Here is a 109,716-nt window from a genome sequence, read left to right as displayed (position 1 = left end):
CAAGACCTGAAGCCAGACCACCTGGTTCCAATGCCCACCTCCTGACTGTGAGACCTTGGGCAAGTTGCGTAACCTTCCTAAGTCTCAGATTCTCTGTCTGTGAATGATGAATGGGGATGATAATCAGAGCATCTCCTTTGTGGGTCTGTATAAGGGTGTAAGAATCCATGTCTGTAAAGCACTTAGCTCAGTGCTTGCTCGTGGCAAACACTCGAGACTTGGTGGTTCTAATCTCCCTTCCCATCCCCATACCTAGAGGTCCCAAGTTGGAAGCTCCAGGTTCAGGCTAATGTTCTCAGTGTGTGACTGAAGCTAGGTCTCTTGACCTTGATCTCAGTTTTCTCACCTGTAAAATGGTGCCAGGTGATCCTCAAATAAGTCAAATCCTGCCCTTGGCAGTTATTTATCAAATAGTAACTGATTATACAAGGTAACAGTGGGACTTCCCTGGTGGCGCAGTGGTTAAGACTCTGTGCTCCCAATGGAGGGGGCCTGGGTTCAATCCCTGGTCAGGGAACTAGATCCCACATGCATGCCACGACTAAGAGTTCACATGCCACAAACAAGGAGCCGGCCTGCCCCAAGTAAGACTTGGCACAACCAAATAAATAAATAAATATTTTTAAAAAAACAAAAATAAAAACAAGGTAGTGGTGGGCCACTGGTAAAGTCCGAACACAGGGCAGGATGGTAAACATACACACACACACACACACACACACACACACACACACACAGAGCAGTTTTGTTCCCTGAATGCAAGTGGTAGGAAGAAAAAACTAAAAGAAAGATATTTGTATCCACAGTGTGTACCATCCTTGCTATGCTGGACACAGATCTCCTCAGATTCCCTCCATTGCCACCTCCTTCCCAAAAGCCCTGGTCTGGAACTTGCTATAAAGGACAAGACGGTGCCCCTTATACTTGTCCGCACGAAGAAAGAGACGCGGCATTTATTTGGGCTCCTTGGACTTGGTGGCCAGGTGTGTTGCACTTGAGAATATCCCTTCAAGCTAGTCGTGAGGGGACCCAGAAGGCTGGCAGTTTGCAGTGGGTCCCAGAGCAAGAAAGGCCCCCGCGGCAGGTCCAGGCTGTAAACAAGCTGCCCTGCCTCTTGGGCCTCGTGATGCAGCACATTCAGGGGTGCTAGAAATCCCTGTTGTGGATAAGGATGCTGTGTGGAGTCTGGAAAGCTCTGATGGGGAGCTACAGCACATACCCTGGGGTTCTGGAAAAGGTCATGTCCTCTCTGACAAAGAATTACATCTGAAAAACAGCTCCTGGTTCGATATTGGGCCCTAATAGAGACTGAGTGCCTGACCAACAGGCACCAAGTGACCGTTCAACCTGAGCTGCCCATCAAAAACTGAATGTTATCTGATCCACGAGTCCTAAAGTTGGACAGGCAAAACAAGTAATCCATTTTGTGATGGGCAGGATACATCTGGACCAGGCTTGAGCTGGTCCAGAAAGCACAAGTAAATTGCACGAGCAGGTGGCCCAGACTGCCAATCTCCTGCCTTTATTGCTACTGCTTTCTCTTTAACCACATTCATGACCTCATGGGGGTTCCCTATAACCAACTGATAGATACACCAGGTTGACATGTTGGCACCGGCAGCAGTGTGGTCTCACTCAGGGTGTCCCTGAAGGACAGCGCTAAAGGGAAATCCTCCCGGGGTCAGAGCTGCAGCATGCAGCAGTCATCCACCTTGCACACAGGCAAAGATGGTCCAGAGTAAGGATATGCATGGACTGTGAGGGAGCGGCAGGTGGCTTGGCCAGTTGGCCAGAGCATGTCTGGACCATCTCTTAGTGCTTCCGTGCCGGGTGATGCCTGTTAATGAGTAGCTACAACAACCCATGAGGGCAGGGCAACTAGGGGTCTACACCCTTGAGGAATGAAGGTCTGGATCACCCCACCAGAAAGCAACCCAGACCAGATGCAACGCTAACTGAAGCGAGGGCACCTAGAATGAGTGGCAGAGGACGGAGGTGATGACTATCGATCAGAGCCTCTGGATCAGGTACAACTGTGAGGATTGTAGCCTTTTTCACTAATCCTCTCACCTCCGTCTTTGAGAAAGACACCCTTGACCTCCACCTTGAAGGGGGCTATGTGACGGACTATAGCTCCCTTCTTGGGGAGTAAGTTTGTTTCTGCTTGTACAGAATAAATGTAAGCCCTATCTGGTAGTATAAGATCTTGTAGCATGAGAAAGCACAAGGGGTGGACTGTGTTGGACAAAAAAATGGTACCCTTCCTTAGATTCTTTTCACAACTCCTTGGGTGCCCGCCTCCCATACCACTTCTACTTTACACAGAGCCCTTTTTTTGTGACCTGAGCTGACTAGAGTCCAAGTTGAAGTCCTAGAAATGCATGGTCTTCACATCTCACCTGTTGAACCTATCTCTCTGAGTTACCCCTCCATTTCTTTTTTTTTTAAATAATTTTATTTCCTTTTTTTTTATTTATTGGCTGCGTTGGGTCTTCGTTGCTGTGTCTGGGTTTTCTGTAGCTGTAGAGAGCGGGGGCTACTCTTCATTGCGGTGCACAGTCTTCTTATTGCAGTGGCTTCTCTTGTTGCGGAGCATGGGCTCTAGGCACAGGGGCTTGAGTATTTGCGGCGCGTTGGCTCAGTAGTTGTGGCTAGTGGGCTCTAGAGCACAGGCTCGGTAGTTGTGGCCCAGGGGCTTGGTTGCTCTGCAGCATGTGGGATCTTCCCGTACCAGGGATTGAACCCATGTCCCCTGCATTGGCAGGCAGATTCTTAACCACTGCACCATCAGGGAAGCCCTCCATTTCTGCTTAATATCAAACACCACACCATGGACCATGGGATCTGGCTTCCTGATCTCTAAGGCGGTTCCTGCCGGATCATCTTGACCAATGGGAGATGGGAAGCATGAGGGAGCTGGGAAGATAATTTCCTTCTCTTTTGTCTCCTCTATGGGTTACTCCAAGGTGTGGTTTCACCTTGCACCCTGTCTGGAGAAAGTCCTCAAATGAAAATGCCTGTCAAGCAACTGGATGTTTCTCTTTTCAGCTCATTTTGAAGTGGTAACCAATGCAGCAATATTATTTTTTTTAAAGAACTTTTATTGAGATACAGTTAACATACGATAAACTGCATATATTTAGAGTGTACTATTTGGTATCCCAATCTCCCAGTTCATTCCCCCCCCAAACCTCCCCGCTTTCCCCACTTGGTGTCCATATGTTTGTTCTCTACATCTGTGTCTCTGTTTCTGCCTTGCAAACCAGTTGATTTGTGCCATTTTTCTATATTCCGCATATATGTGTTAATATACGATATTTGTTTTTCTCTTTCTGACTCACTTCACTCTGTATGACAGTCTCTAGCTCCATCCATGTCTCTACAAGTGTCCCAGTTTCATTGCTTTTTACAGCTGAGTAATATTCCATTGTATATATGTACCACACCTTCTTTATCCATTCATCTGTTGATGGACATTTAGGTTGCTTCCATGTCCTGGCTATTGTAAATAGTGCTGCAGTGAACACTGGAGTGCATGTGTCTTTTTGAATTATGGTGTTCTCTGCATATATGCCCAGCAGTGGGATTGCTGGGTCATATGGTAACTCTATATTTAGTTTTGCCAATGCAGTAATATTATTTTGCATCTTTTTTATTTTTTGCTTCACTTTTTTTTCCCCTCGTCCTCACCACCCCAAGCTTATACCTCCCAAATAGTGTCATCCTTTGATTCTTGTATTGGGCTCTGCTAAGACATGTGCTGACCTTGTCCCAAGATTGAACCCTTGAGCTGCAATGCTTCCCCACCACAGTAGACATGACTGGGATTCACCAATATAGCTATTTCTCCTCCTCTCTTGGACATGTGGAAGAATACACATCCCTGACTCTTTGAAATTAGGTAACGCCTCGTGACCTGCTTTAGCTAATGACGTGTTAGGAGAAGGAACATGTTTCACTCCCAGAGATGGGGAGAGCATTTAGGAAGCAGTGGATAGCTCTTCAAGCTCCTCTTCCCCTGCCACAGTGACTGTGGAAAGGTGTGTAGATATGATAGTACCACAACATTTAGGCAACCTGGGAGGCGAAGCCATCACCTGGGCAACAGCTGCCCTGAAGAGATGCTCAGCCCTGCAGTGTCATTTGCATAGGTAAGAAACAAGCTTTCGTTGTGTTAAGCTGCTGAGACTTTGGTGTTTTTTGTTGGCTCAGCATAACCTAGCCTATACTAACTGACGTTCCACTTCCAAACCATACGAAGGGCGGGTGCTCAAAAGAACCACTCACCATCATGGGCGGAGGGCTCGAAGAAGAGCATGTGAGCATCTTGTTCCCTAGTTGACATCTGCTGAGCCCACTCTGCTCTCAGTGCAGAGCATGGTGAGGGAGATCATTCGTCATGTCTCATACTCGATCCCATCCCTGCGGGCTGCAATCAAGGCTAAGGCAACAGTTTTTAAGGAAGGGAAAAGGGATCAGGCAGCTCGGGGGGAGGAGGGCCTTGGGGTGTGAGTGCAGATGGGCCAGCTGTGACTGCTGGGGGAAATCTTTCCCTGTCAGAGCTGCTGGGGAAGTAGCTCTCCAGGCTGTCGGGACTCCAAAGTCCTTCCTGGGTACAAGGCAGTGTGTACTCTGGCCCCGGCCCCTCCAGCTGCATAAACCACCGCTGGCAGCCCCCAGCCAGCTTCCACTCCAGTCACACATCCCCTGCTCTACCGTATTTCCTTCTTCCATGCAGTTGCACATGCTCATCCTTCTTCTAGAAATACCTTTCCCCACCTTCCTCAACCCTGCTCATGCTCCGCAACTCAGCTCAGTCCCCTCTCCTGACATCCCAACCCCCTATACATGCAGGCACGCATGTGCACACACAGCTAGATTAGGAGCCTCTGAGGTGGGCTCCCGTAGCATCAGCCCACATCACTAACTCACCACAACTTGCTGTAAGTATCTGTTGGCAAGTTGTTTCTCTCTCTTGACATCTTGAGACAAGATCCTCTTTCTCTCTGAGCTCTCAGAACCAAGAACAGTGCCGGGCACATAGCCATGGACTGTTGGCCTAAATCACAGTGAAATTTATAAAAGAAGATATAGTTTCTAGTCCCAGCTCTGCCATGAGCATCTGAGACACTGAAAGACCTAAGCCAAGGCACTTAACTTCTCTGAGCTTCAGTTTACCCTTCTGGAAAATGGGGATAATGTTCCCTGACTCCTCATTTGTGAAGATCACATGAGAGAGAAATGGGATTGGTCCTCTAGGGTAGCAGGAGATGTAAGCACACTGCAGGTTTAAGACATCTGATGGAAGTTATTAATAACAACTGTGAATAGTCTTGCTGCTAATAACAGCCTGCTTAGTTGAAGGAAATTCCCCCTCCCTTTCTCCAGGATTGCCTGGTTTTGTCCTAACCCAGCTCCATTATCTGCTTGAGGATGAAGCCAGGCTCCCTCCTCCCTACCCCCTTGTCTCACAGGTTTCATATGACCTCAGAAAGTCCTTCAAAAGTCTGACCCACATTCTTCCCGTTGCAGCTCTGTCCCCGCCCCTCCTCGTGTGTCCTAAGAGCACAGTCCCGTGTGTGAATCTTCGACGAGCCGGAAGCGCCATCACCTTACAAGGCTATCCTTCTGAGGCTGACATTCCCCCCTGCCACTGCTCAGACAGAGAAAGAGGGAGACAGAGAAAGAGAGAGGGAGACAAAGAGAAGCCCCAATCTGGAATGAGGGCGTGGAGAAAGAATCACAGGAGGGATGGAGATAAGACAGCAGCAAGACTTCCCAACAGCCAGACACACAATGACACAAATACTCACCACACCACCACCTTCAGCTGCCTGGCTTCCGGGGGTGGGACAACTGTCTTACGGCTTTCCATGACGTGAGTCCTCCGCGAGGGCTAGGGCTGTGGGTGAGGCGACATTTCCTGCCCCCGGGGGCTGGGGTGAGAGGAGAGATGAGCTGCTGAGTGTGCACACCTTTTGAGAACCCATCCACCCACCCTGCTCCAGGGGCGCCTCTCCTAGGCTGCCCTCATGGAGTTCCCCCTGGCCCAGATATGCCCCCAAGGTAAGTGTGAAGTTGGCGGGGTGTGGGTGGGAGGGAACTTCAAGACCCCCACGACCCCCCGCTTTCCTCCCTCTGGGCCTGAGCTCCCACTTCAGGGGCAAGGGGCCCCACCCCAAGCCAGAGCTGGTGAGGCTGGCTGGCAGGCGGCCCACAACCCCTGCTCCTCCTCGGGGGCTCCAGGGCCACGCCTCCCCAAAGGGCACAGGGTCTTCTGAGTGCTTCTGCGAGAGAAGAGAGGAGGCAGCAGGAGGAGGAAGGGGGACGGGAGGCAGAGGACCCTGGGCCAGAGGAGGGACCTGCCCCGAAGAGACCTGCCTCCCTTCCCGGATTGCAGGATTTCCAGACCAGCAGGAGGCCCGCGGGCCTCCCCGCGCTCCTTCCTAGGGCCCAGGTTCCCTGACAAGCCCCTCTGCACCGCCCTGGCTCCTTAGTCCTCCTGCCTGCGAAATCGTCTCTGCCACCCCTCCTGCATTTCTCCTGCCGTCATGTCTGTCCCTGTCTGCCAGGTCCCCGGTGAGAGGCCTGTGGGGCCCCCCTGAGCCTGGCGGAGGGGTGGGGAGCAGAGGGAGAGGCAGACCCTCACTGAGAAGCCGCTCTGTGCTAACAGGCAGTCAAGAAGCCCCGGCCATAACCTTCAGCACCTTCCAGCCCGTGGACTTGAACCGCAGGAGCTGCCAGGGCCTGGGCTTGCTTCCGGGACCCAGACTCCAGGCCCCGAAGGCCGAGGAAGCCCAGCCCAGCCCCAGGGCCCCTGCTGTCCATGCTGTGGTGAGTGGGAACCTGGGGGGTGCAGCTCCCTCTCCTGCTCCCACCCTCCCACAAAGGCCAAAGCAGGAATGGGATGGGGCTGCCGACAAGGCCAGGGGACCAGAGGGAGGGTCTCTATCTCTGTCTGTGGCCTTCATTTGCCCAGAGCATCCTCATGTCAGGCCTTCTCACCCACCCAGTCATTAGGAAATCCTTCCTGTGAACCAGCTCAGTCCCTCCGGCTGTAGGGTGAGCCCTCCCTCATTCTGGCCTCTGGCGCTCCCTTCATCCCTCAGGCCAGGGATTGCCTTTCTGTCCATCTGGAAGGCCTCATTCCCATTTAAACACAGTTTAACGGTTCACTGCCACTGGATCAAAGGCCCACGGGACCCAGACAGAAGCGGAAGGACATTCCCTGGAAACAAAAACAGCTTGAGCTAAAGAAGAGATTTAAGTTACACTTTGGGAGGGACTTTCTGGGCAATTATAGCCTAAAATAGGCAACTGGGGTGGGGGATGGGGAGTTTCCGCCTCATGTCCAAGAGGAGCTAGGTACGAGGATGAGAAAGTAGCAGCTGGTCTGAAGGACCACTAATCATGGCTACTTCCGCCTCCTTGAAAACTCTTCCCCTATCCAGACATCTCTCCAGGCCCCAGGGGCTGCCTGCAGCCCAAAGGACATTGGGAAGGAGGAGGCGCCTAGGGAAGGAGGCCTGTCCCTGCAGGCTGAGACTCGGGCTTGGTTCCAGAAGACCCAAGCTCATGAGTTCCTGCAGCACGGGGCAGCCCCCGCTTGGTTCCACGGCTTCGTCACCCGGAGGTGAGTCACAGGGGAAGAAACAGGCTCAGAGAAGGGCAGGGGCCAGTCCTGGGTCCTGCGGTCAATCAGGAATAGATTGAGACTACAAGCCAGGCTATGACTCCTGGAGGTTCCGAGGCTACTAACTAAGGGAGCTTTCCTGGGAGAGATCACTGGAGCGGCTCCAGCCCAACCACCTCACCCTGTGCCTCAGTTTCCTCCTTCTAGGCTTAACTCTCCTCGTGTCTCTAAGTCTTCTGTGCTCACGCTTTCCACATCTGCCTCAGTCTCTCTCCCTCCATCTTTACCTCTAGCTCCCTCCAGCCCTCTCCTCTTTCTTCCCTCTCTTGCAGTTTCTCCCTTTTCCTCTGCTTCTCCGCTTTACTTCTCCCATATCTCTGTGTTCACCTCCCCTGTTCAGCTTGCGACTTCTGAGGTGCAGAAGTTTGTTACCGTTGCTGTCGCTGCGGCCGCAGTCCTGTCCCCTTAGCCGCCCAGCCCAGGTTGCTTTTCCAGGGTAAGGCCAAGAGGAGGATGCAGGGCTGGGACCCCTGGCCTCTGTCCACACCCCGTCCCTGCGGCGGGAGCGCAGGCAATGCCCACATCCTCTTTTTCCCACCTCCATCCTTCTCCAGCCACTTAAGCCCGCTTGGCTGGGGCGGGGGGTGGGGGGTGGTAGGGGTCCCCCATGAGAGCCAGAGAGACAGAGGGTGAGGCTGGAAGAGTCGGAGCAGCCTTCAGTGACTTCTCCATCACCCCCAGAGAGGCCGAGAGGCTGCTGGAGACCAAGCCTCAGGGATGCTACTTAGTGCGGTTCAGCGAGAGCGCAGTGACCTTTGTGCTGACTTACAGGTGAGGGGGGGAGTCCTGCGCCAGGCGACAAGGAGGCGGGGCTTCTGGCTAATCAGAGGGCGGGACTTGATGCTGACGGACGTGTGAGGGGCAGAACTTCATGCTGATCCCCAACAGAGGCGGAGGGGTCTATGCTCAGCCCCCAGGCTACTAAGGGTGGGAGACCCGGGCGCGGGGCGGGTAGGGGCCACGCCTCGTGCTGGTGCCCTGGCCGGGAAGAGGGAGCAGGTGTGATCCTGACTGGTGCCTCCAGGAGCCGGACTTGCTGCCGCCACTTCCTGCTGGCCCAGCTCGGGGACGGGCGACACGTGGTGCTGGGCGAGGACAGCGCCCACGCGCGGCTGCAGGACCTGCTGCGGCACTACACGGCGTGCCCGCTCAGCCCCTACGGGGAGACGCTCACCGAGCCCCTCGCCCGCCAGGTACGCCGCTTCCACCCCGGGCCCTGACACTGACCCTGACCCCTGGCCCCAAGCCAGCGCCCCTCCCCGCGCAGAGCCCAGACCGCAGGACCGCGACACCAGGAACTTTCCCATTCCCACGGACGACCCAGTCAAACCTCCCTTGCTCCCACGTCTGCATGGGATGCCCTTCCAGAAAGATGCGTGTGCTGGATGAAGGATGCTCGAGAGACCAGCCCAGCCAAACAAAGGCTGGAGGAGCTGGGAGTAGCCAGATAGGCAGACAGGTTGTTTGGGGGCGGGGCGGGGGGGGGGGCGGGAGGAGGGTTGTTTTTGTTTTTTGGGTTATTGTTTGTTTGCCTCGTGGCTTGTGAGATCTTAGTTCCCTGATCAGGGATTGAACTCAGCAGTGAATGTACGGGGTCCTAACCACTGGTTGGCCAAGGAATTCCAGGGTCATTTGTTTTTTAAATTAAGAGATATTTACTGAGACAAGACAGATGGGTGTCAAACCCACAAAGCTTACTTGCCAGCGGCAAATACAAACAATAAGAATCGAGTGTGAGAGCGTGACAAGAGAGGAAATACAGAGTGGGGTGCCATTAGCTCATGTGGGGAGGAACGGTGTCAGAGAGTGCCTCCCTGAGGAAGTTCAGGCAGTTCTGAGGGACCACTCTGTGCCAGACATTGGTCTGGGCACTGGGTAAATAGCAGTAAATGAAACCCACCCAAATAGCCCTACCTTCATGGAGTTTCCATTCTAGTTACAGGAGACAGAACGAATGCATAACACAGATAACAAATACAGAATACAGAAAAAAAGAGTTGACAGGGTCAGGCTATTTTACACAGAGACATCAGGGAACAGAGGTCTGAATAAAGTCAGAAAGTATGAAGATAACCAGAGGAAAAACATCTGTAAGGGGACTTTTGAACAGAGGTCTGAATAAAGGGAGAAAGTATGCAGTTAACCAGAGGAAAAACATTCTAGGTAGATGGCACAGCAGGTGCAAAGGCCCTGAGGTAGAAGGATCCTTGATGCACATGACTAAGAGTAAGAAGAGTAAGGAAGCTAGCATGGGTAGAGAGGTTGGAAATGAGATCACAGTGGGGAAGGAAAGGGGCCCAGTAGACTCTGGTATGATTTGGGACTTTATTCTGAGTGAGATGGGATGGCACTGGACAATTACAAGCTAAAGAGTGACATTGACCTGGCAAGTTTTGGAGCGACATGGGTGACCAGATGGAGACCACTACAATACTTCAGGAGAGAAGATGGCAGCCTGGACTAGGTTGGTAGAGGGTCATGAGGTGAAACACTGGGTCTGTTTGGAAGGTGGAGCTGACAGGGTTTTTGCAGGATTGGGGGAGGAGTGTGAAAAGATGAAGTTGTCATTACTGAGATGAGAAAGTCTATAGGAGGAGCAAGTCTGGGGAGGCAGGGGAGATCACAAGTTCAGTTTTGACATTCTCGGTCTGGGACAACCATTCGATAGCCAAATGGAGATGTCAAGTACCCAGCTGGAATATATGGATCTGAAGTTTAGGACAGAAGTCTAGGTTGGAGATCAACATTTGGGAGCCATCAGCATGTAGATGGATTGATTCTAAAGCCTTTGGGTGACTTCCCTGGTGGTCCAGAGGTTAAGACTCCGCCTTCCAATGCAGGGGGTGTGGATTCGATCCCTGGTCGGGGAGCTAAGATCCCACATGCCTTGGGGCCAAAAAAAAACAAAACATAAAACAGAAGCAATATTGTAACAAAAATTCAATAAAGACTTTAAAAAAAAACGGTCGACATCAAAAAAAAAAAAAACTTTAAAAAAAATTAAAAAAAATAAAGCCTTCAGCAGGGACAAAATCTCGGGAATGAGTGTAGATGGAAAAGAAAGGAATACCAAGTCTCCAGCATTGAGAGTTTGTAGAAATGAGGGGGGACTACAAAGAAAATGGAGAAGGAGCAGCCAGAGAGAGAGGAGAAGAACCAGGAGTGCGACGCTCTAGACGCCAAGCAAAGAAAATACTTCAGGGAAGAGTGGGTGTGAGCAGGTCCAGAATTAACCATTGGATTTCGCCAACAGAAGGTCACTGGTGACCTGGGCAGGAATAGTTTCCTGGAGCTTGCTTGGAGTCAGTTCAAAGAATTTGCCCTGAGGGACTGTGCCTAGGGGTAACTCTTATGCAGAATTTTGTGAGGAATAAGCAGAGACCTGAAGATTCCTATGCAGTGGGAGGGGGTGTAGGGAAATCTGGTGGGGAGGGGAGCCAGCTGGACCTGAGAGAGCTGAGGGCAGAGCTGTCAGAGACCAAGCTCTATGACCGGCCCTCAAAGGGTCTTGTCACTCACTCCAGGATAAAGCCCAAACTCTATTCTCTGAAGTCTGGGCTTTATCCTGGAGCAACGGGCAGCCATGGAAATATGGCTAGGGGAACTCCTGCAGGCTTACTCTGCTCACGGAGTGGAGAATGGGTTGGCAGGGCAAGATGATGCAGGAGGAGGACTTAGGAGGCCTGAACTGGAGTGGTGGCTGTGGGCACAGTGGTGGCTGTGGAGTGTGGGCTGTGGAGAATGTGCGCAGATGTAAAGATATTTCATCAGTGGAAGGAGTAGGGCTTGTGCTCCATTAGATTTGGGGAGGAAGGAAGGGAGGTGTTCAGGTTGACTCCTAAGGTGCTGCTTTTCAGCAGCAGGGTGGAGGTGCTACTCTTTATGCATAAAGGGATTGCTAAGACCTCTTAGGGGGTTGGGGCAAGGAAAAAGAATTCTGATTTGAATCCATGAAGTGCCTATACACTCTCAGACAGAGACATGCACTTGGCAGATTGCAGAAGCATAAGAAAAGCCCTGTGGCCTGAGCCTTCCAAAAGTAGTGGAGAACATTTGTGAACCCAGGGATAAATGCTGAGCTAAAAGCACACTTAACATGAGAGGAACCCTATAAGGCTCATCTCCCCTGAGGCAGTGTCTCTGTTCCTAAAATATCTCGCTTATAGCTACATAAAGTACTCCCCAGGCACCTGCAGAAATAAACACAGGCACAGAAGTCTTGGACATCTATCCCCAGGGCGAAAAATTTTAGGCTAAAGATTTCTAAAGCCTTGTTGCAGTTTTACAACCACAGGCACAAATGGAGACTGGCGGGGCCCTGTGTTCCACATGAGGTCAGGTTTAATGCCCAATACGGCCTGTGACCAGAGCGACTGTCCCGCCTCCTGGTCTCCTTGCCGCCTCTTCCTCACCCAGAAACCCAGCGCCGCCCAAACTTCTGTGCCGCTCCCCGCCTCGCCCCCGACATTCTGCACATGGACCAGATTATTTTGCCCCTCCAAGACCACGCGCCCACTCCCACCGGCCATTCCTCCTGCACCAAGTCACTGAGGCCTCCTTCTTTCCCTGCAGACTCCTGAGCCCGCGGGACTGTCCCTAAGGACTGAAGAATCAGACTGTGGAAGCAAAAGCCAGGACTCACAACCTCAGTACACCCCAATCCTCAAAAAGGAGCAAAGCGCAGGCCCCACGCAGAAGGACGGGGCGGGGGAGCCAAAGCAGGTACTGGGCGGCAGTGGCTGAGGGAGAAGGCGGGGCCTGAGGGGGGGGAGGAGCAGCGGGACGACAGGAGGGCGCGGCCTGCGGGGAGGGGGTGGGGCCAGCGGGGAGGAGGGGGGCCTGCAGGGAGCGCAGGCTCGGCCGGGCTCCCTCCAGCTTCGGCCCCGCCGGTGTTTCTCTGATCGACTCTCCTCCCCGCCCGCCTTCTCTCCTAGCCCTCCCAGCCACCCAGGCCCAAGCCTCCCATCCCCGCCAAACCTCAGCTTCCTCCCGAAGTCTACACAAGCCCCGCTCCGAGACCCCGCCCAACCCCGCCCCCCAAGCCCTCCAACCCCATCTACAACGAACCTGATGAACCCATAGACTTCTATGCCATGGGCCGTGGCAGCCCCAGTGAAGCCCCCAACAACATTTACGCCGAGGTGGAGATGAAGGTGCCTGACTCAGGGGATGAGGACCTGCCGTCCATCCTCAGGCACGACGTCCTACGGAAGTGCCAGTCCAGGCCGGTCCTAGGAAGCCAGGTAACTGGGGGTGCAGGGAAAAGGCAGACCCCAAGGAGCACTTCCTGAAAGCTAGATGGGGGGCGTGGGGGGGGGGGCGGTGGAGAAGGTGTTTAAACCGGATGCCTGGATCAGGGTGAATGAAGGTCAGAGGTCTGAGGTGAGATGGGGAGGACAGCGGGTCCAGGCTGCCATCAACCTTCTTCCAGGCCCAGATTTGCTCCCTCTCCTCTGCCTGGAGTTACTGGGACCTGCCTCCCTTTTGTCAAGTCCCCACCCCTTCCACTTCTCAGAGAAAATAGAGGGGCCCGCAGGCCCCCTCAGCCTTCCCCACACTGAGCCTGTGTCCCTCTCTCCTGGCTGGTCCTCTTCAGACCCAGCTGAGATTGACCCCACCCTGTGCTGGCAACCTTGGCTCCCCCTGCCCTCTCCTCCCCTGTCTGAATTTGGGACTCTCTCACTCTGGCTCCCTCCCCTCAGCCTTCAGGGCCCTGACTTCCTGAAGAAGAGCACCCGGAGTCACTTGTGTCACCTCAGATAAGCTCAAGGAGGGGCTACCTGCACGCCCCCTCCTTCTGTACACTCTCCTTCTCCTTCCATCCCCCCACTTGCCCAGTCTTCTCACTGATCAGTGCAAGTCAGTGTCTTGTTTCGGGGGATGTATGAGACCCAATGGCTGCTCCCACCTGATCCCTCTGCCTCCGCCTCCCTCCTCAGGCCCCTCCCTATCCTCCCTGCTGGCGCCTCAGGCTCCCCCTCAGCCCTTGTGCCTCATCCACACCCCTGTCACCTGCTGCCCTCCTAGAGCTGATGTCACCAGTCCATGTCTCTATGCAAACGTCTCTCCAGGCTTCTGCTCAGCTCCCTAGCATCCCACAGCCTCTTGGACTCAGCACAGCCAACACTGTTCTCACCCTACTCCCCAGGATGCTCCCTCCTGTGTTCCCGCTCCGATCTGATACCTCTCCAGCCACCCAGCTGTTCAAGCCACGATCCTAGGGCTCCCTCGACATTCCCTCCTCTTCACCCTCACTCCCCTATAAGCCACTGATTCCTGCTGGGTCTCTTCCTAAATATAGTTTTCCTTTCCCCAGTTTCAGCCCCCATCATCTCTCATCAGGACTTTTCCAAGAGCTTCTTAATTGGTCTCCTAACCACCAGTCTTGCCACTTCTGATCTACTCTGCCCCAAGAAGGTCAGAATGGTCTTTCTAAATCAGCTACCTGGCCCACGAGGCCCTCTATACCTGGGCGGGGCGGGGAGCCACCGCCTCAGTCTTACCGTCAGCTGCTCCCATCCTCCCAGAACTGGTCACATTTCTCCAACACTCCAAGTGGTTTCAAGCTTCCCAAGGTTTCGCACACGCCAGTCCCTCTGCCTGTAGCTACTTCCTGCACCCTCCTGCTGCCCAGCAACCTTCTAATCATCCTTCAAGATCAGCTTGCCTTTTCCCTCTTCTGCGAAGACTTCCCTGACCTCACCGCAGATGCTGTATACACACCGGCCACACCACTGATCACTGACACCCACCTCCCTACAGCCCCAGCAGGGTGTGCACCCCCGGAGCGCAAGGGCTGGGACTTGTTCCTCTCTGTTTCCAGAGCCCCCAGCACAGTGTCTGGCAAAGAGCAAGTGTTCAGGAAATGTTTGTTGAATGAATGAGAGAGGTTTAGACCTCCTCTCTTCAGGCCAACGTCTGTTAAGATCAGAGGTCTTGACCCTTGAGGCTGCAGGTAAGCCTAGGAGGCAGAAGGTAGAGGGTGTGACCTGGGACCATCCTTCTCTCTACAGAATCCAGGTGGCCAACAACTGCATGCTGAGAACTCTGTGGCTGAACGAGGCCTTCCCATGCCCCACCAGCCCCTACCCCGCTGGGGGAACACCCTCCCCCACAACCTTTCTAGACAGATGCTTCAGGATAGAGGGCAGCCATGGCTTCCCCTGGGGCCTCCTCAATAGCTGGTGAGTCTGAGCTGCGGGAGGATAACTTGGAACAGTGGGTCCAGAGACCTTCACATACACCTAGGCGCCCTTCTCAGGAAATGTGGATGGAACAAACTGCAGGTAATCAAAGCTGGAAAGGACTTCAGCCATCATCTGTTGCAAAGATGGCAAAAGGTGTCACCTTGCATGCCAACTCCAATCCATTGGTTGTGGCTGCCTAGAGTGCTGCATTGGAAAGGATGTTAAGGTCATATCTGAACTCAGCGGAAAAGAACACTGTGATTGATTAGTGATGTCTGCCACAGGTGAGAGAAGGGAGAGGGAGCAGTATCTCCTTTGCCCTTACTGATCAAGTCCAACTCCCTCACCGTGCAGATAAGGAACCAAAACCAGAGAGGAACAGTGGCTTAGTCAAGGTCAAGGCCTAGAACCCAGGCTTCCTGATTCTTCTGTTTAGTGCTCTGTTCCGTACCCCACATCCAATAACTCTTCTCCACGGGAAATCTCAGAGATTTCCTCAGACAGGAAACCTGGCTGCTTTCCAGAGTTCTGCCACATGGGGGCCTGGGTGCTGGTTCCCTTCCTCCAGATCCTAGCTTAGCCCTGTTCCCCTGACTGGCCTGGGCCCCCACAAAGAAGCCTGGAGGTCAGAAGAGCAAATGTGGAGTCAGCTTCCTTTTAGGGACACACCCACTCACTCTCAAGTGTCTCCAAGAATCCAATGGCTCAGTGCTTGCCTCTAAGGAAGTGGGCTAGGAGGGCCCTGCTGCATCCCGCTGCCCTGGTTTCTCCTCCTGGAGTCTGATTTCCTTAGCCCTCTGAGCCTTTGCGTCTGGGCCCTGGTCCAATGCTGCTGTTGTCTGAGGAATGGTTTGGCGAGAACAGATGTTAAAACTTGTTTGTTGATTCTCGTCTGGCTAATAAATCATCGCCAACCACCTCCCCCAACAGGGATTTCAGTACTCCGAGCTCCTTCTGTCTCTGTGTCTCTCTCTCATGTTGTGGAAGGCAAGTGGTTGAATGACCATTGCAATGGGGCAGAAGGGTCGGAGGTTAAGAGACCCCTGGGCAAGGGTCACACACCTGTGGGCTGGGGGCGGGAAGACACCAAGGCAAGGGACGCAGCTCTCTCTCTGAAAAGGATTCCTTCCAGAACTGGGGTGGGCTGGGCAGCTAGCCAGGGGCAGAGGGATGGCTACAACACCTGGGGGATGCCAGGAAAGAAAGAGGGGCAGGGAGGGGAGTGGTTGAAAGGTAGCCCCTGCACCTCCTTCCCCCCCACTCCCCCGCCCCCAGCCAAGCACAGGGCTAGGAGGGGGAGGGGCATCGTTAGCCTCTGTGTGTGAGCCCCTTAGGAGGACGGGGAACCCCTCAGCAGCGACTCCCAGCCTCTTGGGCTTAGGCCTCCCCTCTACCTCTTGAGGCTTCTTCCTCTCTGCCCAGACCCACTTCAGGACCAGCCTCCTGCCCCTGTGGCCAAGCTCCACACTCTAAGCTTCAACCACCTAGGAGAATCTGCCTTGGGTCTTATTTTTGTCTCAGACTGGAGGCTGTCAGGCAGGGCTGCGTCTGCCCCTGGACTGCCCTGAGGGCTCAGAGCAGAGACTGCCCCCCAGGAGCCCCTGAGGGGGCTTCTGGGCACGCCTGTGGTCCCAGCCTCTTCTTACCCTCATTTCTATGAGAGTTCAGTCAAGACCATCCGTGCCCGTCGGGGTCTCTCTTCCTGCCAAGGGGCCCCTCTTCCTGCCAAGGGGCCCTGGGTACGTGCCTGAATCACAGAAGTCCCCCAGACCCCTCCCTAAAGACATATTCCCAACGTCTAGGTGCTGCCACCCCCATGCCACCCCCAGCCTGGTGCAGGGCCAGCTCCAGTGACTAGTGAATTCCCCTCCTTTCCACTCAGTGCTAATCAGCTCAAGGAGAAATATGGTTGCTGAGTCAACAGAGTGGGGTTCCACTTCCTTCTGTCTGTAGATCTAAACTCCCTCCTGAGCAAGAGAAGAGGTGGGAGGGAGATGAGGGGGGAGGGGAGGGGAGCAGATGGCTTTGGGGAGGGGAGGCTGCAAAGTGCAAGAAAGGTCTTAGATTAGACTCAGGGAGTCACCTCGTGGCTGATTCCTTGTGGCAGGGGAGGAGGCAGAAAAAGGAGAGCCTTGCTGTATAGCAAGAGCTAGAAATCAGAGAGTCAGAAGATGGTTTTCCTTAGGCTTCAAAATAGAACAGGATGGGCAGGTTCGGTGAGGGGACAGAAATGCCCAGGGAGCCACTTGGTGTTTCTGAAGGAGCGAAGCTTGCTAGAAAGGGGTGAGCGGGACCTGAGGAATCTCTCCCTCCCTCTTCAGCTCCTCACAGCTAGGGGTGGACTCACCAGGGTGGGTGGCAGGCTCCAGAGGATGGCAGTGTCAGGAACCCTGGCTTCCTGTCGTGGCTCTTTGCTAACAAGCTGCCCAAGCTTTAACAGGGAATACTTTTCTGCATCACTGTTCCCTACATTCCTTTGAAATGGAGATAATGCTTTGCCCACAGGGCTGCTATACAGATCAGAGACCATGCACTCAAGGGGCATGGCACAGCAGGGCGGCTGGCGCTAGAAGGGACTTCAGACCCTTTGTGACTGACGTTTTGGTTCAACCAAATAAGAAACTGAGGTCTAGAGAGGGGAGGTGACAGCAAACTGGAAGTAGTCAGAACCAGATCTTGCCATCCCAATCCAATGCCCCCCCTTATACCGTAGGGTCCTTCCCAGGCCCAAGGATGAGGCCCCAGTCCTCCTGAGGGCTCCAGCTCCAGGCCCAGCCCTGCCGACCAAGGTGGTAGAGCCTCCCTTCTCCCCACCACAGCCATGGGCACCCCCGCACCGTCCTGCCGATTTCACCCTCTGGAGGCCTGAGGCTACGGTGAGACCTCAGGCTGGAGAAGTTGAGTAACCAGCACAGGAAGGAGAGCCTAGCGACTGTGCTGAGCAGGTTGCCCTGCCTCGACAGAGAACCCTCGGCCAGAGGGGGAGGGCATTTCCCAGCTGACTCAGGCTCCCTTGGTTATGACATCTCTCCTGCTTCCTCTAGGGAGGGCTCTCTCTAGCTTAGCCCCTTCTTAAATCAAAGAGAGTCTCCTACCCCGAGCCCCAGATCCCGTTCAGAGCCTGCAGGAAGCCTTGCTGCAAGTGAAGATTCCAGCTTTCTCCTCTGGTTCCAGCCCTTTCAGCACCATGGCCGACCTTGAGGCCTCTTTTTTTTTCTCTCCCTGCTCCTGTCTCCCTTAAGCTGTTCCCTTTATCCTATCAGCTCCCTCAGCTAAGGCAGTAGACAGTCTCAATAAGGTACCCTGTAACTCTGGCTCAGGGGACCAGGGCAGAGGCAGGGGGCTGAGAAGCTATTAAACCCTCAACCTCAGCTATCCCGATTCTACAGCACATCAGTCCCCATGAACCCACTTAAGGAGGACTGGGGGCCAGGCATCACTGAGGCCCCACCCTCAACTATCTCTACTGGCCTTAGAACATCTGTCCCCACCTGAAAAAAAGCTGAGCAGGAGAGGGGGTAAAAAAAAATAGGTTGGGAGCAGACAGCAGAGCATTCCAGCACCCTTGCCACTTTCCCAGGCCCCACAGAACTTCAACCATCCCCTCAACAGACTGCGGCTTCTTGGACAAGCCCAGCACCCCGCTGGGGCGAAGACCCGGCCGGGTCCCTGCCCAGGGTTCAGAGCTGAAGCCCCCTCTTTGTGACAGCTGTGCCATCTCTGTGCAGCTTCTAAGTCTGCTCCTTGTGAACCTCAGCGTCCTCAGCTCCGTTGTCCTGGTCAATGCAGCATTGCACACCTGGGCTTTGCCCTGGCCCCTCCAACACCTTCTAGGCCATTTGGATCCATTTCTGACCAAGGCCTTCACCCCTACCCAGTCCCTTAGCTGTTGCTGCCATGGCAACTTTAGAGAAGTTATCACTCCTTATTCCTCCTTCCCTCTCCCTCATCCCTGTCTTCTTTCCTGTTTATCAGAACATGAGGTAATTACCTCAGGAAGCCCTCCCAAATAAAGTCTGTCCATTTCCTAACTTGTATTTCTCTTGGTGACCAGGAAATTCTAACCACCACATAAAACGTCACCTTTCCTAGGAGTAAAAAGCGGCTATAACAAAATGGCTTAATCCTATTTGCAGAGAAGCAAAGGAGGTAGGAGGCAAGAGGAAGCTGAAAGATACTTGGCTTAACTCTGTCTGTTCCCAGAAGACTCCAGGACTCTCCAGCCCACCATGCCTTTCCTCCCAACCCAGAGCACTTCGAGCTCCATCGTAATGCAGCCCCTAAAATGAGAACGTTGAACTGCTGAATCCCAGGAGTGTGGCAACTCAGGAGGGCAGGGCTGCCATCAACAGCGTACTGGATACAGAAAGAGCACTAGACTCTGTAGGACCTCAAACTCTGGGGCCCTGCTGAGTCTACCTCAGCACCTCACCTCACTATGACCCCCCCCACAGGGGAGACCTCAGCCCTCAGTGCACCTGTGGATGGTGGGAGTGGTGGTCCAGACTAACGCTCCTTGCTGAAGGCTGGCTGGATGCGCTGACTTGGACAACTACAGCCCGGGTGTCCCTGTGGGATGCAGGAGCCCTGTCTGGCTCCAACCCCAAGTAGGTCAGATTTCAGATAAGCGGGTGGTTTTCCTGTAAGTGATGAAACCCTCCTCTGTACTTAATGAGAAACAGACTCAATGTACCCCAGCCCACAAGACCAGAAACACAGTAAGATTCCTCACTTCCTTCTCATCCCCAAGTCCCCACCACGCACTCTGGCCTTAGCCTTCCTCTCTGTCACCAGGACTGTCAAACATCAATTCCTCCCAGTGTTTTCCCCATTCAGAACCTGCAACGACTAGAGTCAGGCCTCTTCGTCCAGTCAGTACTCCTCTGCCTGGTGCCCAAGGCCTTTCTTCTTGCAAGGGTTTAACGCTCCCTTCCTGCAGGAAGCCCCTGCAGTTAAGTCCTACTGGCATCCCAGCACCCTCAGTGACATGTTTCAGCAGTGTTCACAGTAGGATGGGATGTGCACGCTACTTTGTGACCGATACCCGGTATCTCCCATTTCTTCTGGAACCCTGCTCCGTGAAGGAGGAATCACGCCACCTATCTTGTGGCTCCTGGGCACCAGAGTGCCCTACAGCTACCTCAAGTCCACAGACCCTGCCATCTCCCTTTCCAATCCACCCACCCACCCAGGCCCTCCCTCTCAAGCAAAAAGCTAGGAGTCCAGAAGTCTCCAAGGAGATCATAGAGACCCCAAGCTCTATGCAAAGCTCCCAACCAGTCCAGGCCGATGACTGCCAGTATAAATCTGAATCATCTTTGGGGACAGACACTTCACCACTTTTTCATGTCCAGCGCCTCTTTCCTGTCACAGCAACAATCTCCTTGACTTCTCCCAGTCTTCAAAGATACCTGAGATCAGCAATATCTTCCATATTTGGGATTACAGGCCCCCGTCCCACACAAAACTGTACATACAGTTCCTAGAGTCGTCAGTGGCCATGACCCCAGTTAGGATGGTGCGTACTCAGAAAAAATGCAAAGTAACCATGAGGCAGCTCATGATAGTTTGAAGGTTGCTTTACACAAGGTAAATACTGAGACCAAGGACAGGATAACAAATGAGCAGTCCCAAAAAAAGGAAAAAAAGAGACCTCACTTAAAAGCAGGAAAAGGGTCAGGGCGGGCAGCGTCTGTCAGACTGAATGTTTTATTTCAACAGACACCCCTGGTTTAAAAAAAAAAAAAAAAAGATGGAGGGAGGGGTTCAACATTTCATCACACCCGACAGGGAGCAAAACTCCCACTCAAGAACTCAGAGCCCCTTCTGAGGCATCACTTGAGTCTTTGCTAGCTCCAAGACAGAAAGGAGCTAAATTTTCTAATTTTTGTTAAGAAAAATCTATCAAATATGTTCATTCTCGCAGAGGCGAGGCCTGGGTCCTCAGGGAAAGAGATCCTGGGGCTTGGAACAGCTGGGGTCCCAGAGATGAAGCTGGGGGCCGGGCCAGCTGGGCTGCAGGAGATCCAGGGGGCACTCAGGTCCAGAGCCCTAGAACCCATATTTGGCTTGGGTCTGCCGGCGGCTGAGCTTGTTCTCCGACCAGGTGTTCTTCAGTTCCAGCTCCCGCTCCTTAGCCTGTGCAAGGAAGAGAAGGCAGGCGAGAGTCACACAAAGGTTCTGAGAAACAGTTTTTCTCTCGCCTCTGTGCACGTCACAATTTAAAATCTTTCTCCCATCAAAACAATTATGAGGAAAAAGCAAATTCCTTAAACATTTAATTTTCTCGTATTCAAGCAGAAGGGGAAGACCCTGAGAAAGCAAAGGAAAACCATCTCTTTGGGGAGCTAATAGGGTTTAAGCAGAATAAAGACTCAAAAATCCTGGTCCTTCATCAGTTAGAATTAAAACTGAAATGCTCAAGTGGGAAATGGACAAATGAGAACTTGAATTTGGCATCTGAAAGGAAGACAATGGGCTGCCTTGGATACCTAACCAGCCAAGTGGGAGAAGACAGCATCGAAGACTTGGACAGGTCAAACAGGATACCAACCAATGATAACTTAGTCAGGAGCCACAGTTTTGCTATTGTGCTGAATATAGTGTATATGGTACCCTAGAAACTCACACCACTTTAAAGTATAAATTGAAGCTGTGAAAAATTGACTGGAAGGTACTAGAAATTAATGCTTTCCCCTTCTGACCATGACAACTCCTGGCTCTACACTGCATTCTGGGAATGTACAAGCACCACCCTAGAAAATGGCCTCCTCAACGCCACTCCCACAAGTTAGCTGATGCCTGCTCATTTCTCCTGGGGTGGGGTGCTAAGAGTTTGGGTTTAAAAAAAGGCCCTACAGGGAAGCAGCAAGCAAAAACATTAATTAATTAAAGAATAAAAACAAATGTAAAAAAATGTTAGAAGACCCTACCCTCAAATTCTTTCCCTACAAATAACAAGATAGGGTAAGGGTGGGACTTTCCTGGTGGTCCAGTGGGTAAGACTCCACACTCCAGATGCAGGGGGCCTGGGTTTGATCCCTGGTCGGGGAACTAGATCCCACATGCATGCCACAACTAAGAAGTCCACATGTGACAACTAAACATGCCGCAACGAAGATCTCTCGTGCCTCAACTGAGACCCGGAGCAGCCAAAATAAATAAATAAATAAAAAAAAAAAAAAAAAAAAAAAAGACAGGGTAAGGGTACAAAGGAGTCCCTGAAAAGGAAGGTGAAAATATAAGAACAGCAAAGCAAGTCTGCCACAGAAATCACCAACCAGCGAATACACTCCCCAGGGAAATGGCCAGGAAAGAGTCTTATTCCTATCTGCACCCTTGACAGCATTTAGTACATTAGGTCTCAAAAAGATATTTAATGAGTCAATGAATATTTGAAAGCTGCCAGATCTTACCAAATAAATACCAAGACATATTCTAATTCTAAAAGGCATTTTTGGATTATCTGTAATTTTGAACTATTTGCACTGATGTTTGCTGCCACAGAAATGGAGAACATAAAACCAACTGCCTCATGAGGTAGATGTTTTGCTAAAAGCTGAATCAATTTTTTTAATCATTTTTTAAATTATCAGATAAACTTACTATTTAAAAGAATCCTATGATAAACCATTTCACTCCCCTCGTATCTTTATGTTTTGAATATCTGAATTTTCACTTACAGAGTTTATTCCAAGCACCCTTATTTATTTGAGTCTTATCTGAAGAGAGACGGATGAATTCTAAAGGACACATCCCCACCTAGTGGCCATAGGGAGAACTGGGGAGGGCGCCTGCTGGAAGCTGGTCCCTGGCAGAGGCTTCTAGTCTAGATCTCAGCCTTCAAATCCCCAGGTTTACAGGGATCCTGCCTGGCAGGCCAGGGCCCTTAGCCCTCTCACCTGATGAATCAGATACGTGATCTGGTGTTTCCGCCGCTGCTGGCCTGTTGGCTGCTCACCTTTCTTCTGCAAGGGAAGAAAACAATCATTAACCCACAGAAAGAAAAGTGGAAGTTTCTCATGTGCCCTGAGGAGACAAGGTTGGATATTAAGAAAGCAACTACAGGACTTACCTGGTGACACAGTGTTAAGGTATCAACCTGCCAATGCAGGGGACACGGGTTCGATCCGATCCCACACGCTGCAGAACAACTAAGCCCACGCACCACAACTACTGAGCCCACGTGCTGCAACTACTGACGCCCATACACCTAGAGCCCATGCTCCACAACAAGAGAAGCCACCACAATTAGAAGCCCGCACACCACAAAGAAGAGGAGCCCCCATTCACCACAACTAGAGGAAGCCCACACGCAGCAACGAAGGCCCAACGCAGCCAAAAAAAAAAAAGAAAGAAAGAGAAGAAACCAACTACACAGCCCAAATCCTAGGAGGAAAAAGTCAGCTTGGAACTGTTTTTCTGTCTATATACTTACACAACAGTTACTTTTAATAAAGCCATTATACAAAAATCCCAAGCTCAGAACACTTGCCTAAAATAGCCAGCTAATATCCCCATTAGACTGGAAATACTTTGAGGTCAGGACTGTCTACTATGTCTTTGGTAACCCCCACCCCACCCCCAGCACCAAGCATGGGACTCTGTCCACAGTGGATACTTGATACCAGCCTTACTGTCTGCAGTCAGTCTAAAACAGCTTAAGTGCCAGGGTCCAGGAGACCTTCCTCCCTTCTTCCCTCCTGCCCTCCAGACCTTCTCACCACCCCCCTCTCCCCATCTCCCCTTTAGGCCTTCTTCATCTCTGTCCACTTCTCCCCAGTCAGGCCAGATGTCTAGCCTATCTCCTACCTACTGCTTACCAAGCTCTCTCCCATCAATCACCTCTGGCTGAAACCCTACTCCCTCATCCTAGTAAGTGCCAGCAAACAGCTTCCCTGGAATCAGATTTTCACAGTCACCCCCTCTCTCCAATCTTCCAGCCTCCACCCGTAACTGCACTGAACCCCTAACCAAACTTTGATGCAAATGATTTACTGTCAAAGTTTATATTGGTCTGGGCTTTCATTCTGCGGTTTTCCTGTCCTCTGCCAGTGTTGTCTCAGACTAGAAGCTTCCTAATCAGCCCCACCCAACTCCCAAAACTCCTCTCTGGAGTCTCCTCAGCACTTATGTAATCAATTTGCACCATAATCACTTACACTCAAGTGTCCTTAAATCTCTTTTTCTCAACTACACTGTAAACCCCTCAAGGACAGGAACTGTATCTCTCTCTTTTTTAAATCTAGCTCAATACAATGAGATGATGGAAAAAAAACTTAGACCTGGGAAAACAGCAAACTCCAATTCCTTGATGCTATTTCATGTCATTTAATATGAAAGTTAAATATGACAGACATAAAACATACAGCTCCACTCCTGGTCCATGGTGAGCACTAACAACAGCCGCTATTACTATGTGATGATGCTTCCCGACCCACAAGTTAGTACAGCATGCTCTCCTAAGTGGTTTTTCCAGTAAACAGTGATGGATCTATGCTCATCTAACCACAATCCTTCGCTCTGTCCTGTATGACCACCAGCATTCAGTTAAAACAAATGGCTGGGGCTCAGATGGCCATCTGTGGCCACAGAACACAGCAAAGAAAATGGAGGGGAAGAAGGGAATAAAATGCCCGACCTTGGCCTTGCTGGTGCTGGGCTATAATCCAGGGCTTCCCCACACTTTCCCCCCCGTGGCAGGCTCATAAATGTCCACATTTGCTGTACTCAGCTACGAGGTGAAGAGATGTTCGTCATACTGACTGAAGAAAACTAGCACAGAGAAGGCAGGAGTGTGGTGTGGGATATGTGAGGAATAAAGCATCTGAAAAGACCACAGCTGGCGACGATAAACCATGGAAACAAAGGCGAGAGACGGGCGTGCACGTCAGAACCTAGGACCCCAGGACGTCTGAGGCTCTGTGGTGCCCACACCTCAAAGCTGTGCTGTGCTAGGTCCCAACTTAACAGGATGGAGAGGGGGTATAACTGCAGGGAACGGGAAGAGCAACTGTGGATTCTGTCCAGCCAGGAAGGAGCCAGACATATCAGAGATCTTCCCAACTGCAGGTTAGGAAACGGTTTCAACTGTCCAATCTCAGTAACCAGACTCCACCATCCAGATGTAGAGCAAAGTAAGGCAGGAGCTTTATCTAGGAAGCCTGTCCTACACTCCAGTACCAAGGTGAACAGGTGTTTGCTAAAGGTGCTGGGACAGTAACCATTGGGGGTGGGGGCAGATTTTGCTTTGGGGACTCCTGAGCTGGCCACCCAATGGACCTTTCCCACTTACTTTGCTGAATGACTTCATGGTTTTCTCTTCTGTCAATGACTTGGTCATCCACTGCTGCGCCCCACTGAGCTGGTCATCACCTTTGATCTCCACAAAGTTGATTTCCTCCCTCCCTCGGTTCCTTTTGCCCTGCAGCCGCTTAAACTGGAAAAGGGGGGAAAAAATTCAGGAGTGTGGGGTCTGGGTAGGGGATCAGGAGGGGTCACCAAAGATCCAGAGTTTACAGAATGGCTTGGGGGCTCCCCAATTCCTCTGCACCCTTAATTCTATGTCATATGTCCTTTCATTTCACCATGCCACCTCCTAAGTGGCCTTTATGCCAGGTGGAAGGCTACTTCTCAGAAGTTCTCCTGGCATCAGAGAAAGGAGGCCAAAACATACTCCCAAACACACGTGAGTGCAGAGAATCACTGGCAGGAATCTGTACCCAAATTATTTATAAACTGTATTTGCCTAAAAGGACTGCATACTATTTTCAAATTAAGAATACAAACAAACAAAAAACCCCTAGGATTTCTCTTCTGAAAATTGGTTCTTTTAACGTGTCTGTTCCTTCTCATTGGTTCAGTAACACCAAATCAGCAGACCTCACAACAGACCAGACATTAGAGAAGGAGAATGTAGAGATGGGGAGAGAGAAAGCCTCAAAAAAAGGCCTAGCAAATTCTCTAGGAGACTGCTACTCTTTCCTCCTCCTAAAAAAAAAAATAATTATCACCCCACAAGTCACCAGATATGCCTAGGAGTGTGGGTGAAGGGGAATTAAACTCAAGAACACTCAGAAACGTGCAGGGAGACCCAGGTTGTGATCTGAGCATTAGCAAGGCCTCCTGATGTCACTCTATCGATGAGAAGCTGACTTTTGCCACTGGATGAGCTCTTTGCTGCCTCCTAGGCTTAGAACAAAAAGGACCTAACGACTAAGCTCGTCAAGGAGGATATACACAGGGGAGTGGATGAACACAGTATTAACCACAGGCAGAAGTTTGCAAAGGGATGGACACCTTTCTGTGAAAAGATGAGAAGAAAGTTATTTTTATAAGAACTTGCATGCAAAGAGATAGCATCCCCTATTTCTCTAACCCACTCCTAACAGGCTGTGACCTCCCTACAGATGGAATACTTTATCTCCTGAATGTGACCAGATGGCCGCAAGACGTGGGGTTTTCACCTTGCCTTCTGCTCAGCTGGGGAGCAGGTCAGCAGCAGGCAATACAGTGATGTGAAACAAGGGGTTTCTTTCCTGTGGCTGCTCTCCCCTTCCCCATCAGCGTGAGTGAACCCGACATTTTGGCTGGGCACATTACCACCCAATGAAAAGACTACATTTCCCTGCAACTAGACATGGCCATGTGATCAGGTTCTAGTCAAAAAGACAGAAGGGGAAGTGTTCTTAGGAACTTTCAGGAAGTCTCCTAAAAGCGGAGCTGACGTCCTTTCTCCACTCTGCTGCCTGCTCTGCAGTAATGATGGCAGTGGCCTTAGCTACATTCTTACTCTTATCACTTGACTGTAAGAATAAAGGTCACAACCTAGGGATGGGCAAAGTCAGGCTCAGAAGGGGACTGGATCCCTGACAACTTCGTGGAGCTGTCATACCAGCCCTGGCCTGCCTACCTCTAGCCTTCTTTTATGAAGAAAAGAGTTAACTTCCCTTACATAAGCCATTATTGCTTGAAGTTTCTCAATTATATGTTGCCAAACCTAATCCTAAATGAATACAGTTAAAAAAAAAAGAAGAAGAATTTCCTTTAGCTTCAGATTTGAAACGTGATGCCCAGGGGTCAAAGACGGTCGCTTGTGTTTTGTTAACTTACTGCTTCGTCATCGATGAAGGAGGCATCTGGGGCAATTTCCTGCGGGGGGACCAGAGCCGGGTCCTGTGCGGGATAGTAGCCACCACTGTAATAATCCTGCAGTCAAGGAGGGAAAAAACACACCAGCTGAAGGCACAGTGGCGAGGCGACAAAGAAAACCCTCAGCCAAGAGGCAGTGCTGACCCGCCACTACAGACCCCTCATGTGCACCAGGTGAACGCACAGATCCTAAGGACCTACCCTACAACTCAAGAACCAGAGTGTTTTCTGATCTGCACCATCCAGACAGATGGATATTTTTTAGGGAAGAGAGAAAAGAATAAGGACGTTCTCCCCTGCTTCAATTTACACCTGCTCCCTCGGCGGCTTCCCAAGGGTGATTCCCACCCCTGACCTCTATCGTGCCTCAGCCCTGCCCCTCCTGCTCATTAGGTCCCCGGAAGCTCCCGTGTGAGCAGAGGTGAGAGGGCGTGAGGCACGCTGTTCCTGCTCCTCGTCCTATCGAGCGGCCCTGAGCACAGGCGCCCTCCTGTAGCCGGTGGGGAGGCTGCAGATCTCTGATAAAAACACACCACTATGAGGGTGGTATGGAATTTGCAAAGCTGGGAACAAGCCAGGTGTGCATCACCAGATTTTTAGTTCAGGAATGGATGACTGCCCTTTAGAGGAGAGCTGTCCCGATGTTGCTGTGGACCCTAGAGGAAGAGGGGTGAAGGCAGGGGCAAGGCCCCCACTGTGGCCGAGTCAGGCAGCCACAGGGCTGAGAAATGGTTTCCTCCCTGCAGGCGCTTTTTCTAAATTCTTCCACCTTTGCCCAAAACGCCAAGAAATGCTCCTCTAAGAACATTCATTTTATAGTGAGTTATATGAAAATTAAGGTTTAATACTGACCAAAAATAATACACAAAACCCCAGAGTAATTAAAGCATTAATTTTCATTAAAAGTATTGAAAATAACATATGCTTAAATTGCAGGGCCCCTGGTATATTTAAAGTGCTTTAATTTGCACAGACTACCTCAGTGGTGTTTATAACTGCATAAAGAATTCCAACTTATTCACTGGCTGGATGTAAACTAGTGGTTTCTCAGATTTTTTTTTTTTTTTTTCTGCTAAAGAGGTCAAAACACTCATCTTCCTCCTTCCTTCTAACAACCTTGAGGGGAGATACACTGTCCCTGGATCAGTCTGCAAGACACAACCAGGTTTAACGGCAAATAGTTTCCCAAGTCTTTGATCAGAACAGAGTCCCCTCAAAGCCCACCCACCATGGTCCCCTACACAGGCCTAGACTGTAGATAAGATTAACACTGACCATTCAGAGAATCACAGTGGTTGATGGAGACTGAAGTCTTGCAACCATGGCACGGGCAGGAAACCCCCACAGCTGCCCAGCCACAGGACCAGCCAGCTGCCTCTGTTCAACCACCACCACTGCTGTGAGTCCCCGAACTCCTGGGAGCCCTCTCCATCTAAGGAAGCTCTGACCACTGGAAAGGTCTTTCTTAAACCTATTTACAACCTGGCCTCATATATTCTCACTCTCTGAGGCCACACAGAACAAATTAAATGGCTCTTCCGAATAACATTTGAATAAAAAGTTATCATAACCACTCACTGAGCATCTGCTATGCTGCAGACACTGCGCTAAACCAATGTAATTCTACCTACTACTAGCAACCCTGAAGCTGCTAGCATTCTTCCCATTTTAGAGCTGAGGAGTCTGAAACTCAGAGAGGCAGTTAAGTAATTTGCCCAGACCCATACAGTCTGAGATTCAAACTCCAAACCACCCTCAAACCCCATTCTCCATCTCAGCCCACACTATGGTCCCCCAGAGTCTTCTCTCCAGGGACTTGCCTCAGTCCTTTCAACTTCCTGTGACTCAGCCGAGGCCTCTCACCATTCTCCTCACTCCCTTTCACATTCAACTCTCCAGATTCCCTCCTTTCCTCTGCAGTCCCTCTTCCCCGTTCCCTCCTGTGTCCTCAGCACTCCCCACCTCCTAAATCTTCTTGGACTCACAGCTATCCAGGAGTCAATGCCATAATTTCTTTGGCCTCCTCACCCCCATTTGCAGAGGCTACCTGGGATCTCTAAGACTAGAGACTGCTCCTCTTCCACCTTCTCCCTACACCTCTCATCAGCTCCTACAGTGACATTCTTTCAGATTAAAGGGGTCAGGGGTCAATTATGCGTTTCGACCAGTCAGACTCAGGCAATCTGAGGTCAGTATGGTTCAGCATAAAGGTAGTGTGTTTTGAGGCCTGAGGGGTGTAGGAAAACCAAGACGTCGGAAGATTCACTAATTCAGCCAAAGTGATGTCACAGAGGCCACGTGACTGGCTCAAGGCTCTCAAGGCTCTCCTGACTGCCGTGCGCCAACGTTCCCAGCCTGCCCTCCTCGCCTCCTGCCCACCTGATAGTAAGCACCAGCGGCACTGGCATCGCCACGTGTGGGAAACTGACTGTAGCTGTAGTCGTCCCCAGGCTTAGGCATCCAAGGGGCCCCACGCGGGCCTGCTGCCATCTTGAATTCCAAGGGGGCGTTGGCTGCATCGTCCTGGAAGGCCGGCTCTGGTTCCGTGCCTGGAGGCAGCTCTTCAGGGACAGTGGGAATGGGGTAAGGGTATGGCTCAACTCCAGGTGGCTCGGCCGTCTCAGGGAGGGAGAAAAAGTTCTCGGGCGCTACTTCCTCATCACTGTCGTCCTCCTCCTGCGTGATCTGCTTCGTCACCTGCAGGGCAGCACTCTTGGCGGCAGCCTTGATAGCAGAGGGCGACGGAGTGGTGGTTGTGGTGCCCACAACAGGGGCAAGAGAAGAGGGCTTGGTCTTAGAAGCCTGTCTGGAGGGCTTAGTGTCAGAGGAGCCATCCAAGGGTTTCCGGGAGAAGGCATGGGGCAGGAGCAACCTGTTAGTCTCTTTCACAGTCAGGTTTTTAGGTTGGGGAAGCAAGGCGGACAAACCAGTCCCCTCACTGGATCCCTGGTGAGCCCAGGGTTGGGTAAGGAAGGAAGAAAGATGACAAGTGAGATGTTATGATACATACCACTGACATTAAAAACAAGCATTACAGACATGCTCTAGCCTAAAATCTTACCAGCCCTGTTTCTGTCTTACTTCCTCCCACTAAGGTGACCTAAACTGGACTGGATTGGATGAACTGGGAGATTGGGATTGCCATATATACATTACTAATAAGAAAAAAAATATCAAATTGTTCACTTTAAATATATGCAGTTTACTGTATGTCAACTGTATCTCCATAAAAGTTCTTAAAAATAAGATAAAATAAACTGGACTTGACTCCTCCTACCTCAGGCCCTTCTGCAGTCCACTTCTCCCAACCCCCTGCTGTCCACTTCTCCAAGGAAAGCTGTCATCCCTGTTCTCCTCATCCATCTCAACTCAGCTCCTCTGCCCTCTGCCACAAAGCCTTCCCTGACTCTGATTTTTTTGCAAATATGATACATTTGACAAATACATCATCCTTCTTCCCAAAAAGCCCAGGGCTCTCTCCAGCTGATCACTGAAGCTCTATGTCCTGGAGGTTCCTCATAACATGGGAACTCCCTGCTTCCTTTGGATTGCCACTCGAAGTCAAGAGCAAGGCTCTGTCCAAAAAAGACACTCATACCACCGAGAGTTCCCTCCCCCACCCAAGGAAAGCCCTACAGACATGGTATATTCAGCTTGTTTATGCCAGAGTCAAGCATTTTACTTATCAATTTGTAAGCTAATTGGCTCAGGCTACCCAGAGTTCCTAAGCCCATCCAGAGTTGCTATTACTCATAAGAAGCTCTCAAATTCTGCTTTCCCTGTGCTACAGGGCCAGCTTGACCTGACTGTAGGACTGAGGGAGGTGTCCGTTTGATAAAGGAGAATGGAATAAGGTCACTGTGTCACTTCCCTGGCGTAATCATGTACTTCAGCCCTCTCAGCCAAGAAACGCCCAGAATGAGTAAAGTAAGACCTTTGAGTCAAGCAAGCCAGGCAGAACTGTTCATCCAGAAAATGGGCTCTTCTCCTCCCTGCTGTCTGTCTCCCTGTTGTTCACAGATTTGGGTCATTCCAGCCTGTTGGACCCCAGAGGCTCAGCTCATAAAAAACAGACCGAGGTGGCAGGTGGAGCACATCTCTCAGGCTACCTTCAAAGTGTTTGACTTCTCAGATACATCTGGGATCATTGTTACATCCCTTTGCAGCGCTAGGTCCACACTCTGCCTCAACAGCTCGGAGTTTCTCTATGCACTCATCTCTTCCTACCATCTGGAAGACTGCTTTTTACTCCTGGGTGCCGTCTGAGCCAGTGTCCTCCCATGTCTTTAGTTGCCAGTCCACCTCCTCCAGGAAGCCATTCTGATAACAGGGAACGACTGGCTTCGTTCGTTCAGTCTCAGCAAATCAGTATCTTCCATGATTACTCCTCCATCACCCACCACAAATATGGACGCAACATCACTCTCACCAGTTATCTTTCTAACTTCCACATGACTGTGTCCTTCTAAGACCTCCCAGTGGTGGAAGTGCCACTTTAACAGAGTCAGGGGAAGGGGCAACTTCAGCGTCATATACCTGAGTCGTGAGACAACAACCTTATAAAGGCAGGACCGCTTTTGCTTTTGCTCTTCCTGAGGCATATAATCAACATGAGGTCAGAGAGCGTATAAATCACCGAGTATGGAGCTGAACAGGAAGAAACTCCTGGGAGCCAGAATAAAGGCACTGGGGCAAGGGGAAAGGGAAACAGCAGCGAGATCATCTCCCAGCCCCATCTGATAAAGGACTTCTGGTCTTGATGACGCAGCAGCAGCCAAAGGCAGCAGGTAAGAGCTTGGACTCTACAGTCAGAATGCCTCAGTCTGAACCCCAGCTCTGCTGAATCCCCGCTAGTTGTCTGACCTTGGGCAACTTCCTCAAGCTCTCGTTTTCCTCATATGTAACATAGGGATGATGTGACTTAGGCACTATTAAGGGGATTAAATCAGCTAAACACTGGTATAGCACTTAGTGCCTGGTAAGTGCTATTTAAGTGTTTCTTTCCCAGGTTAAAGATGAGACAGGGAGAAGATGGATAATTTTAAAGCTCAGATGTTCCATAACATCATTTTGACCAATCTGTTTATTCTACCCTTCCTCCATAACCCTTCCATCTGCAATGTAATGAACCAAACTGAGTTCCAATTCATCTCCCTACCACACCTGTCCCCTAGGAGAGGCAACACCAGTGCACTAAAGCCAGGGAACAGTGAGGAGAGGGTAGAGAAGCACAAGGTCTGATGTTAGTCCTCAAATACTTGCATTTGCTCTAAACCTGATTTGAAAATCTCCCGTCTTTCAGGAAGCAATATGGGAGAAGAAATGGCTTCTATTATGTCACAAAGCTTACCTGAAGGACAGTTTTCTTCTTTGTGGGTTCATCTTCCTCGGAATCTGACTAAGAGAAAAAGAAACGGAATAAGGCCTCACTGTTTAAGGTCAATGGAGAAGCACTCACATTAAAAGCAGCACAAATAAAGGACTGGACAACAGGGGCCATCATCCTGTCTGGGCCCCTCCTCTGCATGAGAGGCGCACACCCCCCAGGGCCAGCCAAAGAGCAGAGCTTCCTTCCTGCTCCCAAACAGCTTCAGAGAGGGAGGTGTGCATGGACCACCCCCTGGTCACTCACTCCCACACCCCAGACCTGTTGCACAGCCTTCCTGGCATCAATTTCCAGTGCTTTAAATTAAGATGACTTCCTCCCCTTCAGTCTTTGGTGGAAAGAAAAAGCTATACCCATTCTTCTACCTATAAATCTGTCCACCAGAAGATGAATGGGATTTGGCCCACAATCTCACCCAATCTCAGCTTCACTTCTAAAACCACTTATATAGACTACATAACCACAGGGCTGCGGAACTCCGGTGGGATTAAGCGGTGTGTTAACTACTCTTCTATGAGGCATTAAAGGTCAAAGCCATTGGAGAAATCCATTCCAAGTATGATCTATTGTCTGCCAGACAGAGTTGTTTGTGTCCAGGAAGAAGGCGGACAAATGATGACGGAAAATTTGGGGCAAGAAGAGAGCTCATCTGTGTTATCCCACTGACTCATCAGGACCGTTTCTAATACAAGCGCTCATCCTGAAAAATGTCTACACTTTCAGCTCAATCCCAGTTCCTCAGCATCTCCAACTACCAGAAAGATGCAAGGCATAAGAAGAGCAAGCTTTAACATTCTATTAAAAAAAATTAATATCCAAATGGAGAACCTTAAGTTTTCCATTTATTCTCAGGATCCTGGTTTGGGGCATCTGTAAATAAAGGTGATTAAGCAGGAATCTAAGATCCTATTCATCTCCAGGATTCTAAAGAACTCAAATCCTCTGCCTGTCTTTCTCAACTGACCCTCGTATCTCACAAGTTCCTTTTGGGTTTTTTTGTGGGTTTTTTCCCATTTTATTTGTATTTATTTATTTTTTTTGGCCACACTGCGTGGCATGCAAGATCTTAGTTCCCCGACCAGGGATCTAATCTATGCCCTCTGCAGTGGAAGTGCGGGGTCTTAACCACTGAACCACCAGCAAATTCCACAAGTTCCTTTTTGGATTTGTCTGCTATGAGGACCTTTTGATCATCATTACTCAGAACCTATTGTATGCAAGACACTGTGCCAGGTCCTGCAGCAGAGCTTCCAAACTGATGTCCTATGGCTGGGCTACAGGTACTATGACGACATTGATCCACTCAGCCCACAGGGTATCGGGCAGGGCTTGGAGCAGGTAGTCCTGGCCCACTGGTTTCCAGAGGCACAGCCTGTACCACTTCCCCTACTGTGCTTCAAAGATTTTCTTGTGTGTCGTGACATGAAAAAAGTCCCTGCCCTCAAGAAACTTTACAGTCCAGTAAGAAGAATGACAAGTACCCAAGTAACTGTGATAAAGGCACTAGAAAGATAAGGGCATCAAGTGTGGTTCCAACAGCCCCCCAAAGAACTGGCTGACCCTCCCTCTGTGCTTTCTTTCCCGTGAGTCCCCCACCTTACCACTCCCCCTTCCCCACCTGGGTCACTGCCCCCTCTCTCTCCCCTGTCAGTCTGCACTCTGTACCTCCTGACTCAAAATTCCTGATGTCTTCCTAAAGAAGCTCCCCTTGCTCTTTTTCACTCTGTGTCCCTACATTATTCCCTTGTCTGGGGTGGCATCATGCTAACAATTCATCTGTGCTCGCTCTGTAAATGGTACATTTTTCATGTGTGGATTCTCGCCTTTACTCTGACAGCAAAGGCCCTACCTTACACAGTTCAATATGACCTCCCCGGAGCCAGTATACAATGATTTTAGTACTAACTGCTGCCAAGTGTAGTATAAAGAAACCTATAAGAGAAATCTGTCTTGGAACTTAAATGTAGGGGTAAGAGAAAGGACAGTAAAGGACAGGACAGTCATTTGCTGAGTAGTTACTATGTGTAGGCAATTTACTCACAATCTTTTTACTCAATCCTGATGGTAAAATTTCCAGGTAGGCATTATTTTCTCAACTTCACAGGTAAGGAAAGTAAGGCTCAGGTTAAATAATTGCTAGTACACAGCAGAACCAGGACCTGAATCAGTTCAGGCTCCCACGCTTTTGCAGCGACACCATGCTGAGCTGCCTGTGTGTGTCCAGGCCTGAGGTCCACACTGATCAGATCTACTAGATCCCACATGATACAGCTGAGAGCACAAGGTACAAAATCAGAAACACAGGTTTGAATCTCAGCTTTGCCACTCATTTGCAGGGAGGATCCCCAGAGAGTCATTTAACCCCCCAAGCCTCAGTTAGAAATAACACTTATCCACGTCACGATGTTCTACAAACTGCGTGAGCTACTATCCATGAAAATGCATATCAACTAAAATTCTTAACAGAGTTCAAGAATTATTATTCTCTCTGGTCTGCCAAGATGTCAAACATAACCGAAGAAAAAAATCTTAAGCCCCAAACACCCTAGCATTTTTGACCTTTTCTCTCTGTTCCAAACTCCCACTGCCTCAGGGGCTACTGACCATTTCCCTTGTCTTTGGACTAAGAAAACTTTTCTCCTTTCCAGCAGACCACAAAGAACCACCTCACTCTGGAGTATACAAGGTTTTCATGAAGTCCCCAGGCACGTTTAAACTTTAACATCTAAGGCAATACGTCCGATGGAAACAATCTGAAAATAAAACTTTATCAAGTTTAAGACAATTACATTTATAAAACCATACAAGCATATTTTTGTTTTTCAGATCCTGTAACAAACAAAAAGTGGCTACTTTGAAAGTGTAAGCAAACTGTCCTACAGCTAATAGAATTGAAGGCCAGATCAGCTGTGGGAAGAAAATTCAATTTTTCCTTAAATGTCACAGATTGTTTCCATTATACTGTCAACCTAAGTTTAAAATTTAAAAGCACACACACACACACACACACTCACACACACAGTACAGAGACTTTAGGAACACCTTATTAATTCCTGATTTAGAGGACTGCTATGGCTACACGCAATCACCTTCTCCCTCTGAACACCTTGTACTAATCTACTGAACCCCAATACAAACCATCTCATGAGGGGCACAAAATATGACAGACTCCCTAAAACAGAACACTAAGACCCTCAAAAAATGTGCTGAGCCCCTAAACGCTTCTTAAGTCATGCCTATTCATCTTTGAGAGGGGGCTAAAAATAAATCTTTACCTCTTAAAGCTGACAAACAGGGCTCCAAGATATTCAGTAATGCACCCAGGGCCACAGGGAGGGTGGGGAAACAGGACGACAACCACCTCTTGTCCCTTGAACTAATTTTAGCCACCAAAGAGCTTGGAAACGCAGAACTCACTGGTTCACTATGAAAAGAGGTTTAGATGCCACTCAAAGCACTTACGGGCATGTGGGGCCTGAATGAAAACTAACCGGAAACAAAAGGAAAGCTCAGCAAGGAATTATCCAAATACCGCAAACAAAAAAATTTTTGGTTCAGGGTACCAAAAATGGAGGAGACGAGTAATCCATAAGCTGAAAGATGTGCCATGTATTCTCCAGTCACAGGCTGGGGTGGGGGTTGAGGGTGAGGGTGAGACAGCTGACTTGGAGCATTGAAAAGGAAAATTAATTCAGCTTCTATCAGGAACCAGCTAGAGGCAATGGGCTTAGCCTAAGACACAAGGAGAACTTCCTTGATGGTAAAACATATATAACATAAAGTTATTGTTTTAACCATTTATAAAATGTACAATTCAGTGGCATTAAGTACATTCACAATATGGTATAACCATCACCACTATTTCCAGAACTTTTTATCATCCCAAACAGAAACTCTGTACCTATTAAATAATAATTCCCCACTCCCCAGCCCCCAGTAACCTCTACTCTTTCTATCTCTGAATTTGCCTACTCCAGGTGCCTCATACAAAGGGAATCATACAACTGGTGTCCTTCTGTGTCTAGCTTATTTTACTTAGCATGATGTCTGCAAAGTCCATCCATGTTGTAGCATGTAACAGACTGCATTCCTTTTTAAGGCTGAATAATATTCCATTGTATGTATATACCACACTTTGTTTATCCACTCATTTGTTGATGGAAACTTGAGTTGTTGCCACCTTTTGGCCACTGTGAGTAGTGCTGCTACGAACACTGGCAAACAAGTATCTGAGTCCCTGTTTTCAATTCTTTTCACCGTGGAGTCAAACTGCTAGATCATATGGTAACTCTAACTTTTTGAGGACCTGCCAAACTGTTTTCCGCGGGAGTATATTAAATGGAGGCTGCAGAGTCAACTCCTCATGAGTGCTAAAGACCAGTGAACGGCGATCTGAGGGGTCTGTGCAATCAGACCCAGAAAGAAGGGTGATGCTAGAGATACAGGAGCACCCAGGGCTGGGAGAAGCTTGCCAGGCCAGAACAGGCACTCCTGGGTTTTAAAGACACAAACCAGTTGTGTCTCTTAAGAAGAAAGTATTGTATTTCCTCTTGGCCTCATAAGAGCCCGAGCCTCAATGGCCACCACTGTCCTCTCTGTTCCAGCTGCCAAGAGTGACAAGACACACACACCCTGAGACTGCTGGGCAAGAACGGAAACAGACATTTTCCATTAAGCCAGGCCCAGTGGGATCTGCTAATCTATCAGAGCCTCATTCCCCATGGCAGCCTCCCTCTTATCTTTCCAGGCTCTGGGTCTGACAGACTCCCTCTCCAAAAAGCAATCACTAGTTGCCAGGGCCAGGAGCCAAGAAGAAAATCAGGGCCCAAGCACAGACTCCCCCACTCCTAGGCTCCAAACTCTAATCACTTCTACACTCCTCTCTGCTATCATCCCAATTAGCTAGAGTCGTCAACTTTTTTACCCTTTGATCTCAAATAGGTTCTTACATCTGCCCTTCAGTTAAGACATCATTTTCTCTGCCACTTTTGCACTCCTCACTGTATCACTTTCATAATTCTGGTTGCTCAAGGTGCTTCCATCTTTTTCGGTAGGCACTATGGTAGAAAGGAGAAGAACACACCTGGGTGCAAATACGACTTCCCCTACTCCCAAACTGTGATTTTAGCGCTGGTCTCTAAATTCCTATCTCCTCACCTGTAAACTAGGGGTAACACTTAGAGCTTACAGAGTCATTGAAGTGCCCAGCACAGTGTCAGACACCACACAGGTGCCCTACAAGTGTCAGTGCACTCCTCCTTCCCTTTCTACCTAGGGCTAAATCTTGGCTAAATCCACTGCAGTCAACTCTTCATTACTCGGTTAACAGAAATGAGCAAAATTAGTGAAATCTCAATCTCATAACTTCAAATCTTCCACCACCTGGGTACACAATCTGAAAGGATGGTTCAAACTAATCCAGATAACCCTAAAATTTCTTTCTGTTAGAATGTACATTATATGGCAGAAAACTCTTACAGTAAACTTCTTATTTTGTTTTTTTTGGTATCCTAATTTTAGAAGTCTGCATCCCCTAAGCCTGAAAAATCAACAATTAACCACTGTTCAGAAAAAGAACAGTAAGAAGGGAAAAGGACAGGATGACTCCTCACTTTATGGACCACTCCTGATTCCTCACATACATCAAAAGCTGGCTGACTTTGATTCTGCAGGGCACCTGCAGAGAGAATTTGATACTACCCCGTCCCCTGAGTGCAGCTGACGGATGAGCTTCCCCAAATCAAACCAGTCATATTCTCTCTCCTGGAAAACCAGAACTGGGACTAAGACTGTCAGGCAATCTGGACCAATCACTAAAAGGAAGGAACTAAAAACCAAGGAAGTATGGATGGCCATCTTTCACCAGCAACCAAAGTGAAGAAGTGGAAACTGGTCTGCAGACAAAGAATGAATCAAATGTGCAAAGAGAAGCTGTGTGGGTCCCCGAAAGATCTCCAATTCCTGATTCCAGGCCCCTTCCAAGGTACCTCAGTGTATATACAAATTTTTTTTTCTTTTTTTGATAGGTATGAAGTGAATTTATTTAGAGAGAAACACACTCCACAGACAGAGTGGGCCATCTCAGAAAGTGAGAAAGTCCAGTACCTTAGTATATTTATGTAGTGTATTTATGACACATTTCCATTTAAGCTAGCCTGGAGCAGTTTCTCATACTTGCAACCAATTAAATCTAACTAATCCCCAACCTGCTCTGCCTCTCTATTCCCTAAATAAATGGCACCATGACCCTCCCAGCTGCCTGAGCTGAAAGGCAGGGGGTCAGCCTTGAATCCTCTCCTTCACCCATGACATCCAATCAATTTCCTCGTCTTATCACTTCTACCTCAGAAAAAGACCTGGAGCCTCCGGTTCTCTCCATCCCCCACTACTCCCTTATCCAGGCCACCATCATCTGTCACACTCTCTCTGCCAGTCTTGCTCCCTCCAGATCTTTCAGCACCCTGTGATGAGAGAATTCCTGCTCAGACTTCAAGGGCTCTTCACTACCCTAGAATTATGTACAAAGGCCTTGGCATGGTACCCAAGGCCCATCAGCATCTGGCCTCAGCCTCCTTCTCTCTAGCCTCATCTCTCATCACTGCCCCGCCCATCCACGTGTCCCAGCCACGGTGCCTTACTAAAGGTTCCCCCAAACCATATTCATTCTCTCTCACCTCTGCGCTTTTGTACATTCGGTTCCCCTGCCTGATGTGCTCCTCTCCACTGCCTCTTTCTCTGGCTACCTCCTGCTTATCTGTCTTATCTCTGAAGTTTAGACAGCATCACCTCCTGGAAGCCTCCCCAGCTTCTGGACTGGACTAGTGCCCCAGAGGAGTGTTCCCACGGCACCAGCTCTATCATGGTTCTTCTCTGACTTGACCTAAAATCTGTTTCCTTGTCAATCTCCCCCCACAGACCACAAGCTCCTTTTTTGACAGGGTCCATCATGTTCACTACTGTACTCTTAGCTCCAGGCACAGAGAAGCAGCTCAATATTGAACGAACAAATGAATGAATGAATATTCAGAGTTAATTACTTCTACTTCAGCACCAAACCCTAAAGAGAAATTATTCAAGCAGACCTAATTCACTCACTCAAATGTTTACTGAGAGCCCAATAAGCATAAGACATAGAGCTTAGAACCACAGGGCCTTAGAACCACGACTATCTCAAAGGCGAAGGTCACCCTCACCTAATCATCTTGGAACTCTCTTGGGCTACCTTTCCCAGAAATTATATGTTCAGAGAACAAAAATGGGAAATTGAACCAGCTAAGGGCTAGGATCTGACTTTATTTTAATTATCCACGTCATGACTCACCTCTGAAATTTAGTGACTTATACGTACAAAGGAGGGATGGTTAGAAGTCCTCAGAGTTTTCTGCCCCTTCAGCCAGCCTAAATGGGAGATTTTACAGCAACTACCAGCAACTTTTCCTAATGCTACCTTTGCAGACCTAAAAATGAGTCTTTTCACTGTCACTGTGGAGGGAGGCAGGCTAGCTCAAAGTGCCATCTTCCCCCATGTATCACAATTAGCCTGAGAGAAAACTGGGGGAGAAAACTGTGAAAAGAGGATGCCCCCCCAAAATGAACCCATCTTCCTCCATCCCACTCAAGGACGTGCCTTTGTTCCAGGTAAAATCAAGACCAAACTAAGTTTCAGTGCAGCAACAGAAGGCTTTGGGGGAACCTAAACTTAGGAATGACAGGCTCAGGAGAGAAAGAAGGGGGAAACAATACGGAAAAAAGTTCAGAACAAGGTCGGGAGGTAGATTCTGGAACCTCCTTCTGTAAAGAATCCATATTCATTTGCGTGCATTCACTCAAGATATTTAGGGAGTACTCACTATGTGCGGACCCTGTTTTAACCACAAGAGATAGAGCAGTGAAGAAAATAAACAATAAGCCCCACCTTCATGGAGCTTGTATACTAGCAAAAGGAGAAAGGCAAATAAAATACACACTATGTTAGATGGTGATAAAGTATTTTAGATGATGGTGCTATGGAGAAAAATGAAAGAAGTGGGGTGGGGAGGAGTGTGTGACAGGAAGTTGCAATTTAAACAGGTCGGCTAGGAAGTCCTGAGAACATGTTTTCTTAAACCAAGATTTGAAAGAGGTGAGGGAGAGAACATTAGGACATCTGGGGGAAAGAACAGAAACAGCCTCCGGGCAGTCAGAAGTCTGAAGAAAAGCAAGGGCAAGAATCAGCTTCTCTCAAAGGTTACCAAAGGAGAGCCAGGGACTGACCAAATAATCTTTTAGATAAGAGACAATGGAAAGAACTTTGGATAACTCTGAAGTATTACCTGCCCCAAGGCTGTCTCCTTTAATCCCCAAAGCGCTCATTCCAGAGAAGACCTTCAATTTTTCTGATACAACACTCAGAAAATGACAAGAGCTTGGTTGCCTTTTCTAGGACCCAAATGTCCTAATTCATCTAGGCTTGAGAAACACCTAAATGATGAAACTGAGGCACAGGCCTGGAGTTCAGATAAACCCTTAATCTTCACTCTGCCCTTTGCTAGGTAAGACTTACATGCTGGACACCTGTTTCTCAACTGTAAAAATCAGAATGTCATCTCCCAGAATTCTGTAACAATTGAAGGAAAGGGCCAATGCCTGACAAATGATCTGTACTTAACTCAATTTCTTCCCCAACTCCCCTCAAAAACAGAATCCAGCAATCCTATCCTTCTCGTTCAGACCCTGATGCTTTTCAGTTCAGAGGCAGAGGAAAAGGTTAGTCCTGACTGTTCAGCAAGGGCTCAGGAATCCTGTCTCCTGTTACCTCTTCAGGTGTCAGATTTTATGCTGTTCTCAGTATAAGAGAGAGAGGAAAAAGAAAAAAGCAAAACAAAACGAACAAAACCTGGCCTGCGGTGAAGATGCAACAAGGGGGAGTAGAACCAAGTGTCCCTAGGCCTGGGCCTGTCAGTGCCAGGTGACGGTACTGACCCTTCTGCAGGCGAGTCCAGCCTGGAGAAACCCGCATGCACAAATGCCCTACCTCCCCAGCGCTGGCAGACTTCAGCTCCATGAATCGCACTGTGCCAAGAATCGAGTGGTCCGGAATCAACGTATGCATTTATAGGAGGGAGTCTCGGCATCGCCACAAGTCCCTCCTACAGCTGAGCCCATGCCCAAACCCAATGGACAGAGTGGGGGTGCCCTTCCCGGATACTCACATCCCCCTTATGCAGCTGCGGCGCCGCAATCTTCACCGGCTCTGTCCTCTTCTTTGGCTTGGGAAGCCCCAGCGGGGGCCCGGCACCGCCGATAGGAGGGGGCAGACTGAGGCCAGGGCCTCGGGGCGAGGGCAGCCCCAATCCCAGCCCCTCCCCAACTCCCGCCGCTTCAGCCGGGCTCACGCCTGGAGGTGGGGGGAAGCCTCCCAGGCCGAAGGGCAAGGGGGGAGGAGGCTGGAGCCGGGGGTCTCCGGTGGGTGGGGGCAGCAACAACGGCGGGGCAAAGGCTGGGGCCAGCATCTGGGGGGGCGGAGGCAGCAAGGCCGGACCCTTGGGCGCGGGAAGAGACGCGAACAAGCCCCCCAAAGTGGGCCCAGGTGTAGGGGCCGCCGCCTCCTCCTCCTCCTCCGGCTCCGGCTCAGCCTCATCCGGCTCACTCTCATCGCTGCTGGCGTAAGCAACCAGCGACATGGCGCCTCCCGCCTTTGGGGCGCCCTTGCCGGCAGACGAGGCCTACTTGAGACCGGGGATGTCCGGAGGCCTTAGTGGGCCCCGCCACTCGGCGGGGCAGGGAACCAAAAAGCCCGCCTTCTCCGTACTCTACGGCTAGCCCCGGCAGAAGCCCATGCCCACAGTTGGTTTCCACCGAATAAGGCTTCCCTCTTCACTTAAGCTCCTAGTCCCGGGCAACCACACACAGCTAATGGCCGCCGAGTCACTCCGCCTCCTCCTCGCCTCACCAACATAAAAACTACAACTCCCAGAGAACACTTTGGCCGCAGCACCATTCTACGCCGCAGGCAGCTCAGCGCAAGGCACGGCGGGAGTTGGAGTCCGAGGACGGATTAAGGGTTGCGGAGAAAGACAGGAGCTAAACCCGCCTCTGACACGAGGGCTCCTGGGATGAGTAGTTTTTTGTGGGGGTCTCATGACAATTCCTAGGTAACTACAAGCCCCATCGGTCACCGTGGTAGTCACGGAGATGGATAAGAGAGCATTTCGGTACTTGAAGTTCCCTAAGGCAGCTGTTTGGGCGCTAAGATTCATGGGAGACGTAGTGCTCTTAGAAACTGCAAGTGATGTAGGGAATGAGAGGGAGTCTGGGAAGGTGGCGGTATGGGGGCGGGAAATAGCTTAAAGGGAAAGTGATCTGTAAGTAAACTGATGAAGCTCCCGAGTCCACTGAAATCCCTAGTTGGAATAAAACACCCCAAGAAGAGCCAGGACCCGAGAGACCTGTAGGAAATTGGGCTGCGAGCAAGACTTCAGGCCTACTTAAAAACATATGATGACTTAGAGGGCTGGGATAGGGAGGGTGGGAATGAGTCGCGGGAGGGAGGGGATATGGGGATATATGTATAAATACAGCGGATTCACTTTGTTGTACAGCAAAAACTGACACAACAGTGTAAAGCAATTATATTCCAATAAAAAGCTTAAAAAATAAATAAAAACATCTGACAGCTGAAATAAATGTGACATAAGAGGGAGTAAGTGATTTCCCTCACCTTAACCAAGGTGCACATCCAGGAGCACACCTAGCCCTGCCAGCCTGGGTCCTGACCTCACTCTGCAGTGAGACAGAAAGATGCGCAGGGCCCTGGAAGGCAGAGCCTGGTACTTGAGGTTAATCCCTTCCCCTCAGCCCTTCACAGATTTGAGGCATCACCCGAGTCCATCCCTATCTGCATATGTCCTTTGTATCTGTGTCATGTCTGTACCCGGTATTTGTTGTGCCTTTGCGTGTGACCTTGTTAATCCGTCTCTGTGACTGCCTTTTATATACATCCATGTTTATGTGTGTCATTTCCCAGCTCATATATGTCTGCCCTTGATTCTGCAGCTGTCCTTCCCCGTCCACCTGTAACTTTGCGTCCTGTTCTTGTATATTCATCTTTGCCCCTTCCCATCTGCCTGTGACTGGGTGCCCTCTACTTGTCAGCTTTGTGCGTGTCCTGTATATGCCAGACCACCTCTATGTGGGCTCCATCTGCCTATTCCCAGAGCAGAAGGTTCTGCTGAGCTCAGCCCATAAAGACTGTTGAGGTTTGGGGAAGAGGCTAAAGAGGAAGATGGAATGGATGACAAGCGGAGCAATGATGGCGGCAACAAAAAAGAGGGACAGTGAAAGCCCAGCGTGAATCCTCCCTTAGACAGGCCTGCTATGCCCCTCCTTCCCACTTTCTCCACTTGTCTAAATCGCACCCTGCCTTCACCAACACACTCATACGTTGCCTTCTCCATCTGTTTGCTTAAATGTGTTTGCTCCCTGCTCTGGATGCCCAGAGCTTTCTTCTCCCCACTAATTCTTAAACTTTAGGGTGCTTAAGATCACTGGGAAAACGTCTTAAAAATACAAATTTCTGAATTCCAGCCTAAGAGATTCCTCTTCAGGAGGTGTGGGGCAGGGCCCAGAAGTCTGAGCATTGAAGAAACTCCTCGGTTGATTGCGAAGCAGGTGCAAGGAGGATCATACTGAGAAACTAGGCCTTCCAGTCTCTACCTCACAGCTGGTATGCTTTGCACGATGCTGACGTCTAATACCAGCTTCTCAAACCTAGGTTCCCCAACCTACTTTCTGGCGACTTTGGGCAGTCACTTCTCTTCTCTGAGGCTCCCTTTCCCCTTGAAAAATAGACAGAGTATGAAGGAGCCCTACCATACTTCTGTGAGAAACATTTGATATTAACATACAGTAAAATGATTTAGAACCCTAAGAGAATAGGAAACTTTCAAAGGGAAATAACTGTCCTTGTTCCTGGTCAACACATCTTGCTGCCTTGCAGTGAAGAGACACCCCGAAAGCGCAGAGATCTGTCTTTTTTTCACAAATATTTTCTAAGCAAGGTCCTTTTACTGTAAAGATTAATGATTTACCTTAATAGGTAGATACCCTGTCCTCAAAAGGTTGTTTTCATGCAAGAAATTGATAATAGAAACTTTAGGACAGGGACTTCCCTGGTGGCGCAGTGGTTAAGAATTCCTCCTGCCAATGCAGGGGACACGGGTTTGATCCCTGGTCCGGGAAGATCCCACACGCTGCGGAGCAACTAAGCCCTTGCGCCACAACTACTGAGCCTGTGCTCAAGAGCCCGCGAATCACAACTGCTGAAGCCCGCGCACCTAAAGCCCATGCTCCACAGCAAGAGAAGCCACCGCAATGAGAAGCCCGTATACTGCAACGAAGAGTAGCCCCTGATCGCCACAACTAGAGAAAGCCGATGTGCGGCAATGAAGACCCAACACAGCCAAAATTAAATAAATAAATTTAGATATTAAAAAAAAAAGAAACTTTAGGATGGGGTGGGAAGGTGGGAAGGGGATATATTTCTCACTGCTTACTCCTTTATACCTTTAGAAATTTGTAACTTGTGCATGTATTACCTATTCAGAAGCAGTAATAACAGTTATAAAGTCTTCCATTAAAGATAGTGAATTGAATAGACATATCTAATTTGTTTCCCTCCTGAAATTCTACTAAAACGTCAATTAAAAGAATTTTTTTAAGTCATTAAAGATCATTTTGAAAAGATTTAAACCCACAAAGATGGGGACATGAGAAGAGGGGATCACAGTAACAACATTTTGGAGGGTGGAAAGCAAGATGCATCAGTGGTACTGACTTGGCACATCCAAGAGAGCTGAGAAGCAAACTGGCCTTGGGGAACGGTGAGAATCAATCTCAAGTACCTGTAGAAACCTCAGAAGGCTCAGGAGGGATGGGGTCAAGTACCTCTGGAAGTGAATGAGAAGGGAAGGAAACAAAAGAGAAGGCTGGTTAGCAAACAGTTAGGACTCCCCTGGTGGTGCAGTGGTTAAGAATCCGCCTGCCAATGCAGGGGACACGGGTTCGATCCCTGCTCCAGGAAGATTCCACACACCTCAGAGCGACTAAGCGCGTGAGCCACAGCTACTGAAGCCCGTGCGCCTAGAGCCTGTGCTCCGCAACAAGAGAAGCCACCAAAATGAAAACCCAGCACACAGCAATGAAGAGTAGCCCCTGCTCACTGCAACTAGAGAAAGCCTGCTTGCAGCAATGGAGACCCAACGCAGCCAATATAAATAAATAAATTGATTGATTGAAAACCAAAACCAAAAACAGATCCCTAAATGCCTTCCCCCACTTCATGCTAGTGGAAAACTGCCTCTCCCAATCCCAGAATAAATAAAGGAAGGGTTTTTGTTTTGGTTTTTTTCCCAAAGGGAAAAAAACAGAGGGTTTCTGCTATGGGGAAAACCAGGCACAGTCAAGGGCAGAGGTATTTTACAGAAATCAAAGGAATTAAAGCAATATACACATGGAATACTGAGACCCCAGACCTATTTCTCCTATTTCTCCCAGCAGACTGGCCACCGGCCTTTACCCTAAAGGCCAGATCCTGGGAAGAATCTCCACAGGAAAATATGTTCAGCCCAAGAGGAAAGATCTGTGGAATCCTGCATCAGAGATTCCCCCTACAAACTTCCCAGCCAGATAACCCCCAACTCAAGTTCTCAACTGAGAAGCCCCCACCACATGCCCATAGGTACAAGATGCCTTTTCAGTCCCTAACTCTTTCTTAAGTCCCTCACGCTTAAAAATGAACAAGCACTCTGACATAAATGATAAAACAAACAAATAAAAATAGAGAAAGTGCAGGGAGAAGAAACTTTCAAAACCTATCAATTTTCTCAGATAAATAAGAGAAAATACTGTATACATGAAACAAGAAAAGAATGCCGTAAAAAAGTAACAAGCAAAAAATAAAATACAGCTTATGAGAAATCAAAATATAAGCACACAAATAAAATTCTCACTAGTAGAGTTGGAAGGGAAAAATTCAGAAAATCAGAGAACCAGCCCAGAAAGTCTAATATCTGAATAATAAGAGCGCAAAAAACAAACAAAAACAAATAAAAAAAAAAAAAACAGGGGAGGAAATCATCAAAGGAATAATTACAGAAAACTTTCCAGAACTGATTGAAAGGGCCTGCCCACTGCTCAGCCTAATGGATAAAAAAGGATCCACACCAATATGAAATTTCAGAACACTGAAGACAAAGAGGAGATCCTGAAACTTCCCAAAGAAAAGAAACAGGTCTCTTAAAATGGACCAGGGCAGAATGTAACATAGATGACAATGGAGCAAGAGCTTCAAAAATCCAAAGGAAAAATATTTCCAACCTAGAATTCAACACCAAGCCAAACTATCAGTCAAGTGGGAGGGTAAAGACATTTTCAGGCATGTAAGGTCACTGAAATTTTCCATTCTAAGCGCCTTTACACAGGAAGCTACCAGAGGATGTGCTCTATCAAAGAAAAATGGGGGGAGGGGGTGATTAACCGTGAAAGAGAAACATATAGGAAAGGGGCTTCCTAGGTGGCGCAGTTGTTGAGAATCCGCCTGCCAATGCAGGGGACACGGGTTCGATCCCTGGTCCAGGAAGATCCCACATGCCGCGGAACAGCTAAGCCCGTGCGCCACAACTATTGAGCCTGCACTTTAGAGCCCATGAGCCACAACTATTGAGCCCATGTGCTGCAACTACTGAAGCCCATGCGCCTAGAGCCCGTGCTCTGCAACAAGAGAAGCCACGGTAATGAGGAGCCTGCGCACCGCAAGGAAGAGTAGCCCCCACTCACCGCAACTAACGAAAGCCCACGCACAGCAAAAGAGAGCCAACAAAGCCAATAAAATAAAAATAATAAATAAATAAATTTATTTAAAAAAAAAAAAGAAAATATAGGAGCAAGGTGAAGGGAATTCCCAGGATGCTCAGGAAGGGAGATTCCAGGAGGAAAGCTGGAGACCAGACTACTCACCACCAGCCACCTATTCATCTTCAGACCCACCCCTTTCCCCCAACACTCCCCCAGGGCCTGGCATAGCAACTACCAATGCAACTACCAATGCCCTAGGAATACATGCGGGGGTGAATGAATGACGCTTCAAGCCCGTGGCAATGTGGTGGCAGAAATGGCCTTTCAGTAACTCCATTGCCATCTGTGCCCACAGAAACCATAATCAGCCTCCTGCAGCAGGGCCAAAACTGCTGCTGTCTCTCCCCTGAAGGGGCAGGGTGGGGGGGCACCCGCAAAGAACCCATCAGGGCTCAGTCTTATCATCAGAAAAGGGCCCTTGGCCCCTCCCCACCCCTGCACCTCCCAGACTCCTCTCCTCCCCAGGCCCCGGTCCCTGGTGTCTCAGAGCAATGCCCTGAGTGGGAGAAGGGCTGAAGAGTGTGGTCAGACATGATCAGAAGCCACAGCAACTCTGTCAGCCTGACTCTGGTCCCAGACTTCACTCCTTTAAATCTCAGGGACCAAGGGGAAAGCAGACAAACCTGGGGTTTGTGGCTGTACACAACGGGGGCTTCTCATTCAACCTTAGATACCCTCGTCTGTAAGTAGCAAGGTTATTTCCAACACTACTTGTCAGCAAACTCCTGCAAATAACATTGCTGTGAATGACCTCTTTCATCTTGCAAATTGGAGAGAAAATGTGAAGGATCCACACCCCTGAAAGATGAAATGCTACAGTTTTATTCACTACAGTATTTTTTTAATTAATTAATTTATTTATTTATTGGCTGTGTTGGGTCTTCGTTGCTGCACGCAGGCTCCCTCTAGTTCTGGCAAGTGGGGGCTACTCTTTATTGTGGTGCGTGGGTTCCTCATTGCTGTGGCTTCTCTTGTGGAGCATGGGCTCTAGGCATGTGGGCTTTAGTAGTTGCAGCACATGGGCTCAATAGTTGTGGCTCACTTAGTTGCTCCACGGCATGTGAGATCTTCCTGGAACAGGGATCGAACCCCATGTCCCCTGCATTGGCCGGTGGATTCTTAACCACTGCGCCACCTAAGAAGTCCCAACTACACTATTGTTGATATTACCAAAAGTAAGGAAAAAACCTAAAGACCCACCTACAGGGGACTGATTAAATCATTTATGACACAGAAATGTTGTGAACTATTATGCAATCATTAAAATGAATGGGGACAATCTTTGTGGACTGAAATGGAAGGAGTCCCAAGATGTATTGCTAAGTAAAAGGTAGTAAAGTGCAGAACAGTATATATGAGATGCTACAATTTGTGTAAAGGAAATAGATAACTCTGCATTTGCTTGAAAATTATACAAGGAGAATATTACTAGAAGAACACATACAAAAAAATTAGTGAATTTTTGCCTCTAAGAAGAAAACTGGGGTGGCAAGGGATAGGAAGGGGTAACATGAGATGACTTTTCACTAAACTATCTTCCTGACTTTCTAAATTTTGTATCAAATACACATAATAATTACACATACAAAAAATTAAGCAGAATTTTTAATTATTTTATTTCATTTTACACCCTTTATTTTATTTTTATTATTTTTTTGGTGGGGGGGAGCTGCGTTGGGTCTTTGTTGCTGTGCACAGGCTTTCTCTAGTTGTGGGGAGTGGGGACTACTCTTCGTTGTGGTGCATGGGCTTCTCAGTGTGGTGGCTTCTCTTGTTGCGGAGCACAGGCTCTAGGCACGTGGGCTTTACCAGTTGCAGTATGTGGGCTCAGTAGTTGTGGCTCGCAGGCTCTAGAGCACAGGCTCAGTAGTTGTGGCGCACAGGCTTAGTTGCTCTGAGGCATGTGGGATCTTCCCGGACCAGGGCTCGAAACTGTGTCCCCTGCATTGGCAGTCGGATTCTTAACCACTGCGCCACAAGGGAAGTCCTAAGCTGAATTTTTTAAATGGCATCTACACCTCATGGGGATCTTGAGATGCTCTGACTCCTTCTGTTCTGTGAAGGCTGAAGTTCTCTCCCTTGAGGGCTAAGGAGCCAAGGAGCCGTTGTCACTATAATTCTTTGGAAGAGTGGGGAAGAGGACCCAGGAATACAGCTCTCTGGGAGCGTTCAGAGCCCTGTCCACATGTGGGGTCACACATCCATCAGCAGAGACCACCGCTGTACCCTCTCCATGACCTGGCAACTCTAAGCCCCTCCACATCCATGCTGCCTGCAGATGAAACTTCTAGAAGTTCACCTCTGCTCATGTTTCTCTCCTGCCTAAACACTTTAACAGCTTCCACTGTCAACCAATTAAATCTAAACTCTGAGGAGTCGGGCCCAGGCATTGGTATTTTTTAATTCTTCAAGTGACTCTAATGCACAGTTCAAGTGGAAAGCACGACCTCGGAATAGCACTGTCCAATAGGACTTTCTGAGAGAATGGAAATGTTCTGTATCTGCGCTGTCCAATATAGTAGCCAAAGCCACATGAGGCCACTGAGCACTTACAGAGTGGCTCATGTGACTGAAGAAGGGAATATTTAGTTTTAACCAATTTAAATTTAAATTTAGTCATTTATTTTAAAAGAATAGCTTTAGAGAATGAATCCAATGATTTTCAACTTTTTAAAAAAACAGAATGCAGGGGTTCCCTGGTGGCCTAGTGGTTAGGATTCCAGGCTTTCACTACCATGGCCCGGGGTTCAGTCCCTGGTTGGGAGACAGATCCCGCAAGCTGTGTGGCGGCCAAAAAAATAAATTAAATAAATAAATAAAAATAAAAACAGAATCCTCTTATTAAAAAAATATATTTTATTATGCAAGATATTATATATACAGAAGAGTTATAAAACATAAGCATTTTTAAGAAAAATAGCTAAGGGAATTCCCTGGTGGTCCAGTGGTTAGGACTCAGCATTCTCACTGCCGAGGGCCAGGGTTCAATCCCAGGTCTGGAAACTAAGATCCCACAAGCCTATTCTAAGCACTTACATATACCATATGTATTAATTGATTTAACAACATCCCCCTTTACAGATGAGAAAACTGAGGCACAGAAAGGTTGAGTAACTTGCAGCAGGTCACACAGTTGGGAAGTGGTGGAGTGGGACTCAAACCCAGGTAAACGTGTTCCCAAGCCCATGTGAACACCTGCATTCATTGTAGTACTAGGGCATAAGGCTAGTACCTAGAGGCTCACTGCAAAGGAACCCATTTTCTTGAACTAAATAGTACTCAGAGTCTAATATGGTAAATACAGTGATAACTGATTTTATCAAGCACTTACTGTGTTTCTGGCTCTATTCAAAACACTTTACATTAAAATCATTCAATCCTCATCACAACCCTTTTTTAGACATGGAAACTGAAACTCACCCATTTTACAGACATGCAAACTGAGACTGAGGGTAGTGAAGTAGTTTTCCTGAACTGATACAGTGTGTCACAGTGGTGGAGCAGGTACTTGGACCCTGTTATCTCTGACTCCAAACCACTCTGACTCCTCGTAAAATGCATAAAAGCATGGAAGAATTCTTATTTTGGGAGGCACCGGTGGGAGGGGGCAATGGAGGTGGTTTTGAAAACCACTGGTCTAAACTACCCATCTTTCTCTCCTCCATTTTCAGAAGGGGTAACCGGGGCCAAGAAATAGTAACAGGGACCAGGTCACACAGTGTCGAGGACTGGGACTGGAGCCAAACCCCTTGACTCTCTCTCAGGAGTTAAAGGGAAGGAAGCTGACATTTCCTTTGAACCTAATGGGCAGGTAAAGTTTTCACTCAGATAATCTCCTTTTCACTTCACAACCACTCCATAAAGGTAGCTATTTGTATTAGTATTTTTGCAGTGGAAGAAAATTTTGTTTAGAAATTCTAGTTGAGGGACTTCCCTGGTGATGCAGTCGTTAAGAATCTGCCTGCCAACGCAGGGAACACGGGTTCAAGCCCTGGCCCAGGGAGAGCCCACATGCCACAGAGCAACTAAGCCCAACGCCACAACTACTGAGCTTGCGCTCTAGAGCCCATGCACTGCAACAAGAGAAGACACCGCAATGAGAAGCCCGCGCACCACAACGAAGAGTATCCCTGCTCACTGCAACTAGAGAAAGCCCGCGCACAGCAACAAAGACCCAACGCAGCCAAACAATAAATAAATTAAATAAATAAATACATTGAAAAAAAAAACCTTAAAAAAAAAAGAAAAGAAATTCTAGTTGAAAGACTTCTCTGGTGGTGCAGTGGTTAAGACTCTGAGGTCCCAATGAGGGGTGGTGGGGTGGGGGAGGTTCCCTAGTCAAGGACTAGATCCCACATGCATGCCACAGCTAAGAGTTCACATGCAACAACTAAGGAGCCCCCAAGCCTCAACTAAGAAGCCCCCAAGCCTCAACTAAGACCCAAGCAACCTAATTAATTAATTAATTACTTAATTAAAAGATGAAAATCCCTTAAAAAAAAAAAAAGAAATTCTAGCTGAGTCATTTGTTAAAAGCAAGTTTCAAACCCAGGTCCCTTGACATGCAAACACAGATTATTTCCACTAGACCACATTACCTCTTCCTTGTGCCAGTTCCTCCTTTCTGACATGGACAGAAATAAGCTCACCACCATCTTCCCTGATCTTGCTCCTCCAGACTCACTTCAAAACCCTAGAGCTAGATCTGCACCCCCAAGTCTTCTCTGCTCTAGGGCCCCAAGTCCACTGACTTCTGTCTTGACTTCCCTCCCACACAAATGTAGAATCAAGCACCAGCATCAAAGGGATCATTTCACTGAGACATCTTTAAATTGGTTCCAAGCTGGGCTAGATTCGGGGGGCTTGTGACCTGTGTTTTAGACCTTACTAATCAAATGGAGGTCCAAAGCGGCAGCAGCACCTTGAGTGATAAAATAGAAATGCAGGCACCCCAAACCTACCAAGTCAGAATCTGCTTTTTAAGAGGATCCCCAGGTGATTCATTTGCACATTAAAGTCTGCAAAGCACTAAGATCTGAATCCCAGGGGAAGCAGGCTGATGCCCGCCCCTGTAACTGACCCTCTGTGGCTCTTGGCTTGGTTGTTAGGGGCAGCTGGGAATTGGTTGATGATGTTATTGTAAAGAGAACTTGGATATTAAATTGCAACCAAGGCCTGGGAGATTACTGCAACAAAGGGAACCCTGGTTGTTTTATTGCAACCAGCATCTGCATGGTAGACTGAATGACAGGCCCAAGAGATTTGTTGCAAAAAAGAATTTTAGAAGCCTTATTGCCATCTCCATGCAACAAAGTGGAGAAATGGATAGGAGTCTTTGGTTTAAACTAAACTGGGGTGTGCTAAATTGGAAAATAGTTTTTAAAAAACATGTTTGTTGCACTGAAACGGCATATTTATAATACTTGCCTGGATACTAAATAAAAGGAAACCAATTGTGGCACGGGGTTTACTGAAACATCTCTAAGAACTTGTGACAAGGTTCTCTCCTAACAATAGGAACAACAAAGAAAGGTATTCGCCTGACAGAATCTGGACTATCACATCCACTGCATTTCAAACTGGAATGCATGGTAGAGTAAACACCAGCTGGGATCTAGCTGCCCTGTTGCAACAAGTTTGGATTTGCTATTGAAGCAAAGCGACAAGTCTGTGGCTGAGGGCAGGCATGAGGACCTTGCAGGGTGCCCTGCCATGCCAGCAGCGCCTGTGGACAGGGCCAGAGGGACTCCTATCACAAGGTGGGACTATGCTGAGAGACCACATTTTATAAAGGCCAAACTTGTGAAATGGATTGCCATGGACCTAAGGACAACCAACTGATATAAAGGACTGCAGGCAGCAAGGTCAGGCTTCGGCTAATGATAAGCAGGCATTCCATGTCTATGATGTTGGCAGGAAAGTTATGTGAGCCCATCTTGCAGCTGAAGAAACCGAGGCTCAGCGAGAAGTTCAGGGGTTAGCCCAAGGTCTCATGGCTAGTGAACAGCAGGGTAGGATGTGGGCCTGGGCCTTTTGGTTTCATCCTGCACTTCTTTTTCAGGGAGACTTTTGCATATGCTTTTAAGTAGGATCAGGATATTTGTGGGAAGAAAGACACATATTTTATCACTTCCAACCTAGAATGTTTTGTTGAAAAATTTTAATGATCTGGACATACTATAGTATAAGATCTAAACACCTTATTTCTAAATTACCAAAGGTGTCTGGAATTTAGGTAAATCCAAGACCAATATAGTGACAGCAAATCAAAGATGTAATTACGGCAAAGTCTTGTTTGGCTTAATGGTAAGAGACCTGAATTCGTTTTGGCTCTATCAGTTCTTAACATATAACCTAGGCTAAAATGTAGTCTCTGGAATCCAGCAAAATTACACTCGTCCTTTAAGGCTCAACTCAAAGTCACCACTTTTGTGAAGCCTTCCCAGATTCTCCCCCACTCTCACCTCCCCAAGAGAGGTAGTGACTTCATGTTTTATGGATGGTTTGGGATTTCGTGGCATTCTACTGTCTCTTCCCACTAGAACACAGCTCATCTTTGCGGGCTTAGCTGGTGGTAAAGCCGAGATGTCTTTTGCCAAGAAGTAGCAGAGAACCGAGACCTGTCTAATGCACATGGAACGTGGCCACTTTGTGCCACAACCCCTCGGACACCTTCTCGATACCACCTTCCACAAATGCCGTCGTAGGGCGCAATCCAGGACGTTTCGGGGGCCACCCCACAGACTGCAAGCACGTCGAGGTCCAGGCCGAACCTCCGTGCGCTCAGGGGCGCGGTGCCCAGCCCTCGCCCCGGCGCCCAGCACGCTGCCACGCACCGGGTGCCGAGCAAACATTCGTGGATAGGGACGCAGCCGAGGGCAGGGAGGCACTGCGCCTAAACGTCGACACTTGGCTGCTCCGAAGCCGCGGCTGGGAGCGCCCCGCGGGGCCGGGGGAGGGGCGCCAGGCCGCTCCGTCCAGCCGGGCGCCAGCTCCTCCCGGGCGGGCACCCACCGACAGCGGGCACACAAAGCCTACTCGGCTTGCTCGGCGATCGGCTCCTCAGGCCTGTGTCGCCGCGCACCGCCAGGCGGCTCCAGGTTGGGCGTCGGGCAGTGGCAGGCACAGGGCGTCAAGAAGCTGCGCGCATCAAACCGCCGCGGGAGGGAGCGCCGAGGGGGGAGGAGGAGGAGTGGGAAAGGGAGGAGGGAGGAGGAGGAGGAGTGGGGACCGGGCGGGGGGTGGAGGAAGAGGCCTCGCGCAGCGGAGGGAGCAACTGAATTTCAAACACAAACAACTGCACGAGCGCGCACCCTTCGCGCCGGAGCGTTGCCCCCGATCCGCGCCCGCCCCGTCCGTGCGGCGCGCGGGCGGAGACGCCGTGGCCGCGCCGGAGCCCGGGCCGGGGGCCACCATCGAGGCGGGGGCCGCGCGAGGGCCGGAGCGGAGCGGCGCCGCCACCGCCGCACGCGCAAACTTGGGCTCGCGCTTTCCGGCCCGGCGCGGAGCCCGGGGCGCCCGGAGCCCCGCCATGTCGCGATCCAACCGGCAGAAGGAGTACAAATGCGGGGACCTGGTGTTCGCCAAGATGAAGGGCTACCCGCACTGGCCGGCCCGGGTGAGCAGCGCGGCCCGCCGCCCCCTGTCCACCTCCAGGCTTGGGTTGCGTAACACCCGGGAGGGCACGAGCGCTCCGCGCGGAGGAGGGGTGGGAGTGGGGGCGGGGGGCGTCTGAGTCCCCGAATCTTTCTCGAGCGACTCCAAGCCCACCCGCCGGTTACATAATGGTGGAGGCGGGGTGGGGGGGGGGGTGGCGGCGGCGGCGAGCACCTGGCCACACGGCGTCCGCGCGTAGTGGCGTGTGCGCGGCGTGGGGATTCGAGGGCGCCGGTCACTTCCCGGCCCCCGGCTCCGCGTGCTCAGTTCCGCCCCCAGCCCCCATCCCATACTCCCGGAGGTTTCGGGCGCGCTGCCCGGGTTTGGGCCCGTCGTGTAACTCCTCCCACCCCCTACCTCCCCCCAGGCGCCACCGCTACCCCCCTCAGGGACCCCCTTAGAGACCCCCAGTTTCTTCTCTGATTGTTCCCCCCCAGTTCAGACTCTCCTCTTCCTAGATTAGGTGGTTAAGAAGGATCTCGGCCCAGAAAAGGATAGATGGAGGTGGAGAGCGCTTCTAGAAAACTTTGGTTCAGTGCATCCGTAAGAGGTCTGAAGTTGGGAGGGTCGAGGGATCGTTGGGGGGCGGCGGAAGAGAGGCTCTTTCTGGCTTGGAAATTACCCGCTAGTACCCTTCACTCCTCAGCCACACAAAAATATTCCTCCGTATGCTGCCAACTCAGATTTGGGGCTGAGGGTGGCAGAGCCCTTGTGGGATTGAGAAGTCCAGTCCAGACTGCCCTGCCTCTTAGTGGAGGTGGGGGGGAACCCGAGTTGCTTCTCCTCCCCGTTTTTGAGCCTCTCCCGCCAGAACGGCCCAGCCTGCCATGTGGTTGACTCAGCCCGCCAATATGAGGCGCCCCCACCCCCTCCCCGCCCCAGCACCTGGCCAGGTAGGAAGGTGGGGCCCCAAAGCCCAGCCTGGCACCGTCCTCCTGTTTCTTCTAAGAACTGAGACAGGTGAAGTGAGGAGTAAGGGAGGTTGCCAGAGGGTGCTGGAGGAGGTTGGGGCTGTCACAGGGGACAGTGCCTCTGGCAACTTATTTCAAAGTTGGTGTAGAGAGAGGCCTTTGGCCCTAGAGGATATAGAGTGAAATCCAAGGACAGAGAGGAGTAGAGGGAGGGAGTCTTCTGGGCAAGGGGGCCAAGTGCAGCACTGCCTTATGGTTGTGGGTTGCTCTTTTCCACGTGAGTCTGTGTGTTCATCTGGGCCAGGCCCTGCTCTGAGCCTAGGAAGTTACCCCAGGCCCCCTTAGGTCCTGTTCAGAGTGTCCAGACCAACTTTGGGGCCACTCCAAGAAAATACAGGAGACCCTTCTTCACTCAGTACCCTCTCCTGAGGAATGTGCCTAATCCCATATGCCTTGAGCTCTTCGTTCCCTGAAACTTCTAGATGTCTGGCCTCTGGAATGGGAGTGAAGTACAGAGTGAAGCAGGGCTCTCCCAGCTTCCAGGGCCTCCTAGGAGATTTGGGGGCGGGGGGCAGTGTGAGGAAGCAGCCATGGACAGCCTTGTGTGTGCGTGTGTGTGTGTGTGTGTGTGTGTGTGTGTGGTATGGTGAACACTTGTGTACTTTACCCTTCACCTTTAATCCATCTGGCTTCTTGGTCCAGATGCCAGGGTCCTGGTGGGCAGGGCAAGAACTGAGCCCAGGTCTCTACTGCTCCTACCTCCTGGCGGTGGGACAAAGTCCAGACACTGGGGAGGGGACGCCGCTGGAATTGCAGGAAACCCCTTCAGACTGCAGGGAAGAGAGAAAGGGGGCCCCATATGGACCCACACTGGCCCCTGTGAAGAAGACCTTCAGGTTTCTCATGGCCTTTGGACTGGGGATGCTGTTCATTTCTTCTCTTCACCCTGGGCCTCCAGGACAGAAGGGTGGGACAGGGAGGCAGTCTGTTGCTCTGTTGAGGCCTGGACCCTTTAGATAAACTTAGGGTTGGGAGAATATCAGACTAGATCCCAAAGAGATAGGACTCCACCCTTTGCCTGTGCTCTGGGTCTTGATTCTGAAAATTGGAGGGAGTGGTACACCCAAAGTTGTTATCTTCTGAGTACATTCTCCTTGAACACCAAAAGAACAGAGAAATCTGAGTCTCCTTACCATCCTTGGAGTCTGTCTTAGTCCGTTGAGCAGCAGAGCCTGAAGGGGCTTGGCTCCTCCTGAGATGGAGGAGGAGTAGGGGGGCCTTGCTGACTGCCCCCATCTAATAGGCAACCAGAGTCCTCAGCCATGGTGAAGGCCACTGTGTGGGCTTTCCTCCCTCAGCCCCTGCTTCTGGGGAGGATGACTGACTCTGGGTGAGACTGGAACAACCCAGTGCTTGGAGAGTCCAGCCAGAGGGACCACGTGCTAGTCAAGACCTACCTGGAAGGATGGTGTGACTCCATCTTAACCTTCTACTTTCCTCTTCCTCCTGCCTGACTTCCTGGGGGATCTCCAAGCACTTAACAATTAACCTCCAGGACTCACGGATTTTTCCCCTTAGGTTCCTTCCTCCTTTCTCCACTTGCTGTTTCACAGTCCCAGAAAACCTGAGCAGCCAGAGGGCCTCACCCATCTTTCCTCCTTCTGCCCCTCCCCCACATCCAGACACCACCTTCTCTTTTCTGCCTCTTGGGCTTGCCACACTTTCCTGGCCCCAACTGTCTCCTGCCCCAGATTTTCCGGTTCCTGGGTCAGGTCAGGCCTGGGCCTTGGGTGTGGTGGTCAGAACCCTGGCTGGCAGTCAGTGTGGGCTTAGCCGCCTTTGCTGCCTCCCTCTCTGTGCTGAACAGGCACCCCTGGGCCTGGATTTGGCATGAGGCTGGGGGAGAGGCGCTCACCCCTCTCTCTCCACTCCTCCCCTGGGACCTTCAGACCGTAGAAGGTGTCCGTGGGCTCTGGGAGGGTGGGCCTTCTTGTGCCCAGGCCTCTCTGATGGAACGAGGCAAGAGCAGAGGCGGGGTGGGAGTGGGCGAGCCCCAGCCAGGGGGAAGTCACTTGCCCAGATTGCTGAAATGGCCGAGAAGTAGCAGAGCCCCCTCCCCTGTCACCCGGGGTGGGAGGTGCAGTGGGTCCCCAGCACTCATCTGGCCCCGCCCTGACCCACTTAGCCTTGACTCACTGGTTCTGAGTCACAGCCTGAATATAAAGGCACCGCCTGGGAGGCACACGTCTGTCTGAGGGGTGCAGGCCTCCCCTGAGACCTCATGTCCTCTGCATTGTCGGCGAAGAACCTCCCTTCCCTTCCCAGTGCAGGAAGACATTTCCTTTGTGGCTTGAAGGATGAAGGGTCCAGGAGAGGAGGAATCTCTCCCCCTTTTGGGGTGAGGGGTTGGGAATTCCATTAAGTGAAAAGAGCGTGCCTCTCCTGGCCCTTCCGCCACAGGTGCCTACACTCAAGGTGAGGTGGGGTTGGGTGGCATTACCCTTTGGGGGTAGATGCCCATCTTGCCCAGGTCCCTGGCCTCTCCCTTTCTACTCGACCCACCCTTTATTTGGCTAGAAGTCAGCAGGGCGGGTATATCTGGTGTGTCTCGTTCTGTCTATTTTTAATTCCCATCCATTCTTTTGTTTCTCCCCCGCCCCTGAGGCTGGGCAGCTGGTGGCCTCCTGGATCCCCTGTCACAGCGTTCAGCTACCTCTCTTTGAGTTTACTTCCCATGGGAAAGAGACTGATGGTCAGAGCGCTGCTTTACCTGGTCTGAGATCCTTGAGAGAACCTCCTGTTTCTGACCCCTTCACGCGCCCCACCCCCTTTCCTGAGCCTCAGTTTCTCCCCTTTCATCACATGTTTTCTACAAGCCTGTGAATGCCCAGGCTCAAGTATGGCACTGAAAATACAGAGCCCAACGTCGTTCCCAGCTGGGACCCTTAGATATTCCCCTACTCCCTGCCCTCTTTCCTGGTGTACAAAGATCCACCAAGAGGAGGCCTAGGAAAGGGCTTTTGCTATTATTGTCCTTTGCGTGTCTCCTGGGATCTCTAAGCCCTGGAGCCTCTCATTTTATTTTTTGCTCCCCCCTCTGAGAGGAGGGTGGGGAGCTATCTGGCAACAGGATCCAGGTGTCCTGGCGGAGGGCTGGCTCCTCCTCCACCCACACCCCAGCTCTGGCTTCCTGAGAAGGGCCCCGGCCCACAGCCCTAGCTGTGGTTTCAGGCACAGCCGGGGACCCAGGTGCCAGACTCCAGGCTGGGGGGTGGGGTGTGTGGTAGCGTCCCCTCCTCCCCAATCTGGAGAGAGGGCCTGGGGGGGAGGGGCAGCCACATTCCTGGTTGCTGAGTGGCCCCGGGGGCGGGGTTGGGTTGTCATGGCGATGGGGATTGAGCTGGGGTGGGGGACAGCGTGCCTTTCCACCCCCCTGTTCTCACACCCCAGTGTCTCCTGGTCGTGGGGAGGGCCCAGTTGGTGCTGGGCCTTCTTGTGGGGGGAGGGGCTGGACCTCTGTCCCCAGAGGCCACAGGACAAGGGGGGAGGTGCTCAGGAGCCTGAAGACTCCATGTCTGGAGCAAGATGCCCCTCAGATTCCTGCCCAGGTTCCGCCCCCTCTCCTGGGTGTGTCTCAGCTTATTTCCATCCACCCAGCCTCCCTGTCTCCCCAGGCCCCCAGTCAGGCACTCTATCCGAGTCTCTGTGTGTTTAATCACTGCCTTGGCCTGTCGCTCTCTTTCCTATCTGCGCCCAGGGCCCCAGTCAACATGGCCACCTGGCCTCTGTCTGGCGGGAAGCCAGGCGGCCGGGGCTGCTGCAAGTGTTGCTGGGAGTTGTAGTCTCCCCCCTCCCCTGGCCCCCTCCCCCCCAACTAAGCTTGGCCTGGGCTTCTAGGGCCTGATCTGGGAGAGGCTTTCTGGGCCACTGCCCCTCACCATTTCCCTGACCTCAGACCTCTGCACCTTCTCCACCACAGCATCCCTCACGCCCCCAGGACATTTGAGGCAGAGGATCCAGTCAGGAGCTCTGGTTCTGAAATCTGGCCCTCACTAACTTGTCCTGTCATCTTGGGAAGATCACTTTTCTTCTCTGGGCCTCAGCCCTCAGTTTTATCGTCTGTAAAATGAGAGAGTGTCACTGTGTCACATAGCTTTCAAAGAGTTCCCCAGAAGTCTTTTGGAGCTGCTGCTGATGGGGGATATTGAACAGGCAGAGCGGTCTGCTTTTGTCTGTTTCACAGAGTTGACTCAGCAAGTCTTCACTGTGCCCCCGCTGGGTGCTGGGCACTGTGCTGGGCATATAAACAGACCTCTGTGATCTCGGGGCAAGTATGGTCCCCATAGGCGTTCATCAGTTGGTAATATGAAGAACTGGGAAATTGGAGTTGTGAAAAGCACTGTGAGAGAGAGGTGCTGAGAGTTTTATCCGGGAAGCCGACCAGGTTGGGAGAGATGGGGAAGCCTTCTGGAGGAAGTGACGATGCAGCTGAGGTTGGAAGGCTGATCAGGAGTTAGTGAGTGTAGGAGACTGACAGATGCGTGTGGCTGGAGTGGAGAGCAGAAGGGCAGGGTACTGGGCGAGGATGATGAAAGCAGGAAGCACACATGCGGGACGTACCACATTATGATCATTTAATCCTTACAGCCCTATGGCATAAGTACTGTGACTGTCTCTGTTTTACAGTTGAGGAAACAGGTTCTGTAAGTTGCCCAAGGTCATACAAATACAGGTGGCAGCATTGGAATTCAGACCTTGACATTACCGAGAGTGGTGAAGGGGTAGGGCCTAGAGTCCTGACGAGCCACCGAAAGGTTTCTAGCAGGGGGAATGAAGTGCTCAGGTCCGCACTTGGGAAGGTCCCCTCTGGCTGCAGTGTGGAGGATGGGGTGTAGTGGGGCAAGAATGGAGGCTGAGAGAAGAGATGGAGGCCGTGGTTTCGGTCCAGGCAAGAGGCGACAGTGGTTGGACCAGGGTGATGGCAAAGACATGGAGACTTATGGACAGGATCTGTTTAGGGATGCTGTTTGCTTTGCGGGGGTGGGGGTGGGGTGTTCTGCTGGGCTTTTATGTCTGACTTCTTTTGAACAAAGTTCCACTGCTAGAAATGGTTCAGAAACCCCTAACCCTGGGTCCCTCTTGGTCTGATTTCTCACAAATGTGCCGTAGAGGTCAGTCCCCCAGCCCCTACCCTACAGCCCCGAATTCGTGACCTCAGGACTCCAGCTCACGCTCGCTTTCCTCACGTTGCTCTCAGATTGATGAGATGCCTGAGGCTGCCGTGAAATCAACAGCCAACAAATACCAAGTCTTTTTTTTCGGGACCCACGAGACGTGAGTGAGGGGGCAGAGGTGGGGAGGGCCGTGGGGGGGACCACTTTGGGGAAAGAGCGGTGGTGATGGCACCCCCTCCCTGCTGGGCTGCGCAGCTCCGATGCGGTGAGGGACTCGAGAGCACAGTCTCCCATCTCTCACCAGGGCATTCCTGGGCCCCAAAGACCTCTTCCCTTACGAGGAGTCCAAGGAGAAGTTTGGCAAGCCCAACAAGAGGAAAGGGTTCAGCGAGGGGCTGTGGGAGATCGAGAACAACCCCACCGTCAAGGCTTCTGGCTACCAGGTGAGCTGCTGTCTGCCCCAGAGACCCCCTGGAGAGCAGGCATGGCCGTAGGTGCCGGAAGCCCCCCGGGCCCACATGTGATGCTTAGTCTTCAGGAACGGGGGGGGGGGGGGCTCAGAAACCAACACCAGGGCTTTCAGAGTAGGCGCTCATGGGGTGGGGGGTGGGGGAGGCTTCCTGCAAGAGGGGATGGGGTCATGGGAGTGTGATGTCGTTGTGGTGAGGGGCCACTTGTTAGACAGCGCCTGGGGGGGCAAGGACAGGATGGAGGCGGTAAGTGGGGACAGGCCTGGGGGAGGCCCAGCGTGAGTACAGGATGTGGCCTTAACTCTCTCCGCAAAGGCTTCCAGGAGGAGGTGCTCGTGAGCCGGGCAGGATGAGGCGGGAGGGTGGGGGGCGGGGGTCGGCGGGGAAAGGGTCCCAGCTCCCTTTGGGAGAAGTTGACCCGAGGTTTTGCCTCCTGCTCCAGCCCTCCCCCCTCCTGCACAGAGCCCTGCCTGCCCGGCCAGTGGGTTTACCCCGGGGCTAATCCGACAGAGGTGGGTCTCAAATCACTTGTGAGACTGGGCACCTGGGTGGGGGCGGGGGCGAGGTGGGAGAAGGAAGGAGCGAGTGGCCGAGGGCGGGGTCTGGGGAGGGGGCCCAGCGCAGCAGCCGCTGGTGCCACTCAGCCTCTGCTGTCTCCGCCGCAGTCCTCCCAGAAAAAGAGCTGCGTGCAAGAGCCCGAGCCCGAGCCCGAGCCCGCCGAGGGGGATGGCGACAAGAAGGGGAATGCCGAGGGGAGCAGTGATGAGGAAGGGAAGCTGGTCATCGACGAGCCGGCCAAGGAGAAGAATGAGAAGGGGGCACTGAAGAGGCGAGCAGGAGACCTGCTGGAGGTGAGTGCCCCCCCTGCGGCCCAGGAGCAAGGCTCCTCGTCTGAGGAGAGACGTTCCTGCTGCTTCAGGGAGTGCCCAGGCTAAGAGATAGACTCAGCCGCTCGTCTTGGGGAGTCTCTGGTTGAGAAGATGGGACACGGGAGACATCTTAGGTAGCAGAGGGCTGGAGGATTGTGGATCTGCCCAGGAAGGAGCGTCTGGGGAAAGGCGAGGGAGGCTGGCGTCCTCCCTCTCTAGTCTCAGCCCACCTCATCTCTGCCAATCCTGTCCAGGACTCCCTCAAACGTCCCAGGGAGGCAGAAGACCCCGAAGGGGAGGAGAAGGAAGGGGCCCCCTTGGAGGGTGAGAGGCCCCTTCTGGTGGAGGCAGAGAAGAACAGCACCCCCTCTGAGCCCGGCTCTGGCCGGGGGCCTCCTCCGGAAGAAGAAGAGGAGGAAGAAGAGGAAGAGGCTGCCAAGGAAGATGCTGAGGCCCCAGGCATCAGAGATCATGAGAGGTGAGTGAGCCCCCCGCCCCTTGGCAGTTGGGCTGGGAGGGCCCAGCCACCTGCTGAGAGGAGGAGGCGGAGGCGGAGGAGGGCCTGCAGCAGCCAGCCTCTCGGGAGGCAGGGTGGGCTCTCCCAGGAGGCCGGCACTGGCTGGGGCCTGGCCAGGCCAAGACCACACCATTAACCCTTCTCCCCTCCAACCCTCCCCCGCAGCCTGTAGCCACCAATGTTTCAAGAGGAGCCCCCGCCCCGTTCCTGCTGCTGTCTGGGTGCTACTGGGGAAACTGGCCATGGCCTGCAAACTGGGAACCCCTTCCCCACCCAAATCCACTCTCCTCTTCCACTCACTCTCCCCCTTCTGAGCTCAGACCCTGGAGATTGACCCAGATGGGGCAGGCTACCTGGCCCTCGCCTCCATGTCCCTGCACCCCGTGACCTGAGTCAGGTCCATGTCTTCTGCTCTGTGGGATGAGATGAGGCCATTGTGTCCCTCCCTGCCTGGAGCTGTTTCCCAGTATATCTGTTAGGGCCCGGACCAGCTATTTCCATCTCCTGACACCCCTCTCCCCCTTCCCCGGGCATTATAGACCTCTGGGTCGGTTGGGATCAGGGCCATGAGTGGAAGGGATGGAGAATAAATAGCATGGTGGGCTTCTGGGGCCTGGGAGGGGCAATCTTCAAATTGGGGTGGGGGAGTGGGCAAGAGAGTGGCATCTCCTTGAGCCCCTGTCCCTCCCTCCCACACCTGTTATCCCAGCTGCCTGGAGTCATGGAAAGTGGGACAGCTTGTGGGGGAGAGGCTCCCTTCCATGAATCCTTGATGGTTGACAGTACCCATTCTCTTACACCAATCCCAGGTGTTATGGGAGTTGCAGTTTATCATTAAAAGATTTGGGGTCTTCCAAGTTCTTTGGGTCAAAGACCTGAGATCTGAAGGGTGGACTTCACCCAGCTTGGGTAGGAGTGTTGAGGAGTATCCATCCACCTTTAGATCTCAGGCCAGAGCTGGGATGCCCTGGGGAGACCCTTAGCTGCCCTTTTCCCTCTCCCCACAGTGCTCAAGGCCAGCCTACAGTCACATACGTCACCCAGACATAAAGGAAAAGACAATTTTTTAGGAAATGTTTTTAATAAAAGAAAATTACAAAAAAAAATTTTAAAGACCCCCCCCAACCCTTTGTGTGCCCCCCACTCTGCTCCTTTCTTCCCCACTGTTGCCCCCGTTTCTGAGGTGCACTCGGAGGCTCCCCTTCTGTTTGGGGCTTGATGACTCTTCTTGTTGTAGTTGGGGCTTTGGTGTTCCTTCTGGTGTAATTTCCCATCCACATACCCTCACCTGGTCCCTTCAGTGTTGTCACCAGATCCAACTTGTAACCCACTGAGAGGCCGGAGGGAAATAAGCGCCCTCACCCAACCTCTTTCTAAGTGGTCTATTTGCCTCTTCCGTCTCGTCTCTTTCACCCTTGCCCCTCTCCCTTGGGCTCTGATGAAAAATTGCTGACTGTAGCTTTGGAAGTTTAGCTTTGAGAACGTAGATGATTTCAGTTCTAGGAAAATAAAACCCATTGATTACTACATTGGATTTTGACTGATTTTTGGGGGGGGGGGGGGTGTATTGGTTAACAGGGGAGTGGAGAAAGGGAATGCAAATAATTTCCAAATCCATTTCTCAGATTGAGGTAAGGGGTGCCAGCCGCCTCCTCCATTCTCAGGCTTTTAGAAATATCTAAAATTCTACACGAGGGCAAAGTCACAGAATACTGTGCCTGGTATTCTGCTTCTGCCCAGCCACTGTTTAACATAGTTTCCCCCATAAGCACCTGGGAAAGTTTTTTTTTAAAGTTCGCACAAGAAGTAGGGAGTGGGAGGGTGACAGTATCAGCCACAGCTCACGATGGCCAGGGGCTGGTTGCAGAAACAACTTTGACCCTCAAGGGCAAAGCTAGGGATGCCTGCCACCGATAACTGGTGATGAGAGGCGGGGAGGTTGATAGCATGGAATTCTCCCAATATTCCTGAATCAAGTGGAATGGCTGGATTAGATCCTCTGAGGTTTCTTCCAGTCTGACATTTTGTGACGAGACCATCAACTGGCATTGGAAGGGCCACGTTTCATCCCTTACTTAAGAAAGCCTGTGACACTTAGTTCATCTGCCTTGGCCCCCTGCAGCAGAGAAGGCCGGGCGGGGGGAGATTGACTGTAACCTGGATAGAAAGGGAGGCCTTCTGCTTTGAAGAGGCCGCAATCACCTAGAAAATGGAGCCGTCGTCTCTAGTAACTACAATTCCCAGCGGCCTCCACGTAGAGCACGTGCAGGAATGTGCCAGGCGCGACAGCGTATCCCGCTTTGCCTTCAACTCCCGGCGTGCTTCACGGTGCTCTTACGCTTCCTTGGTTTCCTACAAGGCCAAATTTCCTGTTTCTCGCGTGCTTCGTAGCGGCGGACTACAACTCCCAGCATGCAAAGAGGCTAGATTCGTTGTTGAGCATCTATGGTACGATTAGACTACATTTACCAGAAAGCCGAGGGACGGCGTGGGGCGGGGCTCAGGCCCCACGTGCACAGGGGACAGGCGGAGGCTCCAGGGCTCAGCGGGAAGCGGAGGTGAGGACGTCGTGGCCCGGAGCTTTTGGCAGCTCTGGCTGGTCCGGGAGGCGGGAGCGGGAAGGGCCTTCCTTTGCCCCGGCATGGTTCAGTCGCCTGGTCCACGGGCTCCCTGCTTCGGAAGCTTGGAGCGGGTGGGTGCTGAAGACTGCTGGGGGCTGGACATCACCCGTACGTAGGATGGGGCTGGCGGGGTCTTTGGAACCGGGGCCTGAGGGAGCAGACGCTCCACCTCACTAGACCTTGCACGGCATCCCAGAGCGCGCCTTGAAAGCCCCACTGCGGAAGGGCACCAGCCTCTGCAGGGTTCAGAGGGCAAGAAAGAAAAGATCTAGAGGGCTGGCGTCTGGGATCTCCCAGAGCTTCAGCTCTTGAGTGGCTGAGGTTAAGGGACGTCTTGCAGCAATCACGCAGGAGTCTCGGGTCTTAAGATTTCTTTTCCTTTTCTTATTCTGTTTTTTCGGCCGCACTGCGCAGCCTGCAGGATCTTAATTCCCCCACCAGGGATCGAACCTGCGACCCCTACCGTCCTGCAGTGGAAGCGCAGAGTCCTAACCATTGGACCGCCAGGGAATTCTGCTTCTATGAAGGCGTATGAACTAGGGCAAGTCACCAGCTCTCAGAGCCTTGGTTTCCTCGTCTCCTGTCAACCTCCCCCAAAAGGGCATCGTGAAGATCAAATGCCGGGAATAGTGAAGTACCCAGCATTAGATCCGACACATAGTAGTGCTCCCTAAGCATTTTTTTTATTCTGAATGGGAACACTGAGGCCCTTAACATTCATCCAGCATTAATTAAAAATAATGTTAGGTTTTTTCCATATTGAGAAGTATAGAGAAGAAAAATGACCCGATATCTCACTGTTCAGATAAACCAGTTGATATTTTTTTTTTTAATGTATGTGATTAGAAAATGCAAACGTTATGGAAAGGAACAAGATGGAAAGTAGCAGCCCTCCCAGACTTCTTCCCCAGAACAAGTACTTTAGCCGTTCCCTGTTTCCTTCTCGTAAATATTTATGCCTGTGACAGAACATATATATATTTTTTAATTTACCCAGAAAGGATACTACTATCCACATGATTCTGTACCTTGCTTTGTTAAGATATTAAAAATAACTTGAATGACAGAAACAACCCTGTGAAGTTTTATGGGTGATGAAACTGAAGCTCCAAAATCAAGTTGCCTAGGGTCATAGAATAAGTTGATGGTGGAGCAGGGACTAGAACCCAGCTTGTCTGATTCCCAGTCCAGAGCTTTTAATGTCATTATAGTGCACTTTAGTTGTACTTTGAAATTAGGCTTCATTCTTAGCTGTGAAACAAGGTTAATGGTACCTCCTTCATCAGTTGTCCTTGGGCTTAAATGAGATGATACAGGAAAGCACTTAGAATGGCAACTGGAAGGTAGCATGTGCTCAGTAAACTGCAGCACTCATTATTTTTACCCTCAGTTGTCTCACTAGCCCATTGGTTTAGTCCATTGTCCAAAATTGGGAGGCTTAGAGTACATACTTAGTTTGGAAATGTAGGCCCCTATAATCCTAGAGTCTGGCTCTGGATCCTTTTCCTTTAGAAAAGAAACTATCTTAGGGAAAAGTTATTTCCTGATTGAGATTAGGAATTGGACATTGTGTGGGGACATTTTAACCCCAGTTTTTACCTCTGCTACCTGTTTGTTTTACCTTATGACTACCTGCTTTTGGGCCTCATGCCAGTGTTTTGTCCATTACTGTTCTCTTTCCATCTTGCTGTTGGTGCATTTATTGAATAATTTTTTATTGAGTACCTACTACATGCCAGGCCCTACTGGGATCTGGTGGATTCAATGGTGATCTAGATAACATGGTCCCTGGCCTCGATGAACTTTTTGAAGGCAGGTGTATGTGGGTTTGAATGCCACTTCTCCCACATAGAAGCTTTATGAGCATGGACAAGTCACTTAACCTCTTTTGAGTCTCCATCGTCAGCTGTAAAGCGAAGATTATATCTTGTGAGGATTCAGTAAGATGAAGTCCACTGAGCCATGGAGTAAATGCTCAAAAAAATGTTCCTTCCCTTGTTTTTTTGCCCTCTTGTTTCTATCCTACCCCAGAGCTGACTAGGAAGATTTCTGGGTCTTTTGCTGGCCAGGGGATTTCTCACAGCCTCCGGCCATGCGGCTCTCCGCTCTGCTGGCCTTGGCATCCAAGGTCACCCTGCCTCCCAATTACCGCTATGGGATGAGCCGCCCAGGCTCTTTGTCAGACAAGAAGAAGAACCCTCCAGGGACTCGGCGGCGCCGGGTGGCTGTGGAACCGATCTCTGATGAAGACTGGCATCTGTTCTGTGGGGACAGGGTGAGAATCTCAGATGGGGTGGGGTGGCGGGGTGCTCCTGGGCCAGGATCTCCCTCCCTGACCCTCATACCTTCCCACAGGTAGAGATCCTAGAAGGCAAGGACGCTGGGAAGCAAGGCAAAGTGGTTCAAGTGATCCGGCAGCGAAACTGGGTGGTCGTGGAGGGGCTGAATACAGTAAGTGCAGAGTGAGGATGGCGACGCTCCGAAAGCCTGTGCCATCCGTCCCTGTCCTTGAAGAGCAGCACAGGGAGGCAGGAGACCGGCGGGGGGGTTGGAACCCTCTACTGTTCAACTTGGGCTGAATGCTCTGAGCTGTGGTAGACAAGCCCCCTTCACACCCCTTGGCTTCTGATAGCTCCCTCTCTTTTGCACAGCATTACCGTTACATCGGCAAGACCATGGATTACCGGGGAACCATGATCCCCAGCGAAGCACCCTTGCTCCACAACCAGGTCAAACTTGTGGATCCTGTGGACAGGCAAGCGCACGGGGCTCTGATCAGAGGATCTCCTGCCCTCTGAGTCCACACAGCTGTTGACCATATTTATCCAAAGGAAATGGTGGGTTGGATGTGCTGGAGATTTAGAGGGGCCATCTCATGGACATGACTGCCTGTAGGAAGCCGTAATACAGGGGAAGCAGAGAAAGAAGATGGTGACCCTAGTGTTTTTAGTCATTGACTTTATAGCAGGGAGACCTGACTCCCTGGCTGACCTCACTTTTTCTCTCCACTAGGAAACCCACTCAGGTGGAGTGGAGATTCACTGAGGCAGGAGAGCGGGTGCGAGTCTCCACAAGATCAGGAAGAATTATCCCTAAACCTGAATTTCCCAGAGCTGATGGCATCGTCCCTGAAACATGGATTGGTGAGGCTGGGTGTGGGGTCAGGAAGATGGGGGTGGGGGGAGTGGGAGTAAGGGATGTTAAGAAGCCCTCCCACCTGTCTTCTTTCCTATGGCTCAATAGATGGCCCCAAAGACACATCAGTGGAAGATGCTCTAGAAAAAACCTATGTGCCCAGTCTAAAGACACTGGAGGAGGAGGTGATGGAGGCGATGGGGATCCAGGAGACTCGAAGACATAAGAAAGTCTATTGGTATTGAGTCTGGGGAGAGCCGCTTCTCCCCTCCTTGTCTTAACCTTGAAGGTTGGGGCCGTCTCTTCTTCAGACGCTAATAAAGAGACTTGAGTCCTCTGTGTGCAGCTGCTGTTTTTTGGTAGGCTGGCACCCCTGATCCGTTTCAGGCACTGAGAGAGGGAGCATATGTCCTGATGTTATGACAAAACCTGGATAGAAGTTAGCCAGCCTTGGGACTTCCTAGGTGGCGCAGTGGTTAAGAATCCGCCTGCCAATGAAGGGGACACGGGTTTGAGCCCTGCCCCAGGAAGATCCCACATGCTGCGGAGCAACTGAGCCCATGGGCCACAACTATTGAGCCTGTGCTCTAGAGCCCGTGAGCCACAACTTTTGAGCCCATGTGCTGCAACTACTGAAGCCCACGTGCCTAGAGCCCGTGCTCCACAAGAGAAGCCACCACAATGAGGAGTAGCCCCCACTCGCCACAACTAGAGAATGCCACGTGCAGCAACAAAGACCCAACACAGCCAATAAAAAAATAAATCCAATAAGTAAATAAATAAATTTATATATTAAAAAAAAAGAAGTTAGCCAGCCTTAAGGTGGTCCTTCCAAAGGTCAGTACCTGCAGATTCTGGGACGGAGATCTAAGGGAGAGATAGCTTCTGAGTGACAAGGTAGTACCCTTTACAGAAGACAGTGGGGACTGGGGATATGAGACCTAATTTAGCACCTCTGCAGGATTCAGTAGAGATGGTGCATGTCTGTCTTTTTCTATACTTTATAGAAATGGTAGAGAAGTAAAGGTTTCAATTTTTTTAATAAATTAAAAATAAATTTATGCATAATACTACATAACACAGAGGGAGGGAAAGGGTATGAAGCTGAAGGTTTGTAGGGAACCAGGATTCCAGGGAGGATGCAGGATGCTGGTTGTCTGACTGAGGAGGTGAAGACTCTGCCACCCAGTGTGGTACCTGGCAGTTTCAAATGAGGTCTGAGATATGCCCTTCCTCAGGCTGTGTCAGCTGTCTTCAGTCTCCAGAACAGAGAAGGCTGCACCCAGAGGCCTTTTGGTGGCCACCAGAACCAGGTTTCTCGGAGAGAGTTCAGGGCTGAAGATGGGCAGGAGCTCGGCATGGAAGCCTGTGAGAAAGGCAGGGCTACTCAGGAGGGGAGAAATGAAACAAACTCTTAGCCACTTCCTGCCTAGCCTGTAGGCATAGCCCCTTTTCCCCATGGGGGAGGCTCAAGGGGGTCTAAGGAGAACCAGCTCTCTCCAGGAACATGGGTGCCCGAGACACTGACTCGGGAGGAGGCAGTCCTCAGCACACTGTAGGTTCCCAATGCCTGGGATGCTGGCTTAAAATGCACCTCAGGGATGTACCACCATAGGCTGATTCAGTAGGAATTTGCATTAACAAGTTCCCCCTCCCGGCATCTGACTGAAGCAGCTGGTTGGAGAATCACCACAGTGATAAACCTAGTCCTGGCAGGTGCAGGGGCTGGGATCTGAAGGAGAGCCCTAGAACTCCAGCCCCTCTGGCCCTGGGTCCCTGCTTTAGCCATCCTCACCCTGCTCCTGAAGGTAGAGCAGCCGGTCCAGTAGAATCAATGTCTCCACCAGTGGGGCCAGCAGCAGGGCCAGGCTGAAGAAGGCCACCACACGGTTCTCCTGGGCCTGGTGGGCCCGAAGGGCAGTCAGATTCAGTGGCAGGTGGGGGTCCAGCCCCACCCGCTGTAGCCCCTGCTGCACATATCTGTGGGGTCAGCCACAGACAGCACTCAGTTTGGTTTTGGAACCACCCCCAATCAAACTGTCCATTCCTAATTCAATTCCAACTTTGCCTGATTTGCTACCCTAAGGTACATTTTTAAATGTTTTTCTGGCTGTGAGCTGTCTGTCCAACAGCAGATCAGTCCAAAAATTTATTTTCAGCCAAATCTGTCCAATTATTTAGCTATATTTATAGCATTTTTAAAACTTGATAAGAGTGACAACTCCCTTTTAAAGAAAATTTGAAGCTGCCTCAGAACTCAAAATCCCTCCCCCCTCCCAGCACATTTAGGTTTTCTCTAGGACGTGCTAACAATGGAGGGTGGGAGGGGAATCGTATCTCCAGCAGGTGATGCTCCCCCTCCTCACCACCCCCAACCCCCAGCCTCACTCTTCAATCTTGAGCTCGTGGACCCTGGGGATCCCCTGCACGCCGGGCCGACGGAGCTCGGGCCGCGCACACCGGATGACGGTCTCCAGTGCTGCCCGGTAGCAGTGGGTTCGGAGGCCAGGGACTGCTTTCTGTAGCCGCTCAGCATATTCCTCCAGGGCATGGCAGGCCCCCTCCCGTAGCCTGTAGGGTAGTTCACAGCCCGGCAGCCCAGCCACCCACTGACTCAGTGGGTAGCCACCAGGGTCACTCAACTTCATGTAGCAGCAGCCGACGGAGGCCAGGGCCACCACCTCAGGGCAGCAGGAGAAGTGCCTCAGCAAGGCGACACTCAGATCCCCACAGGCATGGAGGCCTGTGAGCAGCAAGCGGGCCCCACTCTGAGGGGAGTTCTCCAGTGGAAGCAGAAGCTCCTCACACAGGGCCATGGGGTCTACCCACCTAACCACATGGTGTGGGGGGTGACGAGGGCCAGCGTGGACCACCTGTGGAGGCAGGACCGAACAATGGCAGATGGGAAGCCTGTTTCCTGTCCCCATGCCACCTCAAGCCACAGGAGAGGATCTGTCTTCTGAGTTCCTTCCCAAGGAGGAAGGTGGGAGAGAACCCGGGGCATGGGAGAAAGCGGGACCTTAAATCAGGAGATGGGATAGATTCATGGTCCGTCATTAACTGCAGATCTTTTCATCTCCGAGTCCCTGCCTCCTCATTTGTAATGAGTCTAATACCTGATTGGCCACTTTTTACAGTGGTTGTGAGAAGGAAGCATCCGTGTGGAAAGCACTTTTTAACTAGAAAGTGCCTTTAAGATATGAGGAGGCTTTGGTAAAGGAGGGACCTTGGGAAAGGGGTAGCAGAAATAGGGACACGCCATCTCAAGCTGAGAAACTTAAAAGAGGGAATGCAGCCTCGGTGCCCAATTCCAGCCAAGCAGACCCTGTTGTCACGGTCCTGGCTGCCGAAAGGGCTGGTCTACCTGTGGGTTCCTCTTCTCCTCTTTCTCCAGAGCCTGCAGGAGCTCCTGGTCTAGGCGCTGGGCTCTCTCCACCAGTCTCTGATCCCCTTCAATGCTCTTCACCCTCAGCCCCAGCCCCAGGGACATGAAGCGGGAGAGATGGCCCTGGAGTCAGAAGAGGGAGGGTGGAGACAGCCCTGTTCAGTGTCCTCTTCATGGTCCCCCTCCCTATCTATGGTTTGGACACCTGCGTCCCAGGCCCCCAGAAGGCTTAAATTCTGCCCAGCTTACTTCCAGCACTCCTTAGCACCTGCCTCCCCGGGCCTGTGGCCTGATAACCTACCTTCCAACTGTTCTATGCCCATGACAAAAAAAAACACCCCAAAACATTAGGGGTCTGGCTCACCTGGCCCGAGCCTACATCCACAACCTGGGTGCAGCCTGTGAGGTCACTCAGCTTCTTCACCAACTGAAAGAGGAGGGAACAAAGGTCTCCTGGCCATTGGTTGTTGGCTCCCAGGGCAAACACCCATCATGAGGGTGGAGGAGCTGAAGATGGCAGAGGAAGATGAGTAGAGGGTGCCATGGAAGAGACAAGAGACATGGAAACCAAAATGGGTTGTGCTGACCCCTGGCTCTGGCTACTGTCTTTGCTCCTCTCAGGCCAGTGATTCAGTCTCCTCCACAGAACAAGAGCCCTGCTGTGAAGCCATGAGCAGATGGCAAAGGTTATCAGAACAAGAATAAGACAATGATTCAAATATAGCCACCAACCAGTCCAGCAAAAGAATGAAGATACGATTATAGTATATATCTGCCAAAGAAGGGACCTTCTAGGGCCTCTGGTCCTGCAGGTGATAGAGGGTGCCCACACCTTTGTAACCCATAGGCTTAAGGAGTCTCCAGGCTCCCAGATACCACCTATACCCCAGCCATCTCCTCACCTCTCCCAGCCTCCGAATCTCATGCTGCTTCTTGGGCCTGACATGTTTCCGGAATGGAGCTGTCAGTCGAGAACTCTGGCTGGGGTTCTCCAGGAACTCTGAGGGGGTCTGAAACCCAGGCGTCCGGGTAAAGGCCAGGGCATAGGCTGTGGACTTCAGGGCCAGCAGGGTGAGTGGCCACACCGACCTGTACCTGAGATAGCCCGCCCCCAGTGAATAGCCCCATTGCATCCTGAGTGTGCCAGTTTACAACCCAGGAAGCCCTTGTGAGACTCTGGCTCCCTGCAGGGCTCAGCATCAAGTCCCCCAGCACAAGGCCCCTCTTGCCCGTACCTGGCCACTTCCCCTTCCCCAGGCATCCCCAGCAGCAGTGTGGCCAGCTGTGGTGGGTTCAGTCCATCCAATGCTTCCTGCCATGAGCAAGGGAGCGTGCCCCATAGGTTGTCTGTGAAAAATTCCTGTAGGGAAAGGGAGAAGCAGTCAACAGGCTACTACCCTTCCCATCCTTCCCCGCCCCACTCAACACGTGGCCACTGGCTACAACCAGCAGGCACCTCTACTCATTGGATGTCACCTCTTCTCTGAAGCCTACTCTAGCCTCCCCCTCCTTCCTCTGAGCCCAAATTGCATTCTGGACACACCTCTTCTTTTAGCAGTGTTCCCACTTATGTATGTGTCTGTTTCCTCCACTCAGCTGAACTTAAGGGCAGGGATGGTAGCTTCAAATCTTCATCTTCAATACCATGGTGACTGACACACAGCATCAGTGTTACCATCTAGTACCCTACCATCACACGTGCCAGACACTTCATATGCCAGACACTATATATGCAAGAATGTTGGTTTTTGTTTTTTTGGGTTTTTTTTGGCCAAGCCACACAGCTTGTGGGATCTTAGTTTCCCGACCAGGGACTGAACCCAGGCCCTTGGCAGTGAAAGCGCAAATCCTAACCACTGAACCGCCAGGGAATTCTCTGCCAGAATGTATTTTTATTCATTCATTTGTTCAACACAAATTCTGGAGCTTTAGTTAGGCACCAAGTTCTATCCTAGACTCAGGGGATACAAACGATAAAGCAGAAAGACAAGATCCTTGCTCTTACAGAGCTGACATTTTAAAAAATTATTTCAGATAACATCAAATGCCACATAGACAATGAAACACTAATGAAACAGTAACATAATGGCCAGTTTGAAAGAGTACTATTTTAGACAGTGTAATGAGGGAAGACTTGTCTGAAGAGGTGGCACTTAAGCTGTGACTGGAATGATGAACAGGAAACAGAACATGTGAAAAAATTCAGGCAGTGGTTGCCAGAGGCAGGGGGTGGGGTGGGTAAAATGGGTGAGGAGGGTCAAAAAGTACAAACTTCCAGTTACAAAGTAAATGTCATGGAGATGTAATGTACAGCATGGTGACTACAGTAAATAATACACTATTGTATATTTGAAAGTTGCTGAGAGTAATCTTAAAAGTTCTCATCACAAGAAAAAAATATAACTATGTATGGTGATGGATATTAACTAGACTTACTGTAATCACTTCACAATATATACAAATATGAATCACTATATTATACACCTGAAACTAAAATGTCAATTCTATCTCAATTTTTAAAAGTTCAGGTAATAGCAAACACAGAATACTTTAATATGTCAGGCACTGTCTGAAACATTTTACATATATTAATGCAGTCAATCCTCAAAATAACCCTATGAGGTAGTACTATTTTTATCCCCCATCTTACAGATAAGAAAATCAAAGTACAGCAATTAAGTAATCTGTCCAAGTCAAAAAAGCTAGTAAGTAGCACAGCTGGGATTTGAAACCAATTTGACTCTAGAGTTCTTGCTCTTAACCACCCTACTCAATTGCCTTTCTGTGGAGAAAAAACATTCCAGACAGATAGATCAGTAAGTGCAAAGGCCCAGATCAGGCCAGTGTAGCTGTATTATAGTGAATGTGGAAGAGAATGAAATGTGATGGGGTTTAAAAGAGAACAGGGGACAGATCATGCAGGGTTTTATAGGTAATGGTAAAAAATTAGGATTTCATCAAAGTACTTAGGAAGCAAGGAAGTGTCATGATCAGATTTACATTTGTAAAAGACCAATCTGGCTGTTTTGTGAAGAACTGGGTATGGAGGGGAGGAAGCAAACACAGAACTCAGTTAGGAAGTAGTCCAGCAGAGAGAGAATGTTGAATAGGGTGGTAGCAACGGCAATGGAGACAAATGGGTGAATTTGGTATCTATTCTGGAAGTTGAACCAATATGACTAGCTGAAGGACTGGATTTGTAGATCAGTGAAGAAAAGAGCTGAATTGAGGATAGCTTCTGGGTTGGGAGCTGAATAATTCAGTGGATGCTGGTGCCGTTTATACATCATCTCATTTATTCTTCACAATGATCCTTCAGAAAGGGATCCAGGGGGCTTCCTAGGTGGCGCAGTGGTTAAGAATCCGCCTGCCAATGCAGAGGTCACGGGTTCGATCCCAGCTCCAGGAAGATCCCACATGCCGCGGAGCAACTAAGTCCGTGTGCCAAAAAAAAAAAAAAAAAAAAAAAAAAAAAAAAAAAAAAGAAAGGGATCCATTTTACAGCTGAGGAACTGGGGCTAGGAGGAATTTTTTTTTACACGTAGGGGAGGCAGGGGTCTAGTCCAAGTCTGCCAACTCCAAAGCTGGAATTGTCCATTACTGCAAAACCAGGAATTTATTCAAAGCTTGAATAAATGAACATGTGCGTTCTTGAAACACCTCACATGTTCCTGGGAGAGTTCAACGTAGGCGCAGCAGCATGGCTCAAATGTCCATGCGTATTATTGCTTTGGATTTGAGAAGGTTAGAAAAACAACCCAGATGCTAGAAATATTAATACTTAGGTCAACCGAAAAAAGAAAAAAAGAAGAGGTGATTGCCCCAGTTTTAACCCCTTCTTGTACAGACAAAAGACTGAAGAAACACATCAGAAAAGAGATCAGAAGCTAACTCTCCAGCTTCTCCCCCTGTCGTGGCTAGGCAGGCAACCACACAACCAGGAGCACCCCGCCCACCCCGCCGTGGCCTCACGATGATGTAGGCGTCCAGGATGGAACGATAGACCGTCACGACCCGGGTGAGGTTCACAGCTAGCTGCCTCCTCTCTTCGTGAGAGAGGCCCCGGGCGGAGACCCCCGGCATTCCGGGGCCCAGCCGGTGGCTCGGGTAGCGAGAACGCAGCGAGGAGCGAAACAGGGTCAGGACCACGCGGGTCCGGGGCCCGGGCAGGGCTCAACTCTGTAGGCCTGACCGGAAGAAAGCGTTCGGAACCCGGCCCCCGGCGCTGCCTTTCCTGGATTCCAGGCTGGGGTTGAAGACTTGAGGCGCCCTCCTGACGTCACAGGCCGCGACGTCCCACAGCGGGAAGGTGTCGGCGTCGGAGAGGGGCGGGGAGGAGGTGCCATCGCAGTGACGCCACAGAGGCGTGCCGCGGCGCCCACCTCACGGAGAGGGGCGGGCCAAGCTCCAGGTCCCGCCTCCAGATCCCGCCCCTTCCCGTACACGTCCCTCCTCTCCCGGAAGTGAGGCCCCGGGTCTCCGGCGCGCTGCAGTTCCCGTTTGTCGCGGCTTCCCTACACCTTCGAATTGTACCTCCACGGGGCTAGAGGGGCCGGGGAGCGCATGCCGCCCCCGCCCCCCCCCACGCCGCCCCCGCCTCCGCCGCCGCTTCCGCTCCTCACACATTCGGAATCCCTGGCCTCGCTCCCGGAGGCAGGGGCGCTGCGGGCACGCGGGCGCCGGCCCCCGGCGCGTTCCAATCCGCGCGCCTGCAGGCCCGGGCCTCGCCGACGCGCACCAATTTCCGCATCCGGCTCCTGGCGCTTCCGGTCTTAACGGGGGCCCATCTAGGAGGTAGGTGTGTGAGCGTGCCAGGGTGGCTCCGTAGCGTGGACGGCCAGAGTGTGATGTCCCCAGCCTCGGTGTTACCCCCCCCCCCCCGCTAATATGTGTTGTCAAAGGTCCTTTCTTGGGAGAAGGACTTGAGTGAGATGCATGGGGAGATTTCCCCCACCTGGGGACGAGGGAAATGGGCGCCTGAATTTGTATCTCTATTCTTGGGACCCGCTCTGGGGATGCCTGGGTAATTCAGAGGTCCCAACTATGCCAAACCTGTCACTGCCTTCGAGCATACTTAGACGTTCCCTCCCCGGCAAATGATAGAGCTCACCATTCTGGCTTTCCACATCACAGAGTTTCCGCTGGTTGGCCCTGCAGTCACCTCAATTTACAAGTGAGACTGAGCTCTAGAAAGGGGAAAGGCCTTCCTAATACCATACTGCTGGTGAATTGGGCCACCCTAGAACCCAGGCGTCCTGATTCAGAGGGAAGTTCTCCTTCCATCATTTCACATTTCGCATTATCTGAGAGGTTACTCTGATGTCTTTCAAGCCCTACGGAGATGGGTCTTATCGGTTCCCGAGCCTGTGGACTCCGTTATCAGGATCACTTTCTTCCCCAGGGTACACTACAAACCTCCAGGTGGTGGTCTGTGGGATTCAGCAGAGGATGAGTCGTCCATCCTCCTCTCGTTGGTAACCTGTTTTTCCCAACGGTTCTCCCACCATCCACTGTCATGTCTACCTTACTCCTCAATCTGGATTTTGGCGAACCTCCCCCAAAAAAGGCATTCGAGGGGAATGCCAAGCACCGAAAATTTGTCAAGAAGCGGCGGCTCTTGGAACGGAAAGGCTTTCTGAATAAGAAGAAGCAGCCCCCTAGCAAGGTGTCTAAGTTGCACTCAGAACCTTCAAAGAGAGGGGAAACTCCCAAGGTGGATGGCACTTGGAAGGCCCCTCCCCTTCCCCAAAAGAAGAAGAATGCTGCTTCCAGCAGTGGGTCAGAGCAGTCCCTGGACAAGAAAGCTGCAGTGCCTTGGCTGACCCCTGCTCCTTCCCAGAAAGCTGGTTTCGTTGTGGCTAAAGTAGATTTGCTGGGGGAATTCCAAAGTGCCCTACCAAAGATTCAGAGCCACCCAACTCGCCCCCAGAAGAAGGGCTCCCAGAAGAACCCTCCTCAGAAGAATGTCCCACAGAACTCCACCCAAGCTCCTACAGAGAATAAATACTCTGCAGCATCCCAGAACATACCGACGAAGATGGTGGCAATTGACTGTGAGATGGTGGGCACAGGACCCAAGGGGCATGTCAGTTCCTTGGCTCGATGCAGCATTGTCAGCTACAGCGGAGATGTGCTTTATGATGAGTACATCCTTCCCCCCTGCCACATCGTGGACTACCGGACCAGATGGAGTGGTATCCGCAAGCAGCACATGGTGAATGCTACACCCTTCAAGATTGCTCGGAGCCAGGTGAGAGGCGTGGGGAGTGGAGGTGGCGGTGCGGTGGGTGGAGAGAGGTCCAGATCATTTTTCAGCAGAGGATATCCGTGTGGGAAGGCACCAAAGGAGACTGTGGAGGGAGGGTTAGAGTGGGTGGAGTGGCAAATGAAGAAGGCTTTCTGTTGGGATGAGGAGTGGTAAGAGTCTGGAAAGTTACAATTAGCTGCTGTGACAAAACTTTATTAGTTAAGATCTTTTAGGTCCCAAGTGGGGTCCTCATCTGGAGACCTGGGAATCTGCTAGAGAAATAACAGCCAGTGATGGACAGAGCAGCAGGCATGAGTGCCAGGGGGAAAGGGCTCAATTTGAGACTACGTTGTAGAAGCGGGATCTAGGGTTGAGAACAGAGAGGCAGAGAGGGCTTCCCAAGCAAGAAGTCGCCTGTGGCAGTGTGGAAAGTTGGTGGTAGGAGAAGGCAGACTATTGACCGAAGGAGCTGGGACATATCTGTATAACTGGACCAGGGAGCCTGCAGCAAAGGGGATGAAAGACACAGAGCTGGTATGTTGGGGTTCTCATGGCACTCACTGAGCACACCTAGCCACGGTAAGCCCTATGCTGAATACTGGAGGCACAGCAAATGGACAGGAAAAGAGGTTGAACTGGTAGGGAAGGGGAAGGGAGCCTGCTGGTCTTGGAAGGCCTCCAGAGGGCACCCTTGGTCCACGTCTTTGTAATTTCAGCTCCACATTCTTTGCCTTCTCTAGGCACACTGTTCCAATAATTCCTCATATGCCAGAGCAGTCAGTTGGAGGAATTTCATCAGAGGTGGAACAGCTGGATTTTAGAAAGAACTTGAAGAGTTGAACATCCTGTGCACCAAGGGCATAGCTGCACAAAGGCTAGGGAGAGGTAGAAGGTGGGGTGGGTCTGCAACAGCAAATCCAGTTAGCTTTAATGAAGGCTCTATGTTGAACTTAACGCTAAGTTAAGGTGTTGGTGGTCAGTAAACTGCAGGTGAAGTTAGGAGCAACTAAATACCAGGCCGATTGGACTATATCTGGCTTTCATCATAAAAACCAGCGCCCAAGCTGGGGTATGAGACTACGGTACATTCAGACGAGTCTTCCCTTCCAGAGGGTCCCATTGGGAGGCCAGGCATTGATTCCAGGCCTGTTGCTCTTGCTCACCATCTATGTGGAACCCCATTTTGGTAATGGCCTTCAAGAGCTCATGGCATATTCTTTAGTTGTCCTCGTTGGCAGTATGTCCTTAAGCTTTAAGGTTCTGAAATGGTGAGAAATTATTTGGTTCCAAGGCTAGTGTGAGTAAAGTTCCTGGCCAGCTGGTGGATACGCTCCGGTTATGAGCAGGAGGAGCTATAAAGGAGTGGAACTGATTTTTTTGTTAAAGCAGCGTAAGCATGGTCATTTGATCACTCCCCTCTGCAGCCTTGGTCTATAAGTGATTCTTAATCTTTTTCTTTTTTTGGTGGGGCGGGGGCCACCTCTCAGCTTACGGGATCTTAGTGTCCCAACCAGGAATCGAACCCCGGCCCCTGGCAGTGGGAGTGCCAAGCCTTAACCACTAGACTATCAGGGAATTGCCGATTCTTCATCTTTTATGGCTTGTAGGCCATTTGAGAGTCAGATGAAAACCATGGCTATCTCTCCCCCCCAAAAAAAAACCAAACCAACAGACGTGCATATCTGTTTGCATACAGTTTGGGGCTTCCGTTACCTCCGTGGAGCCCATCTTTAACAACACTTGTCCCAGCCGGTGTTCAAGGCCAACGTAATGATCATGGTTAAAGAACGTCACGTATGAAGCCAGGACTGAACTAGGTAGTTACATGAATATCACACTGGGGTGGAGATTAATGTGAAGGAGGCAGCGCGGGTGATGTAAGTCCAAACAGGGTTACACCGTGGAAAATACCTACTTTTACCTGGGGGAGAGGAGATAGGTTTCAGGTGAAAGAAAACTTGGGGAAGAGGGCACTTCAAGGATGCGGCAGGTGGGCAGTTGGTGGAAAGAACCTTCAAGGACTTATGGCCGTGTTGGGCTTTCACGCGGCAGGGGCTGCATCTCTGAATCCTGCTCCTCACCACCTCCTCTCCCATGCCTGTTGCAGATCTTGAAGATTCTCACAGGGAAGATAGTGGTGGGGCATGCCATCCACAACGACTTCAAAGCCCTTCAGTACTTTCACCCCAAGTCCCTCACGCGAGACACCTCCCATATCCCCCTCCTCAACCGGAAGGCTGACTGCCCAGAGAACGCCACCATGTCTCTGAAGAGTCTCACCAAGAAGCTGCTGAGCCGGGACATCCAGGTAGCATCTCCCTTCATGTCGCCTAGACCTCTAGCTCAGACACTGGAGGCTCTCTTGCTGCCTCTCTCCAGGCTCTGACCCTCAAATTCCTCTGGTTGTAGAGAGATCCAGGCGGGAGGCTCTGATGGGAAGCGCTTTGGGCAAGGGGGTCCATCTCTACATAGGGATAATAATTCCTGTTCTCTACCTCACAGTGTTCCAAACGGTCCTTGGAGACAGAAAAATGTCTTAAAGTGGGGGTAAGACCGTAACTAAAAAAAGTAGAAAGCAGGTAGTTGTGGTGGTCTAAAAGACCATGTAGTGGATGCAAGGGGCTCTTATGTATTTCGTATGTTTGGCAGTCAAAGGGGGTGGCCTGCCTGCATGAGGGTGTAGATACATGTCATATATAGATCAGTTAAGGAGCTGGGGAAGGTGGAAGACTCAGAAGGCCTGTCTGTGATCTGGTTTGTTCTGCATCTACAGAAGAACATATGTGGAACAATGTGGTATATACATGTTGCCACAGGAAGGATTGAGACAGACAGTAGCATGAGTTGAGCCCCTGAAATTAGGTAAGGAGTAGGGCCCCACCGGCAGTCTCCCTTTGCAGCCCGCTGGTTGCAGCAGCAGCAGCAGCATTGGGGGTGGAGGCAGCCAGTTGGGAAGGGAAGAAACAGTCTCTTATAGCCTCATGCGCTTTTCTTCCTCCCTTGTTCAGGTTGGGAAAAGCGGACATTCCTCTGTGGAAGATGCGCAGGCCACCATGGAGCTGTACAAGTTGGTAGAAGTTGAGTGGGAACAGCACCTGGCCCAGAATCCCCCAAAAGACTAGCGCCAGTGGGGACCCTGGTGACGTGGGGAAGCAGAGGCAGCACCACACCGAGGAGAACAGGGCAGTGGACCAAAGGACAGCTCTGCCAGCTCCACACCTTTGGGAGCTAGAGCTGTTGGGGAGGGTGAGGCCCCCCCGCCAGACTTAACATCCATTGAAATTTCATCTCAGGTGTTGTGTCCTGTGTCTGGTTAAGTGTTGTATGGAAGGAAGAAGCCTCCATGTCAGAACCCAGCCCTGTAGGCTGTTTACCTCTCAAATGGTGCTAACATGGGTCCCAGGGTGCTGTGCTCCTGGGAGAGCCTTTTGACTTTCAAGGGGCAGGGCATACTGGGAAATGTAGTTTCCCAAACTGCCTTATCACTGGGGTGGCCATATGTCTCATTTTATGCCTTTCGTTCTCAAGTAATCAGCCTCTTTCACTCTCGGAAGTATGCTGTTGGATGATAACTTGTATGATCACAGTACAGCTCTCAGACTCTGCTTTTGGCTCAGAGCCTACATCTAGTCTGTGTCGCGATATCACCTGTTCTTTCCACCTTGACTTCCAGAGGAGCCGTCCCTGGTGAGATGCAGTTCTCCTTAGGGTTACAAGGCAGTAGAGGTAGGAGAGTGTGACTTGGAAGTCAGTTTTTCTGATTTAGGAAAGCAGTCTCTTTCCTAAAGGGATAGAGAATTTATGTAATGTAGATCCCACTTGGCAGGTTAAAGAAGAATTTAAAGTGTTTTAATGGTTTTTAGTCTTTTACTTTGCTAAACCAAGCCACTAAAAACTCAAATTATTCCCTTGATAAATTTTTATAAAGGAAAAAACAATTGTGTGGTGTTTTCTTTACAACTTCACGTTAAATAGCTTTGTCACAGGATCCTGCAGAGCTGTGATTCTGTTAGCGGGTCCCGGGTCTGTGTGGATGACACTGACTGGGCCCTGGTTTGCTGGAAGTCAGCAACAAGTGCTGGCCAAGCATTTGTGTGTAGCCCCTGTGCTCTGCTGCCTTGTCTTCATCCCTACCACAAGTCGACAAGCGCACCTAAGATGCGAACACACTCACATAGAGGGTATGTGACCAGGAGAGTGACTCATAGAGTGGGCATTTGGGAGGGATGGAGCGGGGGTGGAAGGGTGCTTGGTGACGCCAGCCTGGTCGCTTCTGCCAGCTCTTCCTTGGTGCTACACACCCTCATGTTGGGAAGGTGAATCACAGGCCTGACCTTGTGTCTGGGATCACTGTGCTCTGTCTTGAGAGAATGCAAACTCCACGTATACAACAAGCCTTGTGCCCTCTTGAGTGGCTAGTTTGGCTCCAGGGGCCAGAGTCAAAGTCATGGCTGCCTATAGAAGGGAATTTCCTGCAGCCACACTGGACCCCAGACATGGTCTTGCTGTTGCGTCCTGCGCTACTGGATCTGCTTGCACAGGCAGCTGTTGAGCTCTGAGCAAGTTGGTTCCTGTTGAACTAAACATATGTAATGTCCATGACACTTTACAAAGAGGTGCTAGGCGTCCTCACACACCTCTCAGTGGGAATAATCGAGGAAGGCCGCACCAAAAACTGGGCATACAAGTTGTAATTGGAATGAAGGTGAGTCTTAATTACGTTGTAATCAGCAGACTAGAAGATAAGTGGAAAATTCTCATTTGAGTTCAAGTTTTAGGGTACCTGGCTTTGTAATTTATTTTATTGAAGTATAGTTGATTTATAATGTTGTATTTTCTGATGTACAGCAAAGTGATTCAGTTATATATATATACACACACACACATTGTTTTTCAAATTCTTTTCCATTGTGATTTATCACAGGACATTGACTATAGTTCCCTGTGCTCTACAGTAGGACCTTGTTGTTTATCCATCCTATATATACCAGTTTGCATCTGCTAATCCAAACTCCTAATCCATCCCTCCCCCAAACCCACCTCCTTGGCAACCACAAGTCTGTTCTCTATTCTGTGGGTCTGTTTCTGTTTCATAGATAAGTTCATTTGTGTCATATTTTAGATCCCACATATAAGTGATACCATATGGTATTTGTCTTTTTCTTGCTTACTTCACTTAGTATGATAATCTCTGGGTCCATCCATGTGAGGTAGCAACTGGCTTTTACGCTCCACTTCACCCCCAACTCAGGTGCCCTCTGTCCAGCATTGGGAAGAGCTCAGTCTCACTTTAGCTCACCAGGAAGAACCTGGAGACTGGAGGACCTTGCAGTCATTTTCTTACTCTTTTCTTTTATCACACTTCTTGGTCAGAGCTCAGCTCACCCTGCAAGGTGCCTGGGGATCCCTGTACTTCAATCCCCTTCTTTCTCTGCCCCTCTGTTCCCAGGCTTCGTCCAACTGATAACAGATAAGCCCCATTGCAGATTGCTATCTAGATACCAATCAGCAAGTCCTGTTTTGCCTTAAATTTCAGGCTCCTCAGAGTGGAGCATATGCACAACAAAACACATGCTCTTCCAATAATATTCTTTCCAGAGCATAATAACGTTTTCTGGGGCTTCCCTGGTGGCACAGTGGTTAAGAATCCACCTGCCAATGCAGGAGACATGGGTTCGAGCCTTGGTTCAGGAAGATCCCACATGCCACGGAGCAACTAAGCCCGTGTGCCACAGCTACCTGAGCCTGCACTCTAGACCCCGCAAGCCACAACTCTTGAGTCCGCGCGCCTCGACCACTGAAGCCCAAGCACCTAGAGCCTGTGCTCCGCAGCAAGAGAAGCCACCACAGTAGGAAGCCTGCTGCAACGAAGAGTAGCCCATGCTCTCCACAACTACAGAAAGTCTGCGCGCAGCAACGAAGACCCAGTGCAGCCAATAAATCACAAATTTTTTTAAAAAATCAAAAAAAGCTTTTTTAAAAAACGTTTTCTAGTGCTGAGCCCCCTTTCTGCAGGTGAGAATGATAAAGGCCAAAGTGTGAGAAGTGTGTCCTGCCAAACACATTATTGATCTTTTAAAATTTCACGTAACAAATGATTCTCAGAAGGGGAAGGGGGGGTATATCATGAAATTTCATGTGATAGCACTGCCGTTCTCTCTACCCTTAAGAACCACTGATTGAGGGAATTCCCTGACGGTCCAGTGGTTAGGACTCCGCACTCTCACTGTGGAGGGCCTGGGTTCAATCCCTGGTCGGGGAACTAAGATCCCAGAAACCACAGGGTGCGGCCAAAATTAAAAAAAGAACCACTGATGGAGCCAAGGCGCTACGAAGGAATCATTTGATTCCCAGTTGAACAGATGATTACAGCTGACAATAGGAAAGATGAACAGTACTGTAATTATGGACGTGCCCCGAGGCACATTAGCCCAAGTCCAAGTTTAGAGACAAATTCCCATGTATGCAGTATGCCAAGTGCATTTATGAATATCCTACGTCCACAGTCTGTATTGTTCACAGTGCACTTTCATTTGCTCTATAATTCAGGGCAAGTCCGCCAAACAGCTGATAGCATAGGCATTTTATTGTTGAATTGATACGAGCTTTCAAGTGTGACTTTGCCACTTAACTAAATTTGTGATGGTAAGTCAGTTTGCTTCTTGGAGCCGCAGTGGTTCTAGCATTAAAATCTTGGGATTCTTTTCTAACCTTGAAGCCTAACTGAGGGTGGTTGTCATTCATGCTCCTCTGTGTCAGGCACTGTGCTAAGTCCTTTAGGAGCACTGTCCCATTCTCTGTAAGGTAGGAGGTGGTATTCTGATGTAACAGTTGAGGAAACTGAGACTGACAAAAAGTAAGAAGTCTTCCCCAGGCCATAGAGCCTGAGGTTGACAGGGCTGGCACTCAGACCTAACAAGTCTGCCTGTCTGAAGCCTCTGCTCTTAACCACTGCCTTACTTGGCTGTTAACACATCCAGGCAGCATCTGATGAGGCTTGGAATCCTTCCACTCAAGTGTTCACTAAGCACCTCCTATGTGCCAGGCATTGTGCTAGGCACAGAAAAATGGCATTTGCCCCCAAGTTGCTTACAGCAACCTGAAGGAGAGAAACCAGTAAATGTGCTAATGTCAATGCCCTGTGGCAAGCATGATCCAGAGTCATTTGATCTAAGGGGAGTCATGTGATCCGCTTTGGGTTTTAGGAAGATGATGCTGGCAGCCAAATGGAAGCAGGATTGGAGAAGGGCCAGGAGATGAGTTCTTCCGTTTGAGTCATTTGATGAGCCATGATGGAGTCCTGAATTAATGAAGTGGGAAGATGCACGTGAGCATCACTGAGGAGGTAGAATCAATAAGACTTAGAGATCAAAGCAAGAAGATTAAAGGTTGCCTTGATATTTCTGAATTACAGTGAATAGACAGACGTGGTACCACTCACCAAGACAGGATACAGTGGGCAGAGCACAGGGTTTTGAGGAGGATGACTTGGGTATTGATTGGATTGACTTTCCCTGCCTGAAGAGGCCTAAATGGAGATGTCCAGCTAGCAGCTGGATGTAGCAGACTGGAGTTTAGCAGAATAAGAAAGATCTGGGGCTGGAAACCAAGCAAGGCTTAGAGACAAAAGAGTAGCAGTGGGATGGAAGCCTTGAATTGGAATGAAGCCTTTATAGGTAAAGGTATATAAAGAGGAGAAGAAGGTCAAAATCAGAGTCTCAGGAAGTACCCATCCTTATAAGCTGCTAGAGGAAGAGAGGTCTGAGAGAGGGCTATCAGGTAAAAGAGCAGCTAAGGAGACTTTCCGGGAGGGAGGAGATAGCATTAACACCACGGAGAGCCAGTAAGCTGAGAGCAAGGAAAGGGGTCTGTTTCATAGCGATTTGGTGCCCTTCACCTGAGCAATGTCTATGGTGACGGTGGGGAGGGCGGCAGAAGCTCAGCGGAGGTGGGCTGGAGAATAAATTGGAGGTGAGGAAGGAGAGGAGTGGGTGTGGACTGCTCTTTCTTGGCTCTGAAGAGAAGCAAACGAGGGTTGCTGTAGGAGTGAGAGGTCTGAGGATGCCAATGGACAAATGCAGTAAAGCATAAGGTGGCTCACGACAGGGCAGGTGGATCCTGAAAGAGTAGGGGGAAGGGATGCCAAGCTTAGCCTTGGCCAGCAATAGGGATCCCTTGCCTTCTGGGACAGAAAGGAAAAAGGAAAGGGTAGGACAGATGGAGATGGTTTTGGATATCGGTGAAATAAAGTGATTAGCACCTGGTGACCTTGATTGTGAATTAAATCAGAGGCAGAGTGGTCTGCTGAGTGTGAGGGGGAAGCCAGGGGACAGAAGCTTGGAAAGAATAAAGACAGTTTGGAGCAGCCACTGAGAAGACAGGAGAGTGAGCTGACCCAGAACACAAGGAAGGGCAACGGCAGAGTTCCTGATTGAGGTCAGAACCTGAATTTGCAGGGGCACTGCTAGCTGCTTGTCACAGTTCTTTCTAGCATCATTCGGCAGCCCAAACAGAGAAGTGGAGAGTTTAAATGCTTGAGGCTGCGTAGGCTGCAACGGAAGGACAATGTGTGGTCCCGGAGGCAAGTGTCTGAACTGAGAAGGAGATGAGGTGGTTGGAGTCCATGGAGTCAAGGACTTGAGAGGCTGACCTGTTGAGTAAGTGCTGGAAGCCCCCAGGTCGCTGGCTGTAGGATTATATATCTATATACCTATATAGATATTTTTGGCTGTGCTGCATGGCATGCGGGACCTTAGTTCCCCGACTAGGGATTGAACCCATGCCCCCTGCCGTGGAAGCGTGGAGTCCTAACTACTGGACCTCCAGGGAATTCCCCAGCTGCAGGATTAGAAACAGGAGGATGGGGAGCCTGAGCTAGATCCTTAGGGACCTGAGGTAGATAGATGAAGCACTCAAGGAGTTGAAGATGCAATAAACATATGGCATGAGCCATAGAGAGTTGGGTCAGGGGGTTTCTAAAAGGGCGGCCAAGGCATCATTGAGAAGCATGCAGAGTTCTGAGCCCTCCCAGCCCGCGATCATGGCCTCCGCCAGGGCTGTATCACTCTCATTTTCAGACCTGATTTTTGTTAGAGTACCTCTTTCATGCTTCTATCAAGGACAGTTAAATAAATGATTAAATCAAGAACAAGCATACTGGGACTTCCCTGGTGGCCCAGTGATGAAGGATCCACCTTCCAATGCAGGGGAGGCAGGTCTGATCCCTGGTCTAAGATCCCACATGCCTCGGGGCAACTAAGCCTGTGTGCCACAACTACTGAGCCAGCCCGCCTCAACTAGAGAGCCTGCTGTGCTGCAAACTACAGAGCCCAGGCGCCCTGGAGCCCCTGCACCACAACTAGAGAGAGAAAACCTGCACACCACAACTAGAGAGAAGCCTGTGCACCACAATGAAAATTCCTGCACGCCTCAATGGAGATCCTGCATGCTGCAACTAAGACCCGATGCAGCCAAAAAAATAAAGAAAAAGAAGTAAAATAAAAAAAAAAGACAAGCGAACTAATGAAAGACACAGGTATTTCTTTCAGCCTTAGTCGTGGTTGATTTTGGCTGAAGCCATTCCCTTTTCATTCATTTGTTCAAGAAATATTTATGGAGTACAGACCATGTGCCGGGTACTGTTGTAGAGCAGCAAAGTCTGCTTGAACTTCCCTTATAGTGGGGGCGATGAGTGATGTGAAGGAAAGTAAGGGGATAAGGCAGATAAGTGTACCTAAGATTTTAGATGGGCTGTTTAGAGAAGACCTTTCTGAGGAAGTGACATTTGAGCACATCTGAAAGAAGAGAAGGAGCAAGTCGTGTAAATATCTGGGGGAAGAACATTCCAGAGAAAGAGATAGGTGCAAAGGCAGGAGAAACACTTGGTGTATTTAGGGAGCAGCGAGGCTGCCAGCATGGCTGGAGCAGGGGAAGCCAAGGGGCAGTGGGGAGCAGCTGGGGTCAGTGAGCAGGGGGAGATATGGGCAGATAATATAGACCCTTGTAGGCCGTTGGAAGGACTTGGGCTTAATATATGCACAGAGTGGGGAGCCAATGCAGGGTTTTGAGCAGGCTGGTGTGAACTGACTCGGGATTTATAGGACTGCCCCTGGCTGCTGTGAAGGGAAGAGAATGGGAACAGAGAAGCAAAGAGGAGGCTCTTGCTGTAATCTAGGCAAGAGATGATAGGAGTTGAGGCCGTGGATGTGGTAAGTGGCCTCATTCAAGATTGATTCACTTTACACACACAGACAATCTTTGCTGCGGTTGATGCTGTACAAATCTTTAAGCCAAGACCGACATTTTTGACCTTTCAACTCTCACCCAAGCTCCTGCACACACTAGCCCACCAAAGAGAGCTCAGGAAGTACATGTGCCCTCAGAAGCAGGTGACCCAAGTGTGGGCAGGGGTGGAGGTTTGCTGCAGACTCTGAGCAGACAGCCAGGGTTGCGCTCTTTCAGGCAGTGCCTAAATGGGTAAGTGACATCTAGTGGCGCTGCTGAGGGGAGGAGTCCTGCTGAGTCCCTGCCGCCCCAAGCCTCTGGCCTCTGGGAACTGCTGCAGGGTTTTGCTCCACTCTCCTCTCTGCCCTCCCCACCCGCTTAGCTGTACTGATGTGCTGGTTTTGTTTTTTTCTTTCTTTAATATGTAAGGCTTCTAGCCTAATTTAGGGATACCATCAACTCTGTGCTTTCTTTGCAAGCGTGTATATCATGCATAGGATTTTGAGAAAGATGGGGGTGGAGGGAGAGGCAGAGAGAGAAGGTATTTTTAAGAATTTGGCATGGAAAGACAAGCGCACCTTAATCCTCTTCCAGGCTCAACTGAATTCCATTCTGAAGTGTTTAAGAGCAAAGCTTCGGAATCAAACAGACCCAAGGCAGCGCATGGAAAGTTCTTACACAGTGGTGAGTTCAGAGTCAGAGCCACTCCTTTCCTAGACCCGGGCACTGAGGATTGGGCTCTGTGCCTGTGACCCCAACAACCCCTGTCCCAATGCAGCACCTAGAACCTAAATTATCTGACATCCCTAGACCAGAGGCAGCTTCCCCAAAGGTCAGGTCCTTCACTCCCTTCTACCTTGTGGAATCCTGCTCAGTCGCTTCTTTCGAAAGATTCCATGAGACAAATCCAAACCATAACCAAAGGAGGAAGAAGGCAGACTGCCCCTGCCCTGGGAGCTAGGGAGGGAGATGGAACCCACACCCAGGACCAACAGGGAGGCAAAGGCAGATAATCCAGCCTGGTGGCTGGAGACCTAAGCCTGGGGCTGGGACACGGGGCTGAGCTGGCAGAGTGGGTAGGTCTGGGAAGCTTTCCTGAAGGGTGGGAGGGTGGAGCTGAGGTTGGATCAAAGGGGCCCCGGGCTGGGGAAAGGGCAGAGTGTTCTGTTGCCTTCCTGCTAGGTTAGAACCCACCCCTGCGCCCACTTTCCACTCCAAGGCAGGAACGGCCTCCTGCCAGCTTTGGAATCAATTCCCCAGGGCTGATAGGAACCTAGCACCAGTGGGTCAAAGAGCTCATCAGAGGAGACTTGGCCGCCTGAGACCACACTGCCCCCAAGCAGGGAGAAAGGCACACCCTGCGTGTCCTCGACTCAGGATGGCATCCCTTCTAGGCAAGTTACTGCAAGATCAGCGGGAAGACTAACCAAAAATCCAGATCTTCTGGAAACCTGGAAATGTGTGGCTGACAGTCCTAGAGCGCTGGGATTTAGGAGGCGTGACACCGTGGCAAGAGGTTGGCAGCTGTGAAATCCAGGATCTGTTGCTCCTTTGATTCCCCCAGGGACGTGTCCCTGAGGATCCCCAAGTGCCACAGCTCCCGCTTGGATGTCTTTCCCAGGTTGGTGGAGAAGACACAGGCAGGGGGAGGTGGGGGCTTAGTCACGACAGTGTGTGTCCTCAGCCTGTCGAGCTGAAATTCACAGGCGCTAGCCCAGTGCCCTCCCGGAATCTGGGCAGGCTGGGGGGCCCTGGTGGATGGGATGGGCTAAGGCGTACTGGGTTGGGGGAGGCAGGGAGACTGTACAGTCTCTCTTTGACAGCTAACATTTTCCAGAGCTGGCGCCCGCAGGGGACAGGAAATCAGAGCTTCCCACCTCACACATCTTTTTCCCATTTTGTTCGTGCTGCCCAGGGAAAGCCATTAGGGCTAGGTCAGTCTGGGGCCTCCCCGACCCGCCCATGTCTCCAGCCCTGCTATAAGGAGGGGTGGGATGGTGGGGTCACTGGAAGGACAAGGCCCTAGCCTGGCGAAGGGGCCAGACTCTGAACTCTTGTATCCCTTCTTAATTCCCTGCCCGCTCAAGATGAGAGGATGGGGGCAGGGACCAGGAATCTGGGCTCCTGCGGCCCTCCCTTACTCTGCTCAAATTCCCCTGCACCTTGGATTCTGTCTCCAGGGAGTCTGGCCCAGTGGCCTGGGCCTGGTCTGCAGCAAGACGGGCCCTGGGGTTGGGGAAGCTTGTCCTTATTACCTGACTCTTGGGGCTCCAGCCTCGTCCCTGGAGCCATTAGCACAGCTGGTTTCCATAGGACCCTAGGAGCCAGGCTGGGGGCCAAATTGCTAGGTCTAATCTGGAGACAGTAGCTGCATTTGGGGGCTAGAGAGAGGAGGGCAATTGGAGCACAAAGGAGCTTTGAAGAGGTGTTCTCTCCAAGCTGGCTGACATTCCTGAGCCTGACCCATCAGCCCGCCTTACCCTGCCCCCCAGGGACAGTGAGTCCAATACTCTCTTTCTGTCTCCATCCAGAACCTCGAAGCCCAGACCCGGGGCCCCCTCAGTCTCTTCTCTGCGACCTCGCCCTTCTCCCCTCCTTCCTGCCTCTTTTCTCTTCAATCCCAGAGTCTGAATATCTGGCCCAGTGCCCACCTTCTGCAGTTCAGGCCAGAGGAGGAACGTAGCACCCACCCAGTCTGCAGCCCTGCCGATTTCTTTCTTCCTCCAGAAACTCCGGATCATCTCAATGGAGAGAAGGGTTCTCTGGCTCTTCTTCCATTTCCCATCCCCAGACAGGGGGAGAGGAGGCATCTGGGAGATGGCGTGAGCTCCCCAGAACCAGTCTTCGGCTAGACTGCAGCCTGTTCCTCTTTTCCAGGGTTAGCCACTGTCCCCAGGTGCCGTGCAAACCCAAGTGTCCAGCCTGCCAAACTTGTCAAAGCTACAGCCTTCTCCCTCCTGCCTTGGGCTGCCAGGGGTTAAGGGGCCAGTGCAGGGCAGGAAGTGGAAATGGCAGAGGGATCTGGCCCTAGTCACTGCATCACGAAAGCCAAGACAAGTTTAACTGCAGGTCACGGTGCCGGTGCAGACTGACTTCTTCATCCAGCAGTGCTGCCCTGGGGGGAGTCCTTCAGGAGCGGGGGAGGGGCCACAGCTGGCCAGAGTCAGGACCGGGCCCATCTAGCTTCAGATGTTGCCAGCTGCCACCAACAGTTCTGGCCACACTGAACCTCCATCTCAGCCTGGAGGTTCTCTGAGAAGCGTGGAGACTCCAGAGGAAAGGGAGGTGAATTTGGTGCCTTTCACTGTAGTAGGAGAGAAAATAGAGCAGGGGCCGACGTGAGGAAAGGGATGACCTCTGGTGCCAGGCTGGCAAGAAGCAAAGTCTGGGTGGTGGAGCCAGGGTAGAGGGACAGAGGAACAAAGAGCCCAGGGTCAAAGAATAGAATCAGAGCAGTGGCGGCCAGGCCTCGTGCAGGGGGTCTCCAGGCTCTTCAGTGACTGCCCACACCTCTGCGCCCGCCCCCTGAAGAGGCGGGCAGAGCCAGGGGCCTCTCTCAGGGGACGGAGACTCAATCCGGACACGTCTTCAGCCAGCGCATCCCCCCCTTCTCCCTCTCCCCTCCCTTGTAGCCTGCTTGGCTCAGTGTGCCCGGCCCAACCCTGGGGAGAGCGTTGGCAGATGGCGCTGGGAACCAGGTAGCAGAGCCAAAAACAACAGAGGAGCTGCCTGGGTGCCGTGCAGACTCTGCGCTGGTCTAACTGTATCCCTCCTATCGTAGTCAGCCCCCTCCTCCCACCCTGTGGTTCTGACCCTACTGGGCCATACACGCCTGCCTCTTTGCCAGGGCCCCAGGGCTGGCCCTGGAGGCCACTGTCATCCCCTGCCTTTGAGTCCAGCTGCCCCTTCCCCCTATTCACTCAGAGTCCCTGCCCACACCATCCCTAGTTCACAGGGTCTCTCCCCTGTGCCCAAATGTTCCTGGGAAGTGAGTTGCCTCCTTTCTAAATCTCTGACGATCTCCCAGCTTGCACTTCAGCATGCTGAAAGCTCTTTTTTGGGCATTGCATCCTGTTGCAATGGCATTTGGGGAGAATCAGAGCCCGCCTAACCAGATTTGAAAAGGGCTGAGTCCCTAAACCCAGGGAGACGCACGAATGGAACATTCCCTTCAGTACTGAGGATCAGAACAGACTGGGAGGCAGGATGTTAAAGTGTGCCCTCGGTGCTGAGTGGAATCCTGAGCTCACGGAGCCCAGGAGATACAGCTGTCCTGCCCCAGGCACTCCCAGCTCCTCTCTTCTACTCTCTGACTTCCCCACCCTCTATGGAAGTCCTGCCTTCTCTGCTGCCCCTACCCTGAGTGGCAGAGACCCAGGTGTCCAGCCCCACCTGGGTTTAATTTCTGCATGACTCCCAGCCAACAAACTCTCTGATCCACCAGATGCAATAACACTGCTCAGGGTGAGGCCCTTCTACCAGTGCTGGATTTGGCTAGAGAATCTCCTTGGTCCTGGTTGGGGGTGAGGGTGAGGGGTTCACGACACTCCCACTCTTCCCGTCACTCCTCCCCACACTCAGCCTCAAGGGAGTGATGGAGAGGAGTGGGGGAGTCTCCTCCTCCCAAGCTCCCAGACCCCTCAATCATGCACACATCTACATCCAGTCACACCCACACTCTTGCAACCATCCCGAAGCCTACCCATCTCCATTCCTCCTGCAAAAGCAGCCCCTTTACTCTTAGCCGCACTGCAACGGGAACAGAGCCCCAGAATTTTTCTTTCCTAACTCTCTCAAGCCCGTCTGTTTCCTCCCCACCCCACCCCCATCCTGCCTCTGCTCCCCCAGCTTTTCTCACCAATTTGGCACCCTCCCCCACCTGACTCTCCAGATTCCTGGGGGAGCCCCAAGAGGAGTTTGACCAAGGCTCCTAGAAAGGGGAACGCGTGGCCGCCCCCCCGCCCCCGGGCAGATCTGCAGCAGATTTGGTCATAATTAACAGGCCAGCGACACTAGGAAATTCCTTCTCCTTATGGATCCCGGAGGGAAATTAAAGCCAGTTGTTTGTGACTGAGTGACTGATGCCGGCTAAACGCCTCCCCATCGCCTGGTTCTAGGGCCCTAGCCCCTGCCCCTTGCCCATAGGCTCCCCCAGGCTCCTCTGTAAGCCCCCTTTCCTGGTCCCCCAGCCCTCCCAGACCATCCCCCCGGCCCATCCCCCCAACCCCCCTTCCCCTGCGCCTTCCCTGAGCACTCCTTACACAGGAGCCTATGGGGTGACAGGGCTGCTGGAGGCTGGGACCCCAGCCTAGCTGCTCTGCACCATGGTCTGGACCGTCTGCCCACCTCCCTCAGCCAAGGTTGGGGTGCAGGGGCTGGAGCTCAGGCCCAGAGCTGCCAAACCACAAACACTCACATCTGGAAAAAATTCCTCTCCCAGCCCGACTTCCCTTTGTCTTTCTTCTGTCTCTTGTTTCTGGCTGCCTGGCCAGTGGGGGGAGTAAGGAAATGAAGGGAGGGGAGTAGGCTCAGGCCTCCCTGCCTCCACCCCAGGGAGCCCCCACCTCCAGCCTCCCCGGTTTCCTCAGCCAGACCACATCCCTCCTCCGTGCTCCTGTAGGTCTAGGCTCCCTCATCCCGGTGACCATCTTTCAGGCTAGGTTTCTACATCCTTAGTCACAAGGCTTGTCAGGGAGAAGACCAGCACTGGCCCTTCTCTTTTGCAATAGGAGGGATGCCTATTGAGGAGGCGACTGGACTCTTCTGACTGGGGGCTCAAGAGAGCTGGAGTGGAGATGGACATGGGACGTGGGTGGAAGAGGTAGGGGGCAGTAACGGGAAGGAGAGGCAGCAGGAGTCTGGTTTCTGCCATGTTCCCTCCCCCAGCCTCTCCTCATCCCTTTGGCTGGGAGCCTGATTTCACTGTCAGACCTAATCCCCCTCCCTTTACCTACAGCATTGCTGGAGCCGGGTGGATGGGGGAGGGGCACAGGCAGTGCCTTAACCCCAGTCCCTAAGCACCCCCCAGGGACTATCCCCTTCCCTCCACCACCTCTGCTTTTGTCTGTCCATCCTCTGAGAGAGCCGTTCGACCTGCTGCCCCCTCACTTCCAGAAGACCAGGCCACCTCCCACCCCCAAATAAGCTCTCCCACATCAAACCTGGGACCCTAAAACCGGGCTGACGCATCCAGCTCCCTTTTTCAGAATTGGTATTTTACTGGTTATTGCAGGGCAGGGCCCCAGCCAGAAGTCCTTTCTACAATCTAATCTCCATCCCTCCTGCTCCAGTCACCCTAGTTGCATTATTTTTGCCTACACACCCATTATTCAGAGATTTTCCTCTTTACAGCACAGAGGCTCCACCTCTAGTGCATTCTCCAGTCTTCTGTAAATCCTCCAGCCCCACTGCGTTGGCTCTCCTCCTCTGGGCTCTTCCCCAACTAAGGCCCCTACACCCCTAGACCGTTCCAGGGCTCTAAAGGAAAGGGCTGAGAATCTCGGAGAGACTGTCCTCTGCTCCACCCATGGCCACGCTGGCAGGGAGGGGCAGGGCACGAACCCAGAGCTGGGACCAGAGGTGGGGATTTTCTTCCCCGTCTCGGAAGAAGCTGGGAGGACAGCTCCGGGACGGTGGCGGGGGTGGGAGGTGCGGTCCGGGCATCGGGGCCACGTGCACGGATTCGCCGAGGGCAGCTGGACAGGGCCCGGGTTCCGCCCGCTCAGGGCACCGCATCCCTCAGGGCCCCGCTCCTCCGCGGTCAGCGGGGTCTCCCGGCCTGCTGCGAAGCTCCCTGCCTGCTTTCATTTCTGTTTCTCTGTCTCCCGGCCCTCTCCCCTGGGGTCTCGCCCACTCCCACATGGGTCTCCGCCTGGAGCCGTGCCCTACCCCCCGCCTTTGATCTCCCACTTCAAAGCCGCTAGCGAGGGGAGGCCGCTCCTTCTGCCGGTTTTACGGCTCAGAATGGTGACACCTGAGCCCCTGCTCCGCCCCTTCCCCGGGGCACCCAGCCTTCCCCCCAGCCTAGGTGGCAGCGCGGCGCCGCCCCTCCCTGCCGCCTACTGCGATCCCCTCGGGGGGTCTGGGGAGCCGAGCTGTGGAGAAAGCGCCTTAATAAAGAGCTCGTGTCAAGTGATTGGCTGTGACCTCTGCACCCCGCAGCCTCGCGCTCCGGCTCCTATTTAACCCTTCGATGCCCACTCAACGCTTTAAGAGGAATGAGTCTCCCCGCGCCAACTTCCAGCGTCCGCAGGCACTGCTGGAGCCCGAAACCGGGTGGGGAGCGGGGATTGGGGGGTAGGGGTAAGCCCCCTCCCCCGGCCCCTTGGAGTTGTGCCAGCAGGGGGCGCCGTGGCCTCACTTAGGTCCCTGGCCCCTGAACCCCCAGGGCTCCCCAGCAGGTCTCTTGAGTTCGGAGTGGTCACACTGGATGGAGCTCAAGCTCCAGTGGAGCCGGAGCTCGGCCGCCCATTCTCTCCCGCAGCTCTGGCTCGCGAGGAGGGGGCACCCGCCGGTGGTGTCGCCGGGTGTCCGGCGCCAAGGAGTCGAGTGCCCCGTGTCGGGTTGGGGAGGGATGGGGAACAGACAAGATGCGACCGTGTGCCTCGGCCTGCTGGACGTGAGACCCCAGCATCTGTGCCCCGGGCCTGGTGCCCTCTCCTCTCGGTTGAGAGCCCAATCCGAGTGCTCGCCCTTCGTCCGCCTCCTCATCCACCCACCGGCGCGGGAACCAGCCGTCTCGGGCCCCCTCAGCGAATTCTGGACCCGCCCACGGGGCTAGGTCCGGAGGCCGGGGTGGGAGTGGGGGTGGGGTGCTAACGCAGGGCAGAGGCTCGAGGCCCCCCAGGTGGGGGTGGGGGGTGGAGCGGGAGGCGGGGCCACCTCATTCTTGGGCAAGGGCGGGTCCGCGGAGCGTATAAAAGCTGCCCGCGCGGGAGCCCAGGCTGGCTTTAGGTTGTCCTCGGACGTGTGGTGATTCCTGAGTCTCACGATCCGGCGAAGGCGGTGGAGACATCTCTTTCGACTAAAGGACTCCGCGTCCAGTGCTTCAGCAGAAGGATCTAAGGGAACCGCCACTAGCGCCGCCACCATGCCCAACTTCTCTGGCAACTGGAAGATCATCCGATCGGAGAACTTCGAGGATTTGCTCAAAGTGCTGGGTAAGGAGATTTTTGAGCGCCCGGCAGAGGGGACGCCGAGGCCTCCGAGGTGGGTACGAGAAAGAAAGGGAAGCTGGAATCAGGGCGTGGGAAGCTGGGCGCCTGCATCCCCAAAAATAGGGGTTAGACGCCTGGATCCCGGGGCGCTGGGCCCGAACACCTAGATCCTTCTTTCTTCGGCGGGGCGCCCACCGATGCCTGCGGTGACTCAGCCTCTGATCAAATAGAAACCAGAAGCACGAGGTCCGTATCCCTCGGGGTGGGGCACGGGGGGTTCTCCGCAGTTCAGGAGCTGCAAAGCCTGCATGCGGGCTGGGAGCCTGGGTGCCTACCCAACCCCGGAGACATTCCTGCCTCCTTCCCCCTTGCCCCCCGCAGGTAACTCAATCCCCGGGGCAGATTCCTTACCTCTCTGTGCCGGGCTACACCCGCCAGGTGATCCGTCATCGCATGGCCCCCAGATGCCCCTTTCTTCCCTTTTCAGAACTTTTCCACTCTGCTCCCCCCACCCTCCATCTGGGAGACAAATGTTTTCCTACCGCGAGCAGCTCCAGCCCTAAATCGCTCTGGATAATTATCACTTTCTTAGATTTCAACAAATGGCTTCGAGTGAAACCCCAGCCATCCCCTCCCTTTCAGAAAATCCGAGTTTTCTTCTCCCTCCCTCTCTCCCTGGTGACGGAGCTGCAGCCCAGCTGGGTGTGTTGGTTAAAGGTGCAGGAAGTTGAACCTACCCAGACTGCCCTTCCCAACTCCTGTGTGCCCTCTGGTGTCTGGGGAGGGGGAAGAAAGCCTGGACTGGCTGGGGAGAGGGCTCTGCAAAGAGATGGTTAGTCAAGGACGCAGCCACCGGGAAACCCTGGAGTCATCCATCTCTGGACTGAACAGAGAGACCCCAGCTGGACTGGGCAGAGGGCACCCTGTGTGGGGCAAGGAGCTGTAGAAATGAGTCAGAAACTAGGAAGGGTCTGGGGAAAGCAGGGATTTCCATCCTTCCTGTTAGTTCTTCTTGCAATCTGACCACAGTGTTTCTTGTATCATGTCAGCCTTTCTTGCTCTACCCTTGTTGAAATTAAAGATCCAAAGGATAAAATTTTTCCCTTCAGAAAGCCTAGATGCCATTCCCTCCCCCAGCTTTGGATTCTGGCCCCTCTCCCCAGTGGATGAGGCATTGGCCTGGCACATCCCCAGGCCCCAGCTGGAAGATAAGATCCCAAGCCCAACCCTGTTGTCTGTCTGTCTTCAGTCTGTTTGTCCTCCCTGCGGGGTCTCTCAGAGCCACGTGCCCTCCTCAGGTCTTGCTGGGGGGGGCAGATTGAAAACAGACCCGTTAGACAAACACAGTCCTGAATCAGCCAAGGTCGGCTGAGCCTGGCCCCAGCTCCACAGGCACCAGAGGCTGGCTGGAGGGGCGCCTCCTCTGAACCCAGGCTTGCTTCCACAGGAACCTCAGTTCCTTCTCACCCCTCTTTTGTTCTATGCAAGGGTCTCTCTCCTGAGGAGGGATGCTCAGGTATTTGCGGGACACCTGTCCCATCCAGTATGATGGTCATGGCACATAGCTAGCTGCTCCTGTTCCTATAACGGGAAAGATGGATGTTATATAGCAGGATGGACTTCCCAGGTAGCACCAGAGGGAAGTAGCAGGAGCGGGATGTGTCTCTTTCACCAAGTCAGTTGGTCCTGGGAACCTCCGTCATTTCACCCTGGACCTAAGCGATCCGCAGCCAAGAAGCGGGGTGCTGGGCCCCTTAGGGACAGGGCTCCCCCCCATTCCCTTCTGTCTGGACTAGAGTGGGTCTGCTCTGGTGCCGCGGGGGAAGGGGATTTGTTACTCTATGGAGCCAGGTCTGCAGGAGGGCCAGGGGGTCTGGACTGCATGGAGGGATAGGGAATCCCACTCGCCTGGCCCAGCCCAGCTTGGCCTCTTATCCCCACCCATTACTTCCCTGAAGGGTTCCGCTGCAGTTCAGGGCAGGAGGCCAGGCCAGGTGAAGCGGTGTAAAAGCTTGGACCTGGGCCCTGGCTAGAGGTGCCTCCCTGCCTGCATGACATCCTATCAGAGGGCTGCCCTCTCCAGCTCCCCCACTCCTTTTAAATAACTAGGAGCAGAGAGAAGGTGTCCAATCTGGGAAGGATAGGGGGACACGCACAGAGACTCTGAATCCACAGAGGCTGAACGAGAAGACCTGACCCCTGAAGTGGGATGAGTGATCATGGAGTTGGGGGCCACATCAGGAGAGGGGACAGGAGTGTCCCTTGAGGGGAGGGGGACACAGGAGCCTTCCAGGAGGGCAAGCGAGCAGGAATCTGATGCAAGGAACTTTGTCTGAGCCCCCAACTCTGGCTTTTTCTTTGCCTTCCTTTTATCAGTAAAAATAACAACAGGAGTAGCTACTGTTTCCTGAGAACTTCAAGACGTGCCTGGCACTGTGTGTGCTAGGGCCTAAACACACGTCGTTCCATCTGACAGGCTCTTGAAGAAGCTCTTGTCTCCATTTTACAGTTGAGGAATCTGAGGCTCTGAGAGATTAAGCCATTTGCCCAGGGTCACCCTGCCTGCAGGGGGGGTGAGCCGGGCAGAAACCATGGCCTAATGAATCTTATTTCACAGCCCGTGGTGTCCCCAGGCTGCTGACCATTCTGTAGGGGGAGACAGCTGCCCCACCTCTTCCCTTGCTGAGAGTCTCCGCTCCTTCTCACCCCGGGGAAGGGAGGGACAGAGACTCAGCAAATAAAGGCCAGCAGACAGAGGAGGTGAGTAGCCAGGCAGAGAAGTGGCCCCTCGTCAAGACATGAGTAGTGAGGCCTGGCTGGGGAGGGCCTGCCCTGCACTCGGCGGTGGTGCAGACGCAGTGACTCTGATGAGCCCGCCTCAGCAGCTGGTCTCAAGCAGGGTGGACAGAGGACCCAACGTGAGGTGAACGGAGCCAAGGTGAGCTGTAAGCAGGATGAGCGGGATGGGGGGACGCTGCCCCCAAGAACCGAGTGAAGAGCTGAGACTTGGGGATCCCGGTCCTGCTGACTCATCCAGGTGGTGCTGTGGCTGGAAGCAGAGCTCCCAAGGGCAGGGCACTGCCTCTCTGCCCCTCCTCCCTGAACCTGAACCCACCAGTCAACAGGGCTGTCCCACCTGCCCTCCCTTCAAGCTACTTCCTTGGACACCCAGGCCGCTTGCCCCTCTTCCCAGCCACTCACCGTTCAGCCGGCTCCTGCTATCCCCTGGGGAGGCTGCGAGACAGGTGCCTGGAGCACCCATGAAAGTCAAGCCTCTCCTTTCCCTGCAGGGGTGAACGTGATGCTGAGGAAGATCGCCGTGGCTGCAGCATCCAAGCCAGCAGTGGAGATCAAACAGGACGGAGACACTTTCTACATCAAAACCTCCACCACCGTGCGTACCACGGAGATCAACTTCAAGATCGGAGAAGAGTTTGAGGAGCAGACGGTGGACGGGAGACCCTGTAAGGTGCGTGGTGGGAAGGGGTCCCTCAGGGTCACGGCATCTGTTGCCCTGCCTCTCGACATGACATTTTCCAGTCTTTTCCTAGAGGTTTTCCTCCAGTTCCAATGGAGAAAGTCCCTAGGTAGTGGTCGTGCGTAGAAAGGGGGTGCATCCCCTATCCCTCTCACCGCATTGTCCCTGATGTGGGCCCAGCTCACCTGGCTACCCTCTCTTGCAGAGCCTGGTAAAATGGGAGAGTGAGAACAAAATGGTCTGCGAGCAGAGGCTTTTGAAGGGAGAGGGTCCTAAGACCTCCTGGACCAGAGAACTGACCAATGATGGAGAGCTGATCCTGGTAAGGCCTGCCTCCTCCCAGCTCAGAGCAAGCCCAGTGCTACCTTCAGAGATTTTCTGGGACATTCCAGGGTGCAGGATATTTAAGAAGAACAACCGTGGCTGGTCTCTCCATCTCCTGTGAGGCTGCCAGGGCTGGGCTAGGCTGTCCCTGTCCCATACAGTGTCCTTGTGCAAATGCAAAAGTGTGTCCCCTCTAAGTGGAGCAGAGGACATGCGCTGAGAGTCCCAGCAGTTCTCCGGGGGGATCTTCCTGGCTTGGGGAGGGAGACTTAGGATGGACCCCCAGGGCTATATTATCCTCCATCCCCTGATGCCCAGGCATTATGTGTCCAGCTCTTACCCATTGGTCCTGAGCCAAGAAGTAGGTTTGGACCTGGAGGCCAGGCAGAGTACCTCCACTCAACCTTCCTGTTCCCAAGCACAAGACCCGTGGCCTCCCAGACTAACAGTGACTTTTCCCCTTTCAGACCATGACGGCGGACGACATCGTATGCACCAGGGTCTATGTCCGAGAGTGAGTGGCCGTGGCCCAAGAGCCGCCAGAGCCTGCCACCAGCCCATGCTCCCTGCTTCACTGCCCCATAGGCTGCCCTTCCCCCATTCCTTCTTTCTAGGCTAGTTCTCCCCTCACCCCAGTCACTTCTGGGGGTGCTAGGATGCCTCCTGCAGGGGCTCTGCTTTCTTGGCCCCTCCTCTCCTCCCACACACCAACTAAGTGGGACGCATGGCAGGAGCCCAGATCACCTATTCCAGAATGACTCCCCTGACCCCAAGTCAGCAGTCCCAGCCCCAAACCAGCCCAGAGCACCATCTGTCTCTTTTTCTGCAAGGGCGTGAGTGGGAAAGACCGGCCCTCTGTCTTCCACTCTTTGTCCCTGTAGCCCATACAGTGTAGAATATTTATTGGTTAATTTTATTAAAATGTTTTAGAAAATAAAACCTGTCTCTGGCTCATTGGGAAGGTGTTGGGTAAGTCACCTGAGTTCAGCTTTGCCTCTGAAATGCAGTGTAAGAGAGTCAGTGTTTCAGCAGCACTGGTGCAAGTTACGCAACAGGGAGGGAACCACCTTCCCTTCACCCTTCTCATCACCACCCCTTCATTTGCTGTTGAAGCCAAGCATCCCCTTCACTTCCCCTCCTCCAGCCTCCTGAGTCCCCTGCTCTGGCTTCCAAGGCCACCAGGGCCTCATCCCCCTGACTCTGAGCAGGCGCTGGGGCACTGACTCCCACTTCTCCCATGATGGTGACACAGCTTCCTTCTCCGCCTCCAATTGTTCCTTCTCTCTCCTCCAACCCCAATCTGTGGGTGACCCCAGGCCTGGCCTTGGCCTCCCACATGGTTCCAGATGAGCTCATCGCCGCCCACAGGCTGGCCTTGCTCTTGCCTGGGTCTCCTCTGTGTCCGAGTCAAAGCCATCTCTGCCTTGAGATCTCTCATCCTGCCCCGTCTGCTGTGCCTCCTGCATCTTCCAGGCCCCTTGGGTCCTCCTGCCATCCACCTTCCTGAGCCTCCACACTCAGGTCTGTCCCGTGTCTTCCCAAATTTCATCATGGTCTCTCTCAAATGCCTGCCCTCTTTCCCCAGCCGCTGCCCTAGACCATGCTTTCTCACTGCTCACCGGTTTATACAGCAGCAGCTCCTAACTGCTTTGCCTGTTTGCTCTTTACGGTATCATGGTGTGATAGGGCAAAACGAGCACAGGTGTTGGAATAAGAGAGGTTCAGATCCTGGTTCTGCCACTTGCTAGTTGTGTGACCTCAGACAAGTTACTTATTTTTCCTGAGCTTTAGTTGTCTGAGTTTTTTACTTTTGTTTTTGTTTTCATCAAAGTATAGTTGATTTACAATATTGTGTTAGTTTCAGGTGTGCTGCAAAGCGATTCAGATCTATATGTATATATATCCTTTTTTTCAATTCTTTTCCATTTTAGGCTATCACAAGATATTGAATATAGTTCCCTGTGCTTTATAGTAAATCCTTATTGTTTGCCTATTTTACATGTGTTAGTGTGTATCTGCTAATCCTATACTCCCAATTTATCCCTCCCCGACCCCCTTTCCCCTTTGGCAACCATAAATTTGTTTTCTGTGTCTGTGAGTCTGTTTCTGTTTTGTAAACAAGTTTGTTTGTATGATTATGATTATGATTATGATTATTTTGGCCACACTGCCAGGCTTACAGGATCTTAGTACCCTGACCAAGGATCGAACCCTGGACCCCTGCAGTGGAAGCATGGAGTCCTAACCACTGGACCTCCAGGGAATTCCCTGTATTACTTTTTAGATTCCACATATAAGTGATATATAATATTTGTCTTTCTCTGTCTGACTTACTTCACTTCATAGGATAATCTCTAGGTCCATCCATGTGGCTGCAAATGGCAATATTTCATTCTTTTTTATGGCTGAGTCATATTCCATAGCATGTGTATACCACATCTTCTTAGGCCAATCATCAGTTAATGGGCACTTGGGTTTTTTCCCTGTGTTGGCTGTTGTAAATAGTGCTGCTCTGAATGCGGAGGGGGACAGTACATGTATATTTTCGAACTAGAGTTTTCATCTTTTCCGGATATATGCCCAGTAGTGGGATTGCTAGATTGGTGTTTTGGTTTTTTGAAACACAAAATAATGTAATTTAAAGGCTTGTATACTGGGACGTTTCAGCTGGGTCTAGCTTCAGGTCTAAATCCAGGGACTCAAACAAGTACATCAACCTCTCCCTTTGCATCCATCCTGCTCATCTCTGTTTCTTTGTGCGTTGGTAACCTTCAATCTGATCATATAGAAATGTCCTCTAAGTCATAGGAAATTGGCTTCATAAACTCCAAGCTTACATGGTTACACTGGAGATCCAAAAAGAAGTGGGACTCTCTCCCAGGGTTTGTATCTTCAACATCCCAGAAGGACTCAGTCTGGTTCTGCTTGTATCACATGACCATCCCTTGGACCCTTGGAGTAGTTGCTATTTGGTAGGGCAAGAGGCCCACTGATTGGCCAGCCCTGGACCTCATGCTACATCCATGGCCAAGAAACAGTTCTGGCACGGTGACTAACAATCCCATCAGAATCCCATGCGAGGACTTCCCTGGTGGTGCAGTGGTTAAGAATCCGCCTGCCAATGCAGGAGACACAGGTTCAATCCCTGCTCCAGGAAGATCCCACATGCCTCGGAGCAACTAAGCTCGTGCGCCACAACCACTGAGCCTACACTCTAGAGCCCTCGAGCCACAACTACTGAGCCTGCATGCTGCAACTACTGAAGCCTGCTCACCTAGAGCTGTGCTCAGCAACAAGAGAAGCCACCACAGTAAGAAGCCCACGCACCACAATGAAGAGTAGCCCCCGCTCTCCGCAACTAGAGAAAGCCCGTTGCGCAGCAACGAAGACCCAACACAGCCCAAAATAAATAAACTTATTTAAAAAAATTAAAAAGAATCCCATGGGATAGGAAGGAGCACTTTTCCAATGAAGAGGGCTGTTATGAGTCTCAGGCTTCTAATCAAGAAAATAGCAATTATTATAACATCTACATCACAAGGATGTTATAATAGTTAAATAAAATGTCTCATTCCATATATAGCACTTAGCGATAGGACGCTCTCGGTGTCTCTGATCTGTCCTCCACCGTGCTGCCTTCAAATGTATTTGTTTGAGGGGGACTCTTCAAAACATACATTTTATTATGTCAGTGCCCAGTTAAAAAACAATAAAACAAGATACAAAATCCCCTTAGCAGCAGCCCCTCTTTTTGTCCAAAATAAAGTCCAAGCAGGTATTAGAAGCCCTTCAAGACATGGCCCCTGCCCTGTGCTGCATGTGCTCCTCTGGGCAGGCCTCAGCTCCCAGCTCCCCTGCACGGTATGCCGCCCTCTCGCCCACTGGCACCCAGCTGCTTCTGCAAAGCTTGGCTCCTCACATGGCCTGAAGCGGCCTCTCCCTCCATCCGCGCTGACAGCCAGTGGTCATGCTTCAGAGCCTCTGTGTCTGCTGGGGAGCCGCCTTTCCCTGCAAGACCAGGATGCCCTGAGGTCAGAGCCTCCTGCGCCTGCCTGGGTGAGAGGCCACAGGCTGCAGCTGAGTGCGGAGGGTCAGGGGCAAGCAGCGGGGAGACAGGGTGCAGAGTCCTTGGGCAAGCAAGTCCCCTCTCTGAGTGGGGGGTAGGGGAGGTGAGGGGCCCTTTCATTTACTCATCCTACTATTGTTTCCTGAGAGCCTCCTAGGAGCTAAGCACCCTGCTAGGTGCTGGAAACACCGGAATGAATACAGTGGACAAGATCTCTGCCTCCTGGGCCCTGTAGTGGGGACAGGGAAGAGGGGGGAACAGGCCTTTAGCAGGCAAAGATGGTTAAAAAATAAATGCACCAATAAATATGCAATTACCTATTGTGGTAGGTGCTACGAGAAGGGGAGTAGAGAGAGAGAGTGCCGTAGAGAAGACCTTATTTAGATTGGGGGGGGCAGAGCATCATGAGAGCAGGTGTTTTAGAAGTCAAAGCACTTAGGGGGACCCTGGAGGACTCAGTGGGCTAGAGCAGAGGGGAAGGTGCTCTAGGCAGAAAGAACCACAGGGTAAAGGTCCTAAGGACAGCTTGGGGCTGTTCAAGGTCCGAGAACTGGAGTGCAGGGCAGCTGGGGGCCATCACTGGCTAGATCGCACAGAACCTGAAGGACCTGAGGGCCACACTAAGTATTTCTTTTCTCTTTCTTTCTTTCTTTCTTTTTTTTTCGGTTGCACCCCGCGTGGCTTGTGGGATCTTAGTTCCCGACCAGGGATCGACCCCAGGCCCTCAGCAGAGAGAGCATGCAGTCCTAACCACTGGACCACCAGGGAATTCCCAATATTTCTTATTTTATTCTAAGAACAATGCGAAGCCATGGAAGGAATTTTAAAAAGGGGTGGCATTCCATTTGTGTCCTAAGGAGTTTCCTCTGGCGGCCAGGTGGAGAAGGATCAGAGGAAAGGGGGAGTGAAGGAAAGCCCTCGGGGCTCAGCAGGTGGAGAGGATTTCGGGGGCACGTGCAGACCGTCATGCACTAGACGGAGGGAGGAAAAGGGGGGTGTCAAGAATGGCTTGTCTGGCTTTTGTCGCTGCTGGTGCTGTTTTCAGAAATGGAAAAATGCATCAGGCTGGGCCTTCTGGATACCAGTTTTGTGTTTGGTTTAATCCAGAAGAGCCCTAATTCGTCAGCCTGAGCCCCTTCTTATAGTTTTATTTATTTATTTATCTTATGTATGTATTGGCTGCATTGGGTCTTCGTTGTTGCACAGAGGCTTTCTCTAGTTGCAGCGAGCAGGGGCTACTCTTCATTGTGGTGCGCAGTTTCCTCATTGCCCTGGCTTCTCTTGTTGCGGACCATGGGCTGTATGTGTGCAGTAGTTGTGGCACGTGGGCTCTAGAGCGCAGGCTCGATAGATGTGGCGCATGGGCTTAGTTGCTCGGCATGTGGGATTTTCCTGGAGCAGGGATTGAACCCGTGTCCCCTGCATTGGCAGGCGGATTCTTAACCACTGCACCACCAGGGAAGTCCCTGAGCTCTTTCTTTATCTTCTTTCTGCATCACCTCCTCCTCTCTCACCTCATCCTTGACTCCAGCTCTGTCTGACCTGCATCCAGGCTGCTGGCTCCCCAGCCTACCCTTCCCCCCTCAACTTGACTCCCACCCTGGAGAGGCCTTTTTTCAAGCCTTTCCTGCCCCTTTCCCAGGCCCTTGCTGCTGAAGCTCTGTCTGTCTGTTTGGGGCATCTGTTCTTGTTTCTCTGCCTAGTTTGTCTCTGTCTGAATAAAGTTATTGAGAACGGCAGAGAGAAGAGACATTTCTTTTTCCCAGGAGATCTCGGAGGGCAGGGACTGGATCTCCCCCATCAGACTGGGGGTTCTCTGAAGGCGATAGCTGTGTGTCCACCCTGACACGGGGGCTGCCCTTGGGCGGGCCCTTCCTCCTGGCTCTGCTTCTCCAGTACTTGCCTGCCTGCCAGCCTGAGATGACAAGGAAGTTACAGTCCTGGACCAGCAGATTGGATCAGGGAGCGGCCACCTCACCCATCTGGCCCAGCCCAGCCTGTGAGAAAGTCTCTCCAGCTTCCCCTCCCACCCCACAGCCTCTTGAGCTCCTCTTCCGTTACCTGCCCTTATTACTCAGCGGTGCATTTGAGGGAGAAAGCAGAGGAGCCCCCACCCCCTGCCTGCATCCTGAAAACACTGTGAGATCTCTGTGGGCAGAGTCTTTTCTAGAGTCCAAGCTTCTCAGAGGAGAGGGAGCGGGTGAAACCTGTGGGGCAACAGAGGGGCCTGGGTCACGGAGTCCCCAGAAGGGCCAGAGCAAGAGCCAGAGAGGAAAGGAGGGCAAAGACAAGGGAAGGGCATGTGTGATTCTCTCCTGGGGGCGGGCTGGCACACAGGGCGGGGACCCTGACAGGCACTGGGACGGTCTCCACCAACATCTAAGGGAAACTGAGGCACACACACACACAACCCCCAAGAAACAGGAACATGGAGCTGAGAGAAAGGTCTAGAAATGTTAAAACCAAGAGAGTCAGGGCACAGCTGAGACCGGAGAGGAGAAAGCCCTGGGGAAGCCAGGGCCCAGGGAAACTCTGAGGCCCCCAGAACCAGAGGGCAGCTCCAGGCCCATGTGTGGCAGGAAGAGCCCGAGTTACAGGAATGCACATGGGAGGGACTGGCAGAAGTGGGGCCAGCCACAGGAAGCCCTGAGAAGAGAGGGGGGAGAGAGAGAGAGAGAGAGGGGAAAGGGAGGAGACCAGGGAGGGGAAGACAGGAGAAGGCAGGGGGGCAGGGACAGGAGGAGATCTTGGCAGCAGAGGCTGAGAAACTCAGGAGGAGGGGAAGAGGGGGAAGAAAAGGCCCAGGGGTGCGGGGCAGAGGAGAGGGGGCATGCTGGTCAGGCCCTCGGACCCCAGGTCCCAACAAAGGGCTGCTTAAGGACCGCCACAAGATGGATGGGACTGGGGCCACCAGGCCCTTTGTAGCGGAGGATGAAAGGGAGCAGGCTCTGAGGAGAGCCCTCCAGAGTCCCCCACCTCTTTCTGGCTCCTCTGCCCCTCCCCGCAGTGACCTCAGGACCCTTCCTCTGTGGAAAGGGAGAGACGGGGGTGGGGAGGCAGGGAGGTGTCCAACTGGGTATTTCTCCTGGCTGGGCCAGTCTCACCTGAGAAAGACTGAGGGGCAGGGTAGCGTGGTACAGGGGCACCTGGGGGACCTGGGAGGGCCCTTCAGTCCATCTAGAAAGTGAATCAGTCATGTGCAGATAAGATGCAAAAGCGGTGCCTACGGAGGCCGCCAGGTTGAGACTGCTGTGCAGTGAGGGTCCGGGGTCCCCAGGTCAGGTCCTCCCACCTCTCCTTCAGGCCTGCCACTGCCCTCCTGACCTCTCGGCTTCTTCTTGCCCTTGTCCCCGCTGGCGCTGCCAGTCGAGAAACCAGTTCTGTTCCTGCCCTGGATAAGGATCTCTGGGCTGGGCTCTTCCCAGACAGCAGCAGAAACCTGGCCGGCTGACAGCATCCCCGCCCCCAGCCGGGGCTGCCAAGAGTTCCCCACTCTGGGCCCACCCGAGGGCTGCCTGGCCCCTTCCTCACCATCCCTCCCACAGTCCAGTCCCGCCTTCCTTCTCAGCCCCAATCCCACTCAAAGAGAGGTTCTCCTCAGAGCAGCCTTGTAGGCGGCAGCGTCCCTCCCTTGCCTTCTTCCTTGGGTGTCCCAGGAGCCCAGGCCCCTCTCCTCCCATCCCTGCTCCCCTTTCCCTGTGGGCTGGCAGGTGGGTGGGGTTTGCCTGAACGACCTCTGCCCCCTTCCTCCCCCGCCCCCCACCTCGCTCCCCACAGGGCTGTGAAAATTGCTCCCAGACAGCAGGATCAGCCCTTTGCCCAGTCACTGGCACTGAAGGGGGTAGGGTGAGACAGGGTTGACCCCACGTAACCCCAGCCCCTGGTCTCCTCTTGAGCCATCATTCATTTCCCATGACATTCTGGTCCTTTTCTTAACCTTCGGAGCTGCGTGCCTGACTCCTCCAACTGGAAGGGACTTTAAAAAGTCATCTCCTCCATTCTCCTGCCTCCTCATCAAATGTGTGCCTGACCTCTGCCCCGCCCAGCACCCCAGAAACCTTACTCCTGCCTCAGCCCTCCACAGGTTTGGCCAGCCTCTCCCAACTTCCCCCAGGGCATCCAGCCATGTTCAGGGGAGTGGGAGATCCAAAGGCAGAGAGGAAGGCAATTCCGGCAGCCATTGGGGGGAGATCTGGGGACGTCTGCAGGAGACTGGACTCAGGCCTCAGCTCCCACGCCTGCTCCTGGAGGTGAGCAGGTATGTCTGGTCAGGCCGGGATTCAAGCTGGTGACTCAAGCTGAAGCAGCCCGACAGCCGAACTGTCCTCTAGGCAATGCACCCTCCCTTCCGGCTGCCTTGAGGTGGAATCTTCGAAACTGGGAATTCTAAAACCAGAGTCCCAGAAGGAAGGGCCTTTGGGGATCATGCCTCTCCTTTGTTCAAGAAGAAACGGAGGACCGGAAAGTGGTGTGGCCTGCTTGGGGGATCACTCAGGCAGCAGGGAAATCGTTGGTCACATGAAGAGGGGGCAGCTTGGTCCCAACAGGTGTCCGCTGGGCCCCTCCGCATCCTGTTGCTCCCCAGCTGGGGAAGTGAGTGCTCCAGGGTGGAGAGACGTGTTCGTCTTCCCCATAGACTCTCTTCCATCTCTGCCCCTTACTGGGCCTCTCCTCTCCTTCTGGGCTGAAGATTATGGGACCAGGACAGGTGCGGGAGCACTTCAGGCTCAGGTGGGGGGTTATGGGCTACAGTTTCAGCAGGAGCCTGAGGGCAGGGGGTCACGGGCTCAGCCCAGAGCTTCCTGGGGAGGGGGAGCCACCCTCCCTTGCCCCAGCTTCGGGGCCGGGACACTGGAGCTTTCTCAGAGGCTTAATGACCCAGCCCCCAGTTCATTTCAGCCCCCCCCCCAGGGGAATACCTAAGTGTAAGGAGAACCAAGAGCCAGACCATCCTCCTCTTGGGTCAACCACGGCACAGGTGTCATCCCCATATTCAGGGATGCCTACAAAGGCAGGGCCCAGGCCTGGCCTTGGCCAGATGGGCAGCATTTATTCCCTCGACAAACATTTACGAAGCATCAGCTATTTGCCAGTCCCTGTGCTGAGCAGGACCAATGCAGCCCCTGACTTTCATCCGTCCTTTCATCCCCTGAGGAAATATCCCCTGACATCCTG

The 109,716-nt window shown here is 51.7% G+C and overlaps 7 protein-coding genes across 26 annotated transcripts; 5 read left to right on the top strand and 2 right to left on the bottom strand.

The window, feature by feature from the left end:
* The first annotated feature begins 6,004 nt into the window (after positions 1-6,004).
* Positions 6,005-15,802, top strand: SH2D2A (SH2 domain containing 2A). The gene is made up of 8 exons (XM_057727013.1): positions 6,005-6,066; positions 6,674-6,834; positions 7,452-7,633; positions 8,336-8,464; positions 8,718-8,886; positions 12,266-12,415; positions 12,628-12,936; positions 14,707-15,802. The coding sequence occupies exons 1-8, from the start codon at positions 6,033-6,035 to the stop codon at positions 14,872-14,874; spliced, it is 1,302 nt and encodes a 433-aa protein (XP_057582996.1). The 5' UTR covers positions 6,005-6,032; the 3' UTR covers positions 14,875-15,802.
* A 4,769-nt stretch (positions 15,803-20,571) lies between these two features.
* PRCC (proline rich mitotic checkpoint control factor) lies at positions 20,572-42,360 on the bottom strand. Its single transcript, XM_057727006.1, has 7 exons — positions 41,608-42,360; positions 32,381-32,428; positions 29,410-29,976; positions 26,992-27,087; positions 25,175-25,318; positions 22,782-22,847; positions 20,572-21,018 (listed from the first exon to the last, which is right to left on the bottom strand). Exons 1-7 carry the CDS (start codon positions 42,076-42,078, stop codon positions 20,932-20,934), a joined length of 1,479 nt encoding a protein of 492 aa, XP_057582989.1. The 5' UTR covers positions 42,079-42,360; the 3' UTR covers positions 20,572-20,931.
* A 12,163-nt stretch (positions 42,361-54,523) lies between these two features.
* HDGF (heparin binding growth factor) lies at positions 54,524-64,432 on the top strand. 3 transcript variants are annotated; one of them, XM_057726969.1, is made up of 6 exons: positions 54,524-54,926; positions 61,133-61,209; positions 61,354-61,492; positions 62,185-62,370; positions 62,643-62,866; positions 63,913-64,432. In XM_057726969.1, the coding sequence occupies exons 1-6, from the start codon at positions 54,840-54,842 to the stop codon at positions 63,953-63,955; spliced, it is 756 nt and encodes a 251-aa protein (XP_057582952.1). In that variant the 5' UTR covers positions 54,524-54,839; the 3' UTR covers positions 63,956-64,432. The 3 variants fall into 3 exon arrangements, with proteins under 3 accessions (XP_057582952.1, XP_057582960.1, XP_057582970.1); XM_057726977.1 differs by having other exon boundaries at positions 54,526-54,926; positions 63,071-64,432; XM_057726987.1 differs by lacking the exon at positions 54,524-54,926 and adding an exon at positions 58,120-58,350.
* A 62-nt stretch (positions 64,433-64,494) lies between these two features.
* MRPL24 (mitochondrial ribosomal protein L24) lies at positions 64,495-68,998 on the top strand. Of its 3 annotated transcripts, none has more exons than XM_057726997.1 (6): positions 64,495-65,463; positions 67,558-67,801; positions 67,882-67,977; positions 68,178-68,281; positions 68,539-68,669; positions 68,770-68,998. In XM_057726997.1, exons 2-6 carry the CDS (start codon positions 67,619-67,621, stop codon positions 68,904-68,906), a joined length of 651 nt encoding a protein of 216 aa, XP_057582980.1. In that variant the 5' UTR covers positions 64,495-65,463; positions 67,558-67,618; the 3' UTR covers positions 68,907-68,998. The 3 variants fall into 3 exon arrangements, with proteins under 3 accessions (XP_057582980.1, XP_057582976.1, XP_057582983.1); XM_057726993.1 differs by having other exon boundaries at positions 65,423-65,597; XM_057727000.1 differs by lacking the exon at positions 64,495-65,463 and adding an exon at positions 65,478-65,634.
* A 684-nt stretch (positions 68,999-69,682) lies between these two features.
* On the bottom strand, positions 69,683-76,791 carry METTL25B (methyltransferase like 25B). 13 transcript variants are annotated; one of them, XM_057726911.1, is made up of 8 exons: positions 76,669-76,791; positions 73,282-73,406; positions 72,949-73,101; positions 72,411-72,473; positions 72,026-72,169; positions 71,050-71,534; positions 70,457-70,641; positions 69,683-70,044 (listed from the first exon to the last, which is right to left on the bottom strand). In XM_057726911.1, the coding sequence occupies exons 2-8, from the start codon at positions 73,384-73,386 to the stop codon at positions 69,896-69,898; spliced, it is 1,284 nt and encodes a 427-aa protein (XP_057582894.1). In that variant the 5' UTR covers positions 73,387-73,406; positions 76,669-76,791; the 3' UTR covers positions 69,683-69,895. The 13 variants fall into 13 exon arrangements, with proteins under 13 accessions (XP_057582894.1, XP_057582906.1, XP_057582885.1 ...); XM_057726923.1 differs by having other exon boundaries at positions 72,949-73,141; positions 76,669-76,785; XM_057726902.1 differs by having other exon boundaries at positions 69,683-70,027; positions 72,949-73,141; positions 76,019-76,757.
* Positions 76,701-82,228, top strand: ISG20L2 (interferon stimulated exonuclease gene 20 like 2). Of its 3 annotated transcripts, none has more exons than XM_057726961.1 (4): positions 76,701-76,840; positions 77,448-78,296; positions 80,401-80,601; positions 81,302-82,228. In XM_057726961.1, exons 2-4 carry the CDS (start codon positions 77,562-77,564, stop codon positions 81,413-81,415), a joined length of 1,050 nt encoding a protein of 349 aa, XP_057582944.1. In that variant the 5' UTR covers positions 76,701-76,840; positions 77,448-77,561; the 3' UTR covers positions 81,416-82,228. The 3 variants fall into 3 exon arrangements, with proteins under 3 accessions (XP_057582944.1, XP_057582948.1, XP_057582940.1); XM_057726965.1 differs by having other exon boundaries at positions 76,714-76,840; positions 77,378-78,296; positions 81,302-82,216; XM_057726957.1 differs by having other exon boundaries at positions 76,717-76,840; positions 77,180-78,296; positions 81,302-82,216.
* A 14,230-nt stretch (positions 82,229-96,458) lies between these two features.
* CRABP2 (cellular retinoic acid binding protein 2) lies at positions 96,459-101,414 on the top strand. Of its 2 annotated transcripts, none has more exons than XM_057726865.1 (4): positions 96,459-96,676; positions 99,964-100,142; positions 100,357-100,473; positions 100,943-101,414. In XM_057726865.1, exons 1-4 carry the CDS (start codon positions 96,607-96,609, stop codon positions 100,991-100,993), a joined length of 417 nt encoding a protein of 138 aa, XP_057582848.1. In that variant the 5' UTR covers positions 96,459-96,606; the 3' UTR covers positions 100,994-101,414. The 2 variants fall into 2 exon arrangements, with proteins under 2 accessions (XP_057582848.1, XP_057582858.1); XM_057726875.1 differs by lacking the exon at positions 96,459-96,676 and adding an exon at positions 96,703-99,611.
* Positions 101,415-109,716: the final 8,302 nt, after the last annotated feature.

This window comes from Hippopotamus amphibius, chromosome 1 (genome assembly GCF_030028045.1).
Source record: "Hippopotamus amphibius kiboko isolate mHipAmp2 chromosome 1, mHipAmp2.hap2, whole genome shotgun sequence".
Classification (NCBI taxonomy): domain Eukaryota; kingdom Metazoa; phylum Chordata; class Mammalia; order Artiodactyla; family Hippopotamidae; genus Hippopotamus; species Hippopotamus amphibius.
Note: the sequence above shows the minus strand (reverse complement) of the source record. Positions and strands in the feature narration are given on the sequence as shown.

Bases quoted from the DNA above. Each gene is read 5' to 3' on its own strand.
- SH2D2A (XM_057727013.1), top strand. From the start codon at position 6,033: ATGGAGTTCCCCCTGGCCCAGATATGCCCCCAAG. The intron at 6,835-7,451 runs GTGAGTGGGAAC...TCCCCTATCCAG, and splicing joins CCCCTGCTGTCCATGCTGTG to ACATCTCTCCAGGCCCCAGG. The intron at 8,887-12,265 runs GTACGCCGCTTC...CTTTCCCTGCAG, and splicing joins CCGAGCCCCTCGCCCGCCAG to ACTCCTGAGCCCGCGGGACT.
- PRCC (XM_057727006.1), bottom strand. From the start codon at position 42,078: ATGTCGCTGGTTGCTTACGCCAGCAGCGATGAGAGTGAGCCGGATGAG. The intron at 29,977-32,380 runs GTAAGCTTTGTG...TGGGCTCACCAG, and splicing joins AGAAGAAAACTGTCCTTCAG to GGATCCAGTGAGGGGACTGG. The intron at 27,088-29,409 runs GTGGGCAGGAGG...CCTTGACTGCAG, and splicing joins CCGCTGGTGCTTACTATCAG to GATTATTACAGTGGTGGCTA.
- HDGF (XM_057726969.1), top strand. From the start codon at position 54,840: ATGTCGCGATCCAACCGGCAGAAGGAGTACAAATGCGGGGACCTGGTG. The intron at 54,927-61,132 runs GTGAGCAGCGCG...CGTTGCTCTCAG, and splicing joins ACCCGCACTGGCCGGCCCGG to ATTGATGAGATGCCTGAGGC. The intron at 61,493-62,184 runs GTGAGCTGCTGT...TCTCCGCCGCAG, and splicing joins TCAAGGCTTCTGGCTACCAG to TCCTCCCAGAAAAAGAGCTG.
- MRPL24 (XM_057726997.1), top strand. From the start codon at position 67,619: ATGCGGCTCTCCGCTCTGCTGGCCTTGGCATCCAAGGTCACCCTGCCT. The intron at 68,282-68,538 runs GCAAGCGCACGG...TCTCTCCACTAG, and splicing joins CTTGTGGATCCTGTGGACAG to GAAACCCACTCAGGTGGAGT. The intron at 68,670-68,769 runs GTGAGGCTGGGT...ATGGCTCAATAG, and splicing joins CGTCCCTGAAACATGGATTG to ATGGCCCCAAAGACACATCA.
- METTL25B (XM_057726895.1), bottom strand. From the start codon at position 76,129: ATGCCGGGGGTCTCCGCCCGGGGCCTCTCTCACGAAGAGAGGAGGCAG. The intron at 72,170-72,410 runs GTGAGCCAGACC...TTCTGACTCCAG, and splicing joins TGGATGTAGGCTCGGGCCAG to GGCCATCTCTCCCGCTTCAT. The intron at 70,642-71,049 runs GTGAGGCTGGGG...CTGACCCCACAG, and splicing joins CACGAGCTCAAGATTGAAGA to ATATGTGCAGCAGGGGCTAC.
- ISG20L2 (XM_057726961.1), top strand. From the start codon at position 77,562: ATGTCTACCTTACTCCTCAATCTGGATTTTGGCGAACCTCCCCCAAAA. The intron at 78,297-80,400 runs GTGAGAGGCGTG...TGCCTGTTGCAG, and splicing joins TCAAGATTGCTCGGAGCCAG to ATCTTGAAGATTCTCACAGG. The intron at 80,602-81,301 runs GTAGCATCTCCC...TCCCTTGTTCAG, and splicing joins TGCTGAGCCGGGACATCCAG to GTTGGGAAAAGCGGACATTC.
- CRABP2 (XM_057726865.1), top strand. From the start codon at position 96,607: ATGCCCAACTTCTCTGGCAACTGGAAGATCATCCGATCGGAGAACTTC. The intron at 100,143-100,356 runs GTGCGTGGTGGG...CCTCTCTTGCAG, and splicing joins TGGACGGGAGACCCTGTAAG to AGCCTGGTAAAATGGGAGAG. The intron at 100,474-100,942 runs GTAAGGCCTGCC...TTCCCCTTTCAG, and splicing joins ATGATGGAGAGCTGATCCTG to ACCATGACGGCGGACGACAT.